Source organism: Chenopodium quinoa, unplaced genomic scaffold, assembly GCF_001683475.1.
Source record: "Chenopodium quinoa cultivar QQ74 unplaced genomic scaffold, ASM168347v1, whole genome shotgun sequence".
In the NCBI taxonomy this organism is placed as follows: Eukaryota; Viridiplantae; Streptophyta; class Magnoliopsida; order Caryophyllales; family Amaranthaceae; genus Chenopodium; species Chenopodium quinoa.
This window is the reverse complement of record NW_018745684.1, coordinates 2,829,698-2,956,710: the sequence shown is the minus strand read 5'-3', so window position 1 is coordinate 2,956,710 and position 127,013 is coordinate 2,829,698. Positions and strand designations below refer to the sequence as shown.

The 127,013-nt window shown below is 35.7% G+C and overlaps 10 protein-coding genes, 1 long non-coding RNA gene and 1 pseudogene across 22 annotated transcripts; 6 read left to right on the top strand and 6 right to left on the bottom strand.

Moving 5' to 3' along the window:
• Nucleotides 1-7,452: 7,452 nt before the first annotated feature.
• LOC110717550 (glycolipid transfer protein 1-like) lies at nt 7,453-12,744 on the bottom strand. 2 transcript variants are annotated; one of them, XM_021896280.1, is made up of 7 exons: nt 12,135-12,744; nt 10,631-10,768; nt 9,926-9,981; nt 9,410-9,540; nt 8,902-9,037; nt 8,396-8,524; nt 7,453-7,759 (listed from the first exon to the last, which is right to left on the bottom strand). In XM_021896280.1, exons 2-7 carry the CDS (start codon nt 10,755-10,757, stop codon nt 7,724-7,726), a joined length of 615 nt encoding a protein of 204 aa, XP_021751972.1. In that variant the 5' UTR covers nt 10,758-10,768; nt 12,135-12,744; the 3' UTR covers nt 7,453-7,723. The 2 variants fall into 2 exon arrangements, with proteins under 2 accessions (XP_021751972.1, XP_021751973.1); XM_021896281.1 differs by lacking the exon at nt 12,135-12,744 and adding an exon at nt 11,760-11,888.
• Nucleotides 12,745-13,516: 772 nt separating this feature from the next.
• Nucleotides 13,517-15,717, bottom strand: LOC110718132 (dCTP pyrophosphatase 1-like). The gene is made up of 2 exons (XM_021896928.1): nt 15,293-15,717; nt 13,517-14,025 (listed from the first exon to the last, which is right to left on the bottom strand). The coding sequence occupies exons 1-2, from the start codon at nt 15,425-15,427 to the stop codon at nt 13,801-13,803; spliced, it is 360 nt and encodes a 119-aa protein (XP_021752620.1). The 5' UTR covers nt 15,428-15,717; the 3' UTR covers nt 13,517-13,800.
• Nucleotides 15,718-33,236: 17,519 nt separating this feature from the next.
• Nucleotides 33,237-34,987, top strand: LOC110717830 (60S ribosomal protein L14-2-like). Its single transcript, XM_021896614.1, has 5 exons — nt 33,237-33,382; nt 33,490-33,591; nt 34,311-34,440; nt 34,524-34,636; nt 34,732-34,987. Exons 1-5 carry the CDS (start codon nt 33,380-33,382, stop codon nt 34,783-34,785), a joined length of 402 nt encoding a protein of 133 aa, XP_021752306.1. The 5' UTR covers nt 33,237-33,379; the 3' UTR covers nt 34,786-34,987.
• A 2,205-nt stretch (nt 34,988-37,192) lies between these two features.
• On the top strand, nt 37,193-38,754 carry LOC110717569 (annotated as a pseudogene).
• Nucleotides 38,755-38,779: 25 nt separating this feature from the next.
• LOC110717671 (putative protein phosphatase 2C-like protein 44) lies at nt 38,780-39,465 on the top strand. Its single transcript, XM_021896433.1, has 2 exons — nt 38,780-39,027; nt 39,136-39,465. Exons 1-2 carry the CDS (start codon nt 38,797-38,799, stop codon nt 39,271-39,273), a joined length of 369 nt encoding a protein of 122 aa, XP_021752125.1. The 5' UTR covers nt 38,780-38,796; the 3' UTR covers nt 39,274-39,465.
• A 124-nt stretch (nt 39,466-39,589) lies between these two features.
• Nucleotides 39,590-48,208, bottom strand: LOC110717670. Of its 4 annotated transcripts, none has more exons than XM_021896430.1 (14): nt 47,873-48,208; nt 47,614-47,715; nt 46,355-46,534; nt 46,099-46,219; nt 45,943-45,982; nt 45,663-45,715; nt 45,516-45,568; nt 45,272-45,424; nt 44,918-45,135; nt 42,597-44,128; nt 41,234-42,226; nt 40,538-40,907; nt 40,018-40,083; nt 39,590-39,930 (listed from the first exon to the last, which is right to left on the bottom strand). In XM_021896430.1, the coding sequence occupies exons 2-14, from the start codon at nt 47,679-47,681 to the stop codon at nt 39,863-39,865; spliced, it is 3,915 nt and encodes a 1,304-aa protein (XP_021752122.1). In that variant the 5' UTR covers nt 47,682-47,715; nt 47,873-48,208; the 3' UTR covers nt 39,590-39,862. The 4 variants fall into 4 exon arrangements, with proteins under 4 accessions (XP_021752122.1, XP_021752121.1, XP_021752123.1 ...); XM_021896429.1 differs by having other exon boundaries at nt 47,882-48,208; XM_021896431.1 differs by having other exon boundaries at nt 48,030-48,208.
• A 5,205-nt stretch (nt 48,209-53,413) lies between these two features.
• On the bottom strand, nt 53,414-55,113 carry LOC110718293 (epsin-3-like). Its single transcript, XM_021897131.1, has 3 exons — nt 54,997-55,113; nt 54,387-54,548; nt 53,414-54,012 (listed from the first exon to the last, which is right to left on the bottom strand). The coding sequence occupies exons 1-3, from the start codon at nt 55,065-55,067 to the stop codon at nt 53,691-53,693; spliced, it is 555 nt and encodes a 184-aa protein (XP_021752823.1). The 5' UTR covers nt 55,068-55,113; the 3' UTR covers nt 53,414-53,690.
• Nucleotides 55,114-60,493: 5,380 nt separating this feature from the next.
• LOC110718204 lies at nt 60,494-78,421 on the top strand. 7 transcript variants are annotated; one of them, XR_002510857.1, is made up of 9 exons: nt 60,494-60,622; nt 60,959-61,166; nt 61,404-61,489; nt 64,531-64,615; nt 69,070-69,335; nt 71,700-71,774; nt 71,928-72,133; nt 72,430-72,526; nt 77,092-78,421. It is a non-coding gene; the product is annotated as an uncharacterized LOC110718204 (long non-coding RNA). The 7 variants fall into 7 exon arrangements; XR_002510854.1 differs by having other exon boundaries at nt 72,425-72,526; XR_002510855.1 differs by lacking the exon at nt 71,700-71,774 and having other exon boundaries at nt 60,495-60,622; nt 72,425-72,526.
• Nucleotides 78,422-94,861: 16,440 nt separating this feature from the next.
• LOC110718235 (casein kinase 1-like protein 10) lies at nt 94,862-102,106 on the bottom strand. 2 transcript variants are annotated; one of them, XM_021897060.1, is made up of 14 exons: nt 101,226-102,106; nt 101,091-101,131; nt 100,420-100,489; nt 100,171-100,319; nt 99,996-100,091; nt 98,218-98,288; nt 97,093-97,154; nt 96,912-96,975; nt 96,725-96,809; nt 96,453-96,579; nt 96,254-96,327; nt 96,116-96,176; nt 95,823-95,950; nt 94,862-95,568 (listed from the first exon to the last, which is right to left on the bottom strand). In XM_021897060.1, the coding sequence occupies exons 1-14, from the start codon at nt 101,299-101,301 to the stop codon at nt 95,290-95,292; spliced, it is 1,383 nt and encodes a 460-aa protein (XP_021752752.1). In that variant the 5' UTR covers nt 101,302-102,106; the 3' UTR covers nt 94,862-95,289. The 2 variants fall into 2 exon arrangements, with proteins under 2 accessions (XP_021752752.1, XP_021752753.1); XM_021897061.1 differs by having other exon boundaries at nt 95,823-95,947; nt 101,226-102,104.
• Nucleotides 102,107-107,783: 5,677 nt separating this feature from the next.
• Nucleotides 107,784-110,346, top strand: LOC110717577 (ribosome biogenesis protein BMS1 homolog). The gene is made up of 4 exons (XM_021896313.1): nt 107,784-108,217; nt 108,661-108,930; nt 109,052-109,255; nt 109,768-110,346. Exons 1-4 carry the CDS (start codon nt 108,134-108,136, stop codon nt 109,930-109,932), a joined length of 723 nt encoding a protein of 240 aa, XP_021752005.1. The 5' UTR covers nt 107,784-108,133; the 3' UTR covers nt 109,933-110,346.
• Nucleotides 110,347-110,481: 135 nt separating this feature from the next.
• Nucleotides 110,482-115,399, top strand: LOC110717576 (F-box/kelch-repeat protein At3g23880-like). Its single transcript, XM_021896311.1, has 6 exons — nt 110,482-110,984; nt 111,083-111,138; nt 111,959-113,249; nt 113,486-113,590; nt 114,652-114,806; nt 115,181-115,399. The coding sequence occupies exons 3-6, from the start codon at nt 112,030-112,032 to the stop codon at nt 115,189-115,191; spliced, it is 1,491 nt and encodes a 496-aa protein (XP_021752003.1). The 5' UTR covers nt 110,482-110,984; nt 111,083-111,138; nt 111,959-112,029; the 3' UTR covers nt 115,192-115,399.
• Nucleotides 115,400-115,580: 181 nt separating this feature from the next.
• Nucleotides 115,581-120,776, bottom strand: LOC110717575 (cytochrome P450 98A2-like). The gene is made up of 3 exons (XM_021896310.1): nt 119,975-120,776; nt 116,482-116,891; nt 115,581-116,387 (listed from the first exon to the last, which is right to left on the bottom strand). The coding sequence occupies exons 1-3, from the start codon at nt 120,459-120,461 to the stop codon at nt 115,749-115,751; spliced, it is 1,536 nt and encodes a 511-aa protein (XP_021752002.1). The 5' UTR covers nt 120,462-120,776; the 3' UTR covers nt 115,581-115,748.
• Between the last annotated feature and the right edge of the window lie 6,237 nt (nt 120,777-127,013).

Genomic DNA, 127,013 nt, shown 5'->3' with positions numbered 1-127,013 from the left:
CACAATTGCTTCTTCCGCAGCATGACAAATACGTTAAACCACATACTTCTCCCACCGGTGTGCAACTAATTGTAGAGGGTACAATTTCTTTTTTGAATTAAGCCTTTGTAATTATCAAGGAAATTGTATATATGAAGCATATTGCATAAATTATCCAATGTAATTTAGTTACAAATGTAAGTTTCATTATACTATATTTTTACTATAAGGTAGCTATCGATTCACTTGATTTTTACTTTACATGATCTAATTATCTGAACTTTTTTGATAATCTTTAACTGAGCTTTTATTTCCTAAACCATACGGAGTATTAAATTTTGAATTTATTTTTCCTAAAATGGTAAAATTACATTATTACACAAAAATCATAAAGCTAAGCACTCGAATTATTAAATTAATTATATTATGATGAGCTAATAGTCTCCTTTTTTAAAAGACTAATGTATCATAAAAAAAAAAAAAATAATGCCAAAGTTTTGCCATTTACTTTCTACACATCTTTGACCAGCACCACGACTATCTACTCCGATCATGATATAGACCACAACCTTTAGATTTACCGATCATGATTTGCGATGCACTATCCAAGTTTCAAATACATCATTAACATATTACGGAGTAGTATATTTAGTAAATGACAATTACAATGAGAATGAATCTATGTTGTAAATACGTAAGAAAAGGTATACATGCACTACAAATTTATTATTTCATTAGTTTTCTTTTTCAAATGTTTTAAATTGAAATTTAATTTTATTCATAAATCTTAATCTTCAACTATCTATTATAATTTAGGATGTTGAGGAAAAAAGAAAAAAAAAAAAACTATTATCATTTGGGGAGTGATAATGGGTGAGAATGAAAATTTATGTTAAAGTTATGGATTTGATGACATTACCATAATCATTATGAATTTTTGATGCTGTTATTATTCTTGCCAAATTACACTTATAATCATCATTATATTCCTAATACTATCATAATTACCCGAACAAATAGTTAATACTCAAATGAATTAAAGTTCGAGTAGGTCTAACTATCAAACATCTACAAAAATAAAATTGATCGACTAAATAATTATTAATAGACTAATATATATACAATAACGAATTGAAGTAGCTAATTACCTATAGCTAGGATGAAAAGTATGGCTATAACATTCTTCTTAGATTTGTAGAAAGCCGTTTTCCTCTCTATTTTGAGTGATAAAATTGGAAGACTAATTAAGTATATTGATTAATTTTAATCAAAGATAGTCTCTCTTATATACTTCGTATAAAACTTAAGGATTTTCCGTATTTATGTACAATTCTAACTGGCTTAACAACTGGATGGCATCGTTTAGAGCTAGACTGTATATCTGAATAAGGTTGGTTTTTTATTTTATTTTTTTTTTGTCATGAATTCTTTGGAATAAAATAAAATCCATTACGTAAATCTTTTTTTTTTCTATTTTAATTTTATTTTTTATTTTATTTTTAAAATAAGCTTAAACACAAAAAACTAAACGACATTATTAAAAGAAGATAAACTATAACTAGCCGTGGTTAGTTGCGAGGATGCGCGCCTTGTCTACACGATCCCTCTGAACCTTGTGGTTGCTACACCATGCAAATGGTGTACTAGCTCGGCAAATGTTATCAACCGTCCATCGAAGACTGATATATGTGATTGTATCGCCCCTAAGCATCTTAACCAAAGAAACAGAATCCGTGTAAATTGTGACAGCATGTAGGAAACGCATTGCTCCCCATCGTAGGCGCCTCAAGACATGCATTCATCTCCACATGGATGCCGATTGAGCCAAACCGTAAGCCGCTCCTCCCAACTCTCCTTGAATACCAAACTCTATAGCCTCCGAGCACCACCCTATTTCCGATCCATCACGTATATCCTTGCTGCTATATATTGTTAGTTATTACTACTTTCGTTTTAAATTATTTGCAACTTTTTTCTAAATATTTATATTACATAAATAATATCTCAAAGTTGTAAGTAAATAGTATGAAAATGAGGTAGTACATGCTATGATAATAAATCAGTTTTATGATCGCTTAGGATAAGATTTCATGTAACCTAGTTTAAGGAATGTTATATTAAGTGCACATTTGCACATTTTATAGGAAGACATCTGTTGGAACAAAGTTGTTTTAAAGTGTGAATTTTGTGAAAATGGTAAAGTCCCACATCGGTGGAAAATGAAAGCTTTGCTTAGTTTATATAGGTGGGTGTCACCTAAAGGGGTGTGGCCCTTGGGCTACCCACATTTTGTGGAGAGGAAGGACTTACCTACCAAACCAATCTAACACACGCACGCCGAACCGGGCCGGGCCGGGTTGGATTGGATTTCTTTAACGGGTTTAAATTTTTTGAACAAGAATTAATTCCTTGATTTTGTAACTGATTTACTAATTAAATTTTTAACTGTTACGTTTTCAATTTTGCCCCTTTTTGTAATGGTCCGTTTTGTAACGGTTAATTAAGTGATTTTAGCCCTTAACTACGTCCATTATTTGCTTTAATCAGTCCGTTAATTGCTTGCTGAAACCGTCCAGGTACATTCTGCCACCCTCTATAAATTGATGGTTTTTCCTTCACGGTTTTACACACAACAACAAACAGAACACCAATTTTCAGAATACCGTTTTACAGAAAAAAAAAACCACTTACAGTTTATATTTTCAGAAATCTTTTTCCAGAAATTATTCGAGCATTGTTCCTAATTTTGGTGTTTAGTTGTCCGGTGGTTCTGTGCAAATCCATTGGTATAATTTTCTTTTCCGAGAGACTGTTTTATCCTGGGGAGCATCCGGTTGTCGTACGAGCTGCTTGCACAAATTAAAGGCAGTGCCGTGAATGTTCTTAAGAGAGCGACATAGTCCGCGACTCAGTCTCATTCCGGTAACATTGTTCTGTTTTATTGTTTACAGCAGTTCGGTTTATAACAACATCAACTTCAGGACTATGGAGGCAATAGGTTTGAGGCCGGGGCTGCGTCTTGCCAATTAAGCTAATGGTCGCAGGATCTTCGTACCAGGCCTCGAAGCTATGAAGCCGTCATAATTGCCGTAAATGTGCGCTCTTCTGGCCATGCACACCACCTTCTCCAAACCCGAAGAAGACCACAAGGTTGTTTGGCTGCACCTGTCAACTCTTCAACCTTGTGTTTGCCCACCTTCCCCAGCTATAGCACCAATGCAGTATAACATTTTAATATAAAATCAGCACCATAATAGAATATTAGAATAAAATGTTATGGTCACAACTCACAACACCTAGAAAGATAGGGGACTTTATAGACCTTTGGTAGGCTTTTTATGGTTCCAACTCAACTAATATGACCGTAATGACACCGTATGCATTTTCATCAAATATTGATTTTTTTTTTATTTTTTTTTATTCTTTTTGAAATTGGCCTAAAGCGTGAATTATATAATCTTTAATTTTGGACAATTTTTTTTACTTTTTTGGACCCATAGAGGTCGGGGTGTTTCCTACGGACCCACGACACCCCGAGAGTCTATTTGGGTCATTGAAATTGTCCTCTTTGCCTTTAAACTGACAATTTAACTATTTACAACTTACGTCTTCTTTCATTAACTCAAGGCCACCATGGGACTTTACATGGTATCAGAGTCAAGCCCATGATATGGGACCCTAAATGACTTAGAGTTTACTGAGTCAACAGTAGGTCCATGTGAGGAGGAGTGAAGAAGTAGTCTAACCCGAAAAATCACATGAAACAAAGTTAAAAGGGACCTTACATGTGAGGGGGATTGTTGAAAAATAGACCTCCCAAGTATTCCCACATGTAAGTGTCCCACATTGGTTGAACAAAAGAGAGTTAATCACTTTATAAGGTTAAGGGGCTACTCTTCCTATAACCATATGGTTTTGGGATGGAACCTCCTTTAACTTGTGAAGTGGACTCTCTCTCTCTTGGTTTGCGGGTGCGGCCCAGACCATAGTTAACATAGTATCAAAGCGTGATTGCCATTATATACGTGAACAGACGAGCAACTTGCTGATATCTACACGAAAGCTCTGGGCAAGCGACAATTTTTGTACTTACTTGACAAGTTGGGCATTTGTGATATGCATGCTCCAACTTGAAGTTGAGTGTTAAGCGTAATTATTTAGCTAATGTCCCTAATGGGCCAATGTATACTTAGGCCCTTTAGTTTGTCACTACGTTGTATATAAACCGTGGCTAATGAGAATAAAGGCAAGGAAATAGAGTTTCTAACCGTTTTCTAATCCTTTTTAATAACAAAAATGACGTAGATGCTCTTACAGTCTTACTCCAGTTTTGATCAATACACCACAAATTCAACTCAACTTTTGCATTTGTAATTTTGGCAATCCAAATAGTCAAGAATGCTCCCCAAATAAATACATACTCCGATCCGTAAAATAGTACACTAATTAAATCTGAATAATATTTTACTCCCTCCGTTTCTTTTATAAAATAGAGTTGAGATTATCCACTATTTATATGTTATCATTGACTTAATTTTTTTAATTAATATATAATATATAAATTTGATCATACAATATGTTGTTGGATTTGTCATAATGTCTACTTTTATAAATTAGTTTTTTCATAATTTTTACTAACCTTTAATTAAAGATATTAATGGTTAAAATTGTGTCTCGACAAATGTGCAAATTAAACTCTAGCTTATATATATAAAAAAAAAAAAACAGAGTGAGTACATTAATTCAAATGTTTATACTCATATATTTCCAAATCACACATGAAAAAATTCAAGTGTTACAAAATTGATTTTGTAAATTAGTGTTACAATGATAAAGAAGTACTTTATATCTTTAGTACTTCGTATTTATTAGGTGGAACAACCATTAAAAATTTAAAATAGCTAATCTAACAAACTCAAATGAAATAAAGCTCCACATAAATGAATCTTGTGATAATCATGGTTTACAGTGACCTCCAAAAAAACTGTCTAAACATTTGCCTTTTCCCCAGTAGGGATTGACTGTGTCGCAGTATCCCCCCCACAGTCGTGCAATGTCGCGTGGGGTCTACAAACAAAGTTTTACGAATCATATTACATAAGGAGTAAAAGTGTCAAAATCTGACTCAACTCAAAACAATTTGATCTAAACTAAATTATCACAATTCAATTATATTATAAGAAAATAATGACATAGTTTGCCACTTACCTTGTACACATTTGTGACCAGCACCTTTGCTGCACCTATATCCCGAACAACAATCATCAAAACCTAAGAAAGATGAACATTTTTCTCTCATAATACCACAACTTTCAGATTTATCATCTTACGATCTATTTGGTATACGTATGGGGTAATAAATCAAGGTAATGAACATAAATTTGTGTTGTAAGTTTATAAGAGATTTAATTCAGACACTAAAGTCCATGGTACGTAATGCTAATTGACCTTAATTCATGATTAAAAAAAAAAAAAACCACATTCATTATGATGCTACTTTATTTCTTGTCAAATTACACTCAAATTCATTCTCAGTACCACCATCAGTTATCAACTACTGTATCAAATAGACCATTATTACTTAGATGATAAAGTTGATCAAAACACCAACAAAAACATAATGGACTAATTAATTGCATCATATGTAATTACAAAGAAATTACTTATATTACCTAGAGTCAGGATGAAAAGAATGGCTACTACATTCTTCTTGGAATTGTAGAAAACCATCACATTTTACATGGGACCAAATGACCGACTTAAAAGAAGAACTAGCAGATAAAATGTCACCTAAAATCGAATCCAAATCAGTGAAGTGAATACCTTCTTTGGTCAGCTTCCGGACTAATAGTTGGCAGTCGGACTCGAGGATTACATCCTCCATACTGTATCGCCTAGCAAGCTTGATAGCCCAATCTAACGCCTTCGCTTCAGCAATTTCTGGTGGCTAGTGAGCTCTGACTCTCCTTGTGGCAGCAAAAACCACTTTCCCCCATTAATGCATATGTTATTTAGCATTTTAATTAGTGGCTTCTTGGAATTTGCCACGAATTCGTTGGAAGAAAATAAAAGTCCTTGTATATCACTCGCAACAGATTTTTTAAAAAGCGCACCTAATAATTCACCAAAACTTAACACCAGCTACATCCGAATCAATCTCAAGTCGCATATCTAGCTTATGGTGGCCTGGGTTAGTATCACTTGCAAGTTGCAACTATAGTTAGTATACTATTTAGCTTTTATATTCATAGCTTTTTGAATTTATTTTAAATAACCATCCTAGTCTATCTCTTATGTTCATACATCAAATTATTATTCAACTAAAATAACAAGTTTTTAAGCCCAAATTATTCCTCGAGTTATCATATACTCATATAGTACTAATGACAATTGCATTGTGACCTTTATATTTTAATTCTTGACTACTTAAGAGTTTTTTTAAGTTCTTTTTAAAATTTTAATTTATTTTATTACTAGATCTACTTGTCAATCACAACATTATTTGATCTATATTTGGGGGATTTGACAAGTAGATAATTCATTACCACTTTTTATCTTCCATTTCGTCATAAATGTTTTCATAAACAAGAATGTTATGATACATGCTATGATAAGTGTGTATGCTATACTCTTTTTTTAGTCCAAGATTCGCCAATATTGCTTGGCATCATCATTCATCACGTTTTTCAAAGCCCTTGGAGCCAAAGAGCAGAAAAGAGACGAGTGATTACATTCATTGGATAATACTTGAGCAATAATTACTTAATTAGAGTGCCCTGAATTAAGGCCGACCCGCGAGGAGCACAATATTTCAATTCAAAATGTTATGTTTTCTAGTTGGTTAGCAATAACAAATTGTCGATAGATTATTCCTCTCCAAATAAACATATCCAAGTATCAAATTTTCGTACGATAGATTATTACGTACGCAGTTTTTTTTTTTTTTTTTTTTTTTTTTTGATTAGAGATAAGGGCGAGTGATAAGAATCGATACCAAATTAAGGGCTAAACCCAGTTGGTATCCTATAATAACAAAAACATGTTTATATCACCAATTTTTCTCTCTCCTCCCCTCACATGGACATTATTTCCTTCTCTCTCCTCTATTCCCATGACCACTATTTCCTTCTTTCTCCGCCCCTCCCATGGCCATGGCCAAGATCGACCACCATAACGGCTTTAAATTGGCCGGCCGATCGGCCAAACAAAAGACACCCCAGTAGCAAATTATGAAAATTGGGCCCATACTAACCCCTTAATAAAAAGTAATTTGTTTCTACTTGAGTTTGTGACTTTGTGAGCTACTAAGAGGTCCAAAATGAATTTAGCCTATTTCATTTCAGAATCTTTTTTTTTTTAAAAAAAAAAACACATTTACTTGGAGGGGGTGGATGTTGGGACTTGGGACTACCAGAGCACAATCATGCACTTTCAAGAAGATGCACAGACTAGACTGCTGTCAAAAACAGGTTCTGAGGACAAGATGCAATGACTTAAACGAGGATTAACAATCTTGATGGGTAACGTTACATTGTCGGAAAAACAGGCACTAAGGCTCTGTTAACTAGTACTTTGTAATTCGTATATTAGATAACAAGTGTACTCAGTATTATGTCCTCCTAAAAGGATAGACAGAAACAAGGAATTTCAATATCTGGTCTGCATATTCTCAAAGTGTTAAGATGTCATCATGTTGCTAGCCGCAATTCTAACTTAGCAGCACAGATGTAACTTCCTTTGTGCATTAAGAAGCTTTCATGTCATCCAAGCCCACACTAGCCTGAAACACGAGGAGGAAAAACGAGCATCAGAATAAAGAGCATGGTAAGTTAATGCATAAAATCACCAAAACAAGATACAAGATTACAAGCCATATAACTAGTATTCCAAACATAAATCGCAAAGATTACCACATTTAAATGGAAAACAAAAAACAAAGTACTACGTATGTGTTTCCCACTTCACATTACACTTTCAATCAGAACTAATAAAAAAATCTAATAACTTGTGAAGGCAACACCAACCTGTAGCATACTCCCTCTATCCCTATATTATGAGCCATGATTTTATTTTTGGACGCCTCAAAAAAATGATGCCACATTATAAATTTAGTAAATTGAAATTTATACTTTTCCATGTTACGAACACCTTAATTATACCCTCAGCTAACTATATAAATGAAAGACTACTTTGGCATGGTTGGAGAAATAAAATTAATAAAGTGAAGAAAAGTTGTGGGTTTTCAGACTGGGAAGAGGTAACACTTGGGTACTTTTACTTCTCTATACAACATTTTTAAATAACATCGATAAAAAAAAAGATAAAAAATAAAAAATAAATGATTAGTGAGAAAGACTGATAAAGACATTTAAAGTTTCACACACATTAATCATTGATTATTTTAAGTTCATCTTACCAAAAACTTGTGGTTTTGCTGAAGCAGGGGATTGAAGGTGGTCAAAAACTGCTCAATGTCGCATTTGACAGCATCACCCCCAAGCACCTCCATAAACTTGTTCCTATCTGGAGCTAACTTCATTGCAATCTGCAAGAACAGTTCATACTCCATGAAAATTATATGACAAACACCTTTGACACTACAGCCTGGGTACCATTACAGCAGATTTTGAGTTATCTATGAGTCAGCAAATTTCAACAATGGGGTAACTGCCTAAATACTCTGAACATACAATTGGAATGAAGATAGATAGACAATGCCACGCAATGGGTAAATGTTAAAGAAGCTTATTAATTGGCTTAATTGGATGGAGTATAAATTATGTATATATTTCACCAAAAAATGAACACACTCCATCCAATCAAGAGAAAAACATACTTAGGCAATTTTAGGAATACTCCACATAAAAGGGCACGGAACTCTATTAACTGGAAGTGGATTAGTGAAAAGATTTCTTGACTTACAGAGAAGCTTGAACTGGCAAGCCACCCGTGCCATTTCTTCAAGGTCTTGCCATAGGAGTCTGTACAAGCTTGAGACATTGACCAGTCTGGGTGCTCAAGCAAATTGCGGAATAATTCCACCAAGAAATCCATAGCTCTACAAAGTAATTACAGTAATGTCATGCACTACCAATTGCAAAAACAGAGAAAATACTTTGATAAAAGGAAGTTTATCCCATTCATGATCATATAACTCCAGTATTCATCACATGCTGGGTCAGACAGAAGGTTATGATACAGAGATTAGGAATCCATAGATCACAATAGGAGTGAGAAAAGTAAAAGGAGAAGGAAGCTAATTGTCAATGCCTCTCCACAATACCTCAGCACAGAAACTCAAAAGTAACAAGTCAGTCGTAATGATCAACTCTTGTCACTTGGAAGTGGACTATCAAGTATTAACCTGCCTCCACAATAAGAGGCAACAAATTATACAGAAAGACAAACATGAAATCGTACTATGATCTACCTTGTTAGCCAAAGCAGGCCGTTGGTACAGCTGGATGATCCTTTAGCTGTCTTACTTTCAACCTCCACTTGTACCATACTATACAAATACTTAAATTTTTCTGGATCTGAGTTGTACTTGTTTTCCAATCTCTGCAACAATATTTCTGATCAATGCCAAATTAAGAAAGATAAAGAGGCATCCAAAATTTTGTCAATTTCAACTTGGCTTAGAGATCACATGATTCAAAGCAGGAAAAGTTTCAGTAGAAGGTGTTTCCATTGTGATCGCGCATTTTTCTGTAGAGAAAGGCTTAAAAACAAAAATAGAAAATCGAAGATAACCAAAATATAAGTAGGAGACCTTTTCCATAATCCTACTAGAAGGCTCATAAAAGATATCCAGGAAGGAAGCATCATGGGACAGAGTTACAAAAGTAGCTCCCCCTCCCCCCCCCCCCCACCCCTATCCAATAATAAACCACAAAATGGGCAAACAAAAAAAAAAAAAAAGAAAACAGGAAGGAAAGTAGCTTACCGTAATATTTCCACCAATATCAGATTTTACAAGTGTCATTGCAGCACCAAATTTGTCTGCATCAGACAAAATATAAAAATAAGAACGCTTATATCAGCCAAACATAGCAGACATGAGGGAAAGAAGAGAGGAGGGGGTGGGGGGTGGGGGTGGGCGGGGATCTTCCCTCACTCTATAATTCACTGAGCAGGTATTGTAATCAGAACTCAGAAGTAATAAACAATGTCTTCCTTAATAGCTAAAACCTCACCCGAGTGATCATAATCAACAAAGAGCAGTTCATAAACTACCAAATAGAAAGCTACTGTATAAAGAAGTAACAGTTATATCTCATGTCCAAACTAAGTTGGCACCTTTCCTAATATTGAGATGTCATATCCAGAAATGTATGAGGTTGGGACTATGCGACAGCTACTTCCTTTAATAAAGTTAGAGGTAATAAAACTATTATCCTGTACACAATATAATTTGATCAAGTGTAATAAAAAAGAGGTGGATATGGCACGGACTTCCGTTATTTCATACTACAATCAGGAATCACAATATTGACTCTTTATAATAATATATTTAACTTCAAGTTTCAGAATATAATTATTATTAAGACTTTACGAGTGTCTCATATCACCTATTATAGCCCGTGCAAATTGCATGGGCTTAAAAGCTAGTAGAAAACTATATTAAAAACCAGACACTACATTGACGGACCTATGACAGGCAGAATGTGCTTGCATGCATCCAAGAAAGGCCTGGTCAACATTTCTCCATCCTCGGACTTGACCAGCTTAATTCCTTCCAAAGCTGGGGTAAAGACACTTCCTTGAGTTCCTTCCATATTGTCCCTAACTGCACCAAACAATTACATAACACATTAATAAAGATATCAGCATACCAGATATGAACTCTAAAGCACAACGAGGTCACATTACTTAGGCCTGAGACAAGCACTACAGAGAGGTGTAAAGTTAGGTTTGGACATTTCTCTTCTGAAAAGTGAAAAGTACTGTCCGTTTTTATTCTAATTTTTTAGTGTTCAAATGCATTTTTACACCAACGAGTATAATAACAATCCCAAACTTAGTATTGAAACCAAGAGTCTACACAGCACAATTATGGCCAACACAGCAATGCAACAAGCAAACAACAAGAACTTTGAATTTAAGCGAAGTTTATAACATTGACCTTTGTGGCTCTCTCAACACCCAAAAAAACCAATGGCTTTTCGTTTATAAAAATGTGCAAATTGATCAACAACTCAGAAAGCAACAAATTACAGGCAATATTATATTTGTATCGGCATAGATAACCAGCCAATCATAAAAACTTCAACTTTTCCAAAAAATGACTTTAAGCACATCATTGATCAAGCAATTTTTTTTTTTTACCAGCACATTGTTAAACTATCGAAATCTAAAGGTAAATATTGGCAAAAACTCTAAGCAGACTCTCAATAGTCAAAGTTAACAAGTGGCAAACTACAGAGTATTTCATTAATCATACACAAACGGCAAACCCATCCAAATCAATGCAAATTCAATCTTATAGCATCACGATTTGCTACCTATTAATGTTAAATCAGGCCAAAAATGTACCACTTTCGTGTACTAATTCTCATTTTTCAGATTGCATTTCGCGAGGATTAGCTAATCAGGTAACACTAATAGACATCATCAATACATCAGACAAACTCCAATGAAGCATTTTGCATTCACACATTTATTTACACCATAAAACCATTAAACAATCAAAATGAAGCTTACAAACATAAATTAACAAACTTTATAAACAAAATCCAACAAAATGTCATTTAAAAAAGAAAAAAAAAAAACAAGCATACCACTAACAACAACAATCTGATCAGATCCAACAAAATTTGCAGCAATCAAACTTATAACTGAAGATTTTTTTTTAAAAAAATCAAAATTTAGGAGAAAGAAAGGAATATAGAAGTACCCTTTTCAGCAAAAAGCGTAGAATTGAAGCAGAGCTGATCTAATTACGTAAAATAAAAGAGAAAGCAGAGATTCGAAGGAATTGAAAAGGGGGTTTTAGGGAATCGGATTCCAAAATCTATGATGATCAATGAGGCGTAAATTAATCAAATTGTACCAAGAAATATGAAATTAAAATGCTGGGGATTTGATTTAATTGTTGATCGATCTAAATTTAAAGGAAAAAATTAAGTGGATAATGAAATGAAAAGGGTAATTACCTGTTTATCTCTCTTGCAACTGCAACTGGTGTTATTTGCCTTCCAATAATCAAGCTTTGGGGAAATGGGGGGAAATAAACGATCTCAGTTTTTATTTTATTTATTTATTTTTTTATTTTTTGAGGAAACTCTGCCAGTGGAACGAGAAAATACAAGTTATCTTCACGATAAACTTAAAGCAATTATCTAAGGGTATAATTGTCCATTTGTGTAATTAAGTATAGCTAAGTTTGTAATTTCAATAATTAACACCGTTAAACTTGAGGAAAGCCGTTAATGGAAGCAATTAAATTCGACAGTTTCACTAGGAATTTTAGAAACTTCAATACAGAAATACAAGTTCAAGGAGAGGCTTCAATGGAAATAATTTTCACCCCTACCCTTTGGGGTTGACCTTGCCTTTAGTTTCTCTCTTTTACCTTAGGGTTTTCGTTTAGTTCAGCGGCGAAACCGCCGGAAATGGTGGTCGACATGTCGGTGGAGGGTGGGTGATCGAGGATGAAGAAGAAGAAGAAGAAGAAGAAGAAGAAGGTGGGAGGTGAAGGAAAGCTCCGGGTCCTTTAATGGCAGACCGATGTGAATTGGGGGAGGAAGAAGAAGATGGGTGGAGGAGATGAAGGTTGGAGTTAACGCGTCCTTATTTTAAAATTAAAGCTAAATAAAAATAAACAAAAAAAATTATTTTTTAATATTCTGGCACGATTCCCAACGCCTTATATTTACTATAATGCCATTAGATAAACGTCTCATGTTTATCATCACGATAAATTGGGGCTCCCCTGAGTGGAACTAGATTAATAATTTAATACTCCGTAAGTCATTAGAGGCAAGATCCAACATATGAGTCGGGATTACATTTATCCACTCTCTTTCCGTGATGATCAAAAGTAAGTCAATTCATGAGTTACTCTATATTCGCTTCGTTTAACAAATGACCACTCCACAGTAGTAAAACTAGAGCACAACTCAACAATATTTTCCACAACTAAATGGAATGGAAGGAACTGGAGCCAACATGTTGTCCACGCAATACCTGAATCACACCCAAACAGTCGCTCTCCACCACGATCCTATCCACTCCCTCGTCCGCGCCAATTTCATACCCCAAAAAATTGCTTTAGCCACGAGCCACGACAGTATGTTTATTTCACTTCGGATTTGAATACAGGGATGCCTAATTGCCCAATTTCTAATCATGATAATTTCACAAAACTTCTCAAGGGGTGGTAAATGCAATACTTATCTCACTCTAGTTTCATAATTTGGTACCAGGTAATCTTTAGTTTGGTACAAGTAAGCTTTATTTTGGGTACTACCCCTTAACACACAACTTATCTCATGCTTGACCAAATAATAAAGTAAATCAAATGCTGTAAATATTCTTCAAACAGGCCCAATCTATTGCATCATGTTCATGTCCATTATATGATACAATTGCTTTCTTTCCGCTACTACTCTACACATACTTGATAATTTGATCATCTTTTCAGTTTTAAATTTGTACATTTGGGAACACGATTGAGCCAATATAACTCAAGCTCGACTATAGCAAAAAGAAATTAAACACCAAGAAAATTGCCTTATAAAATTGTTGCATTTCCTCAACTACACCATTGCACACTTAGATGTCTTGATTGGTTGATCTTGAATGGAAAATGAAACAGCCTTAAAGCCTATTGACAGGGTATTTAACCGCGTTTTTCACCATTTTTTTCAGGGCTGCATCAGCAAGGTCTATGCCACAGATATCAGACAGCCTGATGAGATATAGCAGCACATCAGATAGCTCTTCACCCAGATGCTCCTTGTCTGAGTCCTCCCAATTTGGTAAGCCTTTTTCCACCTCTCCTTTCCATTGGAATATCTCGGACAGCTCTCCGACTTCACCCACCTACAAGTGTAAAGCATACAGACGTAAAGATGAGAACAGAAATTAGGAGCATCAACAAACAAATTCCTGATATGAAAAATGTTTATTCTAACATGGTATCTTTAATCAAATGAATTGAAATGAGAAGGCATCTTATAATCTTCTTATTAGAAAATATTCTCATCTGCTAATTCAGGAAGTGTCACCTCAGAATATATGAATTATTCTGAACCCCACTAGGCACTAATATCAGTACCAACTACTCAACCGGAAAGAATCATGTAAACATCACCATCAATCTTTGTCACCTGAAACTTTGCTTCATCAAAAGTAATTGTATGACGAGGCATCATAATCAACCACATATACTTGCGATCATATAGCATCTAGCTAGGTCCTGCTTCTAGGTGTCGCATTATAACAGCGACCTGTACGTACACCATCTGTACCTTTGTTGAGATGAAAACCTTTCTACACTGTCACCGACATTAGAGGAACAGCTAAAAGGTCCCATAGATCAATTATGTGCTGCTTTTATTAATGAATTACGAATCATAAAGAACTAATAACCACCATCAGATGGATTAAGCTCCCCTGGACAGTTAATCAAGTGTTCTCTTTAGTACATTATAACCAAAAAACTATTTATCCATCACTATACCAAGATAAGGCTTAATTAGCTTATAGATGTTGCAAGTAATTATGTAAAATTATAGTGGAACAAATCGTTTAAAACAACGAAAAAAGTAATGAATTTATGACAACGAATGCAGATGCTGCCTTTCTATATCTTGCTATCAATAGTATGAAATTGCAAGAAATTTTTCAACTTTACATAATCAAAGGCTATGCATTCAGAAGAGCATCTCTGAAACCACTGACAATACTAGCCCCTGCATATCAGGAGGTAACCGTAAATATTTGGGAGATGAATGGGAAAAATGTGTTGTATGTATCCCATTTCTATCATCTGCCATGAGAATTACCAGAAATTTTCTTAACAAAAAATGTTTATATAGCTTGCAGGTTACTACAAATTAAACTAATAGCTTGCTGTCAATGAAAACCACTAAGCTGTAAGGCTCCCCACAACCCAAATTCTTGGCATCAAATGATTTTCAGTGATCAATAGTGAATTCCCACCTAAAGGAAACTTAAATATATTCGCGCTAACATAATAATCTTGTTCTTATACAATCAATTACGATGTAATACATAAACAGTTTCAAACACTACAGAATGAACTAGACAGCTAGTACAAACTTGGCTTGTGATCAAAGAAATTTACCATGGCAAGAAGTAAGTTCCTGGGACTATGATACTTCTCCCAGTTTCGTGCCTGAGCGAATTCTTCGAGTTTTTTAGAGATATCCTTCAGGCTAATCTCCTTCACAATCTCTCCTGTCATACAAGTTTCACCCATGGTACTGATGCTAACAGCTTCAGCCTACAATACACTTGTTTAACACTGTAATGCAGAACAATGAAGAGCTACCACAAGATTTAAAGGCAAAGATATTACTATAAATTTTACAAGTAAAGAAAAAAGAATATACCAATCTGATTAAAAATCAATTCTTTTTTGTGAAGAGAGGAGGTTAGTTAATGCTTTAGGGACAAATTATTCTTACACATTGACAGATTCCTCAATAACCGCCCACCATACAAAATAGCCAACTTCCCTACATCAGAATAATTCCCTTAACTAAGGTTTGCAGTTTGCAAGATAGTTGTAATTGTTTAATTATAGTTGAAATTGAGCGCATCAAAGTGTCTGTAATCCCTGTGAATGCCAACTAACTTAGTTAAAGTCTTAGGGTGGCCGGGTGGTGACCATTAAGCAAAACTGTTTATCAAATCCCGTCTACATCATTGCCGTTTGCAGCTCACTATATTTCCATACAATTTTGCAAAGAATATGAGTTTTTGCTTATAAGTTGAGACATTCATGTAACCAAACTACCCTCAATTCTCTATATGCCGTTTTCAGCTCACTCGTAATAAAGCAGCGCATAATGTAGTCTCACTGAGTCACACAATAGATAGTCATCAACAAAAGGACCCTCTAATTTTTAAACATTAAGTTATCTTATTTTCTTAACTTTGATAGATTAGGTCTTAGTCTTGAGAAAAACGGACTTATTGTACGTATTCATGTATCTTTTTGTAAAAAAAAAAACGTAGCTAAGTTTCACATGTGATACTGTTGGCATCATGTATCACATCTGAATAAATGTCAATAGCGACTTAGTGAAGGGGTTGAGTCTTAGCTTTATCAACTCCATAGCATTCAAGCAATTTGAGAAGATGATTATCTTTATCATGGCCGCCTGATTTTTTGCTAGTGTTGACAATTTACTTGGTTGCATTTGTAGACAAGAATTCTATATTGTGGTTCCTTCTCCTAACTTTTTTTGTATACGAAGTATATGATAATGAAGAGGAAAAATTCTATCTTTGAGAAAAAATATCAAGAGAGAACACATTCCCTTCATCCTTGGATCTTTGAACAATGAATAATCTAGTTAATTCTTGTTCCTTGAGATAAGAATATATATCATGTACATGCAACAATAATGACACTAATAATCATATACTTTATGAAACTACGAGTATGTGTTCAAATATCAAACTCAACTATGTAATGAAACTTGACCATAGTTTATTAGTGTTTGTTCAAAATGTTGAGCCACATATTCATATCTATATTGTAGAGTTAAGGCCAGATTCGACACCATTCATGAGGTGATATGATCATATAAAAAGTTCGAGAAACATAGCTATAAAGGTTTTTTTTGCCGCCCTTAGCTTCCTCTTATCCCTCCAAAAGTAGTTATATTTTCATGTGTGCTTATTATTTTAATTTTTTTTTTTTGGTATTTCACCCGATTCACCCTTTAGACTAATCTGAATTTGGGGATCAGTTTTAGGTAGTTAGGTTGCAGTCCCCTTCCAATTATTGTTGCGGGGGATCGAACACGCGGTCCTCCTTACTATTCACCACCCTTCCTTTGACCGCCTTTTGTGAATAATATGTAAGCAATAACATATTCACGTGAGATCTTTTTGAATTCGTCTCTATAAGTACTATCATAATATATAACTTTTATAATTTTTACTTATGAATAATTAAATACGTTAAAGTTTTGCATTAGCAAGCGTGATAAAATAAACAGGTCAAGTAAAAAAGAGCAGAAGAAGTACTATTTAATTATCATTACAAGTATTCAACACCTAGAGAAAACATGCATGAAACTAAGCAAAGCATCATACAAAGCTATTTTTTTGATAAACTGATAATATATATTAATGCTAGCTTAGCTTTATTATGCATACTTTCATGCTAGGCTTTGACAATTCTTTAAAAATCTCAATAGTTGAATTTTGAGCGCATAATGAGGCATCTAATCTAATCTTCTGGGTGATTCTTCGTGGACACTGAGGATACAAATCTCTTCACACTAAGCCAAGCATTTAAGAAGAGTAGGTAAATATTTCAAGGCTCGTAGGATTCTTCTTTTTACTGCTTTGTATTTTTTATAGTGAAGTTGCCAACACAAATTCATAGAGTACGGCTATACATTAATATAATACTCCATATTTTTATACTTCATATTAGTAAAATCAATTTATACCACATTAATTGATGGAAATTTTGTTAAAAACTACCATTTAAATGGCCAGGGCCATCTTGATCCTTTTGAGGGCCCTGCGCTATTTAAAAATAATGAAGTCCTATATTTTTTATTCTCTTCATTTCATAATAATTGACATGTTTAAACTTAACACACATGTCATTATGTGAGTTTGACCATTAATATATATAATTAAGCATTTATTAAAATTATTTAGAATGAAGTTTGTTAGCTTAAAAATAAAATTATTTAGAAGTTAATATAAGTAATTACACTTCATATTAAAAGCTATCTAAAAACATTTTAAATAATACTAATTGCATTTCATACACTACTCGAAATCTATAGTCAAAGTTAGTATATGAATAGACAAAGTATATCAATTATCAAGGAACGGAGGGATCAAGGGAGTATTATATACCTCGCATTTCTTTATATTAGTCAATAATAAAAATATTCGCTAGGAAGGTTTATACAGTTAAATTTAAAGTCATAGAAATATATCTTCTTTTAAAAGAAAATAAAGATTTACATATACTAATGATACATATTAAAAAGGTGGAAGTTATAGAAAGTATAAAATACAAAACTGTTAATCTTAGTATGTCTATAAAAATTTGGAATTTCATAATAGTTTGTCTTTAGAGAAAACTATGCTACGTATTTAAAAAACCAAAGGGTAAAATAAAAAGAACAAAATTAAACCAAAGGAAAAAAAAAAAAGTTCAGGTGCGTATGAGACCCTATACATATCATATAATACTGGAAAAAGCTCTACACCATGAGCTTATGAGACCCTATATGGTCATCTAGAATGTTCAAAAGGTTTACAATATTCTTATATAAATTTATGTAACTAATAGAAATATTCGCATCTATATGTAGCTAAAGTGTTTTGTAGGAACACAAGTTATGTGTTATTACTTGTGTTCCTTCACACTTCATAAGTTTTATGAGCTATAGAAATAGATTAGTTTTGTTTTTTTTTTTTTTTTAAAAAAAAGACACTATGTTGCTAAGCCTGCAAAATGCAACATCTAAGTATCACCTTTTTAAGGTGAGTGTTATGTAGGAACACAGGTCATTACCCATGTTCCTTCATAAAATTTCCAACCTATTACTGCCAATGATTCTTATACTGGAGAAACTTTCCTACTGCAAAACCAGCAAAATGCAGTATCTAAATATCATACTTCTAAGTTTAATATTAGCAAAAGGGATTCTTCACCAAACCTTATCATATTAGGGATTCAGGTTGAGGGGTTTAAAGTTGTTGTGATATTCTCAACATCTGTCTGTTCAGTTTTTCTGCTTTTGAATGCAGGTGCTTGCACATTTGCAGAATCTGTGTTGATTGTCTCAGCATTTCCTTGGCATGGATCTGTAGAATCACAGCGCTTTTCTTTGTTGTCAACAATGGGAATGGAGATTTTGGTCTTTGGAGATCCAAGTTGGTTGACAGATTCTAAGGTCCTTTTGTTGAATGAAGAACGTGGCCGCCTATGCGCTGACCAATCAGGAAATGGTGGGCTTCCAGATGTTGTGATAGTGGCACTCCTAATTTCACCCACTTCTGGTTCAATAGGTTTCTTGCTCCCATGTTTCTCAGTTGTTTCATCTTTGTTGCAACTGGCTACTATTGGAATTGGAATGCTATCAGAGTATAGAGTGTGTGCTGAATTCCTTTTGAGGAATGCACCATCATCAGTTGATATGCGAACATCCTCTAATATCCATTGTAGTTTGTTACTAGCAGTTAATGCTGGTGAGGGACCAACTTTCAGGTGGAATACCTTGGAGCTGATGTTCTGGCATGCAGTAGTAAAAGAGAGTATATCTTCCTGTGAGTGTTAAGAGTTAAGTAAGTTAACACATAAATTAATGCTATATAGGCGTGTATTTAGAAGATAGGGTATAAATCTGTTACAATATATATATATATATATATATATATATATATATATATATATATATATATATAGAGAGAGAGAGAGAGAGAGAGAGAGAGAGAGAGAGAGAGAGAAGAGAGAGAGAGAAAAAAAAAAAAAAAAAAAAAAAAAAAAAAAAAAAAGAGAGAGAGAGAGAGAGAGAGAGAGAGAGAGAGAGAGAGAGAGAGAGAGAGAGAGAGAGAGAGAGAGAGAGAGAGAGAGAGAGAGAGAGAGAGAGAAGAGAGAGAGAGAGGAGAGAGAGAGAGAGAGAGAGAGAGAGAGAGAGAGAGAGAGAGAGAGAGAGAGAGGTTCCGCTAAAAACAGGGCTTATGGTGAAAATTAAAAATAGAAAATCTCAACCATCCATTATTACTAACAAGATCTAACGGTTTAAAAAAAACAAAAAAACGTAGAGTCACTATATAAAAAAATAACGTAACTGTATACAAAAATAGGGTAACTATATCAATTTTGTCCACATTTACATATATGTCGCTATATACAATGATAAGATAACTATATTAATTATAGCTTGCAATGTTGCTGAAAATCTAACAAGATTGATATATACAAAAATAAGGTGACTGAAACAAAATTTACAACATTTCCATGATACTAAGGTCTTTATATACGAAAATAAAGTAACTATATATAAATTTCGGGTAATTATATCAATTTGACACCATTTACCCGGAGGTCACTATATATAAAAATAAGGTAACAATATCAATTTAATAATTATACAGAGGTCAAGTTAATTATAATTTGACTACAATTTAAAAAGATCACTACATGTAAGCCTATGTAGGATTCGAACCCACATCATGTGCACAATACAAGTACACAATGCTCGACCGATTGAGCTAATAGACTTTCGACACACAAAAACAATAAAGCTAATAACTCATATTATTGCACAAAATTAAGAGTCACTATAACAAAATTAATAAATGCTAAGCTTTGCTTTGTGTCAAAAAAAAAAACCCCCAAGTATTACGAGGATATACATCCAACATAGTAAATCACTAACATACTTAATTATCATAAGATAACATCACTATATCCATGAATAATCCATGTGCCAATGCTATTATATTGCCGAAAAACCAAGGTTCCCCGCTATGTAAGGGAGGGAAAGAAGATCAACAAGCCAGCAATGCAGCAAAAACCACATACAACCTCGCAAACACAATATGCTATCAATCATCATATGATAATATGTCTAATCCTAAGATTAATCCATTTTTCATCATTACACCAGCAGCTTCCTCGGATTCAAAAGCAAGATGAGATCAACAAATTAACAATACATTGCAGAACAACAACCAACCAGACCAGTAGACCAAATCCTGCACTTCAACACACTCAAATGCTAACAATCATCAGATGATAACACTTGAACGATCTGGTGTAAGCATTCTAATCTGAACAGCCACACAAACACCAGCAAAGAGAGAGGGGGACAAAAATCACCGAAACCACCAACAACCATCAACACCACCAAAACCCCCTAACCTAGACCACCACCACCCCCCCCCCCCGAAATCCCCAAACCCAGACCACCACCACCACCGACACCACTAAAACCCCCAAATCCAGACCACCACAACCACCGACACCCACCAAAAATACCGAATCCACCCACAAACCCAGCGAAACCACCCACAAACCCACCGCAAATCACCAAAACCACCAACAAACCCACCAAAAATCACCGAAATCACCCACAAACCCACCGACCGTCGTCAGAACCTCCATTAATCAGATCCAAGCAACACTTAATAGCATGAAATTTGCAGAAATCAAAATAAAGAAAATTAATCGGATGATGTAAAAATGATATAATTAGCGAAATCAAAATCGATTTACTTACTTGATACTAGATCGTAGACGATAATGATAACGAATTTGATGAAGAATCGAAGCTATTACATTATTGTGATTTTGAAGTAGCATGAAATTAGAAGAAGAATCGAGAAATTTGAAGTAGAATTACAGTAATGGAGCTTTGAACAAGAGAGAGAAAGGAATGAAGTAGGATAAAGGCAATAAAAAGGACGCGTGTTTTTTTCATCTAATCTCAGCCATTGATCTTTATGGACGGTCAAGATTTTGTATTTTCAGTTTTTGACTTAAGGTTTGTTTTTACATGATATATATATATATTATTTCATTTGATTAGTTTGAGCACATACATTTTTCTTGATCACATATATTTCAGCTGCATTCATTCCAAAGATTTTTTTCAGTTTCATTACTGAATGCTGTAAATGATATGCTGCCATTGTCATCTACAGCATCGAAAGTGAAAGCAACCCTGTATATAATATAGTGTTATGGAATAGATATTTTAGGATTAGTATCTTGTAATAGTGATGCTTAAATATTGTTAATCATAAATATATACCTGATACAAGCGAGCGTCTCTCTAGTGTAGCATTTTGAACAAGCAAAAAATCTCCCTTCTGGAAGCTAGAACACCCTATATATATGGTCAATTGTTGCATAGATGTAGGAGCTATACTTCCAAGTACCCAATGCCTCTCATCCTGTAATGCATTTTGCACCTGCATTTGATTATTAGAATAAGTACATAGGTTCAATAGGTGGGAAACCATTGTTGTGTGTATATGTAGTATTGGATCGAGCTGAAACCTTCTTATCTTTTAGGTACTCGATAGTGACAGTCGATTCTTTATCCTCAGGGGAACAAACTTGTAAAATTCTACCTTGTCGATCTAACAGCATTTGTGTATAATAAAGCTTAGACCTATAAAAGTAACAGCTTGTTAATGTCATATTAAGGAGCATGTATTTGATAATTCATTTGGGAAATTATAGATACCATTCACGCAAGACATTAGCCCTATCTCCCTTTGGGTTAGGCCGTATTTCAATAATGCACAACAATATATAAGGCTTACGTTTGGTCAGTTATGACAACTTCTCTAACATAGGATGGCTGACCATAACATGAGTCAACCAGTCGAACTTCTTCTTCTACAAATAAGACCACTCCCAATACATCTACTATTAGCAATTACTGATATTAGTTTAGATTCTGTAATGGTAATAGTTAGATTTCTGATAATTTCGGGTTAGCATACCATATGTGACATCTTCTCGAATGTCATGTGTTATAGAACCTATTGGCTGAAGTTCTGCATTAAAAAGTATGTTATAATAGCATAATGTGGATTATGAAAGATGTATGAAACAATTACTGTATCATACCACAGATTTCATCTAAGAAATGTGTTCTTGTGATAGCCGCTATTGTGTCAAACTCAGGCTGCTTGACCGGTCACAGGACATATTCGTTGCACAAGAGTTGTGGGTGCAAAATTCAACTGATATGGAATATCAGTGATACCAATTTTGAAATGCCTTGGCATAGGTTTAATTAGAGCATTGGTTATCTCATAATGGCCATTCATCATGAAATTGTGGCCAAAAGTGTCTATTTCATCTTCAATTAACCGGCCATGTATTAGTTGCCCTAGTAAAAGGAGATGTTGCAATGTTAAGATAGATTTAGAGTGCCAATACAAAAACTGAATTTAAAAAAAACTGATCATATAGCAAATATTATTACTGTTTTTTTTTTTTTTGAGAGAAAGCTAGCTTGAATTAATCAAAGAGACAAAGAGTCCATGAGTACATAAGGGGCAATCTCATTAGGATAAGAATTCTCCCAGATTTGTTCAACCCCATGAGGAACAAGCTTTGCTAAACAGTGGGCAACACAATTGCCATCCCGTCTTACATGAGACCAAGTGACAGAATTAAACTGTGTACACAGGAAAAGAATATCACCCAAGACAGTATCAAGATCAGCCGAGTGCCTCGCACCTTTTGACAGACGATCGATGAGTAGCTTACAATCTGATTCCAGAATTATATCCCTATGCCCTGATGCTAGTTTTAGAGCCCTGAGGATTCCCTTGGCTTCTGCGATCTCAGGAGCCCAGAAGGCTTGCGTTCTTCTTGCTGCAGTCCATAGGACTTTACCCTCGTGGGTTCTAGCAACTATGCCCAGCCCAACCCAGCCCTCAGTTACTAAGGATGCATCGGTATTAATCTTGACAATGTCACACGGAGGTGCCAGCCATTTGGTTGGGCTACGAAGAGGGGAGGGATTGACAGCTTTGTGAACACGGACTGCATACTTTTCCAGATCTTCCACATACCTGAACACACGATGGGTGAGGATCTCATTTGGCGTTATTTTGTTTTCAAAGACCTTGCGGTTCCTTTCTCCCCATATACACCAGGCTAGGAACATGCCACGTTGTTTTACCTTGCTGTCAAGAGATTTCCAGCTTGCCACCAACTCGCAAATAGATGTGTAGGAGCTCCAATCAGCCATTTGGTCGCACTTGCACTTAGACCATAGATCTTTGACCCTCGGACAATCCACCAGAGCATGAGCAGGGGTTTCTAGAGTAGCCCCACACCACGAACACTGCGCATCTTCAATCATATGCCTATGGAGAAGGAGGCTACGAGTAGGGAGAGTCCCTGTACAGAGGCGCCAGAAAAAGTGCTTAACCTTGGGGATCACATTTGCTTTCCAGAGTTCAACCCAAGCTTGGTGAAAGGTATCAAAATCGCCCCCTTTCCCAAGCATATACGCTGATTTGACTGTGTAGTTCCCTGTCATTGAGAAAGCCCAGCATAGTTCGTCCTTTTGGTCAGATTCACTAATAGGAATAGCAAGGATGCTCCGCCTATCCCTCGCATTAAAGTAGCCATCAATGTTATCATTTCGCCAATCCCTTTTTTCTTTGTCTATAATACCGCTTACCCATTGCAAATTTGGAATGGCTGTGCTGGAGAGAAAGCGCCCCTTCGAGTCGGCTATCCAGGGGTCATCCCAGAGCTTTATACTTCGACCATCGCCAACCCTCCATATCACCCCTTCCCTCACAAGAGCTTTCGACGACCAAATGCTACGCCAAGAGTAGCTCCCTGCCAGCCTAAGAGAAGAATCGAGAAACTCATTGTTGGGGTAATACTTTGCTTTAAGGACCCGCCCAAGGAGAGAATTGGGAGCTTTTGTGAGGCGCCAAGCTTGTCGTCCCAGCAGAGCATCATTAAACACATTCATGTCCCTGAAGCCCATGCCTCCCAAGCATTTTAGGGTGCACGTAGACTTCCAACTTCTCCAATGAGTTTTCTGTTTCCCATCCGAAGAGCCCCACAAAAACCTAGCCATAGCAGAGTGAATACGATCAGTGACCGAGTGCGGAATTTTGTAAACCCCCATTAAGTATGTAGGAATTGCCTGGATGACGGATTTAAGAAGAATTTCCTTTCCTGCTCTCGAGAGAAGCTTTTCCTTCCACCCTTGCAACTTCTTCCAAATTCTGTCAATTAGAGCCCCAAACACAGCTTTCCTTGAGCGACCCACTATTGTAGGGATCCCGAGGTATCTTTCATGTCTGTCTACCTGTCTCATATTAAGGATATGCATCAAATCTTCTCGTAGCTTAGATTCAACCCCTTTACTAAAGGACACCTCCGATTTTTCATAGTTAATTTTCTGTCCGGATGCCTGTTCATATTGGTTGAGTACATCAACTATTGTTTGACATTCCTGACGGTTTGCCCTGGTAAAAAGTAAGCTATCATCTGCAAAGAGAAGATGAGATATCTCTGGCCCCTTCCGGCTAGCTTTAGCCCCATGAAGTTTCCTCTCACGAACTTTATTCTGCAGCAGACTAGAGAAAGCATCAGCTACTAAAATAAACAGATACGGTGATATAGGGTCTCCTTGTCGGAGCCCTCTGGTAGGAGTCACCGCCCCACAAACATCACCATTTATCACAAAGGAGTACGAAACAGAGGAGACACAGTCCATAACCAGATTAACCCATCTACCATCGAACCCCATAGTGAGGAGAAGACGTCTTAGAAAACCTAATACAAACTATCAATATCATAATTGGGAATGCCTAAAAAGGTAGTGGGATTTGATATAAACGTGGACATGGAATAGATTTCTACTCTAAGCAAGCTTCAACATAGTGCTGAAATTCAAAATTGCTTTTATGACACCACAAAATATCATGATTTACACCTTTCAGAGTTTATTAGACTTAGTCCAGAATAAATTTGCTTACAATAATGCTGAGCTCATTAATTGCATTTAACCCATTATTAACCATGAAAGTATTATCTTAATTGATTTTTTATAAGTAATTATAATAATAGGTTGATGATATTGGTCTCGAATCATTAGTGTATGTATATAATACACAGGACTATGTATTTCAGCCAATTACAGCTTTATACACTTACTGTGATGTCACTCAAAATTGATGGATGTATCTTGAGCTAATTGCTAACAAATATTGAATGACTTAATTTAGGTCACCTTCTAAATTGAATATAATTGAATTGTTATTTGATTTTAAGGTGATTAGTAATAAATATAGTACTCCCACCGTCTCCGAAAAAATGACCCTTATGGCTTAAATCTAGTCCCAAAATGATTATTCCATTTGCATTAAAATACTCTCCAATTTGCAACAATATTTGTGCAAAGTTAACTTTCCCATGTAAATTTTGTTTTTCCATGTACTTTTGTTACTTTCTCTCTCTACTTTTTTGCAAACCCCATGTGAATTTCATTTTCCAATGTACTTTTAATACTATCTTTTTCATTTTCTTAATACCCGCGAAATTGGCCCAAAAGGGTCGTTCTTTCGGGGACGGAGGTAGAATAAAATTGAGTATATTGAATATATAAGTAAACTGTTTTTTAAAGTCGGGAAAAATAAAACTACATGTACCTATGATTTTCATTATTTGGTATATGTTGGGATTAAATTGAAATAACTAATAACAATACATAACACCCCTTACTATCTTTTCTTCACTCACCTCTCCTTTCTCTTTCAGTAAGGGTAAAATTGTCTTTTGTCCATTTAATTTAATCCCCATCCCTTTATATCACCCCCCTTAGTTGTTACTTCCTCCGTTCTTTTTACTTGACCCGCTTTGACTTTTACACTATTCACCACCTTTTCTTGACCGTCTTTTGTGAATAATATGTAAGGAAAAACATATGCATATACGGAGGAAGTATTTGAGAGGGATAACTCCCTTTTCTATCCCACTAACCCCCTCCTTATCCCCCCATTTCTTTAAATTTATAAAAGACTAGTCAAATTTCTCATCTTTTGTCCTTATCCCTCGTCTCCTGTGATCCTATCCCTCTGAACAAACAAGTTGTTTGGAAATGAATACATATGACAATCTTTACGAGATGGGGAGTACATGGTTACTCTGTGCTGCGTTTTCCCAGAAATTGTTCTATTGATAACCCCACTAAGACCAGTGAAACAACCAGGAAAGGAAAAATCAAACTTGTGGAGCCACTGAATTATTCCTTTAGATGAAATTATAGCCACTGAAAATTTGATCTTGCATTATCTCGTTTGAGTGGATTATAGCAGAGCTTGCAAGTTGCAACCATTATTTTATTCAGTCATCTTTTGTCCAGCATGTCAAATTGATCTACCTTATCTCCTTTTGCTATTTCTAATTGGTTGAAATTACGACAGTATAGCACTACCTTGTCTCCTTTTGCTACAAGAATTCAACCGTATGATAGCACTATAGCAGACCTTGTTTATCACTACCTTATTCTTTACATCTTATTTCACAAAAAAACACAAAAAAAAAAAAAAAAAAAAAAAAAGAAAATGGATATTGTTGGCACAGTTCTATCAGCTGCTCAAACTCTGCTTGCAGCTTTGCAGTGTTCAGAGCTCCAAGAGATCCTTTCAATCTTTGGCTACAAATCCCAGCTCGATGATCTCCGTCACACTGTCTCTGCCGTCAATGCTGTGCTTCTTGATGCAGAGGCCAAGCAGGAGCTCTCCCACGAAGCACAGTACAAACTCGAGGAGCTCAAGGACGCCGTCTTTGAAGCAGATGATCTGCTGGACGAGTTTGTGACTCTTGCTCAGCAGAAGCAACTCTTGGAGGCTGGTGGTAGTCTCTCTAAAAAGGTGCGTCACTTCTTTTCTGATAACCCGCTAGCTGATGCTTACAGAATGTCTAGAGGGGTTAAGAAAATCAGGAAGAAACTGGATGCTATTGCTTACAACACTCAGTTTAGCTTTAAGCATGATCCCGAGCCTATTCGGAGGAGAAGGCCCGAGACCTGTTCTTATGTGGATGCAGCTGATATCATTGGAAGACAGGATGACTTGGAGAAGATTGTTGGTATGATGCTCGATTCTAATGTGCAACACGATGTATCTTTTCTCACTATTGTGGGAATTGGAGGGTTGGGCAAAACAGCCCTTGCTCAGCTTGTGTATAACGATCCAAGGGTTACAAGTGCATTTCCGTTGAGGATGTGGACTTGTGTCTCTGATCAAGATCAGAAGCAATTTGATGTAAAAGAAATTCTTTGTAAGATTTTGGGTTCAGCTACTGGCCAATCACACCTAAATGTTCAACAAAACCATGTTAGAGGGCCTAATAGAGTAAAGAAGTTTAGGAATCCATCAGTTGGATAAGAACAGTAGATGTAATGTTGGTGAACGGAATTGAGCAACCGTGACGCTTAAAAAGGAGTGAGGAAGCCTCAAACTGCATAGAAATAGGCAAGAACCTAAAGCATAAACTAAATTGGCCTAAGTGCTGATTGTGTGAGGGGTTCACCAGGGAGATACCTAAAGGTTCAGTAAACCCATGTTAGAGGGCCTAATAGAGGTAACCAGTTTGGGAATCCATCAAAGAGTAATAGCTAGACAATTTGAATAACTAGGATGCTAAAAAAGGAGTAAGAAAGCCTCAAAATGCATAGAAATAGTTTAGTACCTAAACTGTAAACTAAACTGGACTAAGTGCTGGTTGTTTGAGGGTTTAACCAGTGAAATTCATAAATGTTCAGAAAAACCATGTTAGAGGGCCTAATAGGGTAAATAAGTCTAGAAATCTATCAATTGGATAAGAACAGTGGGAGGAATGTTGCTCAACAAAGTTTTGACATAGCTAATAGCTATCTAATTTGAGTAATTGGGATGCTAAAAAAGTAGCTAGGAAGCCTCTAACTGCATAGAAATAGCAAAGTATATAAATCATAAACTAAATTGAAGTAAGTGCTGATTATTGGGAAGATAATAAGGCAAAGCAATTCCTAAAAAGGTTGACTCTTGTTTTTTGGAGAAGGTAGCTGCTCATGAACTTAGAATCTAAATAAGGATTTTTTGTTATCCTCAAAGTACATTTAACGCAAATAGTTGGACTGCAACAAAATCTTGGAGTAATCCTAATTCAAAAGAGCCTTGTAAAGACTGAGGTCCGCCAGCAAAAAGAAGTGTTACTATTGGTTAAGAGGGAAATTGATCACGTAAAAGGTCATGCAAATACAGGGTGAACAACTCGTTGGAAAACGTTAGAATCTTCAAGGGAGAGCAATGCCATTAAACCCTAAAGAAGTCTACACTAAATGTTGATCAGTATAGTTCTAGATACCAAAACAACATGGAAATTAATGTGTTTGAAGTTATTACTAGAGAAACACCTAGATGTTCATCAGAACCAGGTTAGAGGTTAATAGCTGAACAAATCTATGCTTGTTTCTAGGAGAACCTGGTAGTTTATGGACTTGGGATCTCAAGGAAGATCCTCTGGAGGTTGTAGTTCATTTAAGACAAACCGTTAGAATGGAACAAATATAATCTTCCTTATAATAGTGTCACTCCTGGGAACTGGGAGACTGATAAATTTTATGGGACTTTATTCTTAGTTCATGAAGAACTCAAAAGTAAGACAGGTCGCAGATATCTAATTAAGGACAGTTGGACAATAGCTATAAAGTTGCAGGTTGTAGGAAGTCAAAAAAGACATGTCAGTAAAGCTATATATAGAACACTTATAACAAATAACTATCTTAAGGAAATCAATGGCTTCGTTTCTACCTTAAAACAGTAATTGGATAAATGTAAGGGCTGAGAAAGGTCTTATGTAGGCAACAAAAATCTGAACATTGAGGATTTATTTTTTTAAAACAAAGTTTTGTTTAAGTACCTCTATATATGTAACAGACACAAATAAAGCTAATCTGTAGGAAAACAGTTTTAAAAAGTTTAGCAGTAGGTAATGTCTGTGTAGATGTAATGACAACTGTAATTTAAATACTGATAATGTATGTAATACCTGGAACAGCAGCATTTGCTGCAAAGAATTCAATCAATGGAGTCCTACTTCGTTTGCCATTTCAAACAACAGATCTTAGCCGTTCATGTGGCCTTAGATGTATGCTCTGCATATTTGGTAAATGTACTGGTAATAGCAGCACTGGTGGATGCATTTGAAACAAATCAAAACTGAAAATTCTCCATGCAGCCTCACATGGGGATATCCATCGCCCAGATTGATATTCTTCAATTTCATCTACTACTTTGTCTTTGTGAGGAATAATATTATACTGAATTCGATCATGACCCTTATATACATATTTATATATATTTTACAGCTTTAATAGTGGAGCACACCTCAACATTGATATGACAATCAAACAATGCTGATAGATATGGGTTGTATGGTATCACCCAGCGATTATCAAGTTGAGCACCCCTTATTTTGACACTTTCTCCTGTATCTCTCCTTCTATATAAAGGGTACCCATCTTTATTAACGCTGGTTGCATCAGAAAATTGTCGAGGAAAACCATACTTACAAGATACTTGCATCCCAGATCTACGCATGCATGAGCATGTGGGATTTAAACTTCCACATGGACCATGCATCATATGTTTAAGTACTATCTTTCGTAGAGTAGGAGAGGTGACTGAAGGTATTTCTGCACATACGAACTTATCATAATCTTCAACATGCTTCAGCTTGAACTCTGGCTTCAAAATTATTAAGAAATGAGCATGTGGAAGACCACGCTTTTGAAATTCAACTACATATATCATAGCAGCTACCTCACCAAAGCACTTCTGTTCCATGATTTGTTTTTTCAAAGCCGCTAATTTAGCATATAATATTCGTGCTACTAAATCAGGACGATCTTGTGCTTGTTCTCGACCAGTCAATTCATTCTTAATCTCTGGCCAATTAGCATTACATGTCATGGTGACAAAGAGATCTGGCTTACCAAATTTTTGCACCAAAGCCATTGCATTGAAATATCACCGTTTCATATGCCGTGGACCACCAATATATGAGGGAGGTAAGATTACCCTGCGCCCAATATTTGCTGCTATGATTTCACCACAATCTAGAGAATCAAGCACGCCTTGATATAAATCAGCTCTCATAGTGTCTTGGTTATTGCGAAAGAAATCAAGTCTTGTATTCTCTACTTTGACATACATATCAACTATGTACTGCTGAAAACACCTCCCAGCCCGAAGCATCAAATTATTTGGCCTAATCTGTAACTTGTATGCATAATACTCTCTTGCCGACACATACTTATCTGCCTTTGTATTTCTTCGTGCAGAACCTACAATATAAAGTTCAATATATTAGGATACACCTACTTGCACAGCGTTTTTTACAGAGTACACATATGTACATATATGAAAACTTACGAGATGCTTCCTCTGTAAGTAGTTCTTCTGTTGTATGAACAGCACATGACATAACTGGATCGACCTGCATAGCTGTTTGTTGATTCCCACCCCATGTTTTCTTCTTAAGCCCTTGAGTCCATCCGCATTCACCTTTTGGAAATAAAAGAGGATATTGCAATGGATCATAACAGCCATAATAATGCTGGATACGATGTGACTTAGATGATCTCCATCAAAGCTCCCTCCTAATGAACTGAAAGCAAATAGATTATTGTATAAACGAGCATATTTCTTGAAATGCATAGCATCTTCATCATCACTTGTAAAATGTCTCTGCAATTCAGCAGGATATTCATTCATAACTATTTGAATTTCACCGTCACCACAACAAAAATGTAAACATTCAAATGCAAACTTTTTAGCATTGCATTTTGGACAATAATGTGGAGCAGGTAACTTCATAGGACTATCAGGCAACTTCAACCCAATCGTTGCTATCAGTCCGCCTGCATGAAATTGTGTTTTCCTAAGTATTATGCAGATAATTCCTAGGCATACATAAGATTTATATTCTGTAAATCAGTAAAGCTAAAACAATAAATACCAGTGTTGTCTATAGATTGGCGCCTCTGGCGTTGCCTAGGTCCTCTGGCTCTGCTTCCAAATTGTACAACATATAGATGTGCAAATCAATATAACTGTAGGAGATTTAACTCGGAAACATATTTGTACATTATTGCACATAACATATTGCATACCAATATCGTTCAAACACTGATGCTGTATTTGCCTACGCGTCCTAGGCCTCCTGTTATAATCCACATTACATAAAAAAATACATAATCGGTATATGAAATCCTGAATACTGCCATGTACAAAGCATAACAAATTTATACAAACCTTGAAATTGTTTCTCTTTTAACAGATGACTCCAATCCTACAGGAGATGCAACTGCATCCACAACATACATATAGGGTCAGTATAATACTACATTCAGAACATACAAATACATGATCAATGTCAATCTGAGAAATAGTAGTACGTAATACTACCAGTGTTATTAGCCAAGTGTTCAGCATGCAACTGCCTAGGCATTCTACCGGTTCTGCTGCCTCCTCTGCTGCCACGAACATCAAGAGCAATATATCTGAATACTGTTTAAACAACCGCGACTACAACAAACTATGATTACCTAGCCTCTTTGTTATAAATACCTCACTATTCCAGATTGAGACATGGATTCCAGTGCACGTCTGCGGCTACTTGTACTTGGTAAAGACCTCGGCATCATGTTCAATTGAACCCTATTCACCATGTACTAAATGCTCAAATTCAACAACACTATTGAATGGGAAAAGCATTTTTAGATCTATACCATGGTATATCAAAATATCTTAATCAAACACATTTAACATCATACATCTATCATATCATAATACACCAGGAAGATTGAGTACAATATCTATAAAAAGGGATTAAATAATGCGATTGACCAAGCAAGGATTCAGAGATTATAACAAAGTCAGTCTTCATATTATATAATATTTATACAATCTTCTCATCAAAAGTCATTACATAGAAATCAACAATACAACATTACAAAGTCCGAGTTATATGAACTTGCAACTACATGATACACAAACTTAAAAAAGTTTTTGGCGGGATAGTATTTGTTGTGAATGCGACACGTGTACTTTAGGGATAACTCTGGTGATTACTTTAATATATAGTATATAGAGTATAGATAGACTTTTTTCCCTTGAAGGCTTTTTTTTTATATGCAATAATGCATTATTTCTTTTTTTGTTTTTAATGAAAACAAAAACAATTAATAAAAAGGATCTTGCTAACGAACGCCTCGCGACGTTAGATAGACATTTAAAATATTTTCTAAACTAGTTTTAATTTAGAAATGCATACCAAAATCACGCGTCAATCAGTATAATTAATGTTCAAATTAATTTAATATTTCTATTTTTAGCTAGCTTATATAATGCCTCAACGTTCGTTAGTTTTTGCGTAATAAAAATAATCTAATTAATGAATATCCCCTTCAAAAAATTTTGACAATATACCTGTTTCGACCTTCCGAACAACCCAACATAAATCCGCCCGACCCAAACCCATACTCGAAAGTGAGAGTTTCGTAATTGTGAAAGTATAAAACCCTAAAAAACCCTAGACCCATATAAACATTTTCACTTGCCTCCCTTCATCTCTTTCGCAACTCCATTTTCAGAGAAACCCAAAACTCAATCCAAAATGGTACTTTCTCTCTCCTCTTTCTTCCTACTAATTTCCATGGAAGTTTAACTTTGTGCTTGAATTAATGTAATGACCTGATTTTCTGATGAATCGATTGGTTTTTGCAGCCTTTCAAGAGATACGTTGAGATCGGAAGAGTTGCTCTTGTTAACTATGGCAAAGAATATGGCCGACTTGTCGTCATTGTCGATGTTCTTGACCAGAACAGAGTAATTCCATTATCTCTCTTTTTATTAGGGTTTTAATTTGCAGTTTTTTAGTTGAATTTGGTTTGGGTTAAGTTTTGATTCTGCAATTGGAAATATTGAATGTTGAATTTTTGTCTTAGTTATAATTTTTTGATTTGTTGATGATGCTTTTGTTTTGATTAATTTGCTTGTATTTGCGACTTTTATTGGCTTTTTGTTGATTGGAAACATTCCCAAATCTTGTGTTTTTGATAGTTGTTTCGCAAGACTTATCTTTTATTGAGTATATTTATGAACTACTTGTATATGATTAGTGGAATTATGTAGGAGTTCATTCCTTTAGCTGCTTTGCTTGTCCATGCTCCAGTATTCGGGTACTCAGTACACTGATATGGAGTGTTTCTGTGAATTATATGTTTAGTAACTGTATATTGGCTGCATTGCCCGTTTGAGTTCTATGTTTAACCTCGGGTGCTCGTGTACATGGCACATATAATAATATGGATATTGATAGTTTATGCTTCAAACTGTACCGATATATAGAATCATAATTGTAGAGTGGCCATTGGTGAATTAGTGAACATTACATACAAGCTGTTATGTTTCTATAGATTCGATTGGACTCCTGTATGCTCAACATTTCGCAAAGAATATCTTGTGTGCTGTATATGCTCAATTATGGGTTGAGTCCTGAATGGAGTTTTGTTCAAATGTTAATTTGTTTGGAAAATTGCTTGTAGGTTCTTGTTGATGCACCCGATATGGTAAGGGGTCAAATGAACTTGAAGAGGCTCTCTTTGACAGATATCAAGGTTGAGATTGAGAAGTCACCAAAGAAGAAAGCCTTGGTTGAAGCTATGGAGGCTGCTGGTAGGGTTCCTTTGGTCTCGTATTGGTGTTTTGCCGTTTTTGCCTTTTGTTTGTTTTGTGATTTAATTGGAATGATTTTGCAGATGTTAAGAACAAGTGGGAGAACAGTTCATGGGGTAGGAAGTTGATCGTCCAGAAGAGAAGAGCTGGTCTTAACGACTTTGACAGATTCAAGATCATGTTGGCCAAGATTAAGGTTTGTGTTTCTATCCATCCTACAATCCCAATGTTTGCCAAGATTAAGGTCTGTGGTTTTACTGATTCATCTGTCATTCTGTTCTACTTGTGCAGAAAGCTGGCTCAGTTAGGCAGGAGCTTGCAAAGTTGAAGAAATCGGCTGCATAAAATGTTAGGAATCAAGATTTTGTTATCTCTGGTTCATTGCGTTTTGATATTTAAGATTTAGAAAATTTTGATCGACTTTATATTTTGTGAAGTACCTACTTGATAGCAATGGCATCTCATTTCTACTGTCTTGGTTTTGTAACGAATACTCTTTGCCTGAGTAATGAATTTAGAAATCTGCTGTTTGGAAGAGTTTCTAGAATTTCGACTTCTAAGTTATTTTCTGGTACTTTTTCTTTGGTATCAACTTCATTGGTTTCTCTGTACCGTTTTATATGGATCAGACATGCAGACTCACGTGGCTGTGTTAGGACAACTAGCAGGAGTGGCTGTGCTCCTGTGCTGAGTGATTTTGGCTTGCATATAGGTTCAGTTCACTAGTTGTCTTAGAGAGGTTGGCTATTCGACACTGTTTATCATTGCTTTTGATTGTAGAGATCAAGAACATGCTGTTTAGTTTACATTTTTCATATACATCAGAAGGGAGGGGTATTCGTCAAGTGCCATTTTAGTTAGGCTTTATTCGTTGTGACATGATTACGTTGAAGTCCTCTTAAACCTTGGCAAGGGAAGTTGGATTTGACTCTGTGGAGTGGAACAAGTTTTTGAGTTTTCTTATTCACACTGCCGATTACTTGTATTCTTCGTATACGAGTAAACATATGAACAAATCCTTCTCCGTGGTTTCGTACCTTCCCTTTTTTCTACCTAGGTTAGCTACCACCATACTAGTACATTGATCATTGCCTATGTACTGAATTTCTAATCTGCATGCTTATATTTTCTAACGGGCAAGCCCTAGTTTCTCTTCTTGAGAAACAATGATTGTTTCTCTAGTGGCAAATTCTGTAAATAAGAGCAAAATTGTCAATATTATATTATTTTTTGTTGCTGACTCACAGACAAAAAAACAATTACCTCTTTTTTTCTCTTTCTCTCGTCCTCCCTTCTTCATTTTTCCTTACTCATCACTTGTCAACAATGGCTCATCAACAATGGCAGATTATGTCTAATTAACACCCCAAGAAACCTCATCCCAACACTACAACAAACCCTAGCCCCAACACCACTTTCGCGGCTAAGTCGCCGAATTTAGCGAAAAACCCTAGGAAAAAGATTGAAATTAAGGACATGATTAATCCCTAAATGATAGGTGTTTGACGTATGCTTGAGCTTTCCCTCCTCCATTGAAGCTACTCCATAATTATTGTGAAATAGAATTTGATGATTAACCATTAACACTAGATTGTTAATTATTTTTTTTTATTGAGTGAGAAAAGCTAGGTTAGCCCCTTTGATTGGAGATACCTAAAGCATCCTTTTGGATGATAAGGGAGAGGGATGAAAACGAGATTTGATTTTGGGTTTTGGACACCACTGTCAACTTGTCAAGACTTACTAGTTGACTCAAAAATCGAACTCTTTGAATTGTCTTAGGTCATGAAGATGAGAAAACGCTTGCTTTTTTAATAAAAAAAATATCTTCAATCAATTTACCTTAATGTAGAGAGTGAGGGATAGCTAAAGTGGTTAGAGTTTCCTTCCCGATTTCAGGAGATCTTGGGATCGATTCTCACCCCTACCCTTGTGACTCTCTTAACACCAAAAAAAAAAATTACTTAACATACCTAAAATTAAATGTATCTAAAGTATCACCTAAAAAAACCACATTAAAAGCATTTTTCGGCTACTATTTTTCTAACTTTATGCTAACTCTCCAATTTCAACCAAAGTTTTAGCTACTAATTAATTCTAGCGACTTATAATATTTTCTTAACTGTTCCATATATGTCATGAGAATTCAAATTGTAGTTGGGGTAAATTTGAAAGCTCACTAGTGTCTACCCGTACTCCATTGACTTATAACACTTGTCAATATAGCTTTGATAGTTACTAACTCTAAAAATTATAAATACGGAATTGTTGATATTATAAGACAAAGTTAACAAAATCTCACTATAACGAAGTAATTTTTTATGTGTACAAAAGTATAACATATCAAAGGTGAAAGTGAATAATATGAATAGCGGCTAAAATCAATACGTAAAAAAGAAGAATTATACTCCGTATTGTGAATTTATTGATTTATATCTCCCTAAAATCTAAATCTTCCTATTTTCGGGTAACAATTTAGAAAAAATAAAATCATGGTTATGAAAGCTGATTCATTGCTTTTCATAGCTTATTTTGAACACAAGCAATAAAAATAAATAAATTAAAGTTGCCTTCATATTTTAAGTTGCAAGTAAATGAGTAATTCATTTCAAATGAAAAAGGAAAGAATAGCCTTATTAGTCCCTTAAATAAAATTATTATTGTATGATTTCCTGCAATAAACATGCCACATTAAAAGCACTTAAACATTGCTTAAACAGCAGGTTATAAAAACATTAGACTTTATTATAAAGTTTCACAAATATCACGTTAACAAGGGAAGTAGAAATCTTCCTAATTCCTAAATCCTCTGTTAATTTCATTTTTAAGCTAATTTTTCTCTCTCTTCTCCCACATCATATGTTCTAGTCTTCTACCCATTAGCTACCATTTACGTAAAGCATTCAAACTCTTCCTAGTTCCTACCATGAAACTCAAAAACATATATTCTAAATTCCAGGTAATTTAATAACTTGTATCATTTGTTCATGTTTCCATTAAATTTTCTAATGATTTTTGATTTACTAGAAGATATGATTTGATGTGTAATTGTATGCAATGAAAATTACGATTGTCCATTTGTTATGTTGGGTGCACAAGTTAGCGAGTAGCATTAGTCATTTACGTAATTACATTAATGTTTGGTAAAATCAGTTGTATGTTGTTTCTCCTTAATTGTTATTATGCAAAAGTCATTCTCAAAAAACTACTCAAACTAGTTATTTTATTTTTAATAATATGTCTACCAAATATGTTTTGATTGTTTTACCACATGTAAAAGTCAAATGAAAGTCAAATAGCTGGAAAGTCAAGCATGTAGGAAGATGAGATTAATTAAAAAAATTGTTAATAGAAAAGTTGGTAATTAATTTACCGATCCAATATTTTGCATGATGATCAATGTTGAAATGGCAAAACAGAACCTCTTTGTTCTTGAATAACACATTTTTGTTAAATTGGTGCAGGCATTCAGGTGGAAGAGTCTGCTTAAGGGGTCTGATGATGTTGATGGGGCGGCTTATGTAAAAGGGTCTAAGAATGTGAAGAAACCATCATGGATGACGCCTATCTCACACGGGTATCATATTATCGAGGCTCGATCGTGGGAGGAGAAGAGGATGAATTAGAGAAGCCAGACAATGTTGTTGTGCAAAGAGAAGAAAAGGAGGATCTTGAGTTGTGGTTTTATGGTGTTTCGGATGCTAGTATTGGTGATGGCATCAGTAGGTACTTGCAGTCAAATTTTTTTGACAGGAAATTGAAGGAGGTATGAATGTATGGTCATATATCATCTTTCAATTATACCTTTGCTATGTGAGACCCTTTTGATTGTGTCATGTGTGTAATGATTTGAGGCGTAGTGTGTTAGCATGAGAGCATTCAAGGAACTCCTAGTTGATTCCTGATGTTGTTTATAAGACAAACTTAATTACTGTAAGTTAGGTACCATGATCATGTGTTTGACAAGATTATATTGATGTTGAACTATAGTCTCTGGTGGTCAAAGTTAGCAAAGACACGATGAGAAAGGCTTACCTTGATGCAAGAGCGAAGCTTGAGAGTGATAAACCGGAGAAGATGGTAAAATCTGCATCTGCAATGATTTTCAATGGTGAGAAGATTGTGATGGCGCAGATGGGTGGTTATAGAGCTATTGTGTGCAGAGATGGTATGGCTCATCAGTTGCGGGTTACACATCAGTATACCGGAAAAAGGCATTGGCCTCACCGGCTGATTTCAGGCATGAGCTACTTGTCTACTTCAATTCTATTTAGTTGTTTGTATGTGGAACTTGGAAAACTATTTTTTTGGTGATAAACAGTTGGAGAAGGTTGATGATACTACTTGTCTACTTCCATGGCTAAATGCATGGTGTTCATGTCTCTCATAATGCAATATCGAATTAACTTGTCTTTTCATTGCTGCATAACAGGGGCAATGCGCATTCCAAGAGTACGCATACAAGCATGTCATTCAGGGAGTGAATCAAGCAGAAAACAGACAAATAGTTTAGAATTGATTGCTGCTTCTGAAAGAATAGATTCAGAAACTGAATTCATTATCTTAGCAAGTAATGGTATTTTTGAGGTAACATTATATCATTATACCCTTACATAAATATAACCATAGTGTTTGTGAAATGTAATACTATTGTCTGCAAAAATTCTCTGCCTGAAATTTTCCCTTGCCTATCAGGTAATGAGGAATCAAGAGGCAGTGGACCTCATCAGGCACATAGATGATCCTCAAGAAGCTGCCGAGTGCTTAGCAAGGGAAGCGTCAATGAGAATGAGCAGGAGCAATATTTCTTGCCTAGTTATTCGTTTTGATTAGTACAGGGTACATATTTAATGCCTTTTGATATACGATCATATCAGATGATTAACTGTAAGTCTGTAACTAGAGGTGGATTGACGAGCATATGTATAAGCAGTGAACTGTGGGTTTTCTCTCTTAAATTTCATATAATAAGATTAAGAAACCAAGATTTCAATTTACCAAAAGAATCATGAACTATTTTAATTAGGAACAGTTTCAAAAAGTAAAATCAATTGAGTGCAAAGCAGGTGAAGAGAACATATTGTGCCACGAATGAAAAGATTTTAGCTGTACCCTTCAGCATCATGGCTTCTTTCACCCTGTTTCGATATAATAGGCAAATAATAATATACTTTCCTCTGAAATTACCATGATCAAGTAGGTTTGTACAATGTACATTCATATTCAAGATGTATAGTTATCAAGGCTTTACAACAAGATACCTACATGTCGCAATACATTGGGCAAAGCAATACATGCAACAGATTGTGAACTTTACAAACTCGGGCATTAACATTTCCTGCAAAGGCCTGTGATTTCTCACGGTGAAGAATCATTAAGTGAACAAAATCATGACTTTCATCCCAAGAATTGATCATCCTTTTCATGTGGCCAACTTCTTTTCGCTATTCTTACTTCGGAAATGAGACAACAAAGAGAAGGGTCGAGAAGCTGCAATTGAGAAACAGAGTTTAACTTCAAGAACATATAGTCTATGTAATAATGAAGGATAAAACTTGATGAAAGACGTGTGCTTACACTTCTTTGGAGTAGTACCAGCACTTGAGCTCTCCTCTTGAATCAGAAGATTTTTCACGGTAAAAGCTGCTCAATACAATCAAGAGAATAAAGGTAAGTGGGAACAGGGGATATGTTCACACTGTGGACACCCGAATAATAATAAGAGGAAGTATAGAGGTCAGGCAGTAAAAATCAAGCAGCAGAAGATGAATTATATAGATGCATGTTCGACAAAGGGCTAGACTACATATACTGATGTGTGCTGTTTCTGTTATTTTTGGTTAATTATGGCCTTAAGTCAATCCTTGAAAGTATACTATACCAAATGAATATTTCATAACTGAATTATTTCCAAAAAAAAAATCAGCATATATCTTTGAATTGGCGTATACTTTCCAATATTCACAATTGATGTGTAGCTATAATACCTATATTCTAGCCTATTGATCATTATGAAAGTGGCATAGATATGACCGCAAAAGCAAATACAATTATCATCAAGACAACTGCATTCTATCAAGGTAAGACTTGAATATACCTTCACTCGAAGAACCATTCAATGCACTATCATCAGCTTCAGAGCCATCAAGAGTTACTTTATCTGACTCAATATTACGTTCACTTGCTGTCGAGTTCTTCTTTCCAAACATCAACAGCCTTTTAAAACCTTTTGACGATTTCCCTGAATCAGCTTCTGACATAACAAGACCTGGCTTATGAGCATCAGATACATGTACTTTTGTTGTCTGCATGGCTGTCGCTTCCATTTCTATGCTTGTAGGTGGTGCTTTCCCATATACCGACTCAGACATGCAGGGGTCCTCCAGGGAGGAGACCCGGGCATAGGGTGGCTGATATGGTTTTTTGTGAGTGGCAACTTGGGATAAATCTTGTGACACCTTTTCTGTCTGTCAGCAGAGAATGTTAGCTATACAAAACGAGGCAGCTAACTAACGATTCAACACTCACTTTAAAATAAGAGGGGGGGGAGAAGAATATAATATCAGAGATGAAAGAAATCTTTAAAATGTCATAGGAGAGTCAAACATGCAATGTTCAAGACAGCAACCATCTGCCATGGTTAGCAATCTCAACCCATATCTCTTGTAAAGGAACTCAGATAATATTGATGTAGGCATAAGAGAAAAAAATCAAAGCAACAACAAATGACAATGTAATATTTACTCAGCATTTACAGATCAACATCTTGAAAGGGATTTTCTTTTTAAATTACCTCATCCAAGCAGGTATGAGATTGCTCTTTAACAGCACAATTTGATGTTTCTCGGTCAACTTCTATCACATTAATAGGTGAAGCTGGTAAAGGGACGGCTGCATCTTCCTCTGGTTTAACAGCTTGATCGTAGGCATGAGATTGCATCACTTGGCCGCTCATATCGTCTTCAGGTGCATGGGAGATAGGTGCAGAAGGTTTCTCACATTCGAGCATTACAACTGTCTTTTCAACTACTGTGCTGTCATCATCCCTATGGAGTGGAATTTTGGCACTGTCCCTATTCACCTTAGCACTTGCAAGACCACTAGAATGTGTTTTGTCATTTGACTTCTGGGACATCTCTTTAGCAATTTGAAGACCACTAGAATGTGTTTTGTCATTTGACCTCTGGGACATCTCTTTAGTAGGTTTTCTCTGTACAGTTACTGTGGATGCCTTGGATGTTCTAACCTTCAGTTCTGGACGAGCTGAAGATTTTTCTTTGTCTTCAATGGATGTGGCAGGCATCTTTTTTTCAGGAGTTTTATATCTTGCGACTACTTCAGCACTTCCAGTCTTTCCTGAGGATATGCGATGGATTGTGACTTTTGGCTCAGATAATCTTCTGATCCTGGATATTGTTGCCTTTGAATCTGGTGTAGCACCAGTATTCTCTTCCTTTCTCGACCTCAGTGATGAAGCTGACCTAGTTAGCCTATTTGCACTGGTGCTACTTACATTATTTAATCTCCCAGATTTGGAAGCTTTACTGGTATCAGGTGAAACCTTGGATCTAAATCTGAACGTGGATCTCTGTAATGGTGAACTTGACCCAGGCTCCGTGTCACTAAATTTTGAGCCTTTCTGAGAGACAGGTGAAAGCTTGGGCATTTGTTTTTTTGCCTGTTGTGATGGCAATGCTGACTGAGCAGGATTGGCGCCACTTTTAGCAGCAATTCTCTTTTGCCTCTCTAACTTTAATGCTTCTAATCTTTTCATTTGCTCTTCTTCCTGAAAATAGATTAAGAGCAAAAGGTTCTTTTAAAGGCGGCTTTTAGTCCTTTTACCAGTTTCCTTTATCACAAAATAAATTTTTAATGAAACATTACAGGATTATCAGCAAGCTAAAGGACTTTGGCACAACGTAAAGAATATACCCTAGAAAAATCCAGAGAATGCGAATTATTTTTTTTAAAATGAACATAGAAAGCTATTCTGTTATGTCGTTTAAAATATAGGATTTCACCATAAATCCAGGAAAAAAAAACACACACACAGGGGTATTGCAATAAGGATCCTAGACACTGACATGCAACAGTACAAAACAAGGGCAATCATTTGATTAATAGACAACTCAGGCCTGCAAGGAGAAAAACTGTACCTTTTCCTTCTTCAGCTTTTGCAGATCAGCCTTATAAGCTCGTAGTTTTTCTGCACGTGCTCGTGCATCTTCAGCAGGGCTCAACTTAGAAGGTTTTTCTCTTCTTGTACCCAATGAGGTTCTTCTCTCAGCCTTTAACTTTTGATCTTTGACTGCCTTCCTTGACCCTCCTTTGGCATCCATGGCAACTTCCTTCTTACCGCTCAGTTTGGCAGCATCTTTAATTTGAGCCTGCATCTCACAGTACATAGCTGGGTCATAACCATTAGGTTGATCCTCCGCTGCACGATTAGGCATTAAATTTAAAACATTTGGCTCATAAGTGTGGTCATCTGTCTTGTGAAGCACCGAAGGGAGCTCACAATCCATATCCATAGCTGTCCTTCCATCACCTGTAACTTGATCTAGTGTGCCTGCTCTTTGCAAGACCATGAACGACTCATCAGGCATGCCATGTGATGAGCCCTTATTATTGGTATGAGATGAACCCTGAAACCCATTTCTGATGACAGGATCTAGGGAAGGGTCCCACATGGCTGTCAGCTTTTCTTGTTTATTGAGCACATATTCCAGGTTTGTATCCATAGATCTCCTGTGAGCACCACTTCGACCCCCTGATTCCATAAATTTCAGATCTCTTTTGTTATTATGCCTTAAGTTTGGATCTTGACCATAGCTCAGCATTTGATCATCCATAGGTTTCCGCAAGCAGGTTGCATCTCCAGCAATGTCAACACTTTCACCCATATCTACATTATGATTTTCACTGATGTTATGCATTCCAAGAGCAGACGAGTCATCCTTGATAGAAGATTGTCGTTTTCTTCCTTGATCATTACCTTCCATTGAAAACACGCTACTCCTTGCAGAATTATTATCTTCATCAGCATCCGTTAGTAAGAAGTTCTGGAAAGCTTGCCAGTGTCCATCATCTCCTGCCTGTCCAGACACTCTTTCTTCCTTAGCTCTTGCTTTTCGTGGATCATCCGACTTCAAACAGACTCCTTTTTTTTTCAATTTTTTTGTTTCATCAACCTTCATTTGCCCCTCATCATTAGTTCCAGAATCTGAACTAGATTGTGGATCACTACTATCTGAAGAGCCTTGCTTCGTAGAAGTAATATAGTTAAGGTTCCGGATTACAACAGTTTTCTTTCTGGAAGTCTTGCTACCTTTATTCTTGGGTTTCATACTCGTTAAATCTTCTTCATCTGTAACATCATTGTGCATTTTTCCGGAAGCATCTATCTCTTGGGTTTCAAATTCAGCACTCGTGTCTCGGCCATCCATTGAATGTCTTCTCTGTCTAGCTTTCCGATCAGAATGTAATCTTGAATCATCATGTGCCGAATAAGGTGGCTGGAAATAAGGGCTCTGTCCCATATAGTTCTGATAGTAAGGCATACCCTGCATGGGATATGGTTGAAAAACTGGCATGCCATTTGCTTGAGGATGCAATTGCCAGGGTGGGTACATAGGATGTGGGAACTGGCCAGGGCTGTACTCATGTGGGTTCAAATGTACTTGATCTGCTAAATTATTAGGTATGAGTAGGAGTATTTTTTTTTTTTAAAGAAAATGGTAAGAGAATTAGAAACATCTAGGCTACCAAGAAACATGATGAAACTACTTTGAAGAAGAAACTAGCAGTAAAGAAATATCCAGACACCTATCAAGCCAACAGAAGTTTCTGCTCCCAAAAAAAAAAAAAAAAAAAAAAAAGTGTAACATTACCAACGGGGAATATGGCATGGAATAGCGCGCATACTGCAGAAGACAAACAAGCTATACGTACATTCACTGAGCAGTCAGCACGATTTCAGCCCAAATAGGGTAGGATATTCACAACATATAGAATCAAACATATGAAGAGCCATCTAAAAGATTTCAGATGTTTGAAGGATAAGCCAGATAACTTTTAAAAAGATAGAAGTTGTGTCTGAAACTCAATTGAAAGTGGCTAGGAATTTGACAGACCAAGCAGGCTACCAAGGCCCGCGATTAACTCCAAGCAAGTCCACCCCAAAACAAATTGGTATACTTGAACAGTTTATTTTTCAAGCAACTCGAAGTGTCAGTCCACACTCTTTAAGTATGAGATTTATCTTAGAACAGCCAAATTATAGACAAAGTTTACCAACTTATAGAATCTAGGAAGGACTAGGATCCTAAAAGTTCATCTGATCAAACCATATAAGGTTAAATCCTTGAGCCAATAAATTAATAAAACCACAATGAACTATGTGCAGTCTAAGTTTGCTGATAGCCTACTCTTGAATGATAAATCTTACAAAAATCACAAGCAAGATTAAATAACCCACCTGTATTAGCCACACATGATACTCCCTTCTTTTCCTCACCCTGCGGGCTTGATTCCTTGAATTCCTTCAGTTCGCTTGGGCTCAGAAACACAATACCTGCTGCATTTGTAGATGGCATGTCTGGCCGGCATGACATTGCATCAGCTGCTTCAACTTCAACCCACTGACCACTTTCATGCTTTGCCTTCCATAAGTCCAAAAACTTTTTGCACGCATCCCTGTGGCATGAAAATCACTCATTCGTAAAACAGTATTCCTAAACACAAAAGTTGCCAAAGCACATGCAAAAAAGAATTATGCTTAATCACTACACAGTTTACAGTTTTACACCACACTGTTTGGTTTGAAGCTTACATCATTCGTGATGCCCCAAAACATTCAGCGAAAGAAAGCAGTGCAGCTATGCTATCAATCTCAAAGCCAGCAGCAACAGCACGTGCAAAAGCCATGCCTTGTTCTTTTTGTAGCACAGATTTACGTGTCTCAAGAACTTGTACAAGTTGAACTCTAATAAAGCATTTCAACTATTAGATATACAGAGCTAATACTTTACACTTATTTAAGCTCAGTACAACCACTGAAGTGCTTAACTGCTTACTTTGAATTCTCATGTACACTAGATGCATCTTCCTCTGATTGATTGCTGGGAGGCTACAATACAAAAAAATCAACCATTTTCTTTTTTTAACCCAGTGGCCAGTTTAAGTTCTGTTTTGTTTTTAAAAAAAAATCACGCCAAAGTTACCTGGTAAAGCACAATTGCATTCTCCTCATTACAGCCCGGCGCAGGTTTGGTGCCTGTTCAATTTCAAAAGTCGTTATGAAATCACAGTAGATCTTGCTGGACTTGAAATAATCCTTAATTTGCTCTGTTATTATTACTCTGTGTCTCTGTATATAGCTATCAGCAAGGAAACAGTAAAAAAAAAAAAAACAAAAATGCAAATTTTGAATTTGAAGCAGATGATAGTTGTAGAACCCAAAAGTAGATACTCCGTAACATATATCAATTTTTTTTGAGGTACCTTCAAGCCTTTCCTCAGATTTTGCTGGAAGCCCTTCAACCTGACAAAACTCAAGATAATTAATAAAATGCAATCACAACAATTATCTAAGCTAAGTTAGCAGCTGTCATACAAGATAATCTTTATAGATTGTACATTTGAGATGTGTGTACTTACATTGTGGAACCCATTATCATTACTGTTCTGAAGAGAAATTGCTTTGTCAATCTGTAAGATTTCAGATTCTATAGTGCACACCCGCTCAAGGATCTCCGGACTACTCACAAAACGAACAAACCTATATATAAGGAAATAAAATCATATACTTGGAAAAGAAAATGGATAATGAAATAATATTAACTGCCAGGCAAAATAATAAATAAAAGTGACAGGAATAGAAGTACAAGAAAGACAGTTTTAGAATCAACAAAACCTTTCCACTGTTCCCTTCGTAAACCATGCTGCATCACTTCCATTCTTTGGTTCAAGGACAATAGAATATCCTCCCTTCCCTATCTGCTCCTCAGCTGCCTTCAAATGAGCTAAGAAAGGTTTCAGCAAACCTGATGCAATCTTCTCACTTTTCCCATTAGCAGTTATTACTAGGTCACACCTGATGAAAGAGTAGCAATTAGATTGACTTCCTCGCAAAAACAGTTGCCGGATAGAGTAGTTATCGACCAAAACATGACATTTGGTATTTGCTATTACATGAGTAAATTTTCTTCTCATAAGATTATTAACCCAAGAGCAAAACTAGAATTAAGTTACTCCATTCGAAAATTCTAATTGCATTGACTAATTTGGGATATCCGAATTTATTTATTTTTACATATAGAGATGCTTATGAAGTTATGATTGAATTTCCAAAAACACCCAACTAAGAGTAAGCAACCGTGTGAGCGTGTGTGGTCCAATTATTACAGCAATGACGCCATTTCTAATCCTAAACCATGAAAGATTGGGACAGTGTGTAAAAAAAATCCGGACTGCCAAAACAACTACTCGATTATAACTTATAACTGCAATTCTAATACACATCTTAATGTCATCCACAAGCATACAGTCAACATTCACAATTTCATAGAGAGCTATCCACATTCATCTCTTTGCAAATTAGCAAAATTATAACATAAATTAACAAGACATTTGAAATATCAGTAGGTGAAATTTCCAAGTTATCAAAATGCAAGACTGGAGAATTTGGTAGCACAAGTTTAATCTAATATTCTAATCCATGACCATGCTATCTTGCATTATATTGTTCTTGCTCACCCACAAAGACAACCATCCAATATTTTGTATACAATAAATATACTACTATATACTTTCACAATAATATACAAAAAAAATCCCATATTTAGTGCCATTTTAGGCAACATGATAATTGTTTCAAAAACAAAATAAGGCAACATAATAATTTTGACCCAATTCATACTCCATCTGTTAAATGGATTATAACAAACCTCATGTAAATATTTAATACAAATAGTAATTGCCCATTTCAGTCAATAATTCAACAAAAATAAAAGAATCAAAAAATCTATAATTATAAAAATTAACCCACGAAAAAAATGGGACAAATATAAAACAGGCAAGTCCCCCTATATTCAAATAAAGCAATGCAATATACCCAGAAAAATAGAATAAAACAAGATAAAATAGGAAGAAGTTACAAGTAAAAAAATTCACCTGGTTCTAGTGGGTGTGAGCTGGAAGACAATAGAATCAAGGCGAGTACTGGATTTCATTAGCTTCATGAAGAACAATCAATCAAATAAAACCAACCAAAATCTGAAGAGAGAAAATAAAAAAATAAAAAAAAAAAAAATAAAAAAAAAAACCCAATTAAAATTCATAAAACTCTACTGTAATCATGTTCAAATTAGCATAATTTTTTACGGGAAAAATAATTAAAAAGATATAATTTCTGGGAAATTATTAGACTAACAAAAATTACTTTTTTGACAGCTCAAAAAACTTCCTTTTTTTCCCAAGGAAAAGTATGGAGGAAATTAATGGGTAAAGGAAGCATTAAAAGAGGGTTTTAGCAGAGAAAAGTAGAGCAGCTACTACTTCAATGGAGAGAGAAAATGAGTGAGACCCACCAAATTGGGAGAGTAGGAATAGTAGAGTAAAGGTATAACGGCAACAAAGAAATTAAATTAATGAGAGGAAAGAGAAAATTAAACAAGGAAGATCCAAAGATTCCAATGAGCAATGATGTTGTGTTTTATCTCTCTTTTCTTTCGCCTTCTTTGTTTCTCCTTGGTGGGAACTAGGAAGATGTGTTGGTAACTCGGGTAATCGTAACTCGTAAGAGTGCTAATGAGACCAGATAAGAATCGGTCGAGTTTTAAGTTTTATTTTAATTTTTAAAATTTAACTTGATATGAGTTTATCGTACAGACTATTGAGTACATTTTATTAAAGGTATAGAAGGAAAAATCTCTCAAATAATTTCTTAAGGTTTTATCTTTAAACAATTACTAGATTAGTACTCATACGATGCACGGTAGTAATAAATTTTTTTCCGTAATGAATTTTGAAAATATAAAAATGAGGCAACTCATGTGAAATTAACAAATGCAATGCATATAGAAAAATAAAATAATAAGGCAGAATGCATTAAAACTACAATTGAGAAAGAAAAAAAATTATTGTTGATTAGTTGAGTTGAAAATATTTAAAAGTTGTATACATTATATTACATTAATAATGCATATTATTCCCAATAAAACTATACAATAGTGACTATATGACTAAAGACTTATTTATAAATGTCTTTTAATAAACATCAAAAAAATTAATCAAACAACAAATTAAAATGTACAGTAAAACTATTGGCACAACATACATGTAAATATATAAATTACAAATTAAATAACATATCATCTTTATATCCAATAAAATAATTCAATGAAAATAAATACTAATTAGATCATTAAAGGCAATAACAATCAATAATTAGGCAACACTAACCTATATTATTAGTAGTACATTTTCTGTTTATGGATTGATGATCTACATGATATCGTCGCTCTTTGTTATTATATAAAAATGTGTTTGAAAGCTATCCAATAATTCTAGTTTGATCATTGTTTGTTTATTATTGCCTTAAAGTTTTATTTGTCGATGATAGTTGTTTATCCAAAAAAAAAAAAAAAAAAAAAAAGAATATGTCACTTGTCACTATGTCCAACGTGTTTTTTAAAATGCAGCTTATTTATGAATGTCGAATGTGATAAAATTATTATCTCAATAAAGTGTTTCAGCAAAAGATGATAACTTTTTGTATTTACTTAGATATTAACTTTTTTTAATAATTTAATAACAAAAAATTGATTAATATTTGACATTTTAAAATTAGACATATAATATAGTTTTCAAACACACCATTTATTTTATGGGCATATCTAATACTCCATTAGTTTAATAAACAAAATGAAAAGGAATTTGAAAAAAATAAATTAAAGTGATGTTTTAAAGTAATTTCTTTAATATCAAATATTTCGATATGAATCAATTTTAATTTATTACTTTTTCGGTAAAACTCAATAATACTCGTTTAAAAGATAATTAAAAAAGAGTTGGAAAACTATTTTAGGTAAATGTACATTGAAAATTTTAGAACACGACAAAAAGGAATACATTTTATATATAGATAATATATAAGTTTGGAATAATATTATTATAGTTTTATCATAAAAATATTCCAAAAATAATTTATTTTTTTTGCTAAAAGGGGAGGGGGAGTTTTAGAGAGAGAAAACAGCACCAGGATGTGACACATGTCACTCCCGGTGTCTGTTTTATTATTAAGTTATTGATTGATTGATTGATTGATAAGTTGAGAAGGATGTCACTACTCTATTACCTCAAGCCCTTAAATCCTCTTTAATAGTTTCTCCTGTTTTGACACAGCAAGTACAATATTTTAATTTTTACAATCAAATTAGAAACACTTTGTATATGTTAAGTTGGCAAATATTATTCACCTATATTTTATTTCTAAATGAATGGTATAATTAGAATATTGTTAATAAATATTTTTTTAATTTTAAACTCGAGTCGAGATACCTAGTAAGAGATATAATCAAAAAAATGTTTGACCACTTTTCCTCAAAAAAATAAACAAATAAATAAATAAAAAATAGATAGTTTGACCATAAATAAGTCCCATGAAGTAATGAACTACATGTTTACTTCCAAGGCTTCAAAAATTAATAATGATAAATAAATTAGATAGTACAGTACTCCATAATTAATTGAAGAAATATTAGAAAAAGATCTACATTGTCTGATCAGCCATCTTCTAAGCGATCACATACAAATCAAAGTTTTAAGGTACAAATTAAAACCATATGCAAGTAATATATAATATAATTAGTGGCATTATTATTATTGTTGAATACATAGTGATGGGACCACTAGGAACATAATTTGGTACCTCTGTTAATTAATAAGATCATGATCTTTATAGTGCAACTTCATGCTCAATTCGTATTCAACTGATTAATTAATTGACAGATCAATCGAAAGATACGTACCAAATTATTGCTAAATCGTTATTAATTTAATATTCAACTACTAAACTACACCCTTGACTCATAGTAGTTTATAAGATGCATCAATTATTGGCACTAGTATCATACTCGTTTATTACAGTGTAGAAATAAACTTAGGACACACAAATACTTCATCCAACTGTCGTGTCTGTGTCGGACACCGTGTCAGACATCGACACTCGTGAGACACACGACGATACGTCTCGAATCGTATCCTAGTATGATATAGACTGTTCAACTTTTTTTTAGTGAGAAAAGTTAAGTAAAGTAAGATAAATAAGGTAATTGTTAAATAATATAAGTGTTTTCATATATAGCTTATTGTTAATATGAAACAGTATGATCTAATAAAAGGACGGAATGACAAATATATGGTCATATTCTTTTTTAAAAATATATTACATGAATTTTAACATCTCATACCCGCGTCCCTTGTTTTAAGATAAACGTTTTTCCGTATCAGTTTTGTACCCGTGTTCGTGTCAATATCCGTTCTTGTACAAGCTAGAAAATAAATGCAATGTTTCATCAAACAAAATAAATAAATAGCCTCTATAATTTGTTAGCAAAAAATTACAGTACTAGTTTATTATGTATTTCCTTGTACAAGTAATAATTAGTAGAATAATTTAATTGATTTGCTGGAATTTTATATCACTGTAAAGAAATTATGTTTTTTTGAATGAAATAGGGAGGGGTGATTTTATTAAATAATAATAGTCATTCGGCACTTACAATCATCCTTTAAGAAATCTAAATTCTCAATACAAGAATTAAACACCCCTAAACTAATGGCATCGCTTCTGAACTGCTCCTGGATAATTTTAGATGTCTTTGCATTGTTCTTGACGGAGCTCCAAGATGTATAGTCGCAAAAGTGAAAAAACTTAATTGGTCATCAAGATCTGCATGCAAGACAAATCTTTTAAAATTGCACCCCTATACCAACAGACCCGCAAATTTGCAAGACGAATCATTCAAATTTGTATCCCTGCACACACAAAAGACATACAAACAAACAATACTAAACATCCCACCATTAGAAAACTGACTAAACCCTACATGGAGGGACTGACTATAATCACCATACTGTTGGTGATCTTGAAAAGAAATTATTTACTTGTAGCATAAACCTACAAAAATTTATTTGCATCAAAAAATAAACCTACAAAAATTATTGGCATAAAATAAAAAAATAAAAATAAAAACGAAATGTCCAAGGCTTCACACAACACAATATGCAAACCTCTAAGTCTAAACCTAATAAAGAGTTTTAAATTAATAAAAATAATAAAGTAATTAACTCTAAAGTATTTTAGAATTTGGTCAAGTTATACTCCTTCCTTTTTATGAATAACTAGTGAGTAGCCCGGGGCGATCGATAATTTTTTTAAAATGCTTTTCAAAACTGCAATTGTCATTGTCAAATCAAAATTGAGGTTATTATTCTTTGAGTATTTTATTTTTTTTTTGAATTAAAGCTTGTGGTTTGCACTTATATAATTTCTTTTGACTTATTAATAACATAGTTGATCATTGACTTAGTTGGTTAAACAGTCATCTTTCTTATAAGAGGTTAAGAGTTCGAATCTCCTTGTCCTTATGATTTTATATGGAGTAATATTGGGTGACGTGGCATTGTTTGAGTGATGATGTGGCACCATGAGATGTTGGGAAGATGATGTGGCGAAACAAAAAAGGGGATTACGTGGCACATCAGCGTTTTTAAGAACGTCTTTTAATACGTTGATATTTTTGAGTTCAAATTAGCTATGTATATCGTATATATATTCACGAAGTTTTTTATGAGGCGCACTGTGTGGCTGGGGTTACTTGATTAGGGGTTACTCGGTCGGTCAAGGATTACTCGATCAGTTAAGGGTTACTCAATCATTATTTTTTTTTGTGTTAGTCTATCAGTTAGATCAGCAACATAAAAAACGCTCTGAATATATATATATATGGATGGTATTCTTTGCACTCAATGTAGTAAAAAAAAATCTTAAAAAGAATATTATTTCATGCTTTAAACTTTATCTTATTTTGGTTGTCGGCTAGGTAATTGCAACTACCAACGACCCTTTTTCCCCTCTAAAAAGAAATCTAAGGCAGAAAATACCAAAACATATATCAACCTAGTTTAGGTTCATCTTTCATATCTAATACTCCAAATTTTCCATCACAACTCACCATCATCATACATATAAATAATATTAATGGTCCAAATAATAAATTTAGTGATTTAGTCCATCTTTTATATTTCTCTTCAAATAAGACAACTGACAAGTATGATGAATTTATAATGGTCCATTGTCCCGCATTTACGCTACACACAAACAAACAATCTTATAGCTACAATTTATTCCATATTTTTGCAGTGGTTCCATGTCTCATATCTCTTTCATTGTCTTTAGTTGTAATTTTTTTTTAAAATTTTTGTTGTATTAGTTGTTAATTTTGAAAATTTCTTTTTACAAATTTGATAAAAACTACAATGGTTACATTAAAAATCAAATATTGTTAATTTGTTATAGATTTTTAGCCTTACACCTGACATGGTTTGAGTTTTTTGAGCAGTGAATCTTGGCACAAATTGAGTTGTTTATTGTGTATCGATCCATAATCAACTCTAATTAGTCATTGTACGATTTTGGGCTTTTATATTAGGTAAGGATATGATGCATTTATCTCATTAATTTGATTCATTATTTAATATGTATATCAACCATGTTAATAACACATGAATTTTTAATTACTACACACCATGGTTGCAAGTACAACGGTACATATTATGTATCAATTATTAAATGAAATCCTAATGGTAGAAATCATATTGATCACTCCTCATCATAACGTTCTCATATAGCTAAATTACTACAATTACTAATTCAAGCATTATAACAAATGATTTTCAATTGGTTGAATTTATGATCAAGTAATATATATCGATTGATTATCAAGCAAAGTTCATTATTTGAAACTTGAAGTTCTAACATCTTCTTAGTGAACAATAGTGATCAACGTACTCAAGTGTTCTTTTTTCGCTCACTTCCCTTCTTTAATGGGCTATAACCAACATGTTTCCCGTAAATTCCTTTGAAAAATCCTACTTTTTTCTTATTCCGATCTTCATAATCATCATTCAAATCAATTTCAGTGAAAGTTTCTTCAATTGAATTCCAATCCAATATGTCTCTATCATCAATAAGGAGAATTAGCTTCTAACAAGTCTTGTTGGTGATTAAAGGGTTGCCTATTCACTTCGCCGTGTTTTTGGTAATAATTTGTATTGTCATGCCATAACGTAGGGCTAGAAGGAGAACTAGATTCAAATGATGATCGCCATGAGCTTGTTGGGGACGCTGTTGATGAAGGAGATGTTGATGACGATGAACTTCCAAATCCTTGGATTTCATTTGTAAGTTTTATTGCCTTGGATCGAACTTCTTGAAGTGATGATCCTCCTTGAAGACATTTTAAAATCCTTTCTGTTTTGTTTCTCATGTAATGTCCCCAATTCACCCTACAATGATTACAATTTTGAAAATATTAGTGACCTTTTACAAGTGTTCTTGTACTTAACATGTTCAATGTGGTTCAATTAAATTGGATTATCAAATTATTATTAATTAGTCATATTCTAAAATTGAAAATATTTATATGACGCAAAAGATGCATGACTTCATTTCGTCACACATGAGATAAATATTACGACTATGATTAGCTCATAATATATTATATACAAGATATTATATAGCTAAGAAAATGATACCGTATAATTGTACGAATAAGCTATCCATTATGACCGTCCAATCAACTACGGTTAAGTCGTTCAATAAACAGGACAAATTATTTTGTAGGGGGCAGGAGGGATGGGTGTACATATGAGAAAATTACCCCTTTTTGTCTATGTAACGAAATGTTCCCAACTCCTTAATAACGTCGACATCACTTCTAAATTCTATTGCAAAATCCTCAGGACCATGTGTTATTAAAAATTCCAGCAAGATCAATGAGTTGTAAGATTGTCTCCATTTCTTCCAATTAACATCACACAACCTGCACATTTAATTTGTTAGTTAAAATTTCTTTAATATTTACGTATTATATAAAAATGTTGAGAAAATTTGATACTTTGTACTAGCTGGCCTTTAATTTGTTTATGAGTTTCAACCAATTTTCAAATACATGTATGTCCTAATCAATTAATGATTAATGTGTGTATTATTGTGTAACCTATGTAATTAAGTGTTTTTTAATTTTAAAAGTGTTTTTTTCTTATAAAAATTTGAAGAATAAGGGATATTATGAAATTTTTATATCATAATGTGAAAAAAGATTTAATTTAGAGTTACTTTTACATGTGTAGATCTAGATATAAAATTTTAATGCGGTTAAAAGACATGTCACATGTTATGAAGCTCATAAAAAGGTAAGAAAAAATATATATGAATCATAATAGAAAAGGTGTCACCATTCTAAACAAATTAGTTAATTATTATCATACCTTTTGTGAAGGAGATCAACAATTTTCCAATAGCCATCAAAATCATAAGTTGCCTCGGCTATTTGAGCCATGGTTTTGGTTTCAGGACACCATGGGTTATCATCTGTAACTGCTTCTACTAACCTTTAAAGAAGTATTTAAACATGAAAAGTTAATTCATCATCATCATGATTTGTGATCGCATTAACTATTTAAGTTTTCCTTGAAGAAAATAACGGAAAAACATATATAGGTCATATCAAGTTAACTCGTATTCAAGCAAATTACTTTCTCTGTATCTAAATAAATGCATCAGTTCGACAGGTACATGCATCAATGCATATCTTAAAATTTCAATTATACATATTTAACAATATTAACTTTTTAATATTTTAATAAAATATGTAAATGTTCAAACTCATGCACTGATATATATGTCAAGTTTGACTGTGTCAATTATTATAAAACAGATGGGAATGTTTTACTTCCTCCATTCTATTAATATTGCAACAATGGACTTTTTGCACAATTTATTACTCTTGTTTGACCATATAATAATATGATTTATACGTTAAGTAAAATATAGTGATGTGGGATCTTGTTAGTTTTGTCTCATAAAATACTTTCACAATATTAACTTTTTATAATTTTTACTCTTACACAATTATAGATATTTAACATGTAAAATGTGTTTTGGGATGCATAATTTCATTCTTGTTGCAATATTATTGAAACGAGGAAGTATATTGTAACTTGAAATTTTCCCAGTAGATTGGAGAACTTGCTTGTTAATGGGGTGTGTAGTCAACTCGCCGTAGCTGAAACAAGCAACATAATTATAAAAAGTAGAAAAAAAAATAGTTATTAATATTACTATTATTGTTATTGTTATTATTTTTGTAAAATTTAACAAAATAAAACAAATTATACTTACAATTCAGCTTCAGATACACCAGTTAATGCCAATCTTGCAGCTTTATATTTTTCTTGCAAGAAATTTGATGCTTGCCTCATTAAAATGTTCCCATTTTCTAAAATTCTAACTAAATTTGTGAAAGCCTTACAAAATCCCCCCTGTAGTAGTATTTATATGTTGTTGGCAATGTTCAACTATTGTTTTTGAAATAATTTGGGTTCAATTGTGTTATATATTATGATGCATGGTATATGAGATAAATAAGATGATATGCGATTTGAGGAATTGAAGAATACATCTACCCCTAACCGTTGAATAAAAACTAGCTAGAATTTGTGGGTGTCCATTATTTTCTCTTTATCTAAGAAATTTGATGGGTGAAGATTGTTTGTTATTTACAAAGGACATATGGCATACTAGCCTTTAATAACTCCTATGCATAGAAATTAAGCAATATAGTGATTTAGGCTTTTAATTGAGGGATATGGTAGAGAAAAATGAAGATGATCCATGTGAATTTTGTTTAGGACTTTTGATTTTTCTGATCACTAAGGTGTATATGATCTCGGTAAGATCTAGATGTAAGCCTTTTATACTAGCTTATCTTGATCCTAAGAAGTTCGTATACCATTAACTTGAAAATTATGTTTGTAAATAATATAATAAAAATAGTTGTGGCGAGTTTTATTTTGATCATAATATTAATCACAACATACAATTACTCCATTACCTCTAATAAGGCTTTTGTGTCTACAAGTATTTTTACAAAGAGTAAAGTCTTACCTTTACAATTAAGAAGTTATTTTATAATTGACCCTTAATATCATGGACTATCTTGTTGATTGGCAATGGATGGCGTATCAAATTAACATCATAGAGAAAAGGTAGGTTGTTTTACCAAAGTGAGCCAAAATTGGTAAATATTTACCAAACTAGACGCGTGGCAAAACTATTTACCAAACTAAGCTTCCAGGGTAAAACGCTGTCCGAGACAGCGTTTTATCCTGAAATTTTTTTTAAAAAAAAATTCAGTTGGTAAAACGCTGTCCCAAACAGCGTTTTATCATTAAAAAAATGAAAAATGCAAATTGAACATAAAACGCTGTCTGAGACAACGCTTTATGTTGAAACATAAAGCGCTGTCCCAGACAGCGTTTTTCTGCTGGAGACAGCAGACCAGCAGCAACCACCACCAACATGCTCCAGCAACCTGCAGCACCCCCAGCCTTCAAACAGTCAGCACCCTCAACCACCACCACCAAACCCTACCGGCCCACTACCGTCGACCACCACCAACCACCACCTCCCGCCACTTTCGACCACCCTTATGCAGTTGAAAACACTCCAACAACCCCCCGCAACACTACAACCACCACCACCACCAACCCTTACCGTCCCACCACCGTCGACCTCCACCAACCAACACCTCCCGCCACTGTCGACACCCCCAACAGCACTACAACCACTGTGAACCACCAAAGTAACCACCACGGGCCATCGCTTCTACCCCGTTTCTCATTATGGAGCTCAAATGTCTTGTGTTTGATATATATCATCCTAGAAGCATCTATTTTGAATGACATAAGTCCGATTTGGACAAATAAGGAAATTAAACTTCACATCACACACAAATTCATTCAAAAAACATTCATTATATTAATAATATAAGTGTTATGTACATCATTCTACAAAATCGGGCTATAAGAATTAAATGACCTAATACTATCCCGACTCATTTATTCGGGGTAAAGGTTTTGTCTCTGTGTCGGCCCTTCGTCTGACACGCCGCCGCCTGTAATGTGTAATGGTGGTAAACGGGTCTCGGGGCGGTGGGGGAGTCTGCTGGATAGACGATGGACCCTCCTGGGTAGGGGTCGGCGTAGAACTGTGGAAGACGTAGTCCTCTGCGTCTCTGGGTGACGTAAGATCACCTCCACAGCTACTCTGGCCGAGCTCGAACTGTGAATGGACCGAGTGCCCATCATGGTCGTCCCGCTGGGTGACGAGATAGCCGTGACCATATCTCTGTAAGGTAGTCACGCCCATATCGCGTACCCGCTGGACCTGGGATCTGATGGGTCCATCTACGAGGGTAATTGACAGTGCATCAACCATCGCAGCCATATCCGCAGCCTGCAGTAATCATCGATTAGTCAGTTGTATGATATAGAAATTAAAAATTGATAAAAATAAGTAGAATAAGAAACTCACATATCCGTAAATGACGTCATATGCTGGATGGTAATGTGTCGATGGTGGTGTGTAACTGGGGTTGATGAAACGCCGTGTAATACGCCTGTACCACACCATGTATGGATCAGTGGGATCCATAACGCCCTCCATCAGATCACCTCCAACGACAAACTCAAGGCGTTGCGTCCACAACTCAACGTAACGCCAATGCTCCAGTAACCAGCTGGTCTCCCCCTTTCCCCGACGGTCAACGCCGTGAAGGCGTACGCTCGTGTCACACTGCTGGGGATGGGCTGGCGTAGTCCAAACTGCCTCAGGACTCGGTCGGGTAGGTGACTCTCCACGATCTCAAAACAGATCAGGGGGACCCTGGCGCGCCACTCCGCCTGATGGTCTAGCAGATGTGTAGGCAGTGAGGGTGGTTAGGGCGAAACGATGAACGACTACCCGATTCGGCCCAATACTGATCAACTTCGTAGTTCTCGTTTACCTGATTGAACCAAGGACTGGGAGTTCTAACCAGGGGCTCACCAACTTCCATGTGAGCAGGTTCAACATCCATGTTTTGAACTCCTCTCCGCTCTCAGCCTCATGATTTGTATACACATCATACACAGACAATTCGTTATTCACAATATTTCCCAGATGAACTGGCACAAGCTGAGACGGCGATGCTTGAACATCATCTTCCATGGGCGAATGACTATGCATTTGCACAGGTGAAGGTGTGACGGTGTTTGATGTCGAAGGCCCAACTTGGCCGGTCATTGCCACATATGCCCCCCCATGTACAGGTGAAGCTATATGAGAACTAAACGGCATGTGAAATTAATCGTCGTGCAGCATTCGACTGAAAGTTCCCATCCCAAATTGATCGGCGGCGGCGGCGGCAGCAGCAGTGAGGGTGGTTAGGGCCTTGGTGGTTTAGTGTGAGAGGGAGGAGGGAGTGCGTTGTTGTTGTTGTTATTTACGCTGCTGCTGAACTGCTGGTGCTGAAATTATTATACGCACATGAAACGCTGTCTCGGACAACGTTTCATAAAAAAAAAAAATTAGCGCATAAAACGCTGCCCCAGATAGCGTTTTATGTGCTACTGGTTTTTTTATTTTTTATTTTACTTCTTTTACCTATCATAAACTAAGAATTTAAAAAAAGAAACAGAAGGTAAAACGCTGTCTGGGACAACGTTTTACCAACTGATTTTTTTTTTTTAAAAAAAATTCCAAGATAAAACGCTGTCCGAGACAGCGTTTTACCTTTAAAGCTTAGTTTGGTAAATAGTTTTGCCACGCGTCCAGTTTGGTAAATATTTACCAATTTTGGCTCACTTTGGTAAAACGTCCGAAAAGGTATGTCCCTAAGTATACAAGCATATTAAAAGAAACTAAGAGTATTGCAAGAGTTTTTTTGAGGTCTAATAATCATTTTTAAATATAAATGATTCTATATATTTACATGTGATTTTGCATTTCCTTTAAAAATAACTTCTCTATTTTTTGAATGCTTTTTATAATGTGTGTTATTGACATTCACCACAACACGTTAGAAAATACTAGGTCTATGGAACATGGTTTGTTACATGAGGCTAATTAGTAGTGGGAAAAAAATAAAATGAAATTGTTCTCGAGTAAATTAAGTAGGTAAGTAAAATGAACAATCATGACTCATATTGTGATACTTATGATCCACTTTAGTTCATTGATTTTTGTGGTATTTAGTCATTCATATTATGCTACTAATTCAACACAGAATCATAAGTGAAAATGCTAGATAGAACACTAGTATGTGCACTCTAACTTTAAAGATATCCTAGTCATTAAATCTTATTTGCCATCCAATAAAGTTATTAAGATGTTCAAATGAACAAGACAATTAGACAAGTATTGCAATAAAATTACAAACAAAAGAATAAGAAAAGTATTGTAATTATGCTCTATTTGGCAAAATTGGAGCTAAAACTGGTAACAAAATACTAGAAATCAATAAGATGTTGAAAATTATAAGTTGTTACGAATTATTATTATTTTTTTTTGAAGGAAATGATAAGTTGCTATCTGGTTTCCTGAACTAAATTTTTGAGTGTTTTTAATTGATAATAATATAATTACAAGACAAAAGCTAACGAACGCCTCGAGGGCGTTGTATAAGATATTAACTTGAAATACATCGATTGATGCATGATTTTGACATGCATTCTCAAATTAATATTATACTTCGTATCATTTTAGAAACTATTTTGGCGTTTGTTAGCATTCTTAGCAAGATTGTAATTACAATACTAAAAATAATATCCTTAGATGCACATTGAATCGGGTATATAATTTTTTTTTACTCCATACTAAATGTCTTAACAATAAGTCAACTATTTTTCCAATGATTATCATGATTTATTTGCTTGTTAAGTAAATTAAAATGAATAAATAAATATTTTAAGGCGGATCTATATATCCTCTTTTCTCTCTCAGTTTCCCAATGAAGAGCACTCCATTCAGGCGATTTCTTACATTTCTATCTTCCATTGAAGCATTACTTTTGAGGTAACACGTTGTTTCCCTTTTTTAATCATCGAATTTCAATTTCACAACCTAGGGTTTATCGTTAATTTAATTCTCAGTATACTCAATTTAGGTTTTTTTTTTTTTTTTTTTTTTTTTTTTTTTTTTTTTTTTTTCTAAAGTCGATTATTGATTTTTTTTTTTAACTTACTAAACTCGTCAATTTGTTGCTAAAGAAGAAAATTATGAGCTTAATTTGATAATCGAATCAAATTTTCCTTTAATATTAAGATGTAGCTATGAAATTAAACCTTTTCTTTCTAATTTTATGAGCCTAATTTGATAATTGAATCAAATTTGGTTGTTAATGTGCTGCAGAAACCCTTTAATTTTAGGATCAAACTATGAAATTGGCACTTATCTCCCTGCCCCTCCTGCCCTGGATTTGACTACTTTGATTTGTTGAAGGAGACGAAGGATTTCAGTTATTCTGTTTTGGATTTTGTAGATATGATCAATTTGGGTATTTCTCAAAATCCGTCGCTGGCAATGAATGATCTGAAGATTTGAGTACGACGCGGCGACGGTTGAGCTCCTCTTTCTATGATATTTCATTGAACTGAGTTTTTGGGGTGTTTGTTTCCATATATATAGACGTAGTATATGTTTTTATTTTTTTATACTACCTCCATTTCATAATTTTTGCAACTTTGGAATATTTTATATCTCACAAATATTACCCAAAGTTGTAAAAAATATGAAACGAAGGTAGTATATATTTTTCATTTTGGGACTAAGGCTTGTTTGTTGTTAACTTGTTTAGATTTTGGCATTATTCCGGTTACGGTAGCAGTCAATGACTTGAGGCCTTGGCTCTCGAGGCGTAAAAAGAGGAAGGTTACCATCAAGGTACAATATTTCAAATTATAATTCCTTTCTGTAATTTCAGTTATTTTTTTGTATGAAGTACTATTTTTTCATGATGAAATCATATAAAAATTGAATTGAATCTTCCAGATTTCTTGTTTTATAAAGTACTATTTTGTATGAAATCATATAAAAATGTTTTGAAACTTCCAGATTTATTGTTTTGCTGTAAATTTGTGTTTGCTGTTCACTTCACTCATTATTTCGAAACTAATGTTTGGAGTGTGATTCAATCATACTTCTCTTGATTCAATGTTGAAATATAGACGGCAATCGGAGTTCGTTTGTATTTAATGTTTTGTGTGAATTGTATGCACAACTGTTCTTGTAAATTTGTTTTTGTGAGGAAAAGGTATTAACTTGAAGTCGGAAATATGTTGTGCAATTTCTCTATGATTGGGCAATGGGCATACATTTTGATTGAGTCTTAGTACAATTTGGAACTAGAGTAATAATTTAATGACATTACATGTGCAACTGAAGGCTTCTGGAAATTGAGATACTGTAATTCTTTGATGTGGTTAAAAATAAAGCGAGGCTTATTGGGGGACCTATATAGTGTATAAGAAGGTATAAGTGTTATTGAGGGGTAATGTTAGAAAAGTTAGTAGTGGTTTCATGACTTCTATCATATGCTAATCTTTTTGTCTCCCTTAGATTAACATTAGTGCACACACAGTTGCTGCAAAGATTTTGAATTAGATCAGTGTGTATAATGTGGTGTGCAGGTTTATGAATCATGAATATCTCTTATCGGGTATTATTTTGAGCAGCCTGCATTTGGAAAGTTTTTTTTAGGCTAATTTGCAATAAATGGAATAATGCTTCCTCCTCTTCTTGTTTGGACTAACATAAGAACTAATATTGGTTGCCGTTCTATTCTAGACAACCAACATTGAACGAGATCAATCCCCGCCAGCCATCATAAAACTCAAATTTTTGTAACATCAAATCCGTTTGTGGACTCGTAGTACTGTAAATTATTTGAGAACCTGAGATTAAATCAGTGGAGAATTAGAGAATGTACTAATTTATTGACATTATTAAACCTATTTTTGTTTCATATACTTTAATTTCTATTATTTATAGGCATAGAATTTGTGTGTATGTGTATATTTCTTATAAGATTGCATGTTTCTTTTGAAAACAACTCATAATGACAACATATTATGCAATTTTCTCCTTTTGCAATTTTTGCGTATATATGTAACCATAAATCTTACTGATGATGCGGCATCTAGCTAATCACACTGCAAACTAAGTTTATAAAAGCTAAATTTGGGGACCAGGTGCTTCTTTTGCGTTCCAAAAACTAATTATTACAGCTGACTTTACAATCCTAAGTCTAAGCAATCCTCTTTATGTTTTTAAGAATCCTTTTATGTCCAAGCTACACATGCTACTTTAGCTGAAGTATAGTCCACAAATTTTATAGAATGTAACATTACACTCACCTTTTTAGGCTTCTAATCCTATTATTACTCCCTCCATCTGGAAGTAATAGTTATATATACTATTTTAAAATGTGTAGAACTGTTTTGTCACATTTTCTAGTATAGGAATGGGCTTATTATGGGACTACTCTTTGACTTAAGGTTGACATATTGTTTATAGGAAAATGACTTTTTTTTTTTTTTTTTTTTTTTTTTTTTTTTTTTTTTTTTTGTGTGTGTGTGTGTGTGTGTGTGTGTGTGTGTGTTCCATTTTCATATTAAATATTTAAAATAAATTTGAACAGAACAAAAATAAGGAAGATTATCTTAGATTTTTAGTTTAACGAGGATCTTTTTAGTAAATTATTTCCTTGAAAGAGAATATTTTAGAAATGATTTAGGCAAAAGAATTAAGGTGAGGTTTCCACTTGTCAGCCTTTGTTATTATTTTAGTAGTATGGAATATAAATAATTTCCAAAATGTCGTTACTTAAATTAAAGTGACCACGCTATATAAATGAACCATCATTATGGGTCTTTTTTCAAAAAATTATGTCATAAACACGGGGTTGACCACAATGTCTTTATTGGCGATAAATTCTCTACAAGCGTATTCGGCCGTTATTTTTGAGTAATTAGTTTGTATCCGGGAGTCAAGCTCTTATAGCCTTTACTCTTTGAGTGGAAATTATGACTATGAAAATTTGCTTTAGTCTTTAGTGGTTTTATTTGTATTTTTCTTAACAAAATTTGAGGGCTTTGATAGTATTTTACTAGCTTTATGTTCCTGTGCTACCTCCTTAAGGGTGTTTTTATTGTCCCTTGCACCTAGCTTTTACAAGACAAGCTTCTTCTATGGCCACCATATCTAAAATGAATGTATAGCATCCGTGATGAGAGTTCTTTAACTAGTTATTGTTTTATTTACCCAGAACACAATTTCAGCAAAAATTATACCTATAAGTCAATTAAAGATACTAATAAGCTTCAAGCAATATGTGTTTTTACAGGGTATATATTTGGCCAATCATTTGTATGTCTTCTGCAAAAGCAAATGTTGACACTTGTTGTCACTATAAATATGTGTGACTTTGATGTGTCAATTTTGGCCGATTTCCTTATTCAGATTAATGTAATCATTTATGTTAGTGAATGATACTGTATACACTTTCTTTTTCCTAATAACCTGAAAGTACCGTCGTGTTTTTCATTTTTGGTAGTGAATGATACAATCTTCTACCATTCAGAGTTAGTCATGCTCTTGATTTGCAAAGAGAATGATCCTTTCTTTTCTTCTACACTCCCTAGTGCCTTGATTTGGTTGTTTTTCTTTTGTAAAATGGACATATCTTTCTTATGCAATGACTAATGTATGTTATGCTTGATACATTTCTCTAATCGAACTATTGAGCCGTTTGGGGCTCTTGATTAATGTGTCTGCCACAGTCAAATGCATACGTAGTATGTTCTCCATATTTAAATTCTCTGCCTGCACCCTATCCATTTCTATAACTTAAGCCTTTTCTGTCACTGTTTTAATGATGTCAGTCTCTGTAATTCTTTATATTGAAGGGTGTTTTATTATTCTAGGTAGCTGAGGTCCTGAAATGGGCACTACAAATTACTAAACTCAAGTTTAAATCTGCAATGACATGAAGTGCACCGAAAATGTAAGGTACCTCCCTTTTTTGGTATCGTTTTGTTTTACTCATATGATAAGGATTTCTATGTTGATGCTAGCTTACCTGTAGTGAACCCTTTCCCCAGCCAAGTGGGTATTACCTAACTAGTGGTTGTCTTGTGGGCTTGGCCCATCAGATGGCAATACTTGCTAGGCTGACCGATGATTCGGTTTGGCCCCTCCTTATTGCGACTTGCCTGGAAAGTGAAAAATAATGAGATGGGGGGATGTTTTAACCGCTTTAAGGAGAAAATAGATCACAACTAAAGTGGTCAAGTCATTTAATGTTTGTATATTGTTACCACTCTAAACTTTTTCAGTGATTGGACAGTCATGCGTAGTTTTCTCTTTGCTGCTTTGCATTTTAGTTTTGTGCCCTGTAAAATGGCTTACATTAAATTAAATGTTTAAAATAAGTACAATTTCCAAGAGATTAATTAGATGATTCTTTAAAGTTTTGATATTGAGAGTTAAGCTATATTTGAATACTTATAGCCTTAAGTTTGACAATCTCTTAACGTTTCAAGCAGTTTCTTGTTTCTTTTCTTCTTGAAATTTATGCGAGCACACACGGTTAACGTTCTAGTATTCTACTCCCTCTATCCCCCTTTATTTGCTCCATTGGGGAATCGTTACTTTTTAAATTTTTTGTTGAAAAGAATTGATGAGTTAGAAAAGTGGTGGGGGTTAATGGAGTGGTTGTGAGAGTAAAAATGTGGTTCCTACAATCAAAATTAGTATGAGGCAAGTTTAAAGGGATGAACTGAAAAGGAAAATGGGGCAAACATATATACATATGTTCATGTGATCATGTGAGAACCATGTTTATGGTGATAACCACTCTTACGATGAGAACTAGGACTGTTCATGACCGGGTACCTGAAGAGCCGGGTACACACTTTTGCGGGTAGTAAAGTACTTGGTCCATGACCCGACTGGCGAACTTCGGGTACCCGGTTATAGGGTACCCGGATTTCACGGGTCGGGTCACCGGGTATCCGTTTAAAACGAACTTTAAATTAAATATTTGAATAGATGTTATCTACATTGTACTGATATTGTTACAATCCTATAATAATTTCACACAAAACCAAAACTCAAACTTTGTACTCTTAAAATTCATCAATACGAATGCAATTATTATTGCAATTAACTAAAACCAAAACCCTAACTTATGAAATTACAAATTCACAATATTTCCCCCAAATTATGTACTCAATCACTCAGTCGTTACCGCCGTCGCTGTTAATTCATCTCCGTTGGTGGTCTGTGGGTGGTGGTGGTGGAAAGAGGGGATTTGATGTGGTAGTGGCCTGGTTAAAATTCTCGGGTCATGGGTCGAGCTTTGATGTTACTCGGGTACCCGCGATCCGCTAGATAGCCTTTAAAAAAAAAAACCTGCTAGGTTAAAAAAAAATTTGGGCTTTTTTCCTCGAAACTTCAACTTCCCCTCTCTCTCTCCTCTGCCCCATCCCTTCTCACACAGTCACACTACTCTTACGCCTCCTTTAACTAATCTGCTATGGTGAAACAACATGAAGACAACACTCTAACCTCACAATTTTCCAAGTCAATACCTCCTCTCCACCTAAAAAACTCATCATCATTTATCATTATCATAGTACTCTAACATTCAACAAATACTCCACCATGACTTCCGGCCAATCTCCGATCATCGTCAAGACCAGGCCACTACCGCATCATCCCCCCTTTCCACCACCACCATCCTCATACCATCAACGAAGATGAGTTAACGACGGCCACGTAACGACCGAGGGATTGAGTACATAATTTGAGGGAAATATTGTAAATTTGTAAGTTCATAATTTAGGGTTTTGGTTTTAGTTAAATGTAATAATAATTGCATTTGTATTGATGAATTGTAAGAGTACAAAGTTTGAGTTTTTGTTTTGTGTGAAATTAACAATATTAATACAATGTAGATAACATCTATTCAAATATTAATTGATTGCAATTTTTTCATATATTTATATTAATTAATTGTATTTTTTAATTTAAATTTCGTTTTGAACGGGTACCCGGGACCCGACCCGTGAAATCCATATCGGGTACCCGAAGTTTGCCGGTTCGATCATGGGCCGAGTACTTTACTACCCGCAAAAGCGGGCACCCGACTCTTCTGGTACTCGACTTCGGGTACTCGGTTATGAACAACCCTAGTTTTCACCGTAAGAGTAGTTCTCACATGAACCTAAATCTATATACTTCCTCTGTTTTTTTAGTTGACACCTTTCTATGATCACGCTTGCTAACGCATGTTTTTAACGATTAATATCTCTAATTATTAACATTGCAAAATTATAAAAAGTGGGTATTAATAAAATATACATTGAGAAGATTCAAATAAGATCCCACATGACTATGTTTTATCGTATCTATAAATCACAAAAGCAAGTCAAAGTGCAATGTGTCAATGTGTGAACAGTGTAAAAGTCAAACGGTGTCTACTAAAAAAAACGGAGGAAGTATTTATATGTATACATTTTAAAATAATTACCTTTCTCATGGTCCTCAATTCTACATTCTTTATTATGTCTCCTATCTCATACCCTAATATTTAATTTCCCAACACATCACACCACACCACATGTACACCTTATATAATTCTCATGTCATTACGGAAGTTAGTGTGTAACCCAAAAAAAAAAAAAAAGAAAAAAAAAGTAACATTCTGGCCATTGTATGAGTTTTAGACCTTGTTTGGTGGCAGCGTTTGAGGTATCAGTTAGTGTTTTGACCAAGTTCAAACACTACTTGAAGGGGTTTGGTAAGGTATTGGTTCCGGTAGCGGTTAGTGTTAGAGGTACTGTTTGGGTAACTTTTCTCGAACATTAAAATTAGTAGCGTTTTAAAGATAGCGGGTACGGGTTTTAAAATTTGGTTACTTTTTTAAACAATATGTATGTTTTTTAATATTTCGGTCTAGAAAATCCCTTTTTTGTGTTTTTGCGCTTTGTCCCAGACCTAGATCTACGGCAGAATTCCTAATATTTCAACCGCTACTTTTGCTAAACACTCATACTATCCAACGTTACTTTGACAACTACTCTCTATCTGCTACTAATTGATAGTGATACACGCTATTCGACCGCTAGTTTTGTCGAACAAGGCCTTAGAGAAAATACTGATGGATTTGGGATGTATTTGGCACTAGCTTTAAACTAGTTTTACTTGATAAAAAATTTGAGTGTTTGACAGTACTAGTTTAGGACCTTGGGGTAGCTTTTTGTGGTGGAGGTAGCTTTTAAAGGTAATTTAATTTATACTTTTAGGAAAAAATATTAATTTTTATTTGTAACAGTTATTCAACAGCTAGTTTATTGAACATTCATATTTTAATTATCTCTTAACAACTAACACTTACCTCCACAACTATATTTTGCTGAACACGAATTGACTAACGAATAACTGAACTCATGAAAATTTAAAATAGGTAGATAACGCTTTCAATTTGCCATGTCCGGAGACTCAATGACTCTTTGAGTTACACATACGGTTAACAAAGTACTAGAAGTAGAAACTGAACTAACGGGCATCTTCTTCTTTCACCGGAATGACAAGAGAGGATGGGATGTGCATGCAGCCACATCTTTGAAAGATATATGAAAATTAGACAACTACTGAAAAAGAAAATGTTACTGTCACGAGTCTCACCGCCTTGGATCCATATGCGTCTTCAGAGTCGCAAAGTGAGATCAAATTGGTCTATATCACCAGTTTGGTCGCTATCAAGATCTATTATTATTGGGATGGGATGGTCAAGCTGATCTATCAAGGGCATTAAATTTGCGTTGCTGGTTTCTTGTGTTTCTTGTAACGCGATATGCTGCTCTGCTTGGACCAGTTGGGTCTGAACAGGTCTCCATTCTTCAGAACCTGGTGTTCCTCTCTGCATCTGAATTCTGTTGCTTCTAGGAATTCTCCTCGCCGGCTGGGCTGGTGATGGAAGTATTTGACGGAAGGGATTGAAGAGCAGATTTCTTTCTCTTAGTTGCCGAGTTTGCTCTGTTTGATGTTGGTTGTGGATGTTGTTGATTGTTGCTTCTAACATATGACTGTTAGCATGATGTCTGATTCCCTCAATATCAACTGAGGTGAAGCGACATTGTCTGCAAGAAAATCGGGCTATAAATATTTGTCTTGGTTGAATAGGTCGACCATTGCGAGTCATAATCAACGGGGCAAGATGGGGAAGTTAAGAAAGGTGTAAGTGATTAGAAAGCTTAGTCTACTACCATAGTAGGTGATTTGCTCAATGCATGTGAGCTTAAATAATCCCAGTTTTTTTTTATTTTTTTGTTTAAAATGTGTATGAGATAAGTGTGCATTTATTATGTCATTTCTTACTCGCCCTATATCTGACCAAATAAAGAAAAAAAATCCACGGTTGAAAACTTGATTTCAGCATTAATTGTCAACTTGTATAGGTCATCTGTGCACCCATTGTCGGGAGGCCTTTAAGGGTGTTTTCTACGTGTTGCAAGAAAGAGGTGCAGGTGGCTATTGAGAAAATTTCTGTTTCATGTGATGTTTTGTGTGTATCCCACATCAACTTAAATGCAGAGAGTATTGTGGATGGCCGTTGCACTAGGAGCCATGATGAACAACCTAGTCAGATGAAACAAATGTAATAGTGCGTTGACCTAGTGGATTAGTTTTTCTTGGCAGTTTCAAAGACGTATCTTGGCAACAGGTAATTAAAGATGATATGGCATTATATTACTTTACAACAGATTGCATTGAAAGATTTTACCTGTTACATGTATTGAAGTCATACCTTGAAGAGAAGTACATACATTTTTTTATTGACTGTTGACCAATGCTTTGGTGGATTCTATATTTTGTTGCTATATATATACTTCCTCCATTACCTAAATATTGCACCATTTACCTTTTAAGGAAGGTTCACAAGCATGGTACCATTTCTATATTAGGAAAACAAGTACCTCCTTTTACACTGTGAATACCCAATATACCCCTTTCCTCTTAATACTTGTTACTAGTTTATGCTTGCAATCACATGGGCAAGTTTGTATTTTTTCTTCTCTCTTTCCTTTCCCACTACCTAAAATATTGTGCACTTCCCGAATTTGGGGAATGGAGGAAGTGCAATATTAGTGGAACGAAGAAAGCAAATACATTATGTCAGTTCATGAAAGTTCTTTACACTTGCTTTATTTTATTTTTGGCCAACTCCATTTACATTACCCAACAATATATTTTTTCTTTCTTACACCCACCCGAATGTTAACCTCTCTTTGCATAGTAACGCACAAACTCTGTTTTGCTCTTTCTCTCTCAACCTTTTTTTTTTTTTTTTTTTTTGTATAATTAAATTATTCTAACTTTTACACTGTCTACATAAATAAAAATAAATCCACGCCCCTACAATTTATTCCTAAACATTATTATACGTGCCCAAATTTTAGTTAACATTCATTAAGGGTGGCATTGTAGAATTTCATTTCCTTTATCCAAAAATATTTTTGCTTATTAATTTTGACATCCATGCTAAAGGGTTTAGTAGGGTGGGGTAGACTTTGTTATAGGTAGTGAGGATATAAGAATAAAATAGTTGATTAATATGGTTTTATGAGGGAACAATGGGAAAAACAATGAGAAAAGAGAAAAATTAAAATGAATGGGAACAATGGAAAAAATCAATGCTAAACGAAAGTATTTCCCTATACTATTTCATTTTTTTGACCTTAGAAAGAAATACTTAATGTTTTAGAATATATTCCAATTCCCTCGATATAGTCTTCCTCATCAACTTCAATTGATATCCGATTAGTTTTGTAGCTAGACTTTGACTCTGAAAGCTTGGAATATCAATTCTAAAATTTGATTGTTTGGTTAAGTTTGCAGGATTTGGCATCTTTAAAACTCATTCGAAATTTGAACGAAATTAGGATGTCAATATAGAATATTGATTATCAATGATTTTCATTTGAGAAGATGACCTTTTTTTATTTATTTTTATTTTTTTTTACGAGGGTACAAAATCCTATTAGCTTTTATAATTTAACCAACCTAAATCATTCTTTTGGATGGTGTACAAGAACAAATGATTAAAAAAAAAAAAAACCAATAAAATATGAGGCCGTGGTTATGGCCATTTGTTTGGTTACAAGTACCTATGAAATTGTCACAAGGGTGTTGGCAAATTGGCTAGGGATGTATTTTCTTTTATTGTTCCTCAATCGCAACGTGCTTTTGAGAAGGGACGACAATTCTTAGATATTGTTCTTGTGGGTAATGAGGTGCATGAAGTTCTCTGAAGTGGGGTACAAGGGTTTGGTTTTGAAGCTAGATTTTAAGGCATACAATATGGAAAGTTGGTGTTTCTTAGATTTCATGTTGGAGATGATAGGTTTATTGGTGGAGAACCCTTAATTAAAGGGTGCTTGTTAATAGTGAATGAGTCTCTTAAAGAGTGGTTTACTTCATCTCTCGACATGGAGATCTCATTTCTCATTGTCGATATGTTTGGTAGGATGCTTGAGAGGGGTGTATTGGAGGGTTTAATCAAGGGTTTCAAGGTTGGGAGAGAGGAAATGCAGGTTTGCCACTTACGTATTATGTAGATGATGCCATTTGTTTTTTGCTGAAAAAGTGTAAGAAGGCGCTTAGTATCTTGCATATCTTTGGATTGATTTCATGATTGAAGATTAACCTTTCTAAATGTAGCCTAGCCGGTGTCCGAATGTGCTTTGGGAATTTATTTGGTTGAGTTTGAGATTCTTGTTTAATCTTTTCGGTTCGCCTCTTGGAAGCAATCCACGCTTGTAGTTTTGGAGACTCCCCGACAGCCTTTTATCTCTCAAATTTCTACTACTTAGGCTCTGTTTTCTTCGCCTTATTTTTTGCTAAATTGAATTTATTTTAATTGAACTTGAATAATTTTTACCGAACTTAAATTATTTTTATTGAAGTTGAATTTATTGATTAATTTATTTTTACTAGATACTCTATTATATGGGTTCTTATTTTTAATAAACTGAAATTAATCAATTTGTACTAATTATTGAAAAATCTTGGGTGTGGTTGATGTTAGTAACATGAACTGGTGCATGGAGGCTGGAGTAGATATCCCATATCGGACTGCACCAACCAATGGCACAAATTTAGTGTAATTCTTTGTACAGAAGGCCCTTTTTAGTGTTTCTGACTTGCTGATTTATATTAATTCGTTATTTTATGTTAAAAAAAAAAAAATCTGTTGATGAATAATAAATTACAATTGCAGTGTTAATTTTTTTTTTTTTTTTTTTAATTTATATAGGGTTTTATTTGGACTATATGACTTCTTTGAGTCTCACAGTTGAAACTTGCGCGAAAATATTCACTTTTTACTTCAAGGACAAAGAGCAAGATGGAACTTGAAAGAGAATGCCAAGGGCTTCAGCCAAGGAAAAAGAGCAAGATATATGCAAGACAGCAAGATTCAAATTGAAGTAGGAAATCAAGGGTTTTAGCCAAGGATAAAGAGTAAGATTTATGCATTACCTGCTCTTACAACTCCTTGTCAAAACCCTTGGCTTTCTGATTATGAATCTCTTATGAATCTGACTGTCCTTTCTTATTGTAGTTTTACCTTCATAATTAGTATTTCTATAAGATGACCTTGAGTTTATTATTTATACGGTTGTGCAAGCTCTTGGTGCTCAGTATGATTAAGTAGGCTTTATGTGGCATTTTGTTTTTAATACACAATGATAAGTAACGAAAAGTTGGTTTGTTTTGCCTTTAACTAACACGTATCTCATAATTTTGTGACAGTACAGGTCTGTGGAATTCTTTTTTTTTTGTTTTCCCCTCCACTTTCTATGTTATTGAAGAATGAAGATGTGCCTGAAAATGCTACCCAAAGCTTAAACTCAGGTAATGTGCATCCCTTACTTTTGAATGTCTGAATATTTGTGTGGAGGATGTAAGGGTTTGTTTGATTGACAAAAAAAACATGGGAAATGAGACTTCTTAGGAATTACAAGTTAGGTGTGTTGTTTGGTTGACAAAAGTTTGGTGAAGTGGGGGAAGTGAAAGTGTTTAACTTCCTAGGAATTTACACTTCCCACAAAATGTAGGAATTTACTTAATTCCCCCTAGGTAAGTAGAAATTCTCATGATAAGTTACTTCCTTCATTGTTGACCAAACAATTTTGGAAAATTCCCATGAATTTGATTATGAAATTTATTTCCCATTAATTTGAAATTAGTGGGAACTTCTACTTTCTATGTGAAGATTGTGAACCAAACTACCACTAAGTTTTCCAAGTCGCATTACTGTCATATTCAGTTGTTGATTTTATTATAAACCTTACAACATTTTCATTTTTTCTAAGGCACAACTTTGACTAATTATATATTACAATATATGCATGGGGATTAATTAAATGGCAGCTTAGGCTGTGATATTCATATGCTTTCTTTGTTTTTTATAATTTTCAACCCCTCCATTCTCACACTTGCCAATGAGTAATTTCAGTCATTAAGTAGTTTAGGTGAAAAAAAAAAACTACATCAGCTAATTCACATTTATGCTTTTTTAGTACTATTAGGTATAAAAAAAAAAAATTAAAAAAAATGAAAGGATAATAACAATCTCTAGTCTCATACTCCTTGGAAGGAGAAATATTTTTTTATTTTTTGGTATTAATTCTTTTACATTCTTTTTCATGGATTTGACTTTTCTAATGCACGATGGAAGTTGCTTCTGCCTAGGGACTTATTGGCAATGCTTCAATTTGTTCCTTATTAGTTGTTTGATGTTCATGTGTGCCATCTTACTCATTTATTCATTCTTATCAACAAAATAATACAAGTCTGCAAGGCCTTAATCCCTAAAAAAAAAAAAAAAAAAAAAAAAAAAATCTGATAATAAGAGAGGAAAACCCACCGAGTGAAAAACACAAAAAGCTTTTGAAAACCTTAACAAAGGAAAACACATAGAGTGTGCAAAACACATAGAGTTTTGGTAAAAAGAAAGTACACTCCACTTTGCCTTCCATTGCCATATTGTCCTTGTTGTAAGTTTTTTTTTTCTTTCTTTTTTTCCCACTACCCCTTACGAACCTATCACTTTGCCACTCTTAGTTTCCTTACCGGAACCTCACTTGATCCTGTCTTACATGGCCAAATCACCTTAGGCGATTCTTCCTTGTCTTCTTTTCAATAGATGTAACCCCCACTTTTATATTATTTTATTTTATTTACTTTATTTGAAAATATCTCATTCCCGAATCGGTCCTTTCTTGTATGGGCTCATATCCATCGTAGCATATACATCTCTGCCACACTCCTTATTAACGTTAAATGCTTCACAACCTAGGTAGAATATCTCCTTCAATTTATGGGGCATGCCAGAATCACATAAGCACTCTTCCACTTCAACCAACCTACTTTGATTCTATGAACAACATCTCCATCCAATTCCCCATCCTATTGAATAATAAGTCTTAAATATCATAAGCACTGTTTGTCCCTGCCTTCCTGTTTCTAACTCTGCCAAACTTACATTCCAAATTTTAAGGCATACTTATATTCAATCTGTCTCTACAATTCCAACTTACTTTTCCACGTTTTCATTCCTCTCATTAAAGAACAAAATATCATCAGCAAGCATCATGCACCATGGTATATCATCTTAAATTGAACTTGTCAATTTGTCTATGACTATGGAAAAAAAAAAGGGCTAAGTGTAGAACCTTGATGTACTCCAATTGTAGTAGGGAACTCTTATGTCTTTCCATGAAATGATTTTATTTGTTAAGCCCACCAAATTATCTCCCTCAATACCTTATCTTAGGCCTTTTTCAAATCATTGGAAAATGATATGTAAATCATTCTTATCCCAATAGCTCTCCATTTGCTATCTCATAAGGTGAATTGCATCACTTTGAAAGCCAAATTGGTTCTCCAAGATCTTCACTCTCCTCCTTAACCTTTCTTCGATCACTCACCCACAATGTTTCAAATTATGACTTGTTAGTTTGATCCTTTGATGTCGTTCTGTTAGTAGTATCTTATTATTACTCCAAATCTTGTTGAAGAATTTTGTCAACTATTCAATCTCATTGAAGAATTTTGTCAACTATTCAATTTTCTCTCTCTCTCTCTCTCTCTCTCTCTCTCTCTCTCTCTCTCTCTCTCTCTCTCATACACCTTTAAACCTAAACATCATCACGCTCAACTAATTCCTCCAATCCCATCTTCTCAATGCCATTGACTTCTTTTTCTTATTCTTCGCCTGTTGAATGATATTGTGAGGGATACTTATATCTCCAATATGTTGGATCCAATCTCCATTGAACAATCTAATATAGTAGGATCTTCATGACTCCATCTATCCTTTATCTCGTACCTGAACCGGAACTACTTGGTGATATCTCTTGTCTTTCTATCTCGTATACTCGGAAGACTATAAATGCATTCTACCCTTTCTTTCGTATCGAAGCTCGCGTAAAGGTCTTGATTCACCTTCACTTTTGCATCTTGCACAACCTCCTTTTGCTTTTCTTCTAGTCTCTTTTTATACTTCTCATAATTCTTATCACTCTTACATCTTGTTTGCTCTTTATCACTTGTATTTCTTATTTCCACCAAGCTGATAGCTTACTCGGTGGCATGCTTCTTCTTTTGCCGCAATGTTGTGCTCCTTTTTGTCCCTGAAGCTGTATTTAAATCTATGATATAAAGACCAATTCTTGCATTACCATCTTTTGCACAATTTTTTGTTGGTTCTCATTTTAATTTAGGCTCCACTTGTGGTCTTTGTTTCCATTTATACATATATAAATCCTACCACAAAAATCAAGCACCAGTTTCACCTTACAATTAATGTAATTATTTTCTCCATGCATCCTTACTAAAAAGAAGTCTATTTGACTAAGTCATTAGCTAAGAGTTTTTTTTACTTAAACCCAGTGTTCATTATACCCAAGTCGTATCCCAATGTGAAATCCAAAATATCATTTTCAACTTCATTCTTATCTCCATAACCAAAATCTCCACGGATGCTTTCACAACCATCTCATTAGAACCACATGTTAGTTGAGATCACCTTACAATCATAGTGTTTAAAGGGACTAACTTTAAAATCATGTTATACCAATGCAAATTTTAAGCTACCCCAAATTGGCTCAAAGTTACCCTATAAGGCAATAATAGTTAGATGTACACTTAATAAAGGTATTTGTTCCATGAATCCCTAGTGTGTTGCTTTTTTCCTACATAAGATCTCTGTCTTAATGTTGTGAGCCTAGCTTCAAACTATGAAATTAAATTAAGGCTATTCCTTTTTGTGAAAGACATTCTGTAAGGAATTTTTGATTTGTGTTTCCGCAAAATGCAGTTACATATCCGTTATAGACTGCTCTTTTAACGTATCAGCAGTTACCATATCTTGTTAAAATGGTTAAACATATTGAATTCACATGTAAGATAAGTCACACGATTAGTTGCATATCTTAGTGGGGGTAATGGCTTTCATAGGGTGGGCCACTAAGGGTTATAGGGGGAGTTTTCATTGCCACGATATGCAGAAAAAGAGGGAAGAACTTTATGGAGCATACTTAATAGAGTGAGAAAAACTTTGTTGAATGAAGTAAAGAATACATTTCAAAACTCTTAAATTACAACGGGGGCTCAAGTAAGGCGGAAGAGGAGAATGAGTGTCTTCAAAAATAGTCTCACATCAAATGATTTCCAAAATGAGGTGGCAAATTTGAGAATTTTTCAAAATTGTTTTCATTCCAGATCATGTGAAAAAAAAAATCATTTAAAAAAGTAATTGAAATATATTACTATTATTGTCTGTATGTCGTGGCTTCGCCAATGATAATTGAGAAGTGACATTTTGAGACTCATAAGAGGGTCTACATTTGAGCCTCAAAATGAGTAAAACGAAAATAGATGTTAGGTGTATTGGAAATTGATTAAAAAAAATAATAACTTTTCAATCTACAATGTGCTATCCACATAGCGCGTCTTAGCACCCTTGATATGCGTCGCGATTGTTAATGCAATCACAATTCTTATGCAACGCCTTGTGCCAGATTGGGAATCCAGGAGTCTACTTTTAACATAATAAGTGTTCTAAAATTGGTTGCTTAACTTGCTTTGTCTTTTATTATTCGCCTTTAATAGAATATGTATGCTCGTATCTAAATTAGCAAGGACTTGTATGAGAAAGAAAAATGCAATAGATTCCATTACACTGTGTCGTTACAGGCGTACATTAAGAAAAAAAACCCCTCTAGAAAGGCATGTAGACTACATGAAAATCTATTGAATCCTGATTCCTGAACCTGTGTACTAAAAAATATATTTTAAAATCAAAGGATGTAAAATAAAAAGATTCTTAGATAACACAGAACATATCCCTTGACTTAGAGCTTCAATGTCAGATCTAGTTTTAGGTGCTCACATGTTTCATCTTCTCCATCCAGATCAATCATTGTTGGTATCGGCTTTTCCAATTGTCTGAGGTACCAAACAGTTCTGTTGTCTGCTAACTGATCATCTCCATTCCGCCCTCGATTATCTGGGAATGGCACTTGCGGAGGTGAAGCTTTCTGAACCGATGGCATTTGGTGAAGGACAAACTGACTGCCACTTGCAACAGTCCTTCCTGATGTTGAGTTTGGAAATGGAAAGGAAACACCCAAGCTACCATGATTCACAACAGGGTACCTTGGTTGTACCAAGTTTTGAGTTTGTGTAGAAGCAATAAAAGGGCGGCTTTGAGCTATTGGTGCCCTTTCATGCTGCAAAGTTCTGAAGCCATTTGGGAAATATGGGTGGTGTCGCTGCTGAAAGGTGGATGGTGGAGTGAGGCGGGGTTGGAAAGGATTGTTGGTAATGATTCTCTCTCTGTTCTCTCTCTGTCTAGCTATCAAGGCAGCCGTTAGATTATTTTGGGTTCTCCGAGCAAACTCATTTTGATGAGACTCATAGTGCTCTATTAGAGAATGGCTGCTGAGGAATACCTTCTCACAAACTCGGCATGCAAGCACCATAGGACTCATAGCATAAGGCCTAGAATGCTCGTTGCTGTAGAGACGGTGAGGATTTGAGTTCCACCGCGTAGACATTGTGAAAACAATTACTTGAGAGAAAAACGAAGGGGAGGGATAGGTGAAGAGAGAAAGGAAGAAGAGACAAGGTACACATTTCGCCGTGGGGGAGCAGGGTAATATATAGCTGAGTTTTTCGCCTTTTCTATAGATCAATGGGTAGGATAATGATCTTCTCTATCCTTTTTGGTTTTGCCATCTACGAATTTTCTGTCTCATTTATGATTCTTCTTACAATTTTGATAACCTAATACCTATAATTATTTCTTTAATCATAAAAATGGTCAAGAATTTTATTATAGAAGGTTAAGGTAATTGAATGAAAGTCTCCTAATATCAGGAACTCCTGATTTCTTACTTTATTAATTTGAAAATCTGATATGGGCAAGAACATTTTTAGAAACTTAGGCTGGCATTAAAAATGTGCATGAATCATTTATTGTGTATCCCTATAAAATTAATATTTTGGGTGAGAAAGCAAGGGAGATGATATAAATATTTTTACAGCTTCATATTGCCTCAATTAATATCTCCACTTTGCTTCTTTTCCTTTTTTCCTAGGTTATTAAAGGTCCAAATGCAAATTTTGCCAGCTAATAATATAATTATGTAAGCTTTTTAGTTTAATAGAAATTTTCTTGGCTTGATATTTTCCTATTGTAGTGACCTTTTACATTAATCTTAAGTAATATATCTTTCATGATTTCATTGTCTATCTGTACTTCCATGAATAATATATTTTTAATCTAATTTCTATAATTATCTTATTTGTTTCATTGATATGCAGCATCTATTGTGATTTTGTTAATTATTGCCCAACCTAAGAAACAGATGTCTTATCCACTTTCTAAAACATTCATTTAATCCACACGTGTTAGAACATATTACCTCTGCTTCCAAAAGTTCACACACAAATTAATGCATTTGAAGAGAAGATTGCTAATAGAAGTTAAAAAGGTGAAGGAATGTAAGAAAGTTGTTAATTAATTATGACTTTATGAGTGGATTAAAAAAATATACTACCTTTGTTTCATATTATTTGTAACAATTATATATTTTCTACTTATATTTCATGTTAAATCGTTGCAAATAATATGAAGCTGAGACCCTGTTCACTTCTCCTTAAAAAAAATAATATGAAGTAAGTTAAGTAAAAATAATTTCAATAAGTTCAATAAAAATAATTTTAGTTCAGTAAACATAAGTAGTTTAATAAAATTCAGTAACTTTAAAGAAGAAATATAATAGAAAATCAGTAAAAATAATTTCAGTTTAGCAAAAATAATTTCAGTTTAGTAAAATTAATTTCAGTTCAGCAAAAATAATTTCTATTAAGTAAAAATAATTTCAGTTCAGCAAAAATAAGGTGAAATGAACCGAGCCTGAGGTAGTAAATATTGTGGAGTAAAACGAGTGAGGCGGTAAAGAGAATTTGCTAAAAGTAAAATACTCCTTCCGTTTCATAGTAATTGCAACATTAGGGTATGGATTAAGTTTTAGTAAAACTAAAGGGTAGGTACTGATACAAGATTTTTTATAATATAAAATAAAGTTAGTATGAGTGAGGAATAATTAAAAAAAAAAGTTGTACATGGGGTTGGTAGAAGAGAAAAATAATAAAATATTTGTGAAAGTGAGATTAGTAGAAAAGAAAACAATATAGTAATAATAGTGGGTTCTTTTCAAATATAAAGTGTTGCAATTATTATAAAACGAATGTTAAAGAAAAGTGTTTCCGATTGTTATGAAATGGAGTTTGTTTATCAAATCATGAACGATTTAGTGTAGTGTTAGTGATCAAATCATGAGCGATTTGTTTATCAGTCTAGCCGATTTCATAAATAAGCCCTTTTGCGTAAATAATCCTGAATTTGTGATAAAATCATAAACGATTTTTTTTATTAATCTAGCCGATTTCATATTAAAATTGCGTTTTTCACATTTAAAATTATCAAAATTATTATGCTAATTAAAAAGTGAGTAAATAAATCAATACTCACGAACAAGTCAATAACTTTCCTTAAATAAGCTTTGGGCTTTTCTTATAAACAAACATGCTCATGAACAAATAAACGACTTTGTATATTAACATCAATAAATAAAGGAGCTATTTTTTATTTTTTTTTAAACGGTAAAATGCATGGTGGGCCCTCACCCTATCACAGGATTGGAGGGCTAGGTGAGCAATTGACCCCCAACCACTTGGGGGGGATGGAGAACAGTCCCTTCATCTCCTCATTCCTCTAAAGGAGTTAGTTCTTAAATAAACAAGTTTATGAATTTATAAGAATGCGTATATTTGTGTTCAAGCTTATATACTTATTATACTATAAAAGTTGTTCAAGCTTGAACTATTTATTAAATAAATGAACATAAGTGAGTTTTAGTTGAGCACGAGCTCAAACTTAAGTTTACTAAGAAATGAGTATAAAACATCTAGAAAAAACAAACATTAAAATGATGTAATAAAGTCGTCCAGAAAGAACAATAAAGTGGTAAAGAATTCAAAAGTTGCAAGAGCCGGTTTTAATCACAAACATGGCATTTCGGGTCCCTAATTAGGCACCGAGAATCATTCAATGAGTTATGAAACCTAAAACCTTCCATACATTCTTTAAAGTTTAAACCATTGTTCATGCATGCATTACATGAATTGTTTATACTATACTATATTTTTCAGGTCGTTCACCAATTCAATGGGTCGTTCACATAAGAAGGTGAGTATATGTATGTGACACCAATATACAAATTCAAGTTTGATTTGGGTTTGTGGGACTTAATTTAGAAACGATTGGTCATGGGTTAGTGCAATAGTGCCGATAGGTTTGTATGGACTATAGGAAAAGAAAGTACTTGTAAGTTCAACTGCAAACCTATGTTCAATTAAATTATTAATTTTTTTGTTTCAAATTAATCTAAAAGCGAAACATAATTTTGGGTGATAAGTTTGTCTGTCAAATGGTATTTTTTCCTTTTTAAAAAACACAAATTCTTATGTGTGCTGCCAAAATATGGGTTACTTTATTAGTGTATTAGGGGTTACTTGGTGAGTGTTAAAAGGATTACTTTGGCAGTGTTATAGGGTCACTCGATCATTGTTATGGGGGTTAATTAGTCAGTATTACAGGGTTTACTTTGTTATTTTATAAGCGGTCATACGATGTGGCCAGCCACACAAGACGGGCTGTTAAAAAAAATGTAAAAGTGAATGAAGTATTATATATAGTTCTATATTCCGTAATACAATTGAATTTGGGTGTATCCCATATATGTTAAAGTGACATTGAATTCATTTTCAAAAATAGATATAAACTAGTTAGTGCCCGATTTATGTTCGAATTTTAATATTAATAATTAGTTATATAAATTGTAAAATAGTCAATGTATATTGAAAAGACTTTTTAGACATGTCAAAAAGAGGTAAGTGAAGGCATGAATGAGAAGATTCCAACCTTTAAGTGGGCCTCTTGGGCCCTTTGGGAACCCTTTGAAGCACCTCGATGTATAATATTCTCAGTTTAAAAAATGCTCTCTTGAGGCAAATTTGAAGGCTAGAAAGTTGGACCAATTTTGAGATTTTGTGACCAGTGTCGAAAACTAAAGCGGTGAAGGCATCCCAAGGTCATACAGCATCATTTGGAACTATATACGGTCACTAGTTGGTCAAATAAAAGCACGTGATGGCTCTACTTTAATGAAGTGGGTCGTGTACATACACTACACGAAAAGAGCAAATTGGCAACGGTTCAAACCCCTCAAAGGCAACGGTTTTGAACCGTTGCGTATTTGAGGGTTGCCAAATCCCAAAATAATTGGCAACGGTTCAAAACGTTGCCAAATATATATATATATATATATATATTTTTTTTTTTTTTTGAATAATTGGTCAACAACGTTTTAAGTTTAACGATACCACCAACTCAAGCAATCCACCCCACCCACCACCACCCTGACCAGGCCAGACCTCCCAGTCCAAACCTCCCCCACCCCACCCACCCTACAACCACCTCACCAGATCCCCCAGTCCAAACCTCCCCCAACCCACCCACCCAACCCCCTTACCAGACCCCCTACGCTACCACCCAGTCCAAAACTCCTCCACCCCACCCACCCAACCCCCTGACCAGACCCTTGACCACCTTATACCCACCCAGCGAAACCCCCCTAACCCATATCCCCACCCACGAAACCCCCCTAACCCACAACTACCCACAACCCACCACCACTACAACCCCTAACCTACACCCACCCACCCACAACCAACCACCTACCCCAGATTCACCAACCACAACCACCGAACCCTAACCAAAACTAACCCAAATCACCCAAATCCCCACCACGAAACCCACCATATCCCCACCCACGAAACCCACTATATCCCCACCATATTCCCACCCACGAAACCCACCATATCCCCACCCACGAAACCCACCACGAAAAAATTCAAAAAAAAAATGAGAGGATGAGAGGAAACAAATCAAATATACAAAAAAAACAGAAAAATTGAATAAACAAACACTACAAAAAAAAACAGATCTAATACACAAATTGAATAATACAAAATCAAAATCCGAAAAAAAAACAACAAAACGGAAAAAAAAAAAACGAATAATACAAATCTAAAATCAAAATAAGAAAAAAAAAACGAAAAAAGTAAAAAAATTATTCTTGACGGTTGTTGTTGTTGTTGTTGTTGTTGTTGAGTTTGTTGTTGTTGTTGTTGTTGAGATTGTTGTTGTTGTTGAGGTTGACGAAAAGAGGAGGGAGAATGAAGGTGATGAAGATCGAGAAAGTGGAAGAGAATGAAGGAGAAGGAGAGGAGAGAGAAAGAGAAGAAGGGAGAATGATGGAGAGGAAGATCGAGAAAGTGGAAGAGAATGAAGGAGAAGGAGAGGAGAGAGAAAGAGAAGAGGAAAAAAATATTTTTTTATTTTTTTTAAGTTGGCAACGGTAACCGTTGCCAACTCTACTATTTTTTTTTAAAAAAAAAAACAAATACTCAATTGGCAACGGTTAACCGTTGCCAACTCATTTAAGTTGGTAACGGTTTTATGAACCGTTGCCATAGGGGGGTTGCCTATTTCTTTTTTTCTACTAGTGATAACCAACTAAATTGACAATTTAAAGGTGATTAGGAGATTTTTCCCGGCACGTGGACCAATCACGTCCTGCCACGTGTCATCCACGTGGACTAATCAGAGTCTGCCATGTGTCGCCTCCTGAGAGGTCTAGGGCTGACCAATCAAGCCACGACACGTGGCAAACAGATAACCCATCAGAAAAGAGGCCTTCTACGGCCCAAATTCCTAGGCAAAGCCCAGTTAGGCCTAGGTTTACTAAAACCTAAAACTGGGCACGTTTTTCAATGCTATATAAAGAGATGTTTTCCTCTGAGGAACATCTATTCAGAAATTCACATTGCAGATACTCTTTTGGAATCTAAGAGAGACCCTTTACTTTCCGCACTTGACTCCTCATACACGTTCTAACTTGATCGTCGGAGGCGCAACTCCCACCCACCGGAGTTTCCGTTGTTTTGCAGGTACAGGCGTCCAGGTCAGTGTTGGAATTGTAACTCTCCCGCAGGACATCAAAAAACCCCGAAACTTTGGCGCCGTCTGTGGGGAGAGTACTTCTGAGATGACTTCACAAGAACCTGTACTGCCTCTAAGCGAGAAACGGCCTACAACCGATGCTCAGGTCTACTCAGACCAGGACACAAATGACGACTATGAAGTCGCCACCCATACGGCCCCTGACAGGTTCCTCAGGACACGACGCATCCGTCCCACCGAAAGGAGGGAACGGAACCCCGACCTGGCAAGGCCCAGTGAAACAGTCGCTCAGTCGGCTGGTCATCTTCAGGTGGCCGAAGGATCCACCCCCATCACTAGAAACGAGCTCATGACTCTCATGACAAGTTTCAAAGGGGAGATTAAGGATCTTATTGATAAACGGACGGTTGTTCCTACCCAGGAACAGTCGGCCAAAGAGCCCTCTCATTCTGGGAGGAATAAGCTGGTCAAGGACCGAGAGCCAACTCCTTACTCAAAACCAAGGGAAGGGCCGAAGCCCTTGATAAACTTGGCTGGACTTCGATTCCCAGAGACAGGGAAGAGAAAGGCCATCCGGCATGTGCAGCCGGATGGTTCCAAGAAAATATATTCCGATGCTTGGATGATAATCCAGCAAAAGAGGAAAATGCAACTGTTAGAGTCGGCCTTAACGTCGAACTTAAATGACACTTTTCAGAATGCCTCAATGAGGCATTCTTAATCAAACCAAGAGGACCAGACAGGCGGCATGTCCGCTCACTCCAATCCTTAGATATTCCAGACGGCCCCGTATGCGCCTCAACAACCATACATGCTGTATGGACAACCTTTTATGCAGCCTACTCTCTTCGGAGGGCAGGCGGCACCTAACGTCCAGCCCTTGGACTGGCAGCTTCGTCTGCTAAGACTTGGGGAACAGCCTTCAGCTTTCTCCAAGGAAATAACTGAGGTCGCACAGCTCGCCAAGGTGAAGAATGTGTTGGTAGGCACTTATGATGGTACCTCCAACCCAGAAGACCACCTGATGGCATACACCAACCTTATGTATCTTCAAGGGTTGGACGATGCTACATGGTGTAAATGCTTCCCGGCCATATTGAAGGGCGTCGCCCATTCATGGTTTGGCAACTTGCTAGTCGGTTGCATAAACAATTTCAAGACGCTTGCATACTTGTTTGCGTCAAACTTCTCAATGAATATCCCTACAAAGAAGACAAGTCTTGACTTGGGTGCTATACAGCAGGGAGAGGAGGGGCTACGCTCTTATATCAGGCGCTTCAATCTGATGAAAATTCAGATTCAAGGGGTGTCTGATCGATGAGGTAGCGTACACAGACTTTTTCAAAGGTCTGAAGGACGGGTCGGCCTTCAAGTTCGACCTCGTCAGAAAGATGGTGGCTACCCTCCAAGAGGCATTGATGGAGGCGGACGCCTATATATAGACGACCGAACTTTGCAATGTCGGTAAACAGTCGAGCTTAAGGAGGTCTGATAAAAAAGAAAGTCGGCTGTCACAGCCGGCTAAGAAAGAAGAAAAGAAAAGAAAACAAGTCTGGGTGGCTGAAACTGGTGAACATCCATCCTAGAAGAAAACGAGATAAGCGAAGACGTACTCCTAAAAGTACGAATTCAACAAAGACTGTTACTCCATCCTCATGGAGATAAAGGACCGGGTCTCTATTGAGAAGCCGACTCCTTTGAAAGGTTCCGCCAAAAATCGGAACAAGAACAAATACTGCCACTACCATGAGGATATTGGCCATGATACCAACGAGTGCTATAGCCTTAAGCGTCTGTTGGATCGTCTGGCTGAAAAGGGAGTACTCAAGTCCTACATTCTCAGGTCTAAAGTTACCCTACAAACTAACACTGGGCAGCCGCCCAAAAAGAAGTCCTACTTTGCTAATAGTTCGGACATTGAAGAAACTCCAATCTATACAATAGCAGGGGGCTTCGCTGGGGGCGGCCCTACCATCCGGGGTAATAAGGACTACATCAGGGGGCTCGATATTAATTCAGTTGACAAGGGACAGGCGTCCAAGGATTCCTTCTCCGAAGTCATTATCACTGAAGATGACAAGGGCAGAGTCAGGAGGCTGCATGATGACCCTGTTGTAATTGAATGCAAAGTGGCCAACCAAAGAGTTGGCCGAATCCTCATTGACACTGGGAGTTCTTTGGACCTCATCGGTCACAAGTGCCTGACCAAGCTCAGGTACAAGCCCGAGAGTATGCACCAGGTCTCTCATCCCTTAGTAAGATTCGGGGGTGGTGTGGTACATCCGGTAGGTCAAATAAACTTACCTATTCGACTGGGCGAGAAAGGGAAGGGACGCCACATGGTGGTCTGGTTCTTGGTTGTTAAAGAACTGACGGCCTACAACATGATTCTAGGGCGTCCCACCCTGAATGAATCCAAGGTTGTTATCATTCCTTCTCTTATGCTTCTCAAGTTTTAGAGGGACGATGGAACAGTCGGCTCCTTACGGGGAGACCAGAAGATGGCCAGGGAGTGTTACCTCTCTGATGTAAAGCCCACTGTGATCGCATCCAGCCCCAGTGGAGAGATTATTGTCCTTGACCAAGTCAAGGAAGCCACGCCTGCTGCAACAGCAGTTGGCAAGAAAAGAAAGGCTAACCAAATGGTGGCCGAGAAAAAAGACAAGCGATAGCAATCACTGACCGGTCAAAGGGCGGACGAACTCCGTCCCCAGCTGGCTGGTGAGCACATGGAGGTCGTCCTAGATGACTCTCGTCCTGACCGGACTGTTAAGGTTGGGACGACTGCTTTTGCTGAACTCGGTGCAGGCTTGCATCATTTTTTAAAAAGAATTCAAAGACATCTTTGTCTTTGAAGTGGACGAAATGCCAGGCATCAGCCCGGATCTCGCCGTCCATAAACTTGTTGTGGATCCTAAAATGAAGCCGGTAAGACAGAAGAAGAGGAACCATGGTGAAGAAAGAAGCCAGGCGGCAGCCGCCGAGGTGAAAAAATTGTTAGATGCTAAGTTCATTCGGCAATGCTACTTCCCTGATTGGGTTGCTAATGTTGTGCTAGTAAAGAAGCCGAATGGAACCTGACGCATGTGTGTTGACTATATAGACTTAAACAAGGCATGTCCAAAGGATAGTTATCCTCTCCAAGAGATCGACAGTCTGGTCGACTCTACAGCCGGTAATGCCTTGATGAGCTTCATGGACGCCTATTCAGGCTTTCACCAGATACCCTTGTGGAAGAAGGATCAAGAAAAGACATTATTTGTCACTAATCAAGGCTTATTTTGCTATACTGTGATGCCGTTTGGTTTGAAGAATGCGCCTGCTACCTTTTAGAGAATGATTAATACAGCCTTCGTTAATCAAACTGGAAGGAATGTGGAAGCGTACATTGATGATATGATAGTTAAATCCAAACTTCAGGCGGACCATCTTACAGACCTCCGAGAAACATTCGCCACACTCAGGCGGCACCAGGTCATGCTCAATCCCAAGAAATGTGGTTTTGGTGTAGAGTCTGGGAAGTTCCTCGGATTTCTGATTGATCAAAGGGGGATAGAGGCCAATCCAAAAAAAAATACAGGCGGTCATAGACATGCAGTCTACCCATACTGTTAAGGAAGTTCAAAAGTTAACAGGTTACCTGGCGGCATTGGGGATATTTCTCAGTCGGTCAGGCGACAAGTGCCTCTATTTCTTCCAAGCAATCAAGAAGAAGGCTATGTTTAAATGGGGGACGGATGCAGAGGCGACCTTCCAAAGGTTGAAGGAACACTTGCACTCTTTGCTAAGGCTTGTCAGCCCTTTGACAAAGGAAGTGTTGTACATATACTTGGCTGTCTCTGATCATGCTCTCTGTGCCGTCCTCCTTACTGAAAGAGACGGCTGCCAGCTCCCCGTCTATTTTATCAGCCATATTCTGAAAAACGATGAGTTACGGTACCCTATGGTTGAAAAATTTGGCATGGCCCTCTACATGGCAGTTAAGAAGTTGAAACCTTACTTCTTGGCACATCCGGTTGTGGTCTACACTGATCAACCAATTAAGCGGCCACTAACAACCATGAAATCATCCGGCCAAATGATTAAGTGGGCAATTGAAATGCAAAGCTTAGAAATTACTTTTGAGCCAAGGAAAGCAGTTAAGGGGCAGGCACTTGCCGACTTCATTGTTGAGATGACTAGGCCGGCTGATCCAGACAATCCTGATCAAGTCTGGAAGGTATTTGTGGGGGGGAGCTCCATAATGAACGGCTGTGGTGCAGACGTCATATGCCAGTCTCCAAGGTTTGGCAAGCTCATCCATCGTCCGGCTACTGTTTTGACGACTATCCATAGCCCACTACCATTCGTCAAATGGGGCATGGATATTCTGGGTCCCTATACGCCCGCTACAGGCGGACGGAGATATATTTTGGTAGCAGTCGACTACTTCACTAAGTGGGTAGAAGCCGAGGCAGTCAAAGGCATAAAAACCAAAGATGTCATCTCCTTCATTTGGAGATTATCATCACTCGGTTCGGGGTTCCCATGTCTATGGTCTTTGACAACGTACCTCAATTTGAGACACCTACTCTCACAAACTGGTTGGGAGACCAAGAAATCTTTCACTGCATCAGTCAGCCGCCCCCAAGAAAACGGCTAGGTTAAGGCTTTCAACAAGTTAATCTCTGATGGCATCAAGAAGAAAATTGAAAAAATTGGCGGCCTATGGGTTGACGAGCTACCGCATGTTCTGTGGGCCATCAGGACGACTGAAAAAGGGGCAACTGGTGAAACTCCATTTCTCATGGTTTATGGGGCAGAGGCTGTTCTGCCTATTGAGCACTGTGAGCCGACTCTTCAAGTGATGCTTTATGACGAAGAGGCCAACTGGAAAGCCATGCGGCTAGCATTGGATGAACTTCCAGAACGCAGGAGAAATGCAACCTTGCACCATGAGATCTACCGTCTGAGAATGACGAGAGCTTAAAATAAAAGAGTGCACAAGCGGCCCATAAAAGTAGGGGACTTTGTGCTACGAAAAATGGAAGCAGTCGGTAGGGTCAACGAACAAGGAAAGCTGACTCCTAACTGGGATGGCCCCTACCGAATCTTTGAAGAAGTTAGAGGCGGCACCTACCGCCTGAAAACACCAGACGGCAGGCAGCTAGCCAGAACTTGGAACGTAGACAACTTAAAAAAGTACTACTTCTGAGAATTGTAAATTATTTGTATATATACATATCAATAAAATTTGCAATTTATTTTTAATTTTTACAAGTCTCCTCAGTGGGGTAAAGCCGCCTGTACACAGTCGGCATTATTTTTTAATTATCTTTGCATAAACATGATCAAGTCTAGACTTATCACAGAGGCAATAGGCCGGATGATCAACCTAAGGCCCATGGCCGGATGATCCTTATGAAATTAAAACAGTACGTCTGTCCCAGAAAAGAGCAGGCGTCCAGCGACATCCATCCGGGTGAATTCGTCGTAGAGAGCATCATGTAGACTTATCACTGGGCCACAGGCCGGATGATCAACCTAAGGACCATGGTCGGATGATCCTTATGAAATTAAAACAATACGTCTGTCCCAGAAAAGAGAAAACGTCCGGCGACATCCATCTGGGTGAATTCGTCGCAGAGAGCATCTCCCATTTGGGTGGCACATTTCTCTATAAACATAAAATAAGCGTCTCAACCAAGTGTCTTCTAGACAAACTTGTAGTCGTTTGACCTGAGACGAAGATAAACGTACCGCTATACTGAAAACACGCGGTAGACAGTTAAAATCTAAGTCAGAAACCGTCTGATATTGCTTGGGACAATACAACCGGCATAGTTTGAGTAAATAGCTAAGCAAAAGTTGGCGAATAAAGGAGTACCAAGCGGCCAAGGCCGCCTGTTTCTTCTACTCACTCAAAACTAAGTGACAAAGATTTGATTAACCCAAAGGGTTAACTCATAGTCACATTGACAACCTTGAAAGGGAACCTAAACGGTGCGAATCAAACCGCCTGTTCATTGGCCAACAGACCGCATGCGACCACTATTCCCCAAAGGTTTGTAATCGTTTGCAAACCAACAGGCGACTGTTTCCAAACGCCGCCTATTTCCATGCAAGAGAATGTAAACAAACAACTCGCAGCCTATTCCTTAAAAAACAGGCGGCACTCTTCTGTTTTTTCATAGATCAAGTGACTGATTAACCCTCAAAAGGTTCAAGTCATAGTCATCTTACATTGGAACTTAAAAAGGTACGAAAGAATCCGCCTATTCTTGTAAAAAGCAGGCGGCTGTCGACCACTGTTCCTATTTAGGTCAGCATTCCAGATTGGCGCCTGTTCTGTACAGGCACCAAGAAGACGGACTATTAATGAACAATAAAAAAAAACTAAGTATAAACTTGGTATATTGCATCTAACTTAAGGCCGAAAGCCGAGTTAAGCTAGATGTTCGCCTGCTTAATGGCCGAATGGAAGCCTGGTTTGGGGCAATCACCACAAAGATTGACTCAGAATTAGTAATACTTTTAAGTATCAAAAATTCCAAGTCAATCAACTTACCTTTGAAAATCAGGTGCAAGTCGCCTAGGGGCAAGAACAATCGGTATATAAAGTATTCATGAAGAAAAGAGGCTACCTACACTTAGCAAAATTCATGAAAAGCAAAAAAATTCAAAGACTTCAAAAATTTGGAGAAAAACCGGCAAAACTGCCGGATGCTTGATATTAACAGTCGGCCTTATGGCCGACAGAAATGTTGAAACAAAAATTGTTAATAAACCCCGACCCCGGTCGGGTAATGATACAAGACAAGCGGCACGCAGGCCAAAGAAAGTTGACATAAAAGCTGAATTCAAGCAGTTGGAGGGCGCTCAGTGTTGGCAGCCTCAACAGGTGTCTGTTCTTTCTCGGCGTTCGCCTCCTTCTGCGCTGGATCCTCCTCAGCGGAGGTGGAGTCGGACACTTCGTCCTCCGCATCCTCGCCGCCGTCTACCTGCTCCATGATCTGCTTGTTGTATTGATCAGAATAGACGGCGAACTGGCTCTCCCACTTTTCATAGCCAGAGTCAGGGAAGAGGGCTGCCCATGTCATCTTCATGATGGCGCTGCAGTCGTCCATCATGTCCTGAACAAGCGCCATCTTCTCCTCGTCAGCTTTTTCGTTAAGCTTTTGAGTGAGGTCCGTTTCTTGACTCTGCAGGCGGCCTTTAAGCTTAGTGATCCGCTTGTGGAGGCCCTCGGCTTCCTGGTCCGCCTCCTTTTGAGGCGCCATCTCCTCTTTGAGGTCTTTAATGGACTGCTCCAGCTCCAAGATTTTCTTCTTGGCCACCTCTAAGTCCTTTTTGACCTGCAAATTGGCTGACGCCTGGTAGTATAGTATGTCAGTGGTCAGAATCTCATTTTGAGCTATCTGGAACATAGCTTTATCAGAATCAGAGGCGGCTATGGCCTTCGCAGCTTTTAACTATTTTTCTTCTCGTTGATGGGCTTGCGGAGACCATACACTCGCAACATAGACTGCAGTCGGCTAAAAAACAGTCGTCAGATACAGGCGGCAGGGAAAATGCACAAAAATGAAAAAGAAGAATTTTTTTTACTAAGTGTACCTCGGCAAGGAGAGCTAGGATGGCTTCGAGGTTAAGGGTGTCGACTCCCTTAACAGACTTCCTGTCCTCAACAGGGATGGCCTTCAACATGGACTTGGCCATCTGAACCAAGTCCGGCTCTTCAGGGGCGTCTGCAAAGTAGACTTTGGTTAATATGCAGCTATAAAGTAGAAGGCATGCCGCCTGCTTTTTGAGCAGGCGGTTACTTGATGAAAGATTGAAAATTTTAAACATGTTACACCTGTAGCCGTCTCCTTATCCCTGGGGGACCGGCTGCTACCAGGGGTAGCTGGAGTCCTTGCCCCACTTTGGGGAGTCCTCCCTTGCCTTTCAGCCGCAGGACGCCTAGTGTTGCCAGGGGTCGACACGTCCCCGTCCGTCTGCTTTCTGACCTTGGGGTCCAGCTGAGACGAGGAGGAGGGTCTGACAACATTGCCCTGCAATACGAAACATTTAGCAAGCAAACAGGCGACATGCACAAAAGGGTTGTATTGAATTAATAATCAACTTACCCTAGGCGCCTGTTTGGCAGGCGACTCTTTAGCAGACCGCTTGCCCAGAATGGCTGCACGGATTTGGGCGGCTGCTTTCTTGGAGGCCGAGATTCTCTCCATTGCTTTATCTACAAAAGACGAATCATATGGTTAGACAAAAAATCAGCTAAGTATAGACAACACACTTAAAACAGTCGACTAGTTACCTCTCGACATCTCCTCGCTTAGGCCGCAAGCGGCCAGGTACGTCCCATCGTATAGCCAGCTATACTTTGGGATGTATTACTTAGGGATGAACTCCCTCAACCCAGTTTCTAGGTTCGCCTGTATATACACCTTGAAGAGCCCTCGGTCAAGGATCTCCTCCTTGGCTCTTCGAGGAACAGGCGGCAGGTTAAAGCCGCCTGCTAAGTACGGTGGATCCCTGTTCCACCTATTGTACTTTTTATTCTTGATTTTATCAGGGCAGGAGACTATGTAGAAGGTGTTCCTCCAATTTCCACTTGTTCTCCTTGTCCATTGTCATCATATAGCCTTTATGGCTAGAGAGCTGGTACCAGCCGGTCCCACTTGTTTTAGGGGTCCGGCTAAGGTAGTTCATATAGGCGAACGCCTCAAAGCTTGGGTCCATCTCATACATCTCGCAGGCGGCCACATAGCCCAGGATGTTGAACCAAGAATTTGGGGCTAACTGCTAGAGACCCGGTTGGTATCCGTCCAAAATCCTCTCTACAACCGGATGTAGAGGAAATCTTAAACCAGCTTTAATGGTCGCCTCGTAACAGCCAAAGCACTCGTCCCTATAACTGGACATCTCTGGCCAGACTACCGTGTCCTCGGCATCCGGCACCATAAGGATGTAGCCATGGCCCATTATATGGTCGACCCTGAAACTCTCTATTCTCTTGGACATGGCCTTGCGCCTGCCTTTGGAGACATGGCAGAAATAGGGAGTGTACAACTCTCTTTGGGAGGCGGCTGGCTCTGCCCATCTTTCCCCCTTCTCTACTGAGTGACTCTCTCTGGCCGCATGTAGCCGAGAGTGCTTCTCCTCTGAGTCGTCAGAGTGCCGACTGGAAGTGCTGGGCTCAGAGTCGTCGCTCGAGCTCTCGACCAGGGCAGCCGTCTGCCCAGAAAGATCAATTATGGACGGTTCATTTGTACCTCCTCCCTTGATTCTGCCAGAATAGAATCACTAGGGGTGCTAGGGGCGCCAGGCGGCACGTCCGAGATTTCGCTTATGGTGACGTAGAATGAGGAGCCGTCTGAATTTGTTACTCTTTTGGTTCTTTTCGTTTTAGCCATGGTGTCCTGCACAGACACATAGACAGTCGGACTCCGGGCAGTTCGCAAAGGGTGGTCCAGCAAGGGGCAGCCGGCACTCCTAGTTCTAGATTCAGCCATCCCCGGTGACCGACTGATCACTAACCTAGGTCGTGTCGCGTGCTTTTGGGCTACCATTTTTGGAAAAAAGAAAAGTAAAGAGAAAAGTACAAGGGAACAGGCGGTTACCTTAGAGAAGAAGTCTGAAACTTTAAGAGCTTGGAGTCTGAGAAACAGGCGGTCTGAGAATCAGGCGGTCCGAAAAACAGGCGGTCTGTAGGCAAATATCAGTCGTCCAATTTCAGAGCAGGCGTCCAAGTTCTGTCTGAAAGTTTCTAGAAAAATCAAATGATTGGGACAACCCTTATTAATAGGGGAGTGAATTCCAAGAGAAAAAAAACGGTAAAAACCGTTAAGCCAATCATGGCGTGACACCTGTCACAGGCGCTACGTGGTATGCCACGTCACCCTTGTGAGGGGCAAATGATTAGGGGATTTTTCCCCGCCACGTGGACCACTCACGTCCTGCCACGTGTCATCCACGTGGACTAATCAGAGTCCGCCACGTGTCGTCTCGTGAGAGGTCTAGGGCTGACCAATCAGGCCACGACACGTGGCAAACTGATAGCCCATCAGGAAATAGGCCTTCTACGGCCCAAATTCCTAGGCAAAGCCCAGTCAGGCCTAGGTTTACTAAAACCTAGTAATGGGCACATTTTCCAATGCTATATAAAGAGATGTTTCCCTCTAAGGAATATCTATTCAGAAATTCACATTGCAGATACTCTCTTGGAATCCATGAGAGACCCTTTACTTTCCGCACTTGACTCCTCATACACGTTCTAACTTGATCGTCGGAGGCGGAACTCCCACCCACCGGAGTCTCCGTTGTTTTGCAGGTACAGGCGTCCAGGTCAGTGTTGGAATTGTAACTCTCCCGCAGGACATCAAAAAACCTCGAAACAAAAGGCATAGTGAATAATTTTAACCACAAAAATGGCATTCCGTGGTATTGTGGGGTCCATGAGAAGCATCGTAACCTATTTCTATTTCGGGTTTGAAAAAGTATAAAATAAAGGCTATAATTTATGCCTTTAGACCGATGTTGGAAATTTTTTTCAAATTGAAGCGAATATGGGAGATGTTTCCAAGGTTCATATAAATTGGTTTTGAAGCATATCATGCCTATGGGATTTATAAAGTCCCAGTTCAATTATGTGGCCATTTCGAAATTTTGTTGCATTAAAAGTCAGGAGTTGCATGAGATGGTTCTAATCACAAACTTGTTTTTTGGGTCCCATTATAGGTATCAGGAATCATTTAATATTTCCCAAGACTAAATTTATACTAATATGATAAAACTCGCTAAAGAGTTGAACATTATAAATATGTAATACTACCTCCATTTTTTTTTAGTTGACACCTTTCTCTTTTCACGCTTGCCAATGCACTATTTTAACGTTTAATATCTCTAATCACGACATTGTAAAATTATAAGAAATGGACTTTAATAAAATATACATTGAGACGATTCAAACAAGATTCCACTTGACTATGTTTTATCATAGCTATAAACCACAAGCTAGTCAAAGTGTAGTTAGTGAATAGTGTAAAAGTTAAATGGTGTCAACTAAAAGAAAACAGAGTTAAAACTTGTACTATCATTATTCGGTAAGCTTGTTATTCTCCTGGACAAAAATATAAACCTTGTCATCAAACCTCTCTAGTGGCATTGCTATTCTCGGCTCTATCAACACCACCCACGTACCCTCACAGATACGCAAAAGCCACAATCCTCCTATATATATAGGGAGTGAACAAACCAAGCATAGGCGCTAAGCGTAATTGTTCGAACTAAGTTTGGGGTTTCTTGGCATATGTTACGCATTTTATTTTCTCCTTGTGCCTTTCTACAATCGCAAGTGCAAGGCGTCATCTACCTCAATGGATCCACAGCTAAATGCCTAACTATTCTCATGGCTCCAAAGTGGCAAACCACAAACCATCTTCCTTGACATGAATTTTACCCAAGAATAACAGACTTTACACTCTTCCAGCCATTATACAACACATAGAGTAAGATAAAAAGCCTATTTATATCGCATACAACATTTCAAGATAGGATGTACAAACTACAATATGAGCTGCAGAACAGGCATCCAAAGAACTCCTATACTCAGATTAAGTGATAATTATAAATCTGTATTAGCACAAAAAAGTAATAAAAACATCATATTGTTCTTTTGCCAAATTGTTTCATCATATAGTACAACAAAATTATTCATTGCAAACATCACTGTCCAAGTCTCAACATATAGACAATTTCCTAGTGCGATCTCCTTTTCTTTTCTTCTTGGGATGGTAGGAAGGAAATGAAGGTTTTACAGCCATTTAATGGTGAAAGGATCTGGGAGAGCACAATCTTTGCAAGGAAATGGAATATCCCGTTAAGCTTTACGAGTGTCAGATTTGGAACTGATCATTTACATTTTCATAGAGAACAACCCAGGTGAAAAACCTTCTAAAAACTAGGCTTGAGATCTTGATTATATCTCCATTTTGTAGCAGGATGCACCCAAAAACATAGTTCAGCATGTACTTAGTGCTTACTTTCTCCTCCCAGCACCAATAGATAGAAACTCGAAGCTCCTTAGGGTGTCATCTCGTCCAGGCCTTGCAGCAGAAACACGGGCAAGAGTAGATGTCTTTGACTCAAAACCAGGTTGAATCCTTTGGGTTGTAGACAGTCGACCACCGGATGACATCAACCTGCTTGAGCGACCGTCACTGGGCTCACCAGAAGAGCTTGGCCTACTTGATGATGCAACTGCTCTCTTTGAAGTACTCCCATTCCTAGAAATACGACCTCTTTCACGATCTGCTTGCTGAACATAAATCATATTGTTAGTATTACCTTTATTTTTCCCCCTAAATTAAGAACAATATCCGACAAGACAATAAATTAAACAGGATCTGCAAGAAGCCAAATCAGGCTTCCTTTACCAGCACGTCCCAAATTAAATATAAAAATAATACTTTGGTACACGTTTAAGAAACAAAACAGACCCCCCGTTTGAAACAGTTTAGTTGCTCATGGTTGGTACTCCTAGAAAAAACAAGCATTTATATATGTACTTACCACATCCTTTGATGATGGCTCATCTGATGATCTATGACGTGAATCACCTTGCAAACCTGAGCTCGAATTATTTCTTCTAGTAAATAACTCAGCTGTACCAGTAAATCTATCTCGGATTTCTTGTCCTACTAGGTCACAAAACAAACAGTATATTAATTGCTTAACATATAAATACACACAAAAAAAAAAAAAAACAAAAAAAAAAAAAAAAAAAAAAAAAAACCTGTTCTTTTCTACTTATCCCAATTGATCATTGAGAGAAGACTAACAGCACTTTCAGGGAGGAAAATTACCTGGAGTCCTCTCAGCTCTTTCAGCAGAAGGTCCGGGATTTAAAGCGGGTTTCGCAGTTGGCTGCAAGATAAAGGCACATAACAATATGAGATAAATAATTTTTTTTTGAAGAATAGCTATATAGCCATTATACTAACCCGTGATCGGGAGCTGGAACCAATTTGTGGATATTTCAATATTGTCCAGTCAAATACATAGTCAAATTGGTAACCTGCACCAACAAACAATTTATGACATTACTATTGTAATTTGACAATGCCAGCCAGGGCAATATTATACACTGATATGATTTCTAGAAAAAACATAGCTTGTCACTTCAGTAAAAATAATGAATACCTTCTCGAATAAAAAGATCCCGAAATAGTCTTTTAAGATATGAGTAATCAGGCTTGTCATCAAACCGTAATGACCGGCAATAGTGGAAGTATGATGTGAATTCTGAGGGATAATTTTTGCAAAGAACCTGTAATCAGCAATAAGCTTTAAAAGGCTGAAATTCAAGGTTACAAAGTATAAAAGAAAAGAGGAAGGTATAATCTTGTAATACTAGCAATCCAGCCCCTTTAGGTAAAATAATCCAAAGGCACAGCAGGAGCACATGTCAATACCTCTATGGGCGTAAGCATTTTCTTTTCACTTATTTTGTCATACTTCTGCTTTTTAGTTCCAGCTTTCAAGCCCTGCCATGGAAGGCTGACACAAAGAATGCTTCATGAGTAAATCATGTTACATGAAATATAAGGTGGTGTATATAATTAAGACAAAGGGGAAAAATAAAATAAAATTGAATTCTACCTTCCCCTCAAAAAATACATGAGGACATAGCCAAGGGACTCTAGATCGTCTCTTCTGCTTTGTTCTAAAAATAAAATTTAAAAGAATCAGTTACAAGTTCAACAGCCACCAATTCTATGACTATATAAAGAGTTACTCTCAAACAATGGAGAATCAGAGGTGAAAAAGCAATCTCACTTACCAACACCAAGATGAGTATTGACACTAGCATATCGAGCAGTCCCTGTGAGATTCTTGTTTTCTCTGCATAATGTTACTCATGAGAATACAGAGATGACATTGACAACCAAAAAAACATATAACTAACACTAACTAATATGAATAAGAAATGAAAGACATGATAGCCCTGTTGTGAGTTGAAAATAATTCAGGAAGTCAACAGTGCTTTGCCACCAAATGATGAATTGATGATGATTATTCAGTTAGCTGATAGCACTAGCTTTCTATTTAAAAGTGTAGGTTATATATATTAATTAGAACTTAAAGCATGTAATATGACATATATGAGCACTAACAATATTTTTTAATCTATTTTTTTTAGCTTTAACACTTTGATTTTCACTCTATTCGTATACTCTATCTTCTCTAATTGTAGTAAGTTTTATAGGAAAAACACAATCACGTGAGATCTTGTCAATTTTCAAGATTTGTCTCAATGTGTAAGTGAAAGTGTTTAAACAAAATGTTCTGTGATTTTTATTTTAAATAAATATTGGCACTTTTTATAGCTTCACATACTTCCTCCGTTTTTCTTAGATGCATCACTTTCTATAAGTGGAAATTTCAATTTAGATGCATCGCTTTCCTTTTTAGTTAATAAATTCTCTCTATCGCTTTCCTATCACATGGGCCCTCTTTATTTTTTCTTTCCATCTCTCTCTACTCCAAAATTGTCTTGGAGTCTGCAATTACAAAAGTGATATATCTAATAAAAAACAGAAGTATAAATTTAAAATCTAAACCAATTATGCCAAACAAATTAACTTGAAATCTTCTCATTAAACAAGTAATGACGACATTCAGCAAAGTTTCATTTTTCACTAAATGTACTGGCTAGCAAAATTCTAAAACTTCCAACTGCATTTGATTTAAATCTTAATAGTTTGGAAACTTTTTTTGTTCAGTGCATTACAAGAGTCCTCACAGACAGATGAAACCTAACAGTTAAAACGTGAAGCACATCCAAGAATTTTAACTCTTAACGATGATGTAGGATCAGTGTGGATTAATAGACCTCAAAAGCCATCATTTCAAAAACTTAAGGTATTATTCTGCTATAAGTGGGTACACGAGGATGTCAAAGTACCTGTAAGGTATGTGTTTGTGTGTTTGAAGATCACGATACTTTTTTGCAAGGCCAAAATCAATGACATACACCTGCAAGAAGAAAAACAGAAATTGGCAGGAAAAGTAAGCATACTTCAATGATCTTGAAATTTATAACTAACCAACCAAAACTCAAAAGGCAAGTGATATTATAAGGTGAAAATGTGAATCATTTTATCTAGTTTACTGTTGACATTTCAGTAACACTTTACTTTGCTTAGAAAATAAACCAATACAGTATGATATAGATGTTAAAATTAATAAAATACATATATACTCGATGAATCAGTAAGAAATTTTCCATGGTATACAATCAACTTTGTAGCACATAAAAAGTAGTTGCACGATGAAAGATTTCGGCACAGATTAAATGACCAACATTGGTGTATTAACTTTCATAGTTGCAATCTTTAGCTTGCAGGATTAATTTAGAGAGGCGCAAGGAAAAAGAACATACTCAAACATCAAACATCAATATTGACCAGTCACCAAACTACCTCAAGCATCTGAAAGGTCAAAAATTCTGCAAACTAACAAGATTCAACTACCAAATCCCAATAACAGAGCAAGGACAACAAAGAGACAAACAGTGGAAAAAATATCATAGCTAACTAGCCACTTTGCCAGCTGCCACTAGGCAGATCACACCTTTAAGCCCTTTAAAAAAACATTTATCCACATGACACCTTTTTGCATAGCCTTCAGCAATGATAGCCAATCTGCATTGCCATGACTTTCAGTTGCGACAACAATCACCCAAATTGAAGCAACCATACCCATAAAAAATTCAACTCCTTCACATCCAATCATAATAAGCCTTCATTTCCCACATCAATGTGAGCCATTTACACAGATACTCCAAAGAGGGAAGGGATCATAAGACTCATAATGATTAGTGGGCCTATATCTTTAAATAATAATAATAATACTAATAATAAAAATAAAAATAAAAAAAGGCAACAATGATAAATATCCAGTTTAAAAGACAAAAACTCAACACATGATACTAGACAGACCTCAAAAATAAGTGGGCTGTTGACTTAACTATCACGCACAAGAAAAGGGGTCATCACTCACCCATATCACAGTATCAGGTCTGGGATTTCACAAACCAAGAGAAAGAAAAAGCCCTTGTCAGGTATGTGAGGCGATGTAGGTATTTCTGATGGTTTCAGTTAGAGAGGAGGAAGTTCCTGATTAGTTTACGCCATGCAAAAAGCCCATAGTAACACATATAAAATTACACACCAACAGATCTAGAAATAACAAGAACATATGACTAGGACTCTGGGATAGAGATCATTATGAACATGAAGGAACAGAGTGTCCGAGCCAGAAATGTGCAACTGTGTAAGGAGGTTCAACTTGAAATCTTTTGAATCCAGGAATCCAAAGGTCACAAAAATTGCCTTGTAACCACAATGCGGCGAATGCACAGTCTCAAAAAAATGTTTCATAGCAATATTATTTTAACTGGCAAACCATCAAACCAAGTACCTAGAAAAATAACATTAATGGGTTCTGACTTCTGAGCAAAGAGTGAACAAAAAACCGTTTATTTATGACATATGCTTACAGGCTACAATAGTTAAAGATCCAATAGGGGGGAAAAAAAACATTATTCTCATCTTGATATCTAGTACTTTCAAAACAAAAAACACTTGGAATCGAGCTGAAGTAACATAACCAAATAAACCTAGCAGTCAAATCCTCACAGTGACACAGATGAAGAGAAAATTTTTGATGTTCAAGATGTACCTGATTTGCCTTCCGTCCAAGACCCATCAAAAAGTTGTCAGGTTTTATATCACGGTGAAGAAAGCCTCTTGAGTGCATATATTCCACCCTATTGATCTACATAAGAAACCAAGGGAAATCACGTTAAGCAAGTAATATCATTCCATTGCAAATTACTGTTTAAAAAGCAGCTTACCATTTGATCAGCAAGCATTAGAACTGTCTTTAGGGAAAATTTGCGGTTGCAATAGTTAAATAAGTCCTCTAGACTTGGGCCAAGAAGATCAATAACCATGACATTGTATTCACCTTCAACTCCAAACCATTTTAGATGGGGAACACCAGCTGCATTACAGATGAGAAAAAAGACAGATTAGTGTACCCTACTATAATCAACAAACATTCACAAATCACTGAGGGGTATAAGGAAAGAGAGGTCACTTACTGCCTCCCTGAAGAAGCATGTACAATTTCGACTCATAATGCAGCTGAGGGTGCTTTGTCTTTGCAGGTTCCTATAATAAACAAAATATTTTAGAATGTGAAATAAGCAGCAGACAGAGAAATATTCTGCCAGCCAAGCTGGCAGGGACTGTGGTTTGTCTCCCATTTACACAAAAACAAACCAGAATAAACTGTTGACACTGTACACGAAGAAACACAATAATGTGTGGAAACAAAGGTCTAATAATGGGACTCTCACTACTCGATGCACTATTCAGAAAGAACTCACAAACTTCATCCTTTAGGCTATTGTCATCATCCAACATTTAAAAATTAGCTGTTCATTTACAATTGAGACAAGTAGTGGAGCATTCATGTTTGATTATATAATTTCTAGTTGAACTAATACCTACAAGAATTGAAGATTGCAACATTTACACATATATGATGATCTGGCTAGACTAAACTACAAATTACTCCATAATTACTCAGCTAACAAGCCTGTAGACACCAGCACACAACATCATATTAACCTATAAGAAGCATATACTAAGATAAAAACATACATATTTATACACTATACTGTGAAGTATGAACAAAACACCAAATTCAACCACACCAGTAAACTTTCACCAATTTAAACCATAAAAGAAGAATGATCAGGACACAAACCAGCTTAACGGCGACTTCCTCACCAGTCTGTACACTGATACCTACACCAACAACAATCAACACAAATTTAGAGCAACATATCATCAAACATAATATCTTCTTAATAATTACAAAAATTTGGCAGAATCGCGGTACCTAAGTAAAGCTCCCCAAATGAACCACTACCAATCTTACGGCCGAGCTTAAACTTCCCGCCAATTACATGATCCATGGTAAAGCACTCCCAAACAGCTTAGGCTAACCCAAATTTAAAACTTTAAAGAACCCAAAAAAAAAAAAAAAAAAAAAATGGAAAGAATAACCCTTGCCCCAACTACAATTTAGAGGAAACTAAAAAATTACTACTTTTTATACAAGTAAATAAGAGGGGAAAAGCCTCCCTTAGATCAACCAAACAGATTTTACCAAATAATTGCTACTATTTGTACAAACTACAGTTTAATCAGAAAACTTCAATTTTTTGACAAATTAAAAGAGAGCCAGAAAATTTCTTAGAAAATAAAAAACGCTCTTCTTATCAGATCCAACAGTAATAAAGAGTTGAAAAAAGGGGGCTGCATAACACTATTAACCCAGAAAAAAAATTGAAAACAAAAAACCCTAGAACTCGAATTCAACGGCGATGATTATTGAAAATACGGAACAACTTTTCGATTATCAAACGGCATTGCCCAAAAATTGGCACAGCGATGATATAATAATGGAGAAAAAGAGGGGAAAAAGAGTCGTTGAAGAAGAGGATTGAAATTAAAGCTAGTTGAGTAAGAAAAATTAAAAATCGAATCTTGGAAAATCGAAAATTCAGGAAATTATAGATCTGTTAAAGAGTTTGGATCTGTGTAAGAGAGATTCTCCTGGAAAAAAAAATTGAGGAGAGAGAAAATGAAAGGAGGAAGAAGAAGAAGAAGAAGAAGAAGAAGAAGAAGAAGAAGAGTTTCGCAAAGGGGAGAAACCAAAAGGAAGAGGATAATAAAAGGAAGATGAAGAAGAACCAAATTGTGATTATTGTTTGTTATTGGTGTTAATTAATTAAAGTTGTTAACAAGCGCTTGAGGCGTTAAAAATATATTACTCCATATCATTATATTTTCTAAAACACAAATTATTGGGTGCGCCAATTCGCACCCAATAGTTCGTGCGGCAGCCTATTTCATCTATCAAAATTCTGTCATTTCTTCTTCATCTTTATCTCATTCTAAAACCCTAAATCTCTCTTCTTCAATCTCCTTAAACCAATCCGCTTCAAGCAATCGAAGCGCCCGCTCGAAGACTACTGATTTGTTGGCTGAATTTGTGCGATTTGCAGCTTCTCAATTCAAATTGGTGGTGCGATGGTGGGGTGGCTGATACGTGGTGGTTGGTTTAGGCGGTTAGTGTTGCAATTGGCTCTGATTAGCGTCGCGGATGTTGAGGGAGTACGGGTTGTGAGTCGTTCGAGTTGGTGGATGCTAGTGTTGTTTGGGGGTGGTGTGAATTTGGAGGTGGTTGTTTGCGGTGGTCTGGCGTCGCTGTTGTTTATGTGTTAATTGTTATTGTTGAAGCGGTTGTTGTGGCGCGGGTCGTGAAGGTGGTGCGGGTGGTAGTGGTCTAGAGGGAAATGCGGCGGAGGAGAGGGCGACGAGTGGTGGCGAAGTGGGTGGTGGGGGTGGTGAAGGGTGAGGGAGTGCGCAGAGCATTTCGGGTTTGGAGTTTGAGTTTGAGCATTTCTTGTTGTTGGCTGATATATACCTTATGCTATTGAGATACTTCATTACACCAATAAATTTTATTTGTGTGTCTCTCTAAATAAAAGCTTGTGCTATTGGGATTACCTTATACTTTATTTTTATTTTTTGTTAATGAGCCAGAGATGAAACCTATACTCATTTTAAAGAGAGAGAAAGAAAGAGAGGAAGAGAGAGAAGGAAATATAAATATATTGTATGTTGTTAATCATACTAGCCAGCAAATGACGCATATCAGCCATTAAAATGAACATATCAGCTAATTCATGTCTGATATCAATCAACATTAGGGACATATCAGACATTAATAAAAACGTATCAGCCAACTCAAGGAACATATCAGCCAACAAAAGATGCATATCAGCTAACAAATGAAGCATATCAACCAACAAAAGGATGAAATTAGCAAACAAATTAAAAGCAACAGGTAAGCCAATAAAATAAACACATTAGCCAACAACATGAAACATATAAGCCAACAATTAAAATATACATATCAGCCAATTAACAAAATAAAGATATCAGCCAACTAAAGAAATATATTAGTCAACTGATGTCTGATAGCAGCCAACAAAATAAACATATTAAACATTAAAAAAAAACATATCAGCCAACAAAAAGAATATATCAGCCAACACAAAAAACATATTGGCCAACAAGTGAAACATATCAGTCCAAGCCTGCCGTACGCATAAATTGTGTACGGCAGTCCGCACCCAATACCTTCTCTTTCTAAAATGGTATTGTATTTAGTTAGGAATGGATATCAACTCAACGTCGATTGATGCAATTAATTTATTGTTTTTATTTTTAGTCATCTTAATTAACTATTTGGGGTGTTCGTTAGTTTTTGCCTTTTTAATTACATGAAAGGTACTTTTAATTTTTTTTTTCATCAATGTAGCATGCGCCATACACTTTGCTGGATGGACATGTAGGATTTTGATGTGAATCGGATTTGATTGAATATTGGGCACTTCGTGCTATTTACTTATTCAAACATTAATCAATTAGCAATTAGCAATGTTTTTGGTTATTGAAAAATTAAATCAATGCAAAATGTATAAAAGGATTAATTATATGGAAAAATTGATTTCATGCAATGATGTTTTTGGTTATGCTTTATATTCGATTTGTCAATCACCACTTTTTAGTTAGCTTGAATTAGTGAGACAAATTTTCCAAGGAAAATATAACTATTTATTCTACAATTCTTTATTCCTATGCTTAAGTTGGTTGGATGGTGTTTGTAGTTTGTTGGGGAATAAATTCTCTAATTTCATTCAATTCATAAATTTTTCATGAGTCATCACTTCAATCAATTAATTTATTTGATTGAGTTATTATTCTTCTTTTATTTGAAAGTAAATTATATTTATCTTTATTTAGTGGTCTATTATAAGCACTCGAACATTTAAATAAATCATGGAGTACAAGTCTAGGGTAGTAAGTTAAATAGGGTAGTACATACATTATGGTAATATGTATTTCAATATAGAGTAATAAGTTAAATATAGAACCTAAAATCAAATCATCCTTTAAAATAAAAGTGATGTTGACCCCATAACATGTTTAGTCTAGGGTAGACTTGACTCGTCATTGCGTCTCCTTATCGATACCAATCAAACCACCAAACCCCACCCCCCCCCTCCCCAAATTGCTAAGAAGTAAGATAGGACCGAAATCGGAATAACCTAATTTTTTAAACGGGGGACCGAACTTGAATTATCCGGTCCAAACCTATTGATTAGTAGTCCATTACATGCCTTAAGTCCAACATTAATGAAGCAATAGCTCATTTAGAAGGGTTAAGCTCAAACAATATGGTTCGAGTGCAACAACCAAGAGCACTTTTAATGTCACTGTAGATTGTTAAAGGAGAGATCTCAAGTTACATTCTCCAATCATACAGTTGTGCACATCAATACCAAGAAAGACAAATGCTTTCACTCCCAATAGCAACCTTAGGGAGATATTCTAGGCAAATACCGATAAGTGATTTGTCTATCCATAACAAACGGAAGAAGACAAAGGGAGAAATATGTGACATTATAAGTATTATTGCTAGAAGATAAGAGAGTTGAAAGACGAATATGTAAGTGAAGAAAAACAAAGAATATTACAAGGAGATAATACTCGTACTACTAGACCATCTACTAGTACAAAAAATATTGCACATACATCAAAATCAATAAGAAAGAGTACAATTTTTTTTTTTTAAAACAATGAATAAAAACAAAACAAAAAAAAAAGGTTGATTATATATATATACATGGTAGCACTTCCTTCGGCCTTAGACACCTCAAACACCGTTGCAATCAGCTTACGCGTAATTATATGCAAGCAATCCAACCAAGCAAGTAACATCTTATTGAAATCCTTCTTACAAAATTACCATCCAAAAACTCAACCTTACTAGGTTATTCTTTCGTACCAAAAACAGTAACACAATTTTTTATTGTATTTGTGTAAGCTTTTCCAAAGGCAAAAATGTAGTCTAGTTGCATGATTTTAATACTAATATTGTTTGTAGTGGATAAGGATAACAAGATTTTGTGACCTAATTAACAAATACCAATATACCATGGCAAGCAAAAACTCATGCTTAAGAACAATAAGTATGACTTGGTTATATTTGTCTATATTTTAATCCTACACTAATCTTTTTTTTAATTATTTTTTACACTAAGCAGAAATTGATAGGTACCCCAAATGCTTTGATTACGACATGATAATTACACCTACCAATGACATTTCAACAGCTAGCACTACAAAAATTAACTAACAGGGTTTGTTTATTTACTAATATAGTCTCTAAACTTAAAGCTAATGTGGCACCCAAAAAAGATATATAAAGCTATCTTATAGCAATGCTTTGTAAATATAGACAACAATAATAATAGCGGCCGATTTAGAAAAGTTTATCTTACTTCGAAATATGTGTTCTTATGAATTATAGTATTTTTATGCATTATTACACTTTCAAGTTTTAAAGTATACACATCCATTAATGTTTCAACTGGATGTCAATTAGATTACTCGGTCATGTTTTAATTAGTGGCGAAAATTTGTAATTAAAACCATCTATTTATAAAGGGTGAACGGATTTAGTCACTTGATTAGTACTACGTGGTAATAGTAACAAATTAAGAAAAGTAAACATGTTGTGAAGGAAAACGATTCATATTGTATTGGCAAGGGGATGACTTACTTTTATCAACTAGGTTTTGTCATTTTCATGTCGACAAATGAAAATACTACCAGGTGACAAGGTGACAATTTACAATAGCTTAAAGAACTTGACCAACTATTTAAAGCTTGTAATTAAGGTTTTATAAATAAAACTTGTGCATGACTTTTATTATGGTTCTTTGAGTAGTTTTTGAATCATAATTTATGCAATCATGATGTCTCTATTTATGAGGACTCCATTGTCCTCTCAAACTTTGTTGTGTATATAAATTAGGGACAATAAGTTAGGTAAACTTTCTACAAAGTATTCATTTTTTCTACTAGGATAACTTTTTAAAAAGACACCAACTTAGAGGCGGTAAGGTGTCACTATAAGTTAAAATCGAACGGTTTGTAATGTAATGTGCTTCAATTTGGTGGATGCATGTAAAGGGAATCATAGTAAATATTCATAGTAAATAGTAAATATTCATAATGCACTGTATACGCTATATCATGTGTCCCTACTGTGTGTTGAAATTTGCATATCCTATACATCAGGCTGCCTATATTTTTAAAAATTATTTATTGGCCGTCATGTGAACCTCACTAGTCACCACTCTATGACAACTTGTTAAGTTCTTACCTTTGAAGTATATATAGTTTTGTTTTCGAATATATTAATTTTTGCAGTTTGGTTTGTTGATCATATTTCTTGTAACACTTGCTGTTGGTGAGACATTTCTATTTCTCTTTATATTATTCTATCTGACTTATTTTACTTGAACTCATTTTTTTTGAACTCATTTTTTTTGAACTTATATTGTTCGTGAATCAAATTGTCTTAAGAAATTTAGTTTGTATTAAGTTGTCTACTATAAATTTATTTTGTATGAACTTATTTTGTTCAATCTTATCCTTGAAATAAGTCGAACAAATCAGAGTCTATGGTTCTGTTTGGCCAAACTTTTAGAAAACTGTTCTACTTTTTAAAAGTAGCTTTCCTGATTAGTTAATAAATTTGTTTGGCCACCGAATTTCAATTTTTTTTATTAAGAAAAAGAAGTAAATTGGTATGGTTTAGATGTTATTCTTTTTTTTTTTAATACATATTTTATGGTGCAAATTGACCCATTGTTTATGTCTAAGTATCTAAGACATAAAGAATAGTTGTTTGAAACCACTTGAAATGTGTATGAACATGAGTTGCTATAAACTTGTGAGCAACTCAATAATATATTTTATTAATATACAATTTAAAGAAAAAGGAATTGATGCTTACATTTTTTTTTTAAATGTGAAGTAAAAAAAGAATTCCGAAAGGACCAAAACTTTAATGAGCAAATCGTGAGCTAATAGACTAGCCTCGACTCCAAACTTTTATGGGCTTGAGTCAAGCAAGGCCTTTTTGAGCTTAGTGAGTAGCGATCACATGTAAAAAGTTTTTGATTCCAGTCAAGCCCCTCAGCTCGTGATTGACTCGCTCGATTAGTTGCCTCTACACTTAAGCGCAAAGTTGTTTTTGTTTTTGTTTTGTTTTTTTTAAAAAATAATCTGTATTGAAAAACTAACTATTTGAAGAATGAATGTTACAAATACGAGCATATAATCTAGCTTTACGCTTTACACATGAAAATGGTGGAGGTTTTGGACAATAGTTGTTAGAGAGGATGAGTTTTATATATAATTAGCTTTAGATTATACAATTTTAAAAGGTCAGTATAGTAAATATTTTGTTTAATCCTCAATTTATTTCTTCTATCATGCCAAAAAAGATATAAATATTGAGTCCTCTATCCCTATCCCCAGCTCATTCTAAACATCCTAACCCTGTTAGTGCTATTCCAAATGATGGTTGGTGCTATTCCAAATTTGATAGTTGGTGCTCATCAGAAAATTGCCTTCAAAATTAAGTGTAGCAGCATCAGAAATTGCCTTCAAAATTTCTTCTATCATGCTTGATGATGTTTATTATTTATTTCGTGCTCTAATTTCTTCTCCTTGTTCTATGAAATTTCTCAGTCATCATTTAGAATCACAGCAACTGCTGTTGTATTAGAGTTCAACCATGCTGCCCAGATAAAGAAGAAAATAAAGTTTACTGGTGAACCTTGCAAGATCTACAAGAAAACAGCATATATCAAAAATATGTTTACTTCAGATCTTGAAATAGCCAAATATGAAGGTGTAGCAATTCGAACTGTCAGTGGAATTCGTGGACAAGTAAAAAAGGTAAGGGAATGAGGAATAAACTTAAGTAAATTGCGGTTGGTATTAGTCTTTGTAGTAGTTAACAATTGAGTTTCTTTTCTTGTTTATTTGGGCTTTAGCTATTTCTTTTATATTTATTGTGGAGCTGCCTGCCATGTTATAAGACTTATAACTAGTCAGGCATAAAATGAAATTGAACTTCTCATCTTCTACTTTATATTTCTCATTGGTTGTTTTATTCCTATTTCCACCCCCTCGATATTCTTTTTGATTCTTAACAAAGCTGGGTGGGGTCAGGAACTGGGATGGTGGCAGGAGAATAAACTCCTGGAACAAGCAAAGGCAGACATAATATTAATGGAATACTGTTTTGTGATAGTTGGTGCCTCTTAATTAAGGTTATATTTGATTTAGATTTGTGCACGGGCAGTTCTTCTGATATGAGAGGCTGTATGATTTGGCAGGCTGCAAAAGAAGTGATTGGCAATAAATCAAAGAACGATGACATCCCGTCAAAGGGAGGGATTGCAAGGTGCACATTTGAGGACAAGATCCTTATGAGTGATGTAGTATTCTTCACAACATGGGTTAATGTGGACGTTCCAAAATTTTTTAATCCATTGACAACAGCTTTGCAACCTCGTGATCGAGCTTGGAAAGGAATGAAAACTGTTGCAGAATTGAGGAGAGAACTGGCTCTTCCAGTTCCTGTCAATAAGGATTCTCTGTACAAGGTAGGGTAAACACACAGTTTCTTTTTCTTCTAGCTTCAAGAAATTCTTGTACAATCTTTTTATATTTGGTTGTATGCGTGTATCTAATTAGAATTTTCACGTCTATGTATATTTTTCACAGCCAATTGAGAGACAACCGAAGAAATTCAATCCACTGATCATTCCCAAGTCTCTGCAACAAGCACTCCCGTTCAAAACAAAGCCCAAAGATATTCCTAAAAGAGTTAATGGACTTCTTAAAGATAGGAGACCTGTTATCGCAGAACCTGATGAGAAGAAAACCCTAAAGCTGGTTCAACACTATCAGCTGATTCGTCACAGCAAGGTATGCTTTACATTGATGGCCATGACAGTAGTACACATGCTTGTAGAGTTTTGCATCGTTTTGTGCTAATATGAACTATAAATGTTATATCCTTTTGATTTACTCTTCTCGGACTGTCAGCAGCAGTAATTTTTGTCATTTATAAAAATGATCACAGTTTGGTATTTCTTCGCCTAGCTCCAAGCATTGTGTAGATGTTGCCAAAGGATTGATCTATTGACCTAAATTTACATAGGAAAATAAGACTGTTCCCGTGTTTGTGCTTGCATTGCTGGCCAAAGTAATCTTTTTGAATGGGCACAAGGTCTGTATTTGTGACATAGTTGGTCAATGATAAACTTCAGATGTTCGAGTATTTTTAGCATACTAAAGTTGTCAATGATAAACTGATTTTATTATTTTGAGTACGATGACTTGTGGACTTGAAGTTACTGAGCTAGCAAGAAAAGGTTTGGCAATATTAATCTATGATGCTGAAACAGTCTTGATTTGTGATGTTTGTTGGTGTGCAGGAAAAGAAGAGAAAACAAAAGGATGAAGAAAAGAGAAAAAAGTTGGAGGCTCAAAAGGCAAAAGAAGAGGTGGTGTCAAGAAAACGGCAGAGAGAGGAACGGCGAGAAAGATACCGTCAACAAGATAAACTAAGCAAGAGAGCACGCAAAACATCTGAAGACTAGATATATCTCTACAAATACTACCAGTTTTACATTTTCCAACCAGATTTATTTGGGAGTATTTCCTTGAACACTGAAGCGGTGAGTTTCAGAACTGCTTCCTACTCGTTAATCGTTTGCTTCCATTACACCATCTTCAGATGGAGAAGGACAGTACCAGTTAGAGGCAACTTGTGCTTTGTAGCCTTTAGAGAATGGTATTCTAGGAAAAATAGATAAATTTTGCTCTTGTTTTCTACCTGTAAGTAAAACAACAGGGCGTTTTTGTAATAGCCCTCTGTACTCTAGTATCACGATAATTCGTTCACTGCTTTATGTGCCTTTTCCGTTCAGTTTCATTTTATTATTATTTTTTTCTTTTGGTGAGAAAACTAAGTTTTCAGCAGTTAGTGAACTAATTCCATACAAGTTTTTTCGTTTTTTTATTTAAAAAATAAATAGTTCTTTATATCAAAATTTGTTGGATAATCGGATACCCAATCAGTTTCTGTTGCGGTTCAAAAAAATGCAGATTGGAACCTGCGGATTCTTGCTTTTATTATGCGGAATTAAAACAGCTGAATTTATTTCTGATTTTAAAGCCTCAACAATTCAACATACCTGTAATTGGCTCCAATTCTTTTGCAAGTTTTTTTTTTTTTTAGGTTACCGAGATTGCTCATTAGCAACTATTGCACCTCACCACTTAGTCTTATGTAGTGTAAACTATAGAAGTATAGGGAGTAGTATAAATCCGATTATAATTCAATTATAATACGAAGTAGTTTTATAAATCATAACATCAAATCAAATCAGATCAGACTAAATTAAAATAGAAAAAATCCCATTAAACTGATCTTATTCGCAAGTTATTCACAAACGTATGCGCTATCGATATCTTTACCACCCCTACTAAAATACCTCTTCTCAAACGAAGCCAAAAAAAAGAATCGTTATTTGTTTTTGTCTTTTAGTAAGACTCACACTCCTCGCCATTTCCATCTTTCTCCTTGTTATACAGTACTGCACTACACTGTACACCCACTTAATTGGGCTCCAAGGCAACCAAAACTACTGTAAGAAAAAAGAAAAAAAAAATTACTCTTTTAATATATAAGAAATCCATTTTTTCTTTGTTGTATTTTCATTTTTCTAATGCTAAAAAAATCTGCAGTTTTTCTCACTCATCAATGAAGAGCTTCAAAATCATTCCATAAAATCAAGCTGAAGGTATCTCTCTTAACCACTTTTCTCTCTCCAACCCAGATTTTGAAATGTTGCAGAAATTTTACTTTTATATAAAAAAAAAATTATGTTTCATAGAATTTTCCAGCTGTTTGATTTGTGTTTTTGCTCCTTCTATAATGTTAAGCTTAAAATATTTTTGTGCAAAATACTTGAGTTTGGAATTGTTAAAATTTTCTTATAGTTTGGATTTTGTATTGATGCTCTGTTTTTGGCTAAAATATGAACTTGCTTGTGTTAAACCTGCTTGATTGTTGTTCTTGACGGACTCAAATTATATTCTAAGTGACTTAACCCACATTTTTCCAGATTCTGTGTATTTGAAGGTTATAGCTCAAATTTAAGGTTTTTTTTTTTTTTTTAAAAAAAATTCAGCTTCCCAGAATTTTCTTCCCTTTTTTTTTTGATATTTTGTTTTGTTTATTATTTTTTACTATGCTCTTGTTGTTGTTGATAATTTCCTGTGAAAATTTTTGGTTTAAAAGATCTGTGTATTTTTTTTTTTTTTTCTTTTTCATATTGCTGAATGTATACATTTAAGTATTCCTTTTCAACCATACCAGATCTTTATTTAAAAGTATTTTTTTAAAATTTATAACAGATTTCTTGTACATTGTGTTCTTACTATTAAATTTTGTGATTTTGATCTGGGTGTCCATTTTTTTAAGGTAAAAAATCTAAACAAATACCCTTGCAATTCATGTTTATGTGTGATTGTGTGCTGTATCAAAGTAGTTTAAATTATGTATGGTATAATCTTTGTATTAGTAACATTAAATACATGTTTCAAAACCATTGATTTCAGGATAACAGTATTACCTGATTTTGGAGGAAGTCTGAAACAATTGTTGGTCAATATATTGTTCTTTGTCAAAAATGTCTGATGAAAAAACCCTTAAAATCCCTCCAGAAATCTGGTTGACAATCTGGCAAAAACTGCCAGTGAAAACTATAGGCCAATGTCTGTGTGTGTGCAAACCCTGGAACACTCTCATTACTTCCTCTTCTTTTGTGGCTGCCCACACCGAGAATTCCTCTCAAGTGGAGGGTAATTCTCTTCTCTTGTATAGGCAATTCACAAATGCTCCCAAGAAAAATGAAGAGTACATGTTTATGCTCGATTCATCCCAAAAAGAATCAGACCTTGAGCCTTGCTACACCTTAACTTGCCCCTTTGTAATTGGAGAAGTTGGGAATTATTTCCGTGTGGTTGGTACTGTTAATGGTCTGATATGTCTCTCTGATGATCTGTTTGGGTACACCTACCTTACAATCCTTTGGAATCCCTTGCTTCGCAAATACATCAGACTTCCTGTGCCAAGAGTGAATTATGTTGTTAAAGGTGCCCACATATCTTCTTTTGGCTTTGGGTATGATACTAGGAAGGCTTCTCACAAGGTGGTGAGAATAAGCTACATGCGCGAAAAAAATGCCATGTATGATGTGACTCCTCCTACTGTTGAGCTGTATTCGGTTAAGGAAGGTAGATGGAGGTACGTGCCTGCTGACAGTCTGGTTAATATTTGCATATGTGACTACTGGTGGTCTCAATGTTTTCTCAATGGCGCTGTTCACTGGGTTGCTTGGGAGAGGGATGCTAGTAACCTTGCTTTCAGCAGAAACTGGTTTCTGATTTTTGATGTGGAAGAAGAGAAGTTCAAGAAGATGAAATTGCCTGATGCTCTTGCCAAAGTATGCACATTAGATCTGAGTGTTGCAGAGTATTGCTCTAAGTTGTCGGTTCTTCACTCTGTACTCAAAGGAGGCGCAGTAGGGAATGAAATGGAACGTTGTGAGATCTGGGTCAAGGGAGAATATACTGTGGGGAGCTCATGGAGCAAAGTGGTTAGTATTGACATCAATTCAAGTGCTGGTTTAGGCTGGGTCCAGTGCTTGAGGAAAAATGGGGATGTTTTGGGGTTTTCCAAGAAAGGAGAGCTAGTGTCCTATGATCCACTGATGGAAAGGACTAAGGGCCTTGGTGTTCGTGGGTGTTGGCGCTCCTGGTTCACCTGTTCATTTACGGAGAGTCTCATTTTGCTGGACAGAAAGAAAGGTGTAGGTACTTATGACAAGACTGGAGGGAAGAAGAAGAAGTAAGTTTAAAAATATATTTTTTAGACAGATTGCTATGCTTTTCCTAGTGTATTTTTTTCTGTGACAAGTTTACTATATAATTTTGTTGGGTCTAATGAGTGGCAGACCTGGCAGTGCATAATACGATCATTGATTCTTAACTCACAGAATCATAGGTCATTGTTGTCTGGTTGCTTTTAGCCTCAAGTTTGGAAAAATTTATGACATATCTGTTGCAATATTGTTTTGTCTATAGATTTAAAACGGTTTTCTCCAATGGCATGCTGGACATGGAAGAAATAGAGGTTGATGGAAGCAGTGTAGGTGAAAAAGACCAGTCTTCAGGACAATGTAACTCTGTGTAAGTCCTTAATTCCTTGCTGTTAGCAAAATCACTGGGGATTTTCACTCAGACTCTGATTTGTTTCATACAGTTTGCTTATACCTTATATCTCTACAATTTCCTTATGTCTCACTGTCTCAGTGTTTTTATATTATATGATTACTGAGCAAACTTATAGCTCTATTGCTTCTATTTGACCCCTAAAACAATCTTGTAACACAAAATCATTTTGCTTTTGTTCTGCATAATATTTATCATTGTCCAATTTATGACTAAGCTTATCTTTTTTATTTCAAAATGTCTTTTTTGGGTCCACAATGTCACCACCTTCAAGTGAGACTGAAGATCTGATTATCTCTTAGGGGTTGGTTTAACTTTCCAACTATGTTTAAATGGCTGTAAAGGTTATATAAATTTTAAGGCTACCCAGATTCACTTTGTAGTTGACAGTGAAATGGAGTGTCTTGATTGGATTCAACTAATTTTTCTGGCTACCAATCCCAAACCGAATACTGTCTCTGCTTGATAGCATCAAACAGATACAATGAAATACTTAAATACATAAATTAAGTTAATGTATAATAATCATATCATTCATATGTATAATAATCATATCATTCATCTATACATCATCATTCATTCATCTATACATCATCAGTTAATGTATAATAATCATATCATTCATATGTATATGCATTCTTACATGTTCAATCTGAGAGTTAAAAGGTTTTCTGGTTGGTCCAATGACTTGTGAACTCATAGACCCAAGTCTTATTGGCTTTACATAGTGACACATAGTACTCATTTGTAATACACAATAAGGCTTTCTGTGCTGCATCTTCAGATCTCACAAAGAGTATTTGCTCCAGCGAAATAAGGTTAAACAACATCATACTGATCAATTTTAACAATGATAATATCAGGTTTTTAGTGCCAGTAGTTTAGTCAAATTACATGCAAAACCTCCTATCTGTATGTCTGCTTCTTGTAGCTTCAATAATAGTGAGAAGTATCTGAATTAATCGTGATTTGTAATGATGCTGTTGAGAAACTATGATCATTTTTCGTCACTTTTGCAGTTATCATCAGGGAAAGTTCGTATTACTGGAGCAGCTGAGTAAATTTGATGGAACTAGCATTACAAGAGATCCCTCGGAGTATATGTCTATGGCTGGTTTTGAATTTTCTGAGTTCATGTCAATGGCTGAGTCCGTGGCTTGGTCTATGTCCATCGGTATAGTTTCATATCCTCATCTGTGATGGTTAACAGTTATATGAACTTGATCTTTATTTTGTTTGAGTGATGTTATGTGGGAGGGGTGTACTATACCCCTTTTATACTAAGTTCATGAGGATCCTTTAGATGTAATCATGTGTCAAGCGATATTCACTCACTGGCCTTCTCAGGTACCGGTCTACTCCTTTCCTAGAACCAGGAACGATATCTGCTCTATTAGACAGGCCAAACTCAGAAAACCATTCCATGAATTTTTTTGACATGTATTTGATAATATTTTTCATTCGTGAATTTAAACGTCAATGCATGTTTCAACACATGCTATGTTGTTGCTCATTAATCTTTTCATGTGTGATTCCAATATTATGCAGGTCATGGCTGAAGCTCCTCAGATTCAAGCCTTCAATCTGCAGCTGCAAATTTGTTCTTTGGCTGTCATTTTCGAAATGCTAACACTATGTTTGCACTCTAGTTAAGCTTAAGGAGAAACAATTATAAACTTCTAGCTTTTTTGGAACATGGATTTGGAAACTGTGGTTCTTTCAAGTTTAAGTTGCCTGTAATTAACTATAATCCGACTTTTGTGTACTGTGTCCTTCCTTATGAAAGGTTACTGTTTTACGCGCTAATTACTCAAGCCTGAGCAGCAGAAATTGTTAATAGGTTTTGCAAGAAGTATGATAGTGATTAGAAATGTACGAAAAAGAGTATTTGTTCAGTAAGATTGAATCGTGGTGCAACCGTTGTATAAAATTTTTCCGGCTAAAGTGATGCACTAAACCACTTGGAAGTAAATCATAACAAGGTGAAACTCCTGTTTCTCTTGTACACAGAAACTACACATGGTAAAAATACAAAAATATATAGTGGCCTTGCATTATTTCTTTTCCTTACTTCTTTTGATAAACTCAGGTATGCAAACTACAAATGCTACGAAAATTACACATCCACTGGTACACGTTTATACAAGTGCTCTGCTGGTAACCTTGGCGAAAATATAGCTTGTAGAGGGGTGCTCATGTAGGTGACAATTCCGGGGGCTTCCTTCATTTCAATCTCCTCATCATTTGGTGGTTTCCAATCGAAATGATGCAAGAGATGACCCAACATTGATGTGACCAAATTTATGCCTAGTTGTGTTCCCGGGCAGATACGTCTACCTGCACCAAAGGGAAGTAACCGGAAATCATGACCCTTCATGTCGATATCCTCTTCAAAGAACCGTTCTGGCCTGAACTCTTGAGGATCGCGCCAAGCATTGGGGTCACGGCCCAAACCCCAAACATTTACGTAGACAATCGAGCCCTTAGGAACATCATATCCACCAATCTTGACATGAGCTTTGGCCTTGTGGGGCAACATAAGAGGGGTTGGAGGATGAAGCCTTAGGGACTCCTTGGCTAGAGCTTGTAAGTAGGGAAGGTTCGAGAAATCTTCTTCAGTCATGATTCGATCCTGCCCAATAACCCGGTCTAGCTCTTCTTGAGCCTTCTTTTGTACTCTTGGGTTCTTTATTAGCTCGGCTAAAGCCCACTCAACCGAGATTGAAACTGTGTCCATTCCAGCAATGACCATGTCCTGCACCAAATCAAAAGAATGGACATCTTAGCTACTATAACATATAAACTTAGAAATTGAATTTTATAAATGTTATCAAAGAATGCATACGTACCCAAAGAAGCCCAATCACGGTGTCTTCACTAAGATCATACTCATCCTTTAGGCCAAGCAAGGCATCAACAAAATGTTGCTTTACACCACCAATGTTTTGAGACTTGGCTTTAGCATGCTCCTCCATGATTTCTCGAGTGAATCGATCCAACCGAGTATTGTGCACAGCAGCCTCACCCTTTTCTTTGTCGAGAGGCACCAACAACCATCTTAGCCACGGTAGGTGCTCGGCCAAGAAGCTTGTCTTGCTACTTTTAAACCCACTAGATAATATACCCTTGAATTCCTTTCCTAAGGGATCCAATTCTCCCTTATCATTTATAAACCTCTTCCCAAAAGTTAGCCTTGTGATGTTGTTAAATGACACTGTCCCTATGTATCGCCTTACTTTAAGGGGCTTTCCTTTGTTTTCTGCACGAACAAAAAATAAAAAACATGTTTTTAGTATCAAAGTTTACCATAATTTCTAGATCAAATTTTGTTCAACTATAATCAAACTTCATGTAATGAACGTACGTGAAAGTTGCAATTGATATGGTGTGTAAGTTAACATTCACGACGTTTTAGTGGTAGTAAACCAAACAAGGCCAACACCGGGTGTTGATTGGTAAACTCGTGCACAAATATGAAAATCGTGTCAAATTTTTCTTCAATATTCGACGATTATTTTCAAATGGAGTATATGTATGTCTTTTAGCTAGGGAATAGTCATGAGGTTTAGGTGATATGTTGGTAATCAAGCAATTGTTTTATAGTCAAATTGAATGGTTTTGTTCAATTAGCTAAAATCAAAATCAAATGAGACTAAAAAAGATAGTTCACCTAACTTAATTATTCCTTCCAAGGAAAAATAAAGCAAGGTATACTAATCTTTGATCTACTCCAACCCAAAAGTCGGCTTATATGGCTCAATATGCTTGACTTTAGCCAGTGTGTCTAGCCTAGTAAAAAACGGGCCGAGTCAAGCGAACCAAAGTTTAGATATGCGTACGTATCAAACTAAGTGGTTCAAACCACACTTGACAATCACATAGTTAAAGAATACTTTGTACATTATATTATGAAACGGAGGAAGCAGAAACTAGCTAGCATAACAATTATTAAAGCGAAAACAGTACTCTTAACGTTGTCCAATGGCTATTGGTATATAAAGAAGACGTTAAGTATTCAATTTTCTAATCAAGAAGATGACACTTGAAAAGGTGTTTGCCCACTAACTTTCACATGCCCAAATTCATCATTGTGACTTGTGAGATTTGTGAAAAAATATTAAGTTTGTACCACAAAATTAAACAGTTAAGATGAGATTAATAATTTGTACATTGCACATGGACATGGCTCATAATTATCACTATAATTATTGAAAATTGTACGCTTAACGTGCTATACCATCCTATATTAATTGTATAAGTACGTAGTTCAATCAAGTTTGACCCTATACATTGCATATTTAAGCACATTTATAATATTTTCAATTATAGTCTCTGTGATCAACTACTCGCAACTTAATTAAAATCGATTTGATCTAGGTTAAAGTCAAATTAGTATGTTATATATCTCGAGTAAAGTTGTACGGTCAATTTAAGTCTAGGTCAATTTTGAGTTATGTTATCTTGGATAAAGCTATACGACTCAGTATATCAAATTTCTCAATGTAGGTACTCCGTAATAAGGTGATGATGTGTTTGACATGTGAAACAGTGTATACCATTATTATCGAAGAATTATTGAGCTCTATATAATATTCCTACCACATATCCATACGCAGTACAAAAATTATTAAAACTAAACAAAGATCATGCTAATTAATTAAATATTTAATTATTTACTAATCAACAAATTAGCTGACCCGCAAAGTACGTAGCTGGCATATGGAATACTTGTATTTAGTTGGTATATTTGCAAGTGTCCGGTTTGTCGGCGGGTCATGCTAGGACTAGTATTTAGTTATAGCGCATCTTAGTCTTAGATCAGACGGACTTACAAAAAACGTAATAAGACATAAATATAAGAGTCAATAATTACATAAAAGAATTTGTCAAGTTTTAAGTATAATTTAATTTTAATACTATAACCTCATTCTTATAAATGACAATCAATGAGTAATTGTTGATATCATTTAATTATTTTGTAGCTCCTCTTACATGAAAGTTCATTATCAAAGTGGAAAATTTTGGTACATTTTCAGCCAATAATTCCTTTGCTCCACCTAGAAAATGATATAACTCCATAAAGGATGTGGTGTCACATGTTTGTGGTGGCATGTTATTTATATGGTGCCAAAAAAAACTCATATTTATTTCCAATAGTTTATATTTTACAAACAATCAATTATTAAATAATAAATAAATTGTCTAAAACCTCCTTCCCCACCACAATATTATGTCGCCTTATGGATTTATGGTTAATTCTAAAAATTCTATGCAAGTGAAAAAATAGAAAAAAATAATAATTACATCATAAGACTCGACGTACTCAAAAGATTAAGTAGTCCCTTCGTCCAATATTACTGATATTAATTCGTAATCACGCACGCTAATATCGTCATTAACAGTATATTAATCTAAATGTATAAGGTACTATTTTGCATTAATTTTTGATTGATCAATTTTCATACTCCTATGTTTTTATTAGAATTAAAACTCTGAAAAGAAAATCTGACAAGAAAAGAAGCCAGGTCAGTCGCCCGCCAATTTTGATGTTGTGAATGAAATAACATTAAATGATCAAACACTTGAAACCTGACTTTTTAATGGGCCCTTCAATTTTGCCGGTTAGCTTAATTTAACAAATTGTTGGTGCCGCACATTCAAACAATTTCACAAGGATTCACAACCATTTTAAGCAACATTAAAACTTGCAACTCCTTTTTCTCTAGCTATTACATGACTCTTGATTGGTAATACCCTCGCTCTTACTTTATCTACCTTTTTCTATTCCGATATCACGCCAACATTGGATTTGCAACCCGTGTAATTGGATGCATGATTATTTCCATAGAGGTTGCGTACAAATACAACTTTTTTTGTGTGTCTTTGTCATATCAAATTTAAGATATGCACTATAGATTAATTAAAAGCATCCTTCCAAAATGCTTGCACTTAAAAAAGAAAAAAAAATGCTAATTGTAGGATAAAACTTAATTATATTAAGCCATGGTCCCCATTTCTTCCAAATGCTCACTTCTTTCACACAAATTATTTATCCCCCATAAATTCAGATAAAAATATTTAATAGTTCATCAAATTATTCTTTCTATTTCCTAAAGCAAATAAAAGTATTTTACATCCATTAAAAAAATGCATATATACTTCAACCTACATAAAATTTCCCTAAAATCATTTAAATCACCACAAATATTTCAGATAATGACCCAATTATATATATTAATGGTTAAAGTTATGTTTTAACAGACGTTCTAGAATAGAAACATCGCAACTAAAAAAACAGATAAAATATTCAAAATATAATTAAAAAAAAAAAAAAAGACATACCAGGTTTAGTGCAATCGTTGAAGAGAGATTCAATCATAGCAGTAACTTCATCTTCTCTAATGGGCCGAAGAGCCTCAAGTCTTTTCTGGGTAAAAAGCTCCAAAGTACAGGCCTTCCTAACCTTAACATAATGAGGCCCATAATCGGCCCAAATAAGATCTTTACCATCTTTACTAAATCTAGCAGATGATCTACTTCTATGTCTATCAGCCAATGTTTGATCATTTTCTTTCAATACTTGTTTTGCAAGTTCCGCATTCGAAACGATGACGTTCAGCTTCGTCCCTAGTCGAAACGAGAGTATTGGGCCGTACTTTTGGGCCCATTCGTGGAAACACTGGCACCGAACCGGCCCGATGTCGTATATGTTACCGACTACCGGCCACGGTTTCGGACCGGGCGGTAACTTGTATCTAAATCGTTCGAATAAGTTATAGGCCAAGAAAAGCAAGAGCAGTGAAGCAGGGATAATAACAAGAAGAGTCATGATATATGATTTTATGTACTACTAATTTGTTTTTGTTTTTGTTTTTTTTTTTTTTTTTTGGTTGTGTAAATTGGTGTTTATTTTTAAAGGAGAGAGAAATAAAAGGGTGTGTTTGGAAAAGTGGGAGGGGGAGAAATAAGGGTTTTAAGGTGAAGTGGGTGGAGAGGGGGTTGGTGATGGAAAAGGTGGAGGAGAGAGAGAGGAGAGAAGAAGAGGTGAAGGAAGAAAGTTAAACTAAGCTAATTAAGTTAAGCACCTTGTTTTGAATGACTATAATTTGGTGTAATGTAGATGGGATCTAGGAGTTTAATTTAATTTATAGTATTATCTATATGTATTTATTATTATAAACTACAAGTATTATTTATAGTATGGATCCCTTAATATGTATGTAGGCTTTGCTCTTAATATCTTATACTAGTCCGATATAAATTTTCTACTTGATTCATTGTTTGATTAGACCCTGTTTATTTTAACTTTAAAGGAGAGCACGACAGAGTAGAGTAAATTTCGATAAAGTAGAACAACTTATTTATACTAAGCAAAGCAGATCACAACAGGTCAAAAAAATAGGACCTAATTAGTTATAAAATATTAAAACCGATTTGCGTGATTCATGTTCACGCTAGATTAAACTATCAAACTTAGTCACACTTTTTCTATATCTCGATCTTTCTCAAGTGGAGTGCTCATGCATGAATACTTCATAGTCACACTTTTTCTATATCTCGATCTTTCTCCTCAAGTGGAGTGCTCATGCATGAATACTTCATACTAGTGAACCAATTTGGTCATAGTTGAGTCGAACATTAAAGAACAAACAAAATAGTATGCTTATTATGATTAAAGTGTGCATTAAAAACTGCATAAATTAAACCGCAATATAAAGCAAGTAATTTAATCGATTATATTATATGGACAAGAAGCAATGTCACCTACCACCATCGATTTGATCCAAACAAAGTCAGGAAGACAAAATCTTAATCTTCCAAGGTATGGCACCACACTACAAATCGTAACTAAGAAACAACCAACAAAAAGTTAAAAAAAAAAAAAAATAATAATTCCTAAAAAGGCAGAAACAATTTGATGACGATAACAAAAACAGTGAGGTGGCTCGGTCTATTTAAGTGTTTATAAGGTTATGGTAGTATGTTTAATTTACCTTATTTTTTCTTATCTGATTCGATTTAATTTTTTTTGTACGACATATATGCTTTTATTTGACTAAATGTTCAATCTCATGCATATGCATGCACTGTATGAGCTAAGGAAAAAATACATCATACAAAGTCTTAATATTAGATTTTTTATTAATGTGTATTTTATTAATTAATATGTAATTATTATTTTTTTTCATCACGACAGTAAAGATGATAAAATTAAAAATCACATACTTAAAGTATTTTTAATTCATTTTTATGATCTAATAACAACTTATTTTTGTAGATCTAATTTAATATAAGTAAAAAGGTTTTGAAATAAGTTAAACTAAACATATTCTAAGTTGTCAATCATTAAGTGATAAGAATTTAATTTGGTTCCATAAAAAATAAACAAAAAAGAATTTGTAATTCTGTGCATGGAAAAATTATGACACAACCAATATTTTAAAATTTTCTCCATTCACAAGTTTATGTTGGTGATTGTGCACATAAATGATTACATTATTTATATTTACAACTTTGTTGTTTGTGAAAATATATATAGAAAATCTATACCAATGTATTAAAAGACGTTCTTAAGAATGTTAATGTATGTGTCATATAAACCTTGACCTTTTTTCATTACGTCACGTTACCTATCCAATCTTTGATCTCATTATATCTCAGGTTTGAACACCTAACCTCTTATAATCATAATGTTGGTTATTCAACCATCTAAGCCAATCAGCAATCATGTTATAAACATGGAAATAAATTAATATAATTGCAAATAACAAGCTAAATAAAAAAAGACACCATAAATATCAAATACATATAATTAATCACAAAGAATAATTAACGTAACAACTCGGTGCAACGGCGCCTGGACTAGACACTAGTTTAATACTCTAAGGTATGTATTTATATAAGTTAAATATGTTATAGTTTATATAGAACATTAAAATAATTTAGTTGAGACTTGAGATTTATAGTAAATCACTGTTTGAGTAAGATTTTTATATTCCTAAAAAAAAAAAAAAACAATCTCAGCTCGTATATATGTATGTTTTTATTAGATGATATGTTTTAACTTTGAATACATATAAATTCAGAATAAGTTGTGAGTTTTTTCTGTTATTTATACTTGATAATTATCATAATCAATTATGTGGGATCATGTTGGATTATTATTAGTACAACAGTACATGCATGGTCTCAATTTAAATTCTCTATTGGGTGTTCGAAAATCACCCTAGCTAGGTGAGAAGTAGGGACAACAATCCAATCCGATTCCGACCCTACTCCGCCCCGATCCGAGGTAAAAAAATCCGCTCCGAGTTCGAAAAAAAAATAATCCGAGTTCGACTTCGTTAAAATAAACCAACTCTGAGTCGGAGGAAGGTCAGAGTCGGATCCTACAAAAAATTCGAGAAAAAAAAATCCGACTTCCACAATTGTCCGACTCTGACGAATTATCTGACTCCGACTCCAATAGATAGTGGATTTTTGTGTGGGTCATGGTGGCATTGGGTGTGGGTTGTAAAGGCCCAAATAGCCCAATTTCTCAAAGTATATTGAATAATGAAAAAAAAACTCATAGTTGGATTGGAGCCGGAGTCGGATATTGAAATCAAAGTCGGAGTCGGAGTCGGAGTCTTGAAGTCAGATGTCAGAGTCTCCGACTTCCGGTCGAGTCGAAGTCGAATTTAGCATAATCCACTCTGAGTCCAACCCGTTGCCATCCCTAGTGAGAAGAAATTGGCTATTTTCAATCATTTTTTTCTTAGATTTATCTACATACTCCGTAATATTTTCAACCATTGTTAGTTTTGTTAATTACAATGTTATAGAATCCTGAAATATTATAGTAATGGCCAATGGGTACGTGGGGCACGTAGCAATGTAGCATGGGGGGGGGGGGGTGGGAATTAACTATTTTCGGTGTTGGTAAAGGTGGTAGATTTACATATATATATTAGAAAATAAATAAAAAGTAGGAATATGATGAGGAAAATGATGGATAATATAGAGTGGATGGGAGTAGGTGAGTTTTGAAGTGGAAGAAAGTGATAAAAGCTTCAAAAGTGGGACAAAAAGACTAGTGTTTTGGGTTGGCAGTGGTTGGTGGACTTTGCTTTTGATTTACTTATCATTATATTATAAAATTACAAAATTAACCGTTCTTTCAGCTTAATTAGTGATGATAGAGTATATAAAACGAGCTTCGGTTTCAACCATGTTTTTACGATTAATTTATAGATTTTTTAAAACTGAAGGCCGGACTTCAAGATCAGTTTATATATCATATATCAATTAAGTTGCTCCATTTGAGAATTATTACTTTTTGATAGTACAATATAAGATAATATATAGAATAATTTCAGTAGAATGGAGAGAGTATGAATGAATTGATCTCAAATATCCAAAAATTCCTCAAGTTTGTGGAAATGAAGCTCTCTAGATTTTTGTCCAAGTCAAATATGGTTGCCTAGTTCAATTAGCTTGTTTCTCCTCTTGTCAAAAGCCAAAAGTTGACCTCAATTTTATCACATTATAGATTTATAGTACCAACAAATTTGTATGTTTGGTGTTACATATGTACGTCATAAATCATTTTTATCTTTCGGCGTTTTTAATATACTCCATAGTCAGTACGAACTTTTTACAATGTACTAAAAAGTCTAAAATTGATTTGTACATGTGGTGTTGGGCTTTTGTCAATTTATTAATCATCATTTATTATTATTATTATTATTATTATTATTATTATTATTATTATTATTATTATTTTCTTACAATGGTTTAAGCAAATATAAAAACATTACAAATTACGAGTCTTGCTAGTTCTTCTATTACAAAGAGAAAATATCAAACTAAGGTACTTTCATGTTTGATCTTGCCTATTTGAATATCTGCCACTTGACTTTGAGCATGCGACGAGGAACACACCGGTATAATATGTACTTCGTAAATAACTATATAGCGTCATAAATCATTTTTGTCCAAAATGAGATAATATTGGATTGATTCATTTAATAAAATTGTTCATTATCTCAGATGTGCGACATGTGGGGTTTGAATCTTGCCATGTCAAGATGATTTAGGATTTTTATAATCTTAATTAACTACTAGTCTTGTAATATTGATTTAATCTAATGTATAGTATCAATGTTTATAATTTTTTTTCCTAATCTATGATTTGTATATAATGAAGGTTATTAATAGCCGAATTGTGCTACAATTTGACAATTGTAAAAGCCAAATTAATATGATACATGCGTATGTAGAAACAATTTAAGAAATTAATTTGTTAAATAAGCTTATCATCTATAAACTTTGAGATAAACTAAACTGATTGTCAAAATCTGAAATAAAGTAGTGAAATTAAGGAGGTGTCATTGCATGTTTTTTTATTATTCAATTGACAAGTAATATTCCATAACAATACAAGTCATCTTATTCTAAAAACGACGGTCTATTTATCTTATCAAGTGTTTCGGGTGAAAACAATGGGACCTTGCCGAAGGTCCGATGAAACGGAGAAAACTAGATTCGGTCCAAGTTATGTTGGGCCGAAGGTTTCCTGCACAGTAAACACACGTAAACTAGCCTCGGGGGTGTTGCCGAGGAAGGCCCCTCCGATGCTAAAGTCAGTACAATGTGTTGAAAGAGAAGACTATGCAAGAGAGTTAGTTGCTTGAGGCTTTGCTTGAATTAATGAAAATGAATGTAAAAATGTAATATTGATGGCTTTTATACCTCTTCATACATGGAGAAGTTGGGCCTTAGCCCAATTGGCTTGCCTTGAGGGCTGATCTTTGACTTTAGCACAATTGGAGAGATGAACCTTGACCTTGGGCTTTTAATTGGATCATTTAATGCCTAAGCCCAATTGGACTAAATTGGACCCAAACAACTTGCCCCCCAGACCCGATTTGGAAGGATGACGGGTCGGGTTTGATTTAATCAGAAAATGAGGGAAGTGAATGATTTAATTAATCCAAAAATTTGAATTTAAACCGTAATTAATGAGATAACAACGGTTAAAGCGGATGATTGTGGAAGTTGGACGGATAATGGGCAGTTTAATCGCAAGGTCGCGTGTTTAACGGTTACTTAGTGGGGTATTTAAGAGAAATTGAAACGCGGACTCCCCGTATTCCCATTTCTGGAGATATAATCAGAGGCGCGTCATCTCTCCTCACTTATTCACCAACACAAACCCAGAATTCTCGAGAGAACCCAAGAACCCGCATCAAAACTTCACAAATTCCCCGAGCATTAAGCTTAGAAACTGAGACTTGCCACTACGAATTCGTAAATCGGCAACTTTCGCTTCAGATTAAGGTAAATTCCCTTGATTTTAGTTTATTTTTCTTCGAATTCGAACTCCTTCCCTTTTTTTTCGACTTTTTTCTTCGAAATTATCAATGGAAAGAGGAGTTAGAGGTAGAGCCCGTGCTCCAAGAAGAGCAAGGCCAATTCCCGATCCTAGGAACAGGATTAGGACCTGGAATGGACAAAGAGCAGAGTCTGACCCTGCTGAAGGGATTAGGGTGACTCCAATTTCCTCGGCTCCTCCTCAGAGAACGGAGGGGCCGAGCGCTTCTGGACGGGACGATGAAGTTCCCGCTGTCCTTTGGGATATCCTCCCCGGGTTTTCAGAGTGGGAGGATGCCGAAGTAGCTTCGGCCATGATAAAGAACCGCCCATACTCATGGTGGGTGGAGAATGCCGAACAGTATCGGTTTGCCGAGCAAATTGAGTTGCATTACGGCATTTTTGAAGCTGATGGGTATTGGTGCCGAATGCCCGTGGCATCCGATAGAATCCATCGTCCACCCCCGGGGTATGTGGGGGTGTACACAAGACAACTTCAGTATGGGCTGAGGTTCCCTTTGGACGTATTCGTCCGAGACTTGCTGATCCATTACAATATCTCCCTATGTCAGCTAACTCCTACCAGCATCCGAAGGGTGATGACATACTTATGGGTCTGCAAGTTCTTCAAGTATGTGCCGAACCTGCACTGCTTCAAAAAGCTTCATCGGCTAGTGCCAAATATTCAAAGTGGGCACGGAAGCCATGGTTCTGGGTGGTACCGGATTGAGTCTCGGCCCCAGTACCTAACCATGTGGCCGAACGACTCTTCAGACAAGGACTGGAGAGGTCAATGGATTTGGGTTAGGGCACCCACGGACCCGGGCCACCCTTGCGTCTTCAGCGCTCCCCGGTACCTTGCTGAGCCTGATCCCGACATGGGAAGCTTAGGTCCCCCCGCAGATAACGGCTCAGATCCAAACCTTAATCAACAGAATATCTTCGGCAAACTGCCGAACCGGGGGGGTAGCGGCCGAATGCAGCATATCCCGGAGACTTGGCTCCCCGATACGCATTATGTTTTCCA

Excerpts from the sequence above, each read along its gene's own strand:
- LOC110717550 (XM_021896280.1), bottom strand. The coding sequence starts at position 10,757 with ATGGAAGGAACTCAAGGAAGTGTCTTTACCCCAGCTTTGGAAGGAATT. Across the intron at positions 9,982-10,630 it reads GCACATTCTGCCTGTCATAG|ACAAATTTGGTGCTGCAATG; the intron begins GTCCGTCAATGT and ends TGTCTGATGCAG. Across the intron at positions 8,525-8,901 it reads TTGCCAGTTCAAGCTTCTCT|ATTGCAATGAAGTTAGCTCC; the intron begins GTAAGTCAAGAA and ends CTGTTCTTGCAG.
- LOC110718132 (XM_021896928.1), bottom strand. The coding sequence starts at position 15,427 with ATGGGTGAAACTTGTATGACAGGAGAGATTGTGAAGGAGATTAGCCTG. Across the intron at positions 14,026-15,292 it reads GGAACTTACTTCTTGCCATG|GTGGGTGAAGTCGGAGAGCT; the intron begins GTAAATTTCTTT and ends TTACACTTGTAG.
- LOC110717830 (XM_021896614.1), top strand. Across the intron at positions 33,592-34,310 it reads ATGTTCTTGACCAGAACAGA|GTTCTTGTTGATGCACCCGA; the intron begins GTAATTCCATTA and ends AATTGCTTGTAG. Across the intron at positions 34,441-34,523 it reads TGAAGCTATGGAGGCTGCTG|ATGTTAAGAACAAGTGGGAG; the intron begins GTAGGGTTCCTT and ends ATGATTTTGCAG.
- LOC110717671 (XM_021896433.1), top strand. The coding sequence starts at position 38,797 with ATGGCTAAATGCATGGTGTTCATGTCTCTCATAATGCAATATCGAATT. Across the intron at positions 39,028-39,135 it reads CAAGTAATGGTATTTTTGAG|GTAATGAGGAATCAAGAGGC; the intron begins GTAACATTATAT and ends CTTGCCTATCAG.
- LOC110717670 (XM_021896430.1), bottom strand. The coding sequence starts at position 47,681 with ATGAAGCTAATGAAATCCAGTACTCGCCTTGATTCTATTGTCTTCCAG. Across the intron at positions 44,129-44,917 it reads ATCATGTGTGGCTAATACAG|CAGATCAAGTACATTTGAAC; the intron begins GTGGGTTATTTA and ends CTAATAATTTAG. Across the intron at positions 39,931-40,017 it reads TGGTACTACTCCAAAGAAGT|CTTCTCGACCCTTCTCTTTG; the intron begins GTAAGCACACGT and ends TCTCAATTGCAG.
- LOC110718293 (XM_021897131.1), bottom strand. The coding sequence starts at position 55,067 with ATGGCTCAAATAGCCGAGGCAACTTATGATTTTGATGGCTATTGGAAA. Across the intron at positions 54,549-54,996 it reads GTTGATCTCCTTCACAAAAG|GTTGTGTGATGTTAATTGGA; the intron begins GTATGATAATAA and ends TTAAATGTGCAG. Across the intron at positions 54,013-54,386 it reads CGTTACATAGACAAAAAGGG|GGTGAATTGGGGACATTACA; the intron begins GTAATTTTCTCA and ends TAATCATTGTAG.
- LOC110718235 (XM_021897060.1), bottom strand. The coding sequence starts at position 101,301 with ATGGATCATGTAATTGGCGGGAAGTTTAAGCTCGGCCGTAAGATTGGT. Across the intron at positions 96,328-96,452 it reads GGATCTTTTTATTCGAGAAG|GTTACCAATTTGACTATGTA; the intron begins GTATTCATTATT and ends TTGTTGGTGCAG. Across the intron at positions 95,951-96,115 it reads AAGAGCTGAGAGGACTCCAG|TAGGACAAGAAATCCGAGAT; the intron begins GTAATTTTCCTC and ends TTTGTGACCTAG.
- LOC110717577 (XM_021896313.1), top strand. The coding sequence starts at position 108,134 with ATGTTTACTTCAGATCTTGAAATAGCCAAATATGAAGGTGTAGCAATT. Across the intron at positions 108,931-109,051 it reads ATAAGGATTCTCTGTACAAG|CCAATTGAGAGACAACCGAA; the intron begins GTAGGGTAAACA and ends TATTTTTCACAG. Across the intron at positions 109,256-109,767 it reads AGCTGATTCGTCACAGCAAG|GAAAAGAAGAGAAAACAAAA; the intron begins GTATGCTTTACA and ends GTTGGTGTGCAG.
- LOC110717576 (XM_021896311.1), top strand. The coding sequence starts at position 112,030 with ATGTCTGATGAAAAAACCCTTAAAATCCCTCCAGAAATCTGGTTGACA. Across the intron at positions 113,250-113,485 it reads ACTGGAGGGAAGAAGAAGAA|ATTTAAAACGGTTTTCTCCA; the intron begins GTAAGTTTAAAA and ends TTTTGTCTATAG. Across the intron at positions 113,591-114,651 it reads TCAGGACAATGTAACTCTGT|TTATCATCAGGGAAAGTTCG; the intron begins GTAAGTCCTTAA and ends TCACTTTTGCAG.
- LOC110717575 (XM_021896310.1), bottom strand. The coding sequence starts at position 120,461 with ATGACTCTTCTTGTTATTATCCCTGCTTCACTGCTCTTGCTTTTCTTG. Across the intron at positions 116,892-119,974 it reads CAACGATTGCACTAAACCTG|AAAACAAAGGAAAGCCCCTT; the intron begins GTATGTCTTTTT and ends TTGTTCGTGCAG. Across the intron at positions 116,388-116,481 it reads CCGTGATTGGGCTTCTTTGG|GACATGGTCATTGCTGGAAT; the intron begins GTACGTATGCAT and ends GATTTGGTGCAG.